This window comes from Panicum virgatum, chromosome 8K (genome assembly GCF_016808335.1).
Source record: "Panicum virgatum strain AP13 chromosome 8K, P.virgatum_v5, whole genome shotgun sequence".
NCBI lineage: Eukaryota > Viridiplantae > Streptophyta > Magnoliopsida > Poales > Poaceae > Panicum > Panicum virgatum.
The window spans coordinates 8,498,801-8,638,927 of NC_053143.1; the positions used below are offsets into that span (position 1 = coordinate 8,498,801).

Consider the following 140,127-nt stretch of genomic DNA (forward strand, 5'->3'; position numbering starts at 1 on the left):
ATGGAACGTGTCTCCGGACCACGAGCCGACCCTCATCGACGGGGCACGGACGTTCACTTGAACTACCCGCTAACAGCTCGCTGAAGCATCCATGTCTCATGGCCGGGCAAGGGTAGCATGGCTTGTTTCACCCCTCCTCCTTGAGGAAAGGATGACCGAGGGTCATACCAACAAGACGAGAGTCCCCTTTGATCGCCCTCACATGGGCTAGGGCTCGGGGGCTCCTCGCACAGTCTCGGCAAGAGCCATACCCTCGAACGAGCCGGCTGCCGCCCGGCGGTGAAATCCTACGTGTTAGACATACCTCCTCACATGCTCAGTGAGCCGTTTAGACTGGTCCAAAGGGAACACATGACGCATTTCCAGCTAAATGCCGATGCCGGCTGAAATAATGCCGAGGCCGGCTGAAACGAACGCTGAATGACCCTGCTGCCTAGCCAACCAACAAACATTATGCTCATAGCTCTTGGACGAGTGTTCCCACTCCTCCAAGGCCTCGGGGGGCTACACCCGTGGGTGCACTGACGTGCCCCCATGGAAAAAACTTCACAAGCTCGCGGGACAAAAATCCCAAGTAATCAAGCAAAAAAGCAAGCCGCGCCGAGGAAGTAGGAGACTTCATTGCTTTTTGCAAACCAAAATTACAAAGAGTCACCGGCTCGAAGCCGTCGAAAGATGCAAACGCATTGCCACCTACGTGGCAACTTTTTCTGTCTTTGGGGAGGAGCGGCCGCCTGTAAAGGACACCAAGTCCTTGGCCAACATTTTGGCCAGGCTACGGGAAAGGCACGAGAAGCAATCTCCAGACCGCACGGGTCCGAAGGGATGCCCTTCTCGCAAGCTTTCTTCTGGCCTCCTCCACCAATGACCTTGCGGGGGGTTAAGCTGGCGGATGGCACCCTCGGACGCCACCTCTCCAAGAGCCGTCTTGCTGCCGACGGGGACGGTGCGCAGGACAACGGCGAAACCTGGCACCGCCCCCGCGCCCGAGACACTTCGCCATCCGTACAGGCTGGGGGACATCACAGAAGCCGACCCTCCATGGGCCCGATGTTCTTCTGCTGATCCCACTGAAGCTGAGGGATGGTAAGCATGCCCTCTCCAGCATTCGCCCGCTGCTCGCAAGCATTCTTCTAGCCTCAAACCTAAGTACTTTGGACCACCCAGTTTGGGGGTCGGCCATGGAAAATGAGGGGAAACATTGCAAGTTAAAGGGAGGATAGGAGCAAGAGCAGGGAAGCTGGAGCGGCAAGGGAGACTCTGGACCCCTATTTATAGCCCCATCAGACGCTAAGCCTTAGCCCAGCAGCGTGGGCAAGGTCCGTAGCACCCGTGAAGTCACAACGCCTCACAAGCAAAAGATGCCCTCGGCGACCGTGCCGAGGCATGACCAAACAAGGCAAAGCCGAAGCCCCTGGATGCTGAGCAGTGCAGCACCGGCGCTGGCCGATTGCCCTCGAACGGCACATCGCGAGGCAGCCGGGGAAGGCTGAGCTAAGACCCTGCGCGCGGGACAGCGCTGCATCAGCACTGGTTGCGGAGCAGCAGGCGGCATCATGACCCGCTCAGCGCGCCGACGCGTCTCGTCACCAAAATAAACAAGAAGGGGCGCACGCCTCGGAGTGTTCTTTCTGCATGTGCACTACCTCGGCGCCTGAGCTGTCGCATCCAGCGGGCGAGTGCTCAAACACGCCAGCGGGGGCACTGCACCGATCGATCACATCGAGAAGTAAAATCACCAAAATACCCTCTGGCCGAGTCCCCCGACTCGACCAAAGGCTCGGGGGCTACTGTCGGGTACCATAACTATGGGGCACCCTAACCCTGGGCTAAAACACCCCCAACATGCGCAAAACATAATTCGGCACCCGGGCCAGATCCTTCCTGAACTCGGACGCCCGAAGCTTCTTTAGGTATGGAAAGCCCAAGTCACGCTCGGCCCACGGCCCAGCTCCATGGAGCGGCCCCTCCGAGGCCTCGCTAGCCGTGGAGCCACCTCCGCCCCGCTCGTGGGTCCTCCACCGAGGCCCCTCGAAGCGAAGGCAATCTCCGACTCACTTGAGGGTCGCCCGCCGGGGCCCCTCGATGCGTGGACAGATTCCGCCTCGCCCGAGACCGCCCTCGGCAGACCGGAGCGGCGGCCCAACCGCCCGACGGGACGGGGCGCATTTACTCGCCAACTACTCCACGGCATGGGGCGGGGGTTGGGCGGTGTCAGGCGACGTCAGCTGGCGTCGGCCATCATGCCGCACAGCGAACGTGACCGGCGTCCCCTTGTACCTTTTTCCCTTGCAGGACCCTCGGTGGGCATGGGCGATGACCCTCGAACAACAGTACGGCTCTTGACAAGGGGAAGACCTGCCCGACAGCGCCCTCGACGTCCCACCTCCTCCGACGTGAGGCACCTGTGTAGGGTCGAGATGGCGGACTAGAGGGGGGTGAATAGTCCTTTCTAAAACTAATTGCGCCGGCTAACCGAAACTTATGCGGAATTGAAACTATTCGCTTAGCCAAGACTTCACCCCTCTAACTATGACTCTAAGGCACCTCCAAAAAGGTCCTACACAAAGCAAATGGAGTGCCAAGCTAGTAAGAGCTCTCCTAACAATTCTAATGCCTAAGTCATACAAGCCTAAGCACTAGTACTTCACAATCCGGGGGAGCTCCTACACAATTCTAATGAGTAAAAGCACAAAGCCAAACCTAAGCTCACTAGATGCTCAAGGACAAGGATACACAATCCAAATCCAAGAGCTCAACTTGCTTAGCTACACAATCTAAGCAAGAGCCACTAATTAAGCTACACAAGCTAACTAGTTACACTAGGATCTCTACTTCTAGCTACACAAGCAAGAAGATGATTAGCAAGCTACACAAGCTAACTAATCACTAGAGAGCAACTACACAAGCACAAGATATAGATGAATGTAAACACAAGACTTGTGATTTGGAGAATGCAAACCACCGAGAAGAGTAGACAAGATTGACACGGTGATTTTTATCCCGAGGTTCACTTGGTTGCCACCAAGCTAATCCCCGTTGAGACAAGCTCCAAGGTTGCCGCCGATCCTCTTGCTAGTGGTGACTCTCAAGTCACACTCTCCCACGTGGAGTGCTCACACCGAGCTCTAGCACATGATCCGGCCGAACCACTTGTTGCTCTTCACAGTCTCGCTCAACTAGAGTTGCTCTTCGTGGCTCCCGCGGGGTGAGCACAATACCCCTCACAATCTCTTCTCCGGAGCACCGCACAATCTTCTTGCGGGCTTCAACGGAGCCTCTTGTCACCAAGCCGTCTAGGAGGTGGCAACCTCCAAGAGTAACAAGCACACCGGCTTGCAACACGATCACCTAGTGCCACTCGATGCAAACTCTCAAAGCAATCGCACTAGAATCGCTCTCTCACTCGATCGGATGATTACTATCAAGTTAGAGTGAGTAGAGGGCTCTCAAGCACTCTCACACATGGACACCGAAGTCCCCAAGGTGCTCAGCACCTCAAATGGCCGGCCACACCCTCTATTTATAGAGGGAGGCCCCAAACTAGCCGTTACACTCAAATCCCGTGAAAACAGAGTTTTCGCGGACTGTCCGCCATTCAAAACCAACGGCTAGAACTGCAATAATTATGTGTCAGAGTCGACCGTTAGAGCCCCGGTCGGACTGTCCGTACCCCTGGGATGGACTGTCCGCGGTTCAAAACTTCGAACCAACCGATTTGCAAACGTCTCTGACTAAATCTGGAAGTGACCTGGCAGGACTGTCCGCTCCCCAGGGGCGGACTGTCCGCCAGTTCAAAACGTGAGCACACACAGAAACCACAGTGTTTCTAGTCCCAGAATTTTCAGTAGGAGGCGGACCGTCCACCCCCAAGGACCGGACGGTCCGCAGTTCATTTTGGACACCCAAGACAGAACTACTAAGTTTCTGCGCCCGTTTCAGCTTTTAAAGGCGGACCGTCCGCCCCTATGGACCGGACGGTCCGTAGTTCATTTTGGACCACCAACAGAGCCAAAAACGGTTCTGTTCGAGCTCATCCGAGATAACGGCGGACCGTCCGCCCCCCTTGAGCGGACCGTCCGCAGGTATATTTCCAGCAGAAATGTACCTCGGTAAAACGGCCATAACTCTTAGCTCCGATGTCTAAATTAGGTGATCTTGGACTCTATGGAAAGCTAATTCAGAGGGCTACACAACCCAACTGAATACTTGATCCAAAACACAATGAATCAAAGCAGTATTCCACTCCAAGAGACCACCTAATTTCCGGAGAAAACCGAAAAACCTTTCTTGCTTCCCAAAGTTGATCAACATCAACTCCAACTCTTTCTCCTTTTGCAAATGTGCCAACACCACCATGTGAACAACACCATGTGCATGTGTTAGCATTTCACAATCATTTTCAAAGGATTTTCACTTGATCTCACCACACCACTCGATCCTAGCAACATCGCAATGTTAGATCGCTCAAGTGGCACTAGATGACCGATATGCAAACAAGTTTGCCCCTCTTGATAGTACGGCCATCTAATCCTAAATTCGGTCATGCACTTCTCTACAAAACCTTTGACCTGGTGAAATGAAATGCCCTACAAGTCATACCTTTGCCTTGCACATTTCATTTCATCTTCCCAAATATTGATGCCACACAAGCACCAAACTCCATCAATCCTTTTGATCATCATCATGAGTTAATACTTGGCTTGATCTTTCTTAAATGATATGATCCACTCCATATCATCACATGACCTCTTTGGTCCATCGATCTTGACCTTGCTCGCTCTTCACCATTGCCTCGGTCCATCGGCGCCAAATCTTGCCTCAAGCTTCACCACCTCGCGGTCCCTCGCTTCAAAGCCTTGACTTGCCCTTCTCCATTGCAACCGGTCCATCAAGCAAAGCCTTGTCTTGATCTTCTCCACTTTGGTCACATAACTCCATGTCATGTCTCATATGCAATGAGCTCCTCAATCACACTATATGAGCATAGCATCAACACTTAGACATTTCTTCCTCCATGGCACATGTTGCTCATACTAGTGTCTTTGTGTGGACTAATCTCCTGTGTATCTCAACATAAACACTTATTAGTCCACATAAGTTGTCACTCAATTACCAAAACCAAACAAGGGCCTTTCAACCGCGCGCCCAGCAGTCGTTGCCACGCCATCAACTGGCGCTACAGGACGCGAACACGCCCTGTGCACAGTCAAAGGACACGCAAGGACGACACCCACGCCCGACGCCGCGCTCCACAGCGCTCGGCGACAGGGAAAACCAACTGTTCTCCCCCGGACCGGGGGGAGAGGAGGCGACTCGTAGATGTCCTACACGTGTAACTCTCCCCTCCTTGGTCTATAAAAGGAGGAGGCAGAGCCTCATTCGGACGGACGAACACCGGCTCATGCCCACTACACCTCTCGATATTGGCACTCGTCTCAATCAACCCTAGTGCACAAGGGACCTGGGAATTTTCCTCCCTCTCTCGCATAAGCTTGTACCCCCAACTACATGCACTTTGGTGCAAGTAATACCTCTCTGCTGGACGTACGACCTCATCGGCCGGAACCAGGATAAACCCGGTGTCATTATGTTTCTTCTTGCATCAACCCTCTGGAGGCAAGGACACGCAGCATATTCACTAGTTGGTGCTAGGCAGTGAGATCTGGACACCGACACATACATACTTAAAAAGCTGATGTACGTGCCATGTTAAGATTATAGTTAATTTTGTGCTATCTAGTATGGCATCCTTCAATATTAAGGTTGAATTTTAGCACCATAAACATTACAAGTAGCTTTTCGCCTTCAAATTTAAAATATGAACATCTATTATTTCGAATAAAATAATATATTTTCTAACATTCAACTTGCTAACTCATACCTGCAATCATCTTTATGGCTTTCTAAGATGCTTCGACCCATCACTCTTTTGATGTATTGTACTGTACTATACTGTACTGTACTGTGCTTTAATTTACTTAACCTCTTATTCGTATTCCATGATCTTTTATATAAAGAGAAAAAAGAAGATGATAGGAGTATGCGGTTACAATGTATACATTTTCATGGTCTTCTTCCATGCCATTAAATGGGATTTGAGAAAAATATAAAGTGCTCTGTATAAATGCTCTGTTTCATGGCAAATATTCTCAAATACCGCGTTCCACAGGGACCTCTTCGCAAAACTGCGGCCATTCATTCTGCCTACCTCCTCCGTATGAGGCAGCTCGTGCTCGTTCGGGACTGAGACACACCCGAACGTTCGCGGCCGCCTCCCTCCGCCCAGATCTCGCCGCCGACGAGATGCTCCGCCGCGGCGTGCTCCTCCTGGCGGCCGTCCTCCTCGCCGTCGCGCGCCCACCTCACGCATATGCATCCGAGGCCGACCACAAGGTGCGCCCCCCAACACCCCACTTCCTCCAACCCTAGATCCGAACGCTCCTTGGTTGGATCCGTCGAGGCTTCGACGCCGGATCCGCTCTTGGCGCGCGGGTGGGACGTGGCCGAGCGATGGGACTTGTGTGCCTAGTACGACGATGACGGCGTTTATTTGTTGGCTATTGCTATGCTATGTGATGCGAAGGGCTGAGCGCTCAGATTGCGAGTGAGATAATGGCTTGTGGGTTGTTTAAGGAATTGTCTGTTTTGATCTCGGTTGTCATCGGAGTGCTGCGAAGGAACTGTGACAGACGCATTCAGACAAAAGTTCGTTTTTCGTTGCATGAAGCTTTCAAATAGTGTGAAATTTTCGTAGAGAAACTGCTGGCTGCATCATTAACATCATTAAGTGACTATGATGGTTGCTCTTCTCTATGTCCAACAAAGTGAACCTGTTGCTACGATATACAGATTCAGAGAACTTCATTGTTTCTTACAAGTTACAACCTGCGGAACTTTTCCTTTTGTCTTCGAATTGTAGTCTAACTGATTTTAATCATGCTGATAACATGTTTCATCTGCTAAAGCATTACAGCTGCTGCTTATTTTTCTTATGTGCAGTACAAAACAGAAGAACCGGTTAAGCTATGGGTAAACAAAGTTGGACCTTACAATAACCCTCAAGAAACATACAACTATTACAGCCTCCCATTTTGCCAACCATCTGAAAACCCCACACATAAATGGGGTGGACTGGGAGAGGTCCTCGGTGGAAATGAGCTGATCGATAGTCAGATTGATATCAAATTCTTAAGTATGCTTACCTTCACATCCACCTTGAATTTGTTTATATTTTGTTAGGCCGTTCATCAGTGCATGTTTATTTCTGTTAAGTAATTTATCTAACTCACTTGTCATTTGAATGTTTTCTTTTGTTTTAGAAAATGTGGACAAGGGCCCCATATGCACAATTGACCTTGATGCTCAAAAGGTTCAGCAGTTTTCTGATGCCATTGAGAGCTCATATTGGTTTGAGCTTTTCATAGGTATGGAAATGTTAATTTTTTTCCATTCCGATGCACATTTTTTATTGTTCCTTTCTTCTGACATTCTTTCCATCCAATTTTTGTGCCGTTTCTTGCTGTGGTAAAATCACCTAGATGATCTGCCATTGTGGGGTAAGTGTACCTATTCATCTATGTTGCATAATTCTTTCTGCTCTCAATTTAGTTTGTAATTTGCTCAGTTGCAATCTGAGCAGGTTTCGTTGGGGAAACTGACAAAAACAATGAGAACAAGCACTACCTTTACACTCACAAGAACATTGTTGTTAAATACAATGGTAACAGGGTATGTGTTGTGTGTAACCTTGAAAGGATTAGCTGAGGCCATAGTTGGCTAATTAAATTTCCTTTGTAGATAATTCATGTCAATCTCACGCAAGAGTCACCTAAGCTTCTTGAAGCTGGTAAAAAGTTGGATATGACATATTCAGTAAAGTGGGTGCAAACAAATGTGGCATTTGCACGGCGTTTTGAAGTTTACTTGGACTACCCATTCTTTGAACATCAGGTAATTCTTATTGCACCAGAGATAACCAAACATTTCATATGGGCACTTTGATCTTCTCTCCTTGACTCCAAGTTTATTCTAACAGAGGTAGACATTATTGCTTTCTATCTTTAGGGGTTGTAAAATGGCTGACTTATTGTATTTTCCATGCTCAGATTCATTGGTTCTCCATCTTCAATTCATTCATGATGGTTATTTTCTTGACTGGTTTAGTGTCAATGATATTGATGAGGACACTAAGAAATGATTATGCAAAATATGCTCGTGAAGATGACGACCTGGAATCCCTTGTAAGTTCTGAATAAGTCTGGAGCATATCAGCTTGCATATGCATCTGCTAGTTTTTTTACTTTTTGCATCTCTTATGTTTGATCATTATCATTATCTGTCATGTGATATTTCTAGAAGCGCATAATATCTTGAACGTTCTTTATAGGGAAAAAAATGCGGTCATCATTTCCATGTCAGCAATGTATATTCAGAAAGAAATAGTCAAATAATCAATCAAATATCAAGTTGAATCATAGAAATGCCATGGTAAAACGTTTTCCTTTGGCAGGATGAGTTGTTAAGAATTTAAGATACAATTTCCCTTTTTCAGGAGCGAGATGTTAATGAGGAATCTGGATGGAAGCTTGTCCATGGAGATGTATTTCGGCCTCCTCGTGGCCTGGTGTTTCTTTCTGCCCTTGTTGGTATTGGCACTCAGCTGGCAGCTCTTATCCTGCTTGTGATTGTGTTGGCCATAGTTGGCATGTTATATGTTGGGTAAGCTCATAAGCAGCTTCCTTCATCTCTTTTTTTTCTGCATTGGATATGCAAAATTTAGTAGATTTATAATGGATAATCATTTAGTAATTGATGTGTTCAATCTTCAATGAGAATGGTTGACTTTCAAAGTGCATTTCTTCTTTTGTGCTTAAGTAAATTCATATCTTTCTTTAGATGAGACAATAGGGTATAAGTAGAAATGTAGAATTGAGATCTTCAGTAGGTGAATAATCTCTTATTTTGTTATATATGGTCACAGTAGGATCTTTATATAAAATGGTTGCTTTTGCATCAATCAGTACCTTAGGTAAAACACAATATTAACTTGTGGAGCAGTGCTCCTCCCTATAACGAAATGCACTACTCTAGTACTCGAGTTGCCATGAGAGACGATGTGCAAGAGCGAGCACCGCGGAAGTTCAGAGTTCAGACAAATGGTACCATTGTTCAGACTTGGAAAACATGGAAAGTTTGTAACATAGGAATACTAATATTTTGCTTTCATCATTATGTGTGTTTCATTATTATAAGATGCAAAACTGTTCTTAGATATTGGCATATATGCTCTTTTTGTCAGACATGAAGCAATGATCACAAACCTTTATCATGCCTGGACTTTTACTGACTTCATTTATGGGATAGAAGACTACAGAAATACTGTTTAGCTTGCATCAATATGCACCAACTTTTTCCAATAAGTTCCTAACTGTGCTCTATTTGTCAGACGAGGAGCTATCATCACAACCTTTATTGTGTGCTATGCTCTTACATCCTTCATCTCTGGATATGTTAGTGGTGGCCTCTATTCAAGGAATGGTGGTATGATTCCACACAAATTTATGTAGTTCTGTCAAATTTCCCATGTGATTCTTGAGTTTGATTCATCTATATCACTGAATGCATTATTCATTCTGTGGCAGGTAAAAACTGGATAAAGTCCATGATCCTTACGGCATCCCTTTTTCCATTCTTGTGCTTCTCAATTGGATTAGTGTTAAACACCATTGCTATCTTCTACCGATCATTAGCAGCTATACCATTTGGTACAATGGTTGTCATATTTGTTCTTTGGGCTTTCATCTCCTTCCCATTGGTGCTTTTGGGAACTGTAGTTGGCAGAAACTGGAGTGGTGCTCCCAACAATCCATGCCGTGTGAAAACGATTCCACGTCCTATTCCTGAAAAGAAGTGGTACCTTACACCTTCAGTTATTTCATTGATGGGTGGGCTTCTCCCATTCGGCAGCATCTTCATTGAGATGTACTTTGTGTTCACTTCCTTCTGGAACTACAAGGTAAAGAAAAACTACACGTTGTTGAATGCTGCACCTCTTGGAAGTACCTTTTATTCCAATAGCTGGCATTGTGAAAGATCCCTACTTTCTTAATTATAGAAGTTGGTTTCCAAGTAAATACGTCTAAACATGTTCAAGTTTCTTAGTTTGAAGGAATACTGAGTTCGTCTCTTTTGTTGCCTGGCAGGTGTACTATGTTTATGGCTTCATGCTATTGGTGTTTGTCATCCTTATAATAGTCACCATATGTGTCACTATTGTGGGTACTTATTTCCTGTTGAATGCTGAGAACTATCACTGGCAATGGACATCATTCTTCTCTGCTGCTTCTACCGCCTTGTATGTATATTTATACTCCATATACTATTATCATGTGAAGACAAAGATGTCAGGCTTCTTCCAGACAAGCTTCTACTTTGGTTACACCCTGATGTTCTGTCTTGGATTGGGAATACTTTGCGGTGAGCTTTGAAACTTACTTTTGTTCACTTCATTTCAAGTATACATTTGTCCTATTTTGACATTCATTCTGTTTTGTATGAAGGTGCTGTTGGCTACGTGGGCTCTACTCTATTTGTGAGGAGAATCTACAGAAATATCAAATGCGACTAAATTTCTGCACCTTGCTGATAGAGGCTGTTAGCAAATTATGTCTTGTCGCAGTCTGGTGCGGAGTAATACTTGATTCTGATTAACTTCTGAAACTACACAGGAGGTCGCTCTCCCTCTGTTTACTCCTTTTTTGGCCTATCTATTTCCTCCATGGAACTGCCCTGATAAATGTATTCCTATTAGTTGGGGAATTAGTCTGAGGTGAGGACTGGAAAGTACATGTAGGTTCTTTTGTGAGGCCTCTTTTGGTCAGTTGTAGGAGTTCATTGATGAATATTACTGCAGTGCAGATTCCAGTGGGCTAGATTTGCCCCTCTTATGAATTGCCACATCCAGTTTTCATACCCTCTTTGTAGTATAAGCAAGCTAATATATTGAAGTTACATGTATTCTTAATGGTATTCTTAATGGGTTTGATTGCTTTGTGTTGCTGTTGCAAGTTTGCAACTTGTATATGGAAGCAGACATCAGCACATGTCTGTTTCAGCTGTTTGGGTTTGCTTCCTTGCAGAATTTCTAAAGCGAAATGCTAATTGTAGGACAATCTTCGTCTAGTTCAGCAGTTTGTTGTGCAGTGACAGGTGGTTTCTCTTCATCAGTCTGGTTACGCTTCATTTTATGCATTTCATACCTGTCAGAAATAACCACATGCACTGAGCCCATTATATCTGATGACTTAAATGTCTCCTGTCCAGTCCGGACCATGACATAGGAATTGAACTTTTCCTACTATCATTACTACTCAACCCGTTCCTTGGTAGACATAATGTATATCTTGGTACATAGCAAAACTTATGTATCGGTCAAAATGTTCCTATGATAATTTGGAACGGAGGGAGTAGTTTTATATTACTGTTTTCGTTTAATTACTATCTTTTACCTTCTCTCTTTGGTCCGTATGGTGTTTGTTTGGTTTCTTCTCTATAGCCTGTCCAATTGTACAAGACAGGAGGGTTTTCTTGTTGCTGCTGTTGTATTTTATTTCCTTAAAAACTATATTGATTGCATGTTACATGTTATAGACTGTGCTGAGATAGATTCTGAGAAACCTTAGAATCGCAGCAGCATGGGCTGCAGGAGAAATACATAAATATTTGGGGGGGGGGGGTTTCTCCTGAAAAAAAATCATATTGCACAAGCTGATTCTCAGCAAATTCAGCTTCTCAGACAATCGATTTTCAGAAAAGCTGAAACAAACAGAGCCTAAGAGGCCATAGAGGTTGCTGGCGCCGGGACAAAATACAAATCCCTCGGTATGCAGAGCGATCTGGAACGCCCCCCCTGACGACACCACTGTCCTTCAGGTTAGGATCACTCCCATTCTATCTTTGTTTGGCCTCAACACGAGCTCGCCACTTCCCTGTGTGGCTGCTGCACCTTTTGAAGCAAACCATGCAGGGCTAGCGACTGCTCCCAAGTGTGGTAGCTGTGGAGCTCTACAGACTACAGCTCCACAGGTCGCGTACGTACCTGCTTCTACTTGTACGTATACGAAGATCTGTACACGTAGCTGACTAGCTGCTGCGCCTGCGCAAGACCATCCCTGCACTGCACGCCACAACGGTACGGTGCACCCATCCGGTGGTACACCGGACACGTCCGGTGCCTGCTAAACAGCAGCGCCGGCAGCACCAACTCTCATCTTTGCAAGCATGCCAACTCACAAATTTTTTGCTAAACATCTATGCGCTGAGTTAGCAATTTTTGAAAGTTTTTTTTTTCAAACCATTTTCGCTTGCTCACAGCTGTCACTTGGGCCTAAATGCAAATGCATGTAGATCAAACACCCGATGGCACTACGAAAATGTCTGTAGTCTAGTGGTTATAAAAGTCTCGGTAGTATCAAATTAAAGGTTCCGGGTTCGACTCCTTGTTGGAGTGATTTTAATGCATATAGTATTCACAAGATGAATCCAAACAATAACACGGCACATATGACAATGGAAATAGAGGTTCCATTTTATTGCGTAGTACCTACTGATCATGATCACACAGTAACACAATAGGTCGGCATCACTGATCATTTGGAGATGCACTTTTTTCTCTCTCCTTTTTGTCTAGCCATTGTGGCATGCAGCACCTCAATGTCCTTGTTGAGGATATTGATCTCCCATTTCTTTTCCTCCAATATTTTCACCTTCATTTTCTCAATCTCACCATAATTTTAGCATCAAGTGCCTTCTCAGCATCACATGCCTTTGTAGCCTCCTCATTTGCCTCTGCCGACACACACCCACGTTCTTCTAATTGCCTTTGGAGTTCACCTTTTTTCACCTTACCCGCCTCCAATTTCGATTGGAGTTCAGCCTTTTCCTTCCTACACTCCTCCAATTCCCTTTGGAGTTGATCCTTTGTCTCCTTACACTCCTCCAGTTCCCGCCTAATCTTTATCTCGATTTCCAACTGGACCTTAATCTTTAACTCGAGTTCCAAAATGAGTTGTACCTTTAATTCGAGCTCGACTTTGAGTTTAGGCTTTGCTTCCCAACACTCGTCCAATTGCCTTTGGAGTTCAACCTTTGTCGCCAAGCACTCAACCAGTTGCCTTTGGAGAGCAGCCTTCTCCTGTTGCCTTCGGAGAGCCTCCGCCCTCCGGGCATCAGCCTCCGCGTCTATCACCTCCGGCATAACTGACGTTCACTCCATTAATTTTAGTAGGGGATTAGAGGGGAGAGATGCGACGAATACGACCACACTGCGCAGGAATTGGACATTGGAAAAATGAAGTCTTTTTCCTCACCTCGCGGGCGGAAGCGCGGCAAGCGCAGGTCACGGAGAAGATAATACGCGGCCAATCCTCCACCTAAAGCCACAAGACCCAACGGATTCAAAGACAACAATGGAATCGCCACCGCCATGTTCTGGAGACTTGTAGAGGCCGGCGGCTTACGGCCGTCGTCACCCTCGCCGGAGTTGGAAGACGCTTCCTTCCGCTGCCAATTGCCAAAGTTATACTCGGGGGTCAATATAAGGGGGAGAGAGGGAGGGAATGTGTACGAGGAAGCTGGAAGAAGCAGAGGAAGAGAGAAGGGATGGAGTGTGGGTGCTGAAGAGGGAAGAAGCAGAGGGGAGGAAAAGGATGACGCAGTGTGAGCGTGGAAGAAGGACGACGGATCAGAGTTGAGACAGAGAGAAGCATTGAATTAGTGCCATTGCCGGCTTCCTTATGAAATGATTTGAGATATACTACAGTACACAGACAGAATGCATTTGCGCCACTTTGAGAGGCCCATGGCATGAGCGTACAGGGCCTTGAGAAATATTCATGTGAATTAACTTGTGCTCCGGAAAGTGAACAGTACAAATTACCAAAAGCCCAGGCATTGATTCAGTGATTTATGCCAGTTTCATTGAGAAGTGTCATCGCACAATTGCCAAAAGTGTCACATCAACTTGACACTGGAATGACATAGTCACTCTCAGTGCACAGTGTCGTGGTACAGTTTCATAGATAGCTTACAACATTAAATAGTGCAATGGTTGTGTGATCAAATGTGCTAGAACTAAACAAAGATCGGTCTCAGCAGGAGTGTCATCCTCATGTCGTGGCTTTGGCAACCGTGCCACGAGAGGGCCTTGGTGATGACTCAGGTCATGTCTCTCTCCTCTTAGCTCTACAGCGAAATCAATAATTTTGCTGATGTGTCATATTCTTTAATATCTATGACACTTTTATGACACTAGCACTGAGACTTGAAATTACAAGTGCAAAAGTCATAAGTGCAAAAATCTGGAGTCAACAATTTTAAATCTCCAAATTTTGCATCTACTTTTTTTTGTCGGCAAGTTCGCCAAACTCTAGTTGCAGTAGTTTTTTTTTCCCTTTACGAGTTCTTCCGAGCTAGCAGGGCTGCATCGGCTTCAATCTCCAACTTGTTTGTAAGTTCCGAGTCGAGTAACGTCGAAAGACTTAAAGTTGACGATGCATTGCTTCTTCCTTTATCTGTTTTACTCAAAGTTACTGAACATCTTAGATTTTAGATCTATAGCCATCGCTTTGATCTATTTTATTCACCAGTTATTGGATTAGCTTTTTCTTATTAGATTAACTTGTTTGGTCTAGCTTGTCTTAGCTTTTGCCACAGTTATCCAGCTTAGATTTATTATGACTATTGGCTTTTACTGTGATTTCATCACCGTAGCCGATTGAATATAGATCTAGGTGTTTCTCACGAGCGTTGTTAAGTAATTAACATTGCTCACTCATTGAAATCGGCTATTCCCTAACCGATTGCTTATTTATTTATATTGGATCTCTAGCCGATAGTCTTGTGGAACGATTCAGAACACTAACCAATACATTCTAGAATTTAATATTTTTCCATCTCTTATCAATTGCATGTCAAATTAACTGACACGCCATGTACCTACACGACGCTAAGTGGATTCTGTACTCGAAGTGAAGCAGATCTTCCAGGTCCTCACGTGTGGTTGCGCAGAGATGCGATCGTCGGATTTTTGCATCAACAAATATCCTTCAAAGGAGCCAAGGCAAGTAATAATTAGGGGGTGCCTATGCACCCACGAAATTTTGCAAAAGTGGTTAAATCTATTTTTTCACTCTTTATGCAATTCTTATAGCTCAACTTAATGCACCCACAAGCATGTATCGTGTGTATGCTTGTCTGTCAGTATAGTATCATTTGCGCCACTTTGAGAGGTCCGACATGATTTGAGATGGGAGTGCGCTGATCTGCATAAACGTTAGGGGCTCATTTTCATCAGAATGGCTGACGTGTGACTCATCTTTGCACTGATGTACATGGGCTGTTATTTCTGCTGCTCACGTTCGGCATCGGCAGATGCATGTTTGCAGGCAGCTTCTCTGTCTCAACTCTGATCCGTCGTCCTTCTTCCTCGCTCACACTGCATCCTTTCCCTCCCCGCCCTTCTTCCTCGCTGACACTGCATCATCCTTTTCCTCCCCTCTGCTTCTTCCCTCTTCAGCACCGACACTCCATCCCTTCTCTCCGCTTCTTCCAGCTTCCTCGTACACATTCGGTCATTCCCTCTCTCTCTCTCTCTCTCTCTCTCTCTCTCTCTCTCCCTCTCTCTCTCTCTCCCTCTCTCCTTATATTGACCCCCAAGGTAGCTTTGGCAGGGCACGACCACGAACAGCATCCTTCGCCTCTTCCAACTCCGGCGAGTGCGTTTCAAAAAAAAAAAAAAAACTCCGGAGAGTGCGTGACAACAGCAGCGCCAGGAGGGCGACGACGGCCGCAAGCCGGCGACCTCTACAAGTCTCTCCAGAGCATGGCGTTTGCATTGCCATTGGGCGCAGGATTTGTTGCAGGATTCGCTGCTGGTGCTTTGTTGAGTCTCGGAGAGCCTGCCTTGCTGCGTCTACCAAGGACGCCCCTAGCACGAACATGGTGGACTCCCCTAGGAAGGACCTTTACAGGTTCCTTTTTTGCACCCGGAGGAGAAGGTGAGAAAAAAAACATCATTTTTTTCAACGTCCAATTTCTGCGCAGTGTGGTCGCATTGCTGTCCCATCTCTCTACTCTAATGCCTCCTCGCTCTAAAATGAACTTTAGGCACGTCGTCCAAGACCTCTTCCCAGTTGAAGAGCGAGTTGGATGAGTGTGTGGCGACAAGGGGTGAACTCCAAAGGCAACTAGATGAGTGTAGGAAGGAACACCGAGAACTCGAATCCGAAGTCGAAGTGAGGGTGAAAATCATTTTGGAACTCGAATTGAAGATTAAACTCCTATTGGAAGTCGAAATAAAGATTAGGTTGGAATTGGAGGAGTGTAGGGAGACAAACGATGAACTCCAAAAGCAATTAGAGGAGTGTAGGGAGGAGAAGGTTAAACTCGAATTGGAATTAGAGGCAAATGAGGTGGAAGTGGGTGAGCTCCAAAGGCAATTGGAAGACTGTGGTGTGTTGGCAGATCAGGCAAATGACGCAGCTACAAAGGCACATGATGCTGAGAAGGCAAAAACTATGAAGGATGCTTAAGCTGGTAAGCTAATAAGAGTTGAGTTGGAGGAGCTCAGTGTTTCAATGTCATAGCTACCAGCATCCTATGAACAACTTTACGCCAAGCATTCTTGCCTGAATGATGAGAAGAATTCAATACAAGGAGCTTTATACTGAGAAGCTTTTAGCATGCAATATTGATGTAAAAAAAATGTGGCACTTGATGCTAAAATTATGGTGAGATTGAGAAATGAAGGTGACAATTGGAGGAAAATAAAGGGGACCATCCCACAATGGCCAACACACAAATGAAGAAGAAGGGTGGCATTTGTGCTACTTTGTGTCATCCATATGAAGGCATACTTATCATCGTGCATCTCAAGATGATTTGTGATGCCGAGCTATTGTGTTACTGTGTAATCATGATCAGTTGGTACCATGAAGTAAAATGGAACTTCTATTTCCATTATTATATGCCACTGCTAGAAATATGCTCATTTGTATCGGTCAAATGGCACGGTTAGTACCGATTGGGCTGACCGGTACTCTCTGGCCGATACTAATTGGAGGGCCATTTTGTACTAGTCGAAGCGGCCAGTACTAAACACGCCACCTAGAAAAACAAGAAAAAAAAATATTATGAGCCCCTGGGAGAGCGCCACCCAGAAAAACAAGAAAAAAAATATTACGAACCCCTGGGAGACCGGCACACGCACATCGTCACCTGAATTTTTCACAAGTAAATGTGCATGCGCGGCCATGAGGATTCGAACTCACGACCTCCTATCTCACGCATTGCTTCCTTACTATTCCACCTACACATCATATATGACTAGGTAGATTTCCACTGCTAGAGTTGGGTTTTAGATATGGTTACGATCTCAGCTTACCGGCAAGACCTAGTTTGCTATTCCTAGGCTTCTGCAGAACTCGAGCCACACAGTGCCACAAACACAAACACCCAAAAGCTTTGGAATTCAACCAACGCGCTGCTTATACCTTTACCTTTGGAATTTTATATTGTTTGCACTATAGGGAAGTTTATGATCTTTATAGATAAATCTATCTTAGCCTCAATCTATCCGTGGATTAGATATAAACCTTGGGATACTGCAAAAACCCTATATTTTGCTAAGTTCCAAAAACCACTACAAATTTGAACATTTTGAATTATAACAAAATAGATTGAATTAACGGTAACGGGATTCAAATGCTTTTGAAAATATTTTGAAAACCTCCAACCACAACTTGTATTCTGCTTGAGTGTTTCTTTGATGAGTCATTTGGTGGTACATGAAAATTCCTTAAAATCAAACCCCAAATTCATTCAAACCCTTTTCAAATCTACTCAAAAACTCTATTCAAACAAAAGACAATACAAATAAAAACCTAAACCTAACCCAGGCCTAAACCCTATCTAAAGCCCAACCTTCCCTCACTCCGCGCCCAGCACAACTGGTTGCCCAGCTCCCCTCCTCCTGTCTCTTCTCTCCATGCCTTGGCCCATTCCAGCCAGCCGGTGCAGCGAGCCTCCCTCTTTTCTCTCCTCTCGTGCCACCTAGCCAGCGGCCTGGTGCTAATTTCTATCTCTCCAACATGATCAAGATCGCGCACACTGCCGTATGGGCTGCCGCTAGATATAGCAGCAAGTTTTTGTCGAGGTTTGGGGATACTAGTATGGATGGGTGTTGAAGGTAAGCTTTAAGCTCATTCAGAGCTTTTTTGGCTTACTTGTTCCACTCGAACCGATCATTTTTCCTCAACAGTTTAAAGAAGGGTAGGGCCCATTCGCCTGACTTGGTGATACTTCTAACACCACCGGTCAATGATCTAGCCCAATCATTTTTCCACAATTTGTGGTTCACTCACAATGTTGTCTGGGTTTTCATAGACGTTGTGGATTTGGAATATTTATGGCTATGCATCTTGCAGGAATCCGGTGGGAAAGTATGCAGTGCCGATTTGAGCTCTGAAATAGACAGATTTTGACCCGAAGAGGAAGGAGAAGTTCTAGATGAGGTTCCCACCGGACTAACACATACTCTAAATACATATTTATCATTATCGAGTTGCAATATATTTCTTTTTTGCATCCACCTCCATATGTGTTTGATATATATTTAGTTGAACCATTTATTTATAAATTGATATTTTTGTCTCTTTGCATCATACATGAATACGTGACAACACATATCGTGGGTAGTGTTTTTTTTTGAGGGTCAACCGGGGGGGGGGAGCATCCCCCACCTGATATATTGATTGGGCTTTGAGCAAGCCAAATGCTTTTACATTAGAGTTTGAGCAAGCTTGAAAGGAAAAGTGAAATGTGAAATACATATCAGTTGTACTACATGGGAGACAGGGTTTGGCACCAAGCTTCAGCTACAATGCGATCAGTGCGCGGCCATCTACCTGGCCAAAGCGTCGCTTCTTCTCTGCAGCCCATCCAGAAACGTGTGAGGGAGGGTTCCAACTTCCAAGCCTTGGAAAATCACGCCATTGCGGTGCTTCCACAGCTGCCAGCATATGAGGAGGATGAAGCAGTTGGAGTGCTTCTCTGGCACGGCACCCGGACAAGGGGCACACCACAGTTGCCTCACGCTGCAGCCAGTGGTGTCGACGTGAAGTGAAGCCCAGACGCTGGACGCGAAGGGGCATTTGAAGATCAGATGGTCACAGTCCTCCATGTCGCCCTGGCAAACCTCACAGGTTGCGTCTTGCACCACATTCTTCTTCAGGAGATTGGCTCGGCACTGTATGCGTTCTTGTACGAGGAGCCAAGCAAAGAACTGGACCTTGGGGGGGGGGCTCTGTTGCCCCAGACAAAGGCATGAAAGTCGCACAGTGTAGGACTTTCAGCAACAAGCATTTTTTCTTCATGGCCAGGTCCTTGATCCCGAGGCCGCCCATCTCTTTCTGCTGGCAAGCTTTCTCCCGGGCGACGAGGCACTGAGCACCACTAGCTTTCTCATCGCCGGCCCAAAGGAAATCGCGCCGCCATGTATCCAACTCATCGAGGACGCCTTGGGGAAGAAGCAAACCAGACATAGCATGTACCAACTGGCTATCCATGACAGAGTTTACAAGGACGGCCCTCCCCATTGCATTTAGAAGTGTCGCCTGCCATCCACTCAGGTACTTGTCCATTTTGCAGATCAGCAGGGCAAAGGCAGAGAGTCGCAGCTTCGTGTTGGAGAGCAGCAGTCCTAGATAGGTTTGGGGGAAGGTCCCCTGCTTACAGCCGAGGATTTGTATCAGTTCCTTGGTCAAATCAGCCGAGATATGCATGGGAACAAGAGTGCTTTTGTTGTAATTGATTGTCAGCCCCGTTGCAGCAGCAAAGCTGTCCAGCTGATTCTTCAGGTTTGCAACATTGTCGGTGTGCGCGCGCACCAACAGCAGGGTGTCGTCCGCGTACTGTATAACTGGGCACGGAAGACTGGGTTCACCAGGGTGACGCACCACCCCAGACTTCTTGATGAGCTGCTGCAGGACGTCCGCAACCAAAAGGAATAGGTAGGGCGACAAGGGGTCACCCTGCCTTAGCCCACGCTCGCAGGCAAACCATGGGCTGGGCGTTCCATTCACCAAAACTGCAGACTTGGATGTTGTGAGGATGTTGCTGATCCAGTTGCGCCAGGCGGGGGGAAAACCTCTGACAGCGAGCACCCTGTCCAAGCTCCCCCAATCCACCGAGTCGAACACCTTGGCGAAGTCCAGCTTGAGCACCAGCGTGGGAATCTTCCGGCGGTGGTAGCATTAGATTAGTTCCAATTCATAGATGAAATTCTCCGAGATCGAGCGCCCCTTGATGAAGCCCGTCTGGTCAGAATCAATGAGGTTGGGGATCTCGATCTGGAGGCGTGTGGTCAGCATCTTGGCCACGATCTTGAGGGAGCAATTTTGCATGCAAATAGGCCGCTAATCCCCGGGTTTCAGAGCAGCTTGGTGTTTTGCCAGCATGACAATGTAGGCACGATTGAGACGTTCCAGGTCTGCCGTTCCAGCCTGAAAAGCTTGAGCGAAAGCCATTACCGTGGGCACGGTGACGTGCCAGGCAGCGGTGTAGAAGGCCGGGCCAAAGCCGTCGGGGTTGGGGGAGCTATTGCGGTTCATGGCGCGCACGGCCATGCGCGCCTCGCCTTCAGTGAACGGGGCAGTCATGGCTGCCGCATCCGGACGGGCAGCATTGCTGTAGAGCCCGTCCAGGTCGAACGTCCAGGTGGTGTTCTCGGCGACACCCAGAAGGCTCTATAGGTGCGCCGTCATGGCGCGCGTCTTGGCGTCGTGGGCGGTCACTACCACCCCGTCGAACTCCACACCGCGGATCAGGTTACAACACAACCGCCCACAGGTGTGTGCATGGAAGAACGCGGTGTTGGCGTCCCCTTCGTGGATCGCACGGAATTTCCCGCGCTGCTTCCATTACGCGGCCCGTTCCCGAACGGAGAGCGCCAGGCGCTCCCGGCATTCGCGGCGCAGAACCTGTTCTCCTGCAGATAGGTTGCATGCTTCCTCAAGGATGTCAAGCATGTAGATAACGAACTTGCAATTTTGGTGGAGGGATGGAGGAGCGTGCATGCGCCTAGCCCAAACCTTTGCCGCACACCGAACCGCTTTCAACGAGCCAACCAGTGCGCCCGCGGCATCGTCAGAGCTACAACCATGCCAGGTCGGGAGCACAGAGGGGAGGAAGTCCTGGTGGTGGAGCCAGGCATTCTCGAAGCCAAAAAGGTTGGGTTTCTGTAGGATCTAGGATACCGACTAGAGGGGGGTGAATAGGCGGTTTTAGCTTCAATCACAAACACTAGACAAATTTAATTAGAACCACAAGGAGGTTTCTACTTCTAATAAATCCTATGTCTAGTGAGGGTTTGCAACCAAGGATGACAAGTGTAAATTCAAGCTCTAGTAAAGTGTTGGCGCTCCTTAAGTACCCATTTTACTATATAATTAGGAGTAGTTTTGGTAAATTCTTCGGGATGATTCATGTACTAACCCGCCACTTGGCACCCGAACTTGACCATTTTCGATTTTGTCCTGGATTTTGGAGCATGTTGCATTTTGACAGGAAATTGGACATTTTCGGAGATGTTTTGATGCATTGTTACAACTGGGCTAAGATGAGGAATAAGAGGAAGATTCAACACGCGAAAGATGGGACCGAAAGGGGCCAGAAAAGGCCCAGGCTGGCCGGCCTGGAGTCCTTGGGCCGGCCGGCCTAGCCCTTTTCGGAGTCCAATCGATCTCGGTTTTCTTCAGCACGAAGTATGCGTCAACCCTAATCTATGTTTTACCAAAACCGCCGACTATATCTGCCTATAAATATCCCGAAGCTGCCATCAAAGAGGGAGCAATCCAGGGAGATCGCAGAGATCGCAGAGAAAGAGCATCCAGAGATACATTCGAGTTAGACACAAGAGAAAGGCGACACCGGAGGCCTCATCGTTCCTCGGCGCCGCTGCAAGTTGGAGGACAGCAAGGGATCCATCCCTTGCCGGAGATTTCGTCACCATGATCGACTACGCTTCGCTTAGCTTCATGGGGTAAAGTCCTCGTTTGTTCATGGGGTTGTAAGGAGATCTTGAGTTGTAATTGCCGAATCCTTTATGAGATTGATCTATCACGATTCTTGTTGATGATGCTTTGATGCCTAATAGTTCGCGACTTGGCTTTGGGTTTGCTTTGCTCTTGCATGGTTTACTTAGATTACATCAACTATCGTGTTCTTGTTGATTCGTTACCGATTATCCTCGTGTAGTGACAGTATGCGGGAGGGAAAGGTTTTGATCTTGGAACACACCTTTGATATATTAGATTTGTTCTTCGTTGCTTGGCGATTACATCTCTAGTGATCCTAGACCCTATGGACAAATGCTCTTCATATCTTGTGCACACATCTATCATTGCTCACTAGTCTAGATTAGATTAGATTGGTTAGATTAGATCTATTTCACACTCAATTACTCAATATAGATCTTTTACCAACATCATTAGTGCTTAGTTAAGCATAGTAATACACTTGTTCCTGTGGATTGATAAACCTTGGGGGAATACTCTAAGGGAAAAGCTACACGATCCGTGCGCTTGCGGTACGTAAATTGGCGCTTTAAGAAGCGTCGACATAAAGTAAATTGCAACAAGTAAGAGAGCAAAGAGATCACCACACAAGAGACAAGAATTTTTCCCGTCGTGTCGATGACTTGCCGGTCACCCCTAATCCACGTTGAGGTGGATTCAATGTTTCAACTGCTCCTCTATCAAGAACACCTCTTGATCTTGAGCCGGCTTGAACCAATGAAGCTCTCCAAACCTCGATTCTACTAGAGTTGCTCTTCACCACTCCGGCTTGGTGAGCACAAGAACATCATTAGTGCTTAGTTAAGCATAGTAATACACTTGTTCCGTGGATTGATAAACCTTGGGGGAATACTCTAAGGGAAAAGCTACACGATCCGTGCGCTTTTGGTACGTAAATTGGCGCTTTAAGAAGCGTCAACAAGCTTTTCTGGCGCCGTTGCCGGGGAACAAGCGATTTTGCTACGTTTAACTTTGTATTAATTTTATTGGTTACTAACACCTAACCTTTTTCTCTAGAAATTTTTTTGTTCTTGTTTTTGTTTTGATTGTCTAGATGGACCATCTCATTCAACACATGGAGGAAGGAGAAAAATCACTAAGGGATTATGCAAGCCCGCGATCGGAGGACTTCGACATGCAAAAAACAGATTCGGTGTTGCGAGCCACCGAGTACGAGATCAAGCCTCAAATCATCAAGATGGCGGCGGCAAACCCTTTTAGAGGAGATGAGACGGACAACCCATATAGACATATCAAGTGGTTCGCAATGCTATGCAACACGGTACAACAAGACGGAGTTCCGCTAGCTTGGTTGAGATGGAATCTTTTCCCATACTCACTTGCGGAAGAAGCGAGAAGATGGTTTGCACTTGCATCCTTCGAGGTAAAAGGAAATTGGGATGACTTGATGAAGAAATTTTGCGAGCGGTTATTTCCGTTAAGCAAGGTTCAACATATTCGGAAGCAAGTGATCAACTTCGCGCAAGGAGAAGAAGAAGGGATAGATCAAGCATGGGATAGATTCAATGGATTGATTGAACAAGGACCGAAGCTCGGATTTTCCGGTGGAGTACTCTTGCATACTTTTTATTTTTCCCTAACCCCCGAGTGCATGCAATTTGTTCAAATGTGTGCAGGAGGAGATCTCATGGAGAAAACACTCACGGAAGCCGCCCAACTCCTACAAAAAATCAGCAAGGGTGCGGCCATGCGAAGAGATTGGGAAAAACGATGTTTGGCAAGCTCCGAAGAAGAATCTCAAGTGCGGGTGCTTACTGGAATTTTTAGAAAAGGGGCATCGGAAGTGAATGAAGAACAACCGAAGCATGGGAAAGTCGTAGAGACAAACCATAATGAAGAAGCATCGATCCGGAGTGCAACGAAAGACGACCCGGAACAGAAAGGAAGAATCATGGGCACCGCCAAATCGCTAAGAGAATTCGAGCAAATGGATTGGATACCAATTGACTTCGGAAGATTGTTCGACAAAGCAAGACCGCATCCAAATCAACGAGGAATGGCAAAGGTGATAGCGGAAGATTTCCCGCCGGATAATCACACGGGATATACATTTGGCAAGGAATCGGCCGGTGATATTATTCGGAAACTTTTTGAAGAAAAAGAGGAAGAGATTGACTTAGATGAAGTGCTGGAGATCAAAAGGACCCTGGGAGTGAACTCGGAATCGTCACCCTACGCGCACATAGCCCAAGTATATGCGATTGGAAGCGATCAAGGCGAAGGTAAACCATCACCCACACCTCGTGTTGATTGCATAATAGAAGGAATAAAATGTTGCAATGTTTTATGTGACGTTGGCGCCCATGTTAGTGTGCTGAGTTCCAAGGTTTACATTGAGCTTTTTAACGAAAGATCAAACCTAGATGCCACAATCATTAAATTGATCATGGGAGATGGTAGATTAATCAAACCGCTAGGAGTGCTTATAAATCTAAATGTTGCTATAGCGGGTAAAAAAATTCCAACCGACTTTTTTGTGATTAATGCTAGTGATGATGAGCATGAAGGCATAATCCTTGGAAAACCCTTTCTCAAATTAGTAAATGTTGTTCTAGATGTTGGAAAAGGGATTGTCACTTTTGATCTAGATGGAGAGAAGCGCTCATTCGAATTTCATTCAAAACCGTCTTTTGCTTCACCTCTACCTCTTGATAACGAAGAGGTAGAGAGCATTCGTTCCATTGATTCTTTCAGGGATCCTCTCCAACGCGCTTTGGAGAATGAAGACTGCTCAAGATGATCAAGACGGAGAACTAGTGGAAACAATGGAAGAGTTGAAGCCGCAACACGGGAATTTGGAGGAAGAAAAATTTGAAGACATTGGAGAGTTAGATCAACAAGAGGAATGGTGCGCCCGATGTTGAGATGAAGCCACTCCCCAAGGGATTGAAATATGAATTTTTGGGAGATGGCAAGACTTTTCCGGTGATTATTAGTGACGAATTGAGTCCGGAAGAGACGGAGAAGTTGCTGAATTTATTGAAGAAGCACAAAAAGGTGATCGTCTACTCGATTAACGACTTGAAAGGTATTAGCCCCGCTTTTTGCACACATCGTATACAACTCGAGGAGCAATACAAGCCGGTGGTAGAGCATCAAAGAAGGTTGAGCCATGCTATGCGTGATGTGGTGAAGAAGGAGGTTATCAAATTGTTGAATGCCGGAATAATATACCCCGTACCACATAGTGAATGGGTAAGCCCCGTGCATTGCGTTCCGAAGAAAGGAGGACTCGCGGTTGTGAAAAATGAGAAGGAGCAGTTGATACCGCAAAGAACAATCACGGGATGGAGGATGTGCATCGATTATAGAAAATTGAATAAGGCAACGAGGAAGGATCATTTTCCACTACCATTCATTGACGAGATGCTAGAAAGGTTGGCAAAGCATTCACACTTTTGTTACCTTGATGGATACTCGGGATTCTTCCAAATACCTATTCATCCGGATGATCAACATAAGACCACGTTTACTTGCCCGTATGGAACTTTTGCATATCGGAGGATGCCTTTTGGATTGTGAAATGCGCCAGCTTCTTTTCAAAGGTGCATGATGGCTATATTTTCAGATTTCATAGAAGAGATTATGGAGGTATTCATGGATGATTTCTCGGTGCATGGTACTAGCTTTGAAAATTGTTTGGCAAATTTGGAGAAAGTTCTTAAAAGATGTGGAGAGGTTGATCTTGTGCTTAATTGGGAGAAGTGTCATTTCATGGTGAAAGAAGGAATTGTTCTCGGTCATGTTATCTCCGAGAGAGGGATAGAGGTGGACAGAGCAAAAATAGAAACCGTGGAGAAGTTGCCACCACCTACGGACATCAAGTCTTTGAGGAGCTTCCTCGGTCATGCCGGATTTTATAGGAGGTTCATAAAGGATTTTTCAAAAATCACCAAGCCATTGACACAACTTCTCCAAAAAGATGTGGAATACATCTTCGATAGTGATTGTCTTCACGCATTTCGAACACTCAAGCAATCCCTCATAAGTGCTCCTATCATGCAACCTCCGGATTGGAATCTACCTTTTGAAATCATGTGTGATGCAAGCGACTACGCCGTAGGAGCCGTTCTTGGACAAAGGAAAGAGGGAAAGGTAAATGCTATCTATTACGCAAGCAAGACTCTCAATGAAGCCCAATTTAATTATGCAACAACGGAGAAAGAATTGCTTGCCGTGGTATTCGCCTTCGAAAAATTCAGATCATACATAGTAAATTCAAAGGTGATAGTTTATACCGACCATGCGGCAATCAAGTATGTCTTGTCCTAGAAAGATGCTAAACCACGCTTGATTCGATGGATCCTATTGCTACAAGAATTCGATGTGGAGATAAGGGACAAGAAAGGGGCAGAAAATGTTGTGGCCGACCACCTATCAAGGATGAACCATGGAGATGATGGAAAAGAACCTATCGAGGATCAAATGAGAGATGATCACCTATATAGAATCCTCGACAAAGATAGTTGGATGAATGAAATAATAAGGGCAATAAAAGGGATGCCCTTGGATCACTTGGACAAGAATGCAAAGAAAAGAGTGATCGCGGAAAGAAGAAAATACTATTGGGATCCACCATACTTATATAGATATGGAGAAGATGGGGTCCTAAGAAGATGCATACCGAGGGAGGAACGTGAAGAAGTTCTAAGAAAGTGTCACTCGTCGGGATATGGAGGACATTATGGGCACTTTAGAACTCAAGCTAAGGTATGGGCTAGTGGATTCTATTGGCCCGAGATGCATGAAGACGCGAAAAGATTTGTTTCGACTTGTCCGGAATGCCAAAGAACGGGGAATATCTCGCAAAGGAATGCCATGCCATTGAACTACAATTTGCAAATAGATCTATTTGATGTCTGGGGAATCAATTTCAAGGGACCATTTGTGAACTCACATGGATTTGAGCATATATTGGTGATGGTGGACTATGTTTCAAAGTGGGTTGAAGCTATGCCATGTCGGAAGGCATCAACGGAGGAGTCCATAAACATGATTAAATCGGTAATCTTCCCTAGATATGGTGTCCCGAGAATATTGATAAGCGACGAAGGAACACACTTCACGGGCAAAGACTTTGGTAAATGCTTGAAGAAATTGGGAATTGAACATAGAGTGTCCACGGCTTATCACCCCCAAACAAACGGACAAGCGGAAACTTCGAACAAGCAATTGAACGACATTTTAAAGAATACCGTGGTAAAAGGAGGAAAAGATTGGTCGAAGAGACTAGATGATGCACTATGGGCATATCGTACGGCACACAAAACCCCGATTGGAATGACTCCTTATCAATTTGTTTATGGAAAAACATGCCACTTGCCGGTTGAGCTAGAACATAAGGCGTATTGGGCGATGAAGGAGATGAACTTTGATGCGGAAGCCGCTGGAATTAAAAGGAGAATCCAAATAAGCAAATTGGAGGAGTTAAGATTGAAAGCGTACAATAGTGCATCAATTTACAAAGAAAGGATGAAGATGTGGTACGACAAGCGATTACAAAACAAGGAATTCAAAGAAGGAGACAAGGTCCTACTCTACAATTCAAGATTCAAACTCATTGGCAAAGGAAAATTACAAAGCAAATGGGATGGACCATACGTCGTACACTCGGTTTCACCCACGGAGAGCAGTGACAATCATGGATGCGAAAGGCGACCAATATGTGGTGAACGGACAACTGACTAAAGGTATTCTTGGAGCCCGACGTCAGTGCCCCTTCATTACATCGACATATACACCATGGATGAGGAACCATAACGTCAAGCCTAACGACGTTAAGCAAGGTAAGTTTGTAAATATTCTCTTTTAGATTTTATTTTCATAGTTTTATTTCTATTCTGGACGAACTTTGAGTAAAACATAGGCTTCTAATTTATTGGTGTGCACCTCGAAAAAAGTTGGAGTCCAGGGGGCTGAAAAACCCCCTGGGCCAGCCGGCCCAACACCCCTAGGCCGGCCGGCCTAAGCCACCTCGTGTGCGAATCGGTCTCAATTTTTGGTAGGTGCGAGATAAGGAAATTTCAAACATGTGCCTTATAGATTTCGCATGCCAAAAACGAAGAGATTTTGGACTTCTCGTTCAAGTTTTTTCGGGATATAAATAGAGGCACAGGTTAGATCTATTCTCTCATACTTTTCAATCTACACACCACCACCTCGAGAGAGACGTCGACAATGGCCGGTCCAGCAAGCGCAAGAGCCATGATTGCAGTAATGGAGATTGAGGGGAGGGGTTGGACGCCCGACACCCCCACACCAAAGACGCCTAGCCCCATCTCGGCAACCGGTGCGCAGCCCCTCCTTGTCGAAGCAAAGCGATGTGAAGCGAAAGCCCCTCCGAAGAAATTCAATACTCAGGCAAGGATGAGCGTCGGAGGGAAGGGCCTTCAATGGTGCAACGAGAAGTTAGCTCAAGCCCAAAAGGTGGTCGTCGTCATCAGCAGCGATGAAGACGAAGGCGAGAAGCGACAAGACAAAAAGCCACCCGCATCTAGGCGTTCCTTGCGCCTTCTCGGAGTTAAAAGGAAAAACTACGTCGAGCACACCCCGGAGCCGAAAGATTATGCGGGGGACAGCGATTGGGAGAGCATCATGAGCCCTGGTTCATGGGGTGCCACCGGTCGTGACTACGATGATGATTGGCCGGGGTGGGCCGAAGAGGAGAGAAGGGAGGAAGACGACCCCTCCGGAGGTGATAGCGGCAAGAAGAAGAAGGACGACGACGAGCCCGAGGACGACAGCCCCAACCGCAGCGGGCATTACTCCGGGTGCTGTTTCAAGTGCCACAATGAAATCGCGGATCTCCGCGCCACCATTGATAGGTGCTATGATCGAATCGTGGCAATGGATCGAAGGATGGACGACATCGAGAGCTTGGCCGAAAAAGACTACAACTTCCTTGTCCGCAACATAAGGAAGTTATTCGGGATGGTCGGAAATCTACAAAAGCAAGGAGGAGGAAGGTGTCCAAGATGCAATTGCCTGAGGTGCCATTGAGAATACCGACGAGCGTCACACCCGTCTTTTATATCATTGCAACGAGGACGCCGCATAATCTAAGCATGGGGGGAAGGTGTGACGACTCGTAGATTGAATTTTGGTCGTTGTTTACTCGAAAGTTCGTCGTGTGAGTGTGCTTTATTTTTCGCATGTGTGAGAGTCATAGTCTAGCGTTGTGTGCTTTATTTTTCGCATGTGTGAGAATGAGTCTTAAATTAGCGTTGAGTCATGAAAACAAAATAAAAAGAGTATTTGTTTTTGTTGGATCGTGCAATTTTATTTATGCATTCAGTTTTACTTTATTTTCTTTAAAGCAATTGTTCACGAGCATTGTCATGAAAATTATTTAGTATTTGTGGAGCTTAGTAAATTATTCATCCATGATAATACTCACACTTGAGCTTTGATCTAGCGCTTGGTTTTGATTACGCTTGCGAGTAAGGCATGATTTGGAGGACTTTAATTTCATAAAAATAATAAAACCCCTACAAACATAAGGTTGATCAAGTTCTTGGCAAGTTGAGAGTAAAAATCCTATCATCCAAAAGCTATACTCGTTCCACCATAAGTATTGGATGTACATTGAGTTGAGTTAGGATTTCTTTCTCTTGGGAGTTTTAATTTCGAGCAATGATCATGTCCGTATTTTTCATCTCTGAATTGCTAGCCACGTCAATATTCGGTAATGAGAATTCCTCATTGGAACAACTCACGAAAACTACCGGATTCCAAAACCCGAACCCGAGATTATCTTGTTTATTATCGTCTTCCTTGACCACAACCCAATTGAGAGATACATTCTGTTTCTGCGCATGATTTGTATAAAACATAACTTTGGGATGAAGAAAGGAAGGAGTACTGGAAAGCCGGACCGAATCCGACCTGGGAAAGCCCCAGGCCGGCTGGCCTACACCTCTTGAGCCGGCCGGCCTAGGCCTCTCTGGTCTCGGTTCGGGCTCCAAAAATTCAGGGAGACACTTCGGAGATTTGCCTATCTATGTTTTATAGAAAGTGTCCTATGAAAAGGTTCGGAACAGAGAGAGAATATTCGGGAGAGAGAAATAAAAAAAAGAGAAAAGAAAAAAAATGTATGAGAAGAGAAGAAAAAAAAATAAATGAAGGGATTCTATGGTTAGAGAAGTGCAAAGAGATATCACCTTGTTGTTTGAGAACAATATCCTCAATTCCAACCATGTGCAATCTGACAACGAGGACGATGCTTGTGCCTTGAAGTCAATCTTTTTGTATGTCTTTGCACATGTCCACCATTCTAAATCTTCTTACCCTTGAACCCTTTACATTATGAAGAAACTCTCATGATCATTGGCTCGGAAGGTAAGCAATCATTAGAAGGTTTTGTTAATTTGATAATATATGTATATACTTTGCTAAGCCACACCTATAGCCCCACTTTATACTTGAGAGACTTTTGCGAGATGAGTGTTTGCAAATAATAATAGGATAGCCACTTTTATCGAGAGACATGAAAGGACTTGTGCAAGAATTTTTTTTGGTCTAACCTTTGTTGCAGGGTATTTTGTTTCTTAAATAAAAAAAAGAGAGAAAAACCTCCAAGGATGGCAAGAAAAGCAAGTGTTGGCGATATTCGAGTTGCCGGCTAAAGGTAAGAGTTGTAGAGTAATATTGGATGAGTTTTTAAACGCCCATGATATGATTATCCTCGCTGCTCCTCTGACCTTTGTTTGAAGAAATATTGTTAGACTTGTTTGCATAAGTAAATTTTGCAGTTCGAGAACTCTTGAGCAACCCTTGGAAGGATTTGATGATTTGATTTGCTCGAGAACGAGCAAAAGCTAACTATGGGGGGAATGTTGGCGCTCCTTAAGTACCCATTTTACTATATGATTAGGAGTTATTTTGGTAAATTCTTCGGGGTGATTCATGTACTAACCTGCCACTTGGCACCCGAACTTGACCGTTTTCGATTTTGTCCTGGATTTTGGAGCATGTTGCATTTTGACAGGAAATTGGACATTTTCGGAGATGTTTTGACGCATGGTTACAACTGGGCTAAGATGAGGAATAAGAGGAAGATTCAACACGCGAAAGATGGGACCGAAAGGGGCCAGAAAAGGCCCAGGATCGACTACGCTTCGCTTAGCTTCATGGGGTAAAGTCCTCGTTTGTTCATGGGGTTGTAAGGAGATCTTGAGTTGTAATTGCCGAATCCTTTATGAGATTGGTCTATCACGATTCTTGTTGATGATGCTTTGATGCCTAATAGTTCGCGACTTGGCTTTGGGTTTGCTTTGCTCTTGCATGGTTTACTTAGATTACATCAACTATCGTGTTCTTGTTGATTCGTTACCGATTATCCTCGTGTAGTGACAGTATGCGGGAGGGAAAGGTTTTGATCTTGGAACACACCTTTGATAGATTAGATCTGTTCTTCGTTGCTTGGCGATTACATCTCTAGTGATCCTAGACCCTATGGACAAATGCTCTTCATATCTTGTGCACACATCTATCATTGCTCACTAGTCTAGATTAGATTAGATTGGTTAGATTAGATCTATTTCACACTCAATTACTCAATATAGATCTTTTACCAACATCATTAGTGCTTTAGTTAAGCATAGTAATACACTTGTTCCGTGGATTGATAAACCTTGGGGGAATACTCTAAGGGAAAAGCTACACGATCTGTGCGCTTGCGGTACGTAAATTGGCGCTTTAAGAAGCGTCGACATAAAGTAAATTGCAACAAGTAAGAGAGCAAAGAGATCACCACACAAGAGACAAGAATTTTTCCCGTCGTGTCGATGACTTGCCGGTCACCCCTAATCCACGTTGAGGTGGATTCAATGTTTCAACTGCTCCTCTATCAAGAACACCTCTTGATCTTGAGCCGGCTTGAACCAATGAAGCTCTCCAAACCTCGATTCTACTAGAGTTGCTCTTCACCACAACGGCTTGGTGAGCACAAGAACCTCTCACAACCAAATCAAGGCTCCACCACAATCTTCTTGGTGAGCTCGTCGATTCCACTTCTCCAAGCCGTCTAGGAGGCGGCAACCTCCAAGAGTAACAAGTTGATGACGCTTGCTTGAAGACTCCCTAGTGCCCCAAAGCTCAAACACTTGATGCAATGCACTAGGATGCTCTCACACTCTCAAAAATGCAACCACTAAGCAATGTGAGTGAGAGAGAGGAGAGGGCTTGCTCTAGAAGGTCAAGAATGCTTTCAAATGAGCCAAGAGAGCCCCCCACGGCCGGCCATGGGGGTATATATAGCCCCTTCCTCGAAATCCAACCGTTATGTTCAAATCTGCGCAATCGTGGACTGTCCGCCTCACAAAACCCGGACCGTCCGCCCTTCAAATGCAACGGCTAGAACAGCATTAAATGCGTGTCAGAAACAACCATTATGCCCCTAGAGGACCGTGCGCCCCTCAGGTGCGAGCTGTCCGTAGTTCAAAGTTTCCAAGCACACAGAACTATCCCAAGTCTGTCGATTTCAAATGTTAGGCCGGCAGACCGTCCGCTCCCCAGGGCCGGACCTTCCGCCGGTCAAAATTTCGCCCACAACAGAAACATCAAAGTTTCTGGTCCGACAACAAAAGAGCTAGTGGACCGTCCGCCCAAAGGGGCCGGACCGTCCGCCCCAAGTCAACCAGGGGCCCATCCTTGTCAGATTACACCGACACCATCTAAAAAGGGTGCAAATTCAACCGACGCACATGGCGTGTCAGGGAGCGGACTGTCCGCCCCCCTTGGGCGGACCGTCCGCCCAACACTTGATTCAGCCCAACAGAAACGTCTAGTTTCTGTCAATTTCAAACTTTTGTACGGCGGACCGTCCGCCCTCCAGGGCCGGACCGTCCGCCTAGAGCCAGTCAGCACTCCTTTGAAATTTTAAGCGCTACTCTTGCAACGAAGTCAATCCCTCATGCATGCAATGCAATTGTTTGAGCAAAGTGGCACTATAGAACCATCAAGCACGTGTTCACAAACCCCTCTTGATAGTACGACTATCTATCCTATTAATCCGGTCATATTTCATCCACTAAGCACCTTGTGACCGGCAAAAATAGAAAAGCCCTATCTTTATACCTTTGCCGTGAGCACATCCTTTTCACATCGTCTCCAAGCACTCCATGACGTCCTCTAGGCTTACTTCTCCATGGACCAACCTATACTCATTCTCATCTCAAGAATTTTGTTAGCCCATAAGAGTTGTCATTAATTACCAAAACACAACTTAGGGGCCTAGATGCTTTCAATCTCCCCCTTTTTGGTAATTGATGACAACACATCTCAAAAGTGATTTGAAAAGGTTCAAGTAAACTCTATACACAAGGCATAAGGTGGACTTGAAATTGAACATTGGATGTACTTACCCATTTTCTTGAACATCATAGAAAATAGAATGGATAAATTTCTCCAAAACCTGATAGGTAGAGATAACTCCCCCTTGATATGTGCATGTAAGATTTGAATATTTTCCATGAGCACATATATGAGATTTGAAATTTTAGAGGAGTTTCCCCTACAAAGTGGAGTCGAGGCATACACGATATATATGATAGAACAATACTTGCACAAAAGGTTAGCATAACCTCAAAACCACAAGAATGAACTAGAACCATCACAAGATAATAAAGATAACAAGGTTCACCACATATTACATAACGGGTTCTAGATCACACACAGAGTTCATGCAAGTCGAAAATTTAAACATGCCACAAAGTTCAAGTTCATGCATAGGACAATAAAGATGAGTTCCATCATAAGATCATCAGAGGAGCTCCCCCTAAATCAAATCACTTCCTTCTTCTCCCCCTTTGGCATCAATGACCAAGAAGCTCAATCATCAGCAGGCGGTGGTGGCGGCGGTGGTGGGTAGAACGGCTGATGAGGATAAAACTATGGAGGAGGTACTGGAGCCAGATATACTGAGTAGAAGTGAGTAGAAAAATCTGTGAATGATGTGTTCAGAGTGTTGAAGTTCTGCTGCAGCTGTGCCTGAGAATCTGCCGAGTGCTGATACTGCTCACTGGTGGGAAGATAGTCAAACCGTGAGTCCAAGGCAGCCATGTCACCGTGTAAGTTCTGCTGCATAGTCTGCATGCTATTCATAATGGGCTGGTACATGGTGTTATGGATATGCTGTCCAAATGCCTGAAACTACCCCTGCATGTTGGCGTTCACGTTCTCAAGTCCCACATTAAGCTGCTGCTGCATCTGAGTGGCCAAGCCCTCAATCTGAGTACTATTGCCCTACTGCATGTTGGCAAAATATGGATCAAAGTATCCAACTGGAGGCACCTAATGCTGCTGCATAGGAGGCGGCATGACCTCCTGGTTTGCATCTCCACCCATATCTTCTGCATCACCCTCATTTTCATTTTCGTCACCTTCAGACTCAGATTCAGGCTCAGGAGGGAAAGGAGTCAATGGCCTCTGAAGAAATGCAGTCTCATTTTTGAAAGGTCTAAATGGAGTATGCTTGCACTCACAGGGACCCCTAAAGTTGTTCTTGGCCTTGATTATAGAAATGATATAGGGAGCAAAGTATAGATTCATCTCAAAATTTAGCCTCAATTCTGCCATCTGATCCATGATAAGAGCAATGATGTTTATCTTGTCTCCATTCATGACATGAGAGATCACATTCCAATAGAGACCACGAACTTTATCTTTATTTCCACTTTTTAGCATAAAGGTGACTCTTGCAATCGTGTTTATCACAGCAGGATGATGTTTAAGACCATGAGTTTGGCCAAAAGAGCGACGAATTCCAGACCAAGCAGACTCATAAAACATGGGATAATCATTTTCATCCATAGGATTTTCCATCATGATATTGATACTGTCCTCAGCTGTAAGGAACTCATAATCTAACTCATTGGCAACAGCAAACTGAGCAAAGGCAGCATAATATGTTCTTTTTCCAGTGTTCCACCATAATTTTTCTTCAACTAAATCAATCTCTAAGGTTGCATAGAATTGGCGGATAATTGTCTCATTCCAATTACATCTATGCTGAAAGAAATTTGTTAATCCCATACTTTCAAATCTAGGTACTAAATCAGCCATGACTGCTTGATTACTCATATATGCTAGGTCAATAGTCTGATGACTGAACACAGTTTTCTTGAGCATATGGCCAAAAAAGACATCTTGTTGTACCTGAGTTTTGAAGAACAACACATTTGTATCTTGGTCTTGATGGAGTTGATTTACTGATCTAGCATTGGCATAAGATTCTGCTGTCCAACGTCTGCCGGACAAATTCATGGATTGCACATCAATAACCTCATCATCATCACTGCCATGAGCACCTTCCATAGACTCATCACTATCTTCTGCAATAGAGGACTCGGCAGCTAGATCACTCTGGTTAGGAGCGTAATCCTCATCATTCGGATCATCATCTCGCCTTTGCCTTTTTGATGCACTTGCCTTTTTGATCTTTGATGAGGATGAAGCAGACACATATACCTTTCTTTGAGGCCTGTGATCAAGAATCAACAATGAGAATCATTGCAATATGTTCATCCACATTGATCAAATGTATATCCAATAATATGCAACTCTGCTGAAAACAGCAGCGGCGGACTGTCTGCCTGGGAGGCGCGGACCGTCCGCCTCTGCTGCCTGCAGACCGTCCGCCCTTGAGGCATGGACCGTCCGCGACCACCTGCGCACGGGCGACCCAAAATCGCCCCAAATTTCAATCCTTCAAATCTTGAGTTCTAGACCAAATCGACCGACCAAATTTTAACCATTGCATCTCCTCAACACTAGGAACAAGATCCCCCAACTATTTTTGCGAATCCATGGCCCAAAAGTAGATCACGAGTAAAACCCTAACAATCTCCATTGACAAGAAAACCATGAATTTCAGTTGAGATTCTTCGAAATACCGAGAGGACATGATGGAGGATGTCGCGGAGTGTCCGGGGATGCGCTTGGACCGTCCGGGAACAACTCCAAAAGTCGAATCCTTGGAGAGCTTCGTTTCCACGGGCAAGAGATGAAAGAGATGGGTTTGGAAGGGTATGGCTCGGGTTTGTTGGAGGAAGAGAAAGCCCCTTGAATATATGACCGGCCAGCCTGGGCCACTGTGAGACCAACAGGAGCGGACTGTCCGCCCGTCCCACGCGAACCGTCCTTTGTTGATTTTATCAAGCCATCAGAGTCGGCCCAGTTTCTGTCGCTTTTCTGCCCAGCAAAGCCGGACCGTCCGCTACACAAAGATTCAAACCAGACATAACTGCCCTGTTTCTGACCACTAACGGTGGACCGTCCACGGTTCATGGGCGGACCGTCCGCCTTACCAAAGATCAACTGTCTAGATTTCTGTCCTCTTTTTCCAATACGAACTTTGATTAGGGATCATTGCTCAACAAAGATTCCAATGCATCAAGACAAGGTTAGCAATGATAGAATAGAATCCAATAAGCATGATAATTCAATTTCATGAGATATAACAAGTGAAAACATGATCAAATCATAAATAGCTCATAAATGCCATAAAAATACTAGAAGCACATGCATGTGAGGGCATATAAGATATGTATGATGAGTGTACTAGGTTTCAAGCCACATTTGAGAGGTCAATGACATTGAGCTCATTCCTTAGCTTGCAAAACCGATTTTCATCCAATGGCTTGGTGAATATATCCGCCAATTGATCATCGGTCACAATACCATCAATCTTGATATCTCCCTTGTTCACATGATCTCTAAGAAAATCATGCTGAATATCAATATGTTTGGTTTTTGAATGTTGAACCAGATTAGTAGCAATCTTCACGGCATTTTCATTGTCACACAATAATAGAATTTCATCAAACTTCACACCATAATAAAGAAGAATTTGTTTCATCCATAACAATTGTGCACATTGTGCACAACAACTTCCGGCCGAGATATATTCCGCTTCGGCGGTAGAAAGAGCAACCGAATTTTGTTTCTTTGAAGCCCAAGAAACAAGAGATCTTCAAAGAAATTGACAACCACCGGAAGTGCTCTTTCCATCAACTTTGCACCAGGCATAATCCGAATCCGAGTATCCAACCAAATCAAAATGTGCACCTTTAGGATACCACAATCCAACATTTGGAGTGAATTTCAAATATCTAAGAATCCGCTTGACGGCGGTCAAATGACACTCTCTAGGTGCGGCTTGAAATTTTGCACACATGCAAACACTAAACATGATGTCGGGCCTAGATGTGGTAAGGTAAAGCAAAATACCAATCATGGATCTATAAAGCTTTAAGTCTACCGGGTTACCTCCCTCATCAAGATCGAGATGTCCATTTGTAGCCATAGGAGTCTTGATTGGTTTAGTATCTTCCATTCCAAACTTCTTCAATAAATCTTTCACATATTTAGATTGGCATACAAATGTGCCTTCCTTGAGTTGCTTGATTTAAAGACCAAGAAAGAAACTCAATTCACCAATCATGGACATCTCAAACTCCCTAGACATCATCTCACCAAATTCCTCACAAAAATCTTGATTAGTAGAACCAAATATGATATCATCAACATATATTTGACAAATAAACAAGTCTTTTCCAATAGATTTAGTGAACAAAGTAGTATCAACTTTCCCAATTTTAAACCCTTTGAAATTAGAAAGTCTCTTAGTCTCTCATACCAAGCCCCGGGAGCTTGCTTAAGACCATAGAGAGCTTTCGAAAGTTTATAAACATGATTGGGTTTCTTAGGATCTTCAAAACGGGGGGTTGTTCAACATAAATTAGTTCACTAATTCTACCATTCAAGAAGGCACTTTTAACATCCATTTGATGAAGTTTTATATCATGTGAGCATGCATAAGCTAGCAAGATTCTAATAGCCTCAAGTCTAGCTACGGGAGCAAAAATTTCACCGAAATCCAAACCTTCGACTTGAGTGAATCCTTGAGCCACTAATCTTGCCTTGTTCCTCACAACAATTCCATCTTCATTTTGCTTGTTCCTAAAGATCCATTTTGTACCAATGACATTATAGTTCTTGGGCCTTGGAACTAATTCCCAAACTTCATTGCGGGTGAAATTATTCAACTCCTCATGCATGGCATTCACCCAATCCGGATCATTTAGTGCTTCATCTACACGGTTAGGCTCAATAGAAGATACAAAAGAAAAGTGTTCACAAAATGAAGCAATACGAGATCGAGTTTGAACACCCTTACTAATGTGACCCATGATTTGATCCATTGGGTGATCCTTGGCAATTGCATGATGAATTCTTGGTTGAGCAAGAGAATTTTGAGTTGATGTAGGTAATGGAGTAGAAGATTCCGGTTGCTCCTGAGTTTGAGAACCATCATCATGCTCATCTTGATTTGCTTCTTGAGCTTGAGCATTTGAGGTTGAAGTAGAGGGATCAATTCTAATAGAAATTGAAGGACCATCCTCTTCTTCATTTTCCTCTCTTGGCCTAATATCACCAAGATATGTTTTTGATGGCATTCCTCAATCCATCACTTCTCACATCATCAAGATTGTCTTGCTCTTCATGTGATCCATTGGTTTCATCAAACTCAACATTATAGGTTTCTTCAATAATTCCACAAGACTTATTATAAACCCGATAAGCCTTGCTACATGATGAATATCCAAGAAGAAATCCTTCATCAACCTTGCTTTGGAATTTAGATAACCGAGTTCACTTCTTAAGAATATAGCATTTGCAACCAAAAACCCAGAAATATGATATATTAGGCTTCCTTCCAATGAGAAGTCCATATGGAGTCTTGTTGAAGATTCTATGACAATATAGCCTATTTGATGCATGACAAGCGGTATTGATTGTCTCGACCCAAAAACTATCCGAGATATTATATTCCGAAAGCATTGATCTTGCCATGTCAATCAAAGTCCTATTCTTTCTTTCAACAAGACCATTTTGTTCCGGGGTATATTTGGATGAGAATTCATGTTTCACCCCCTTCTCATCACACAATTCTTCAATCTTGCAATTCTTGAACTCACTACCATTATCACTTCTAACTTTCTTCATTTTAAGATCAAATTCATTTTCGGCCCTTGTCACAAATTTCTTGAAAATATCAAATGTGTCGGCCTTATCATGAAGAAAGAAAACCCAAGTGTATCTTGAATAATCATCCACAACAACAAGACAATAGCAATTTCCACCAATGCTTCTATATGTTGTAGGACCAAATAAATCCATATGCAATAATTCCAAAGGTCTTGAAGTTGACATGACACTTTTAGTGGGGATGTGAATTAGCAACTTGTTTCCCGGCTTGACAAGCACTACATAGCTTATCTTTTTCAAATTTCACATCCTTCAACCCAACTACTAAATCATGTTTCAAGAGCCAGTTGAGTTGTTTCATGCCAACATGAGCAAGTCTTCTATGCCATAACCAACCCATTGATGATTGTGAGAATAGGCAAGTGGTTAAATTGGCATCACTAGATGAGATATCCACAAGATATAAACTTTCATGTCTGAAGTCTTTGAAGATGCAATCATTTCCACTAGAGCTAGTAACTTCCACACTATCACTAGTGAAAATGCATTTATATCCATGATCACAAAGTTGTGTAATTGGCAATAAATTGAACTTGAGAGAGTCAACTAGCAACACATTTGAAAGAGAATGATCTTGAGAGACATTGATGTTACCCATTTCCTTCACTTCACCTCGACTATTATCACCAAAAATAATGTCGTTGTAGCCACTAACATCTCCATCAAGAGAGGCAAATATTTTTTATTCACCGGTCATGTGTTGGGTGCATCCACTATCAAGCACCCAATGCCTCCCTCCAGACTTGTAGTTCACCTACAAAAGGAAATTAGCTCTTTTAGGTACTCAAACTTTTTTGGGTCCTTGAACGTTAGTTACCAAGACTTTTGGCACCCAAATGGCATTCTTTCTAGCACCATTTATAGGTAACCCAACAAATTTTGCACTAACATTGCCATTTGAATTTCTCATAAGAATGTAACTAGAATTAAAGGATATGACTTTTTTGTTGGTGCAATTCTTCTCATCATGACCAACCTTCTTGCATTTTTCACAATATAGCTTGCCACTACTCTTCACAAAAGTAGTTTTGGTTTGCACAAAAGCTTTCTTCCCTTTCTTGGGAATGTATCCAAACCCTTGCCGATTCAAGGTGAACTTTTGGCTTGCCCAACAATGATTAAATTTGGCTCTACTATCATAGCACTTTCTCAAATCATTATATTAGCAAGCAATTTCTTTCTTTAATAAATCATTTTCCATGATAAGAGATTCATTGCAAGATGAATTATTAATAGTAGAGCAAGATGAACTAGTAGAGCTAGAGCCACATGATTTATCATCAATTAAATCACAACTAACACTAATGCTCAAAGTTGCTTTGCTTTCATGATTAAGTAAGGTGTTATGAGCTTCCTCAAACTTCTCATGAGTTTCTTTGAGATTCTCATTAGAGGTCTTTAGCTCCTCATAGGAATCTTGAAGAGAAGTAAACTTCAACTTCAAATCCTTCAACTTAGCCTTTTCCTTAATTATGAAATCATTGGCATCATTGAGCATTTCAACAAGGTCATCATATAAAAGTTCATCAAGTTCACCATCTTGTTGTAAGTTTGCACCACCTTTTGTCATAAGACAATGTGGTGTAGTGAAGAGTGATGGAGCTCCCTTGATGGTGATTCTGGCAACCCCCTTGGATGGCTTGTCATCATCATCATCTTCATCCGAGCTTGCATCGGAATCCCACTCCACATAGTAGGCTTGACCATTTTTCTTCTTCTTGAGAAATTTCTTCTTTTTGTTGTTGTCATCGTCATTCTTGTCCTTCTTGTTCTTCTTCTTGTTTGGACAATTGATGACAATATGGCCAATTTCTCCACACTCAAAGCACTTTCTATCTTCAAAAGGATTCTTCTTTGAAGATTGCCCTTTCTTGCCATAGCTTTTCTTGTTCATGAATCTTTTGAATCTTCTCACAAATAGTGCAAACTCATCATCCGACTCATCATCATTTCCATCATTTTCACACTCTTCATTTGAGCTTTGAGCTTTGAATGCCACTCTTTTTCTTCTCATCACTTGTGACACCATGTACTTCATCTTGTGATTTCTTGAATATGTCATGGGTGAGAACTTCTCCAAAGACTTGTGTGGGAGTGGAGGTCTTCAAGTCGGATCTCACAATCAATGTCACAATTGTATCATATCTTTCTGGAAGAGACCTAAGAAATTTGTGAGAGAAATCCACATCCGGCATTTCAAAGCCAAGACCCTTGAGCTCATTCACAATATCATTCAACTGGTTGAACATCTCCGGCACACTTTCATCCTTCTTCATGACAAACTCACTAAATTTTTCTTTGAGCACATATAATTTTGCTTCCTTAATGGTTGATGTGCCTTCATAAATTTCCATGAGCTTTTTCCAAATTTCATTAGCGGTGTCAAGATTCTTCACTCGGTTGAATTCACTCACATCAAGAGCACTAAAAGAACATTGATGGCCTGATCATTGAGTAGCTCATTTTCCTCATCAAGAGGTGTCAAATTTTTGGGATCAAGAATAACATATCCATCATTGACAAATCTCCAAATTTTTCTACTCATTGCCTTGAGATGATCCGTCATCCTAACCTTCCAATAATCATAATTGTTTCCATCGAAGAAAGGTGGCTTCCCAACATGAACCCCATTGTCACTAGTCATTTTCCTAACTCCAGGATGGTCAAATCCTTTCAATTAATGAGTACTTAGCTCTGATACCACTTGTAGGATCTAGGATACCGCCTAGAGGGGGGTGAATAGACGGTTTTAGCTTCAATCACAAACACTAGACAAATTTAATTAGAACCACAAGGAGATTTCTACTTCTACTAAATCCTATGTCTAGTGAGGGTTTACAACCTAGGATGACAAGTGTGAATTCAAGCTCTAGTAAAGTAAATTGCTCAAAGTAAATTGCCACAAGTAAGAGAGCAAAGAGATCACCACACAAGAGACAAGAATTTTTTCCGTGGTGTCGATGACTTGCCGGTCACACAAAATTCACGTTGAGGTGGATTCAATGTTTCAACCGCTCCTCTATCAAGAACACCTCTTGATCTTGAGCTGGCTTGAACCAATGAACCTCTCCAAACCTCGATTCCACTAGAGTTGTTCTTCACCACTCCGGCGAGGTGAGCACAAGGACCTCTCACAACCAAATCAAGGCTCTACCACAATCTTCTTGGTGAGCTCGTCGATTCCACTTCTCCAAGCCGTTTAGGAGGCAGAAACCTCAAAGAGTAAAAAGTTGATGACGCTTGCTTGAAGACTCCCTAGTGCCCCAAAGCTCAAACACTTGATGCAATGCACTAGGATGCTCTCACACTCTCAAAAGTGCAACCACTAAGCAATGTGAGTCAGAGAGAGAGGAGAGGGCTTGCTCTAGAAGGTCAAGAATGCTTTCAAATGAGCCAAGAGAGCCCCCCACGGCCGGCCATGGGGGTATAAATAGCCCCTCCCTCGAAATCCAACCGTTATGTTCAAATCTGCGCAATCGCGGACTGTCCGCCTCACAAAAACCGGACCGTCCGCCCTTCAAATGCAACGGCTAGAACAGCATTAAATGCGTGTCAGAAATGACCGTTATGCCCCTGGCAGACCGTCCGCCCCTCAGGTGTGGACTGTCCGCAGTTCAAAGATTCCAAGCACACAGAACTATCCCAAGTCTGTCGATTTCAAATGTTAGGCCGGCGGACCGTCCGCTCCACAGGGCCGGACCGTCCGCCGGTCAAAATTTTGCCCATGATAGAAACATCAAAGTTTCTGGACCAACAACAAAAGAGCTAGCGGACCGTACGCCCAAGGGGACCGGACCGTCCGCCCCAAGTCAACCAGGGGCCCATCCTTGTCAGATTACACCGACGCGATCTAAAAAGGGTGCAAATTCAACCGACGCACATGGCGTGTCAGGGAGCGGACTGTCCGCCCCCCTTGTACTTCAGCCCAATAGAAATGTCTAGTTTCTATCAATTTCAAACTTTTGTACAGCGGACCGTCCACCCACCAGGGCCGGACCGTCCACCCAGAGCCAGTCAGCACTCCTTTGAAATATTAAGCGCTACTCTTGCAACGAAGTCAATCCCTCATGCATGCAATGCAATTATTTGAGCAAAGTGGCACTATAGAACCATCAAGCACGTGTTCACAAACCCCTCTTGATAGTACGGCTATCTACCCTATTAATCCGGTCATATTTCATCCACTAAGCACCTTGTGACCGGCAAAAATGGAAAAGCCCTATCTTTATACCTTTGCCTTGAGCACATCCTTTTCACATCGTCTCCAAGCACTCCATGACGTCCTCTAGGCTTACTTATCCATGGACCAACCTATACTCATCCTCATCTCAAGAATTTTGTTAGTCCATAAGAGTTGTCATTAATTACCAAAACACAACTTAGGGGCCTAGATGCTTTCAGTTTCGGAATGGAGGTGGAGAAGGTGAGAAGGATGGGCATGTGATCGGAGGTGGGTTTTGGGGCTTAAATGAGCGATGAGTTGGGGAAAGCAGTGCTCATCGCGGTATTGAAGAAGAAATGATCGAGCTGTGCGAGGGTCGGGTAGTCACGGTGGTTCGACCAAGTAAACACTTGTCAAGCAACGGGATGTCAATAAGCCCCAGTTTATGGATGGAGTTGTTGAAGGCATTAGCAAGCCGAGTGTCAACGCCCCCCTGCTATTGTCACTCGCACCCCTGGTTAGGTTGAAATCCCCAGCAAGAACCCAGTTCCCAGAAATTTGGCTGGCAACCTCCTCCAAATCCAGCAGGAAGGAAAGCGAGTCCCGGTTATATAAACAATAGCATAAATAATATATTAATAATAATAGAAATAGTTATTCAACCTAGGTTCTTGTTTGGTTTCTTCTTTACATCCTGTCCAACTTGTCTAAGACAGCAGGTTTTTCCTGTTGCTGTTGTTGTAAAATATCTTCACACTTGAAACTATGTTTGATTGCATGTTATTGTTGTCGGTCAAAACCCACCGGCGAGCAGCGACAGGCAACACGAAGAGCCGGGAGGTCGCCGGGGCGCTGGCAGGCACTGCTCCCTCGTCGACGGCCCGCAATTACAGCAACGCGCCGCGGCTTGTGAAGACGCAGGGCGTGCCACCTGACCTATACCCGATCAGGAAGGTGCGAACGTGCTTGCGACGATTAACCTGCATACACAAACACGTGGAAACGTAAGTCCGAGCCGTGGTCAGCTCCCCGGGACGACTCTTGCATCAGCTTTAAAGAGCCGATCGAGTCCCGGTGTCAGATTGGATCTGTTTGCATCTGGATGTTGATAAATAAAGCGAATAACTGTAAAGCTGCTTCAGTTATATCTAACTAATCTAATCCACGATGGTAAAGGCTTCACCATTAGATCGGAACATCCTACACATTACTGGGCCTAGCGAACATAACAGATAACTAAGCCATAACCCAAAACAGAGGCCTAAGAACTAGCAAGAGCCGATTCCCGGATCAATTCCCTGTTAAGACTGAAGCAAAGCATCTAATACGTCACCGGATCATCCAATCCGTTTGCAAGGCCTAACCTAGCAGATATTGCGCCAACTCTCAAGAATAAGAGCAAACCATAACAGATCAGATCTACTAGACATAAAAGAAGCAGGGTGTTGCCTTTACGCAGCTAGCTCTATGCAACAAGAACTAGTATAAGATGATGACATGATCGCGTAAAGACAACATGATATTCGTAGACAATTAGCAACAAAAGCACGATAGATCTATTAAAGCCATGCTACGAATATCAGGATAACTAGCATTACTCGCCTTCAAAAATGCTTCAGTACGAGTAATACCACGGTAAAAGCAAGAACAACGCTGCCCTGATCGCGAGAAGCGATCAGGGCAACATGGCGCTTAGTTGGATGAAACCCTAGGATTAGGGGTGGCGATGCGCCGAGAGTTGTTGTTTGTGAGTCATGATGACGCTCTCCTTCATGAATAGCAAAGGGTACATATTTATAGTCCGGAGACTTGGGAAATAATCTAAACTAATCTTGTCCTGATCGGACTCTATCTCTAATCTTAAACTAAATCTAAGGATACATGGCCCATGTGGCCCAAATGCTCACGCAGGAGCCGATTTACAAGTCTTCTTAATCTTCTTAATCCTGTTAATTTATGGCGATAACACATGCCCCCCTGGTTTTGGCAATGATAGTTCTAAAACCACTCTGTTGCTTCATCTTCCCGTTAATGCTCATTAAAACCGCTGCAACCACCAAGGAAGACGCAACGTCTCTGTAGCTGGTTCCTCGTAGAACGTGAAACTACCGATTCGTCTTCCATCTTTTCACTATTTAATCTCACCCCGAATCGGCTCTTCTCCACAGCAAACTCCTTCTTTCTCCCAGAGCCAGTAGCGCAGAAAACCCTAATCCTCCAGCAATGGCGATCTCTTCCTCCTCCGACTCCAACTCCTTCGGAGACTCTTCCTCCTCCTCTTCTCCTTCTTCTTCCCCCCTCCCTGCTTCTTCCATCGACTCCATTCCGGAGAGTCGGGAGCCGACGCCGGAGTGGGACCCAACCGCTGCATACGAAGCGCTGGCTCCTCTGCACTGGGATGCAGAGGAGTTCGACTTCGGGGTCGTCTCCGAGGAGGACGAGCCCGAAACTGAAGGAGAAGACCTCCGGCTCCTATTACAGGAGGAGTCGGAGAGCGGCGAGGAAGAAGACCCCTCTTCGGACGGAGTCGAATCCTCCTCGGAAGAGGAGATTGACTCCCCTTCCGACGACGACGAGCCGATGGGCGGAAAGCCCTTCCGGTTCCTCGGGTCCTCCGAGGAGGACAGCGAGGAGGAGAACAGCGGCGACGGCGACGGCTGGAGCGACTCCGGGTCTGAAGGCGGCAGCAGCGCCTTCAGCAACGACGACGACGACGATGACAGCGACGACGACGGCAGCGGGGATGCGCCGGCCCGAAGCCCCAAGTGTCGTAGGTACTAGGTACCTACGAGCAGTAGCAGTAGGTAGCATCGTAGGGGTAGGATCACAAAGCTGAAGGATTAACTCCTTTGTAAAAATCGGCTTTCCTTGTAATGAACTTTCTCTTTAATGAAATCGAATTTCCTTCAATTCCATGTATATCCGTTTACTTCCCAAAAAGCCGATGGCAACGCATCAGGCTTCTATAAATATCCAAGAGCCGACGAAATTCAAACTAGAAGCAACCCGCATAAGAGTAGAATATCACTTCCACCTTGAACCGAACTCTTGAATCCGAGCACAATTCGAAAACCAAGCTCTACAAATCCGAGCAAGAACTCCCCAAGCAGTCGGAATTCGAATCAGAATCCTCAGCAACCAAACCCAAAGTCAACGGATCTGAACGATGGCAGATTCTGCAGCTCAGACGACAAGCTCTGCAACCGATGGTGCGGCAATCTGCGGCCTGAAGGTAATATTCGGCATAAATCTTTAGTTTTCTTCAGCCTACTAAACCTCTGAAACACTAAATTCTAAAACATGACACCATATGCATACTTTTGAATTTCTGAACTTCAGGTGTCAGACATCCTTCTGCCACATCCTTCCAACCCAAAATCTTTCTATCTTAGCCCACGAACCTATGAAAATCCCATAGATTTGATCTCTTGTGAGGCAAATAGAATCCCTTTCGTGAGTCAAAACATCGATTTAAACCTCTGGGCCGACTGCTTAAGAGCCTGGCATAACCCCCCTGAGAGTTGGATTACATAGTATAGCAGAGTAGCAAAAGCTCACATGCCCTTGTGGCAGGATTTAAACATAGCCGATGCACTTAGCTTATCATTATCACCTCTTGACAAAGATGAAAACCTTCTGAAAACCATCGGCTATTTTTGGTCTGATACCCTGAACTGTTTCCTCTTCGATCATGGACCCATGACCATTACTCTGCTAGATGTCACCATGATCACTGGCCTAGACATAGGATCTCCTAATCCTGCTGCCCACAAAATGGCAAAAGTCCCCTTCAAACTTTCTTCCAAAGTCAACTGCACAAACTGGGGCACTTACATGAATTAGCACATGAAAACAAAGGTCCAGTGACTGAGAAGGAACACACAGCCTTCTTAAATCTTTGGCTAGAGCATTTCATCTTCTGCGGCCCTTCTTTAGCTCCAACTAAGAACTATCTTCCCTTGGCCTATCACCTGGCCCATGGTAATCACATCGGCCTAGGTAAACTTTTCCTTGGAGAAACCTACAGATATCTCCATTTGATGACATCTAACCTGCTTAACCACAAGAAACTGAGAACTTGAGGCCCTTGGTGGTTTATTCAGTTGTGGGCACAACTGTACTTCCAGTACCATATTCCCAACTTCCAAGGCCTGACCAAGAACTCTTTTCCTGATGAAAGTGGCAAATCAATTAGATGTACTAGCTATGGCCAAGCTTTATTTAGTCTCCCTGGCAGTAAACTGAATTCAGCAGATGTAGCAAACTGGTTCAGAGCCTTCTACAAAGGCTTAGAGAATCCCCTTTATTTCTCATTCACTGAATCTAAATCCTTTGAGAACCCAACTGCCTTCAGACTAGATAACTTTGCCGATGACGATAGCACTCGGCATCTGTATTCTTTGATGATTCGACCTGGCTTCCTCCCTGTTGGCATCAGCACCTCTAATAGAATTATCAAGCCAGGTTATGAATCTTACCAACCAGTCATAGTACCCCGGTTTATAAAAGAACATAAACCGAGCAATCATATACGTGCCAGGATCAAGTCACACGTATATACAACCGAATGAACAGTATATCACAGCACATATCACGAATAAGCCATAATAAATCGAAATACGAAGGTTATTTATTACAATAATGACAAAATGTCTGATACAGCGGAAGCGAAGTACAAATACGATAAAAAGAACTCTCCGAAGCTGAGCAGGGCGCCACAGGGACGTCGACTGGGAGACGAACGCCTAGAAGTCCTCGTAGTCCTGGTAGCGCTGGACGAACTCCCTCGTGTCGGCAGGAACTGAGCAGCAGTAGCGTATCCAAGAGGAAAAAGTAGAGAAGAGGCAAGAGTGAGTACACAACTTGTACTCAACAAGTATAACACAAACTATGAGGCTCTAGGCTGGCTGGCTGACTGCATTAGCTTTTAAGTCCTGGCAAAATTTTATTTAAGCTATTTACTACGAGTTGATGAATTACCATTAACCCAGTTACATAGTAATTAATCAGAATTAATCATGCTACTACTGAGAACCAAACAAAAACCAAGCCACCAAGGTAACCCCGAGAGGCACCTCCCTCGTCGGAAGGAGACAACCCCACTAATCAAAAGGAGGATCTGGGCCGCTCATAACCGTGAGCACGGCTAGTATACCAGTTTTACACTCTGCAGAGGTTGCACATCTTTACCCACAAGTCGTGAGCTACGCCAGAGGTTCATCACACTTCCTTAGGTGAGATGACTAGCGACTCACTACGAGGCCGTTACAAAGAATCTCGTTGGTAAGGCGTAACCGCGAGAGTTAGGTCAGCGACGATGGGGCCCACCTCACGGGGGTACAAGCACAGGTACGCAAACCAAGCACAGACCAGCCGGAGGAGCAGGGACCATTGAAGCTTACTACTCTTGCCCCGCAGGTAAGTTACTCCAAACCAAAAAGACCTAATTAGTAAGCCAAGTCTATCCCATTCTAGCCTTGTGGTAGCGCTGTTGTCCCAGGTTGTCGCTCTATGAACCGGTCCTTATGGAGAGTGGCCAACCAAGCACTAAGCACCGTGCTGGCCCCCTAAACCATGTTTCTAACAAAACCAGTTTTAATGAGAAGTGAGCCACTCAAGCCACACAGAGTGCCACTCTCAGAATTAAACTCAAGTAAACCATTAATCAATTTAATTAAAAAGGACCATAGTGTGTTATAGCGCGGCACCTAGCACAACTAACCAAAATGCAACCCAAAGGTATATATAAAGGATATAAAGTGGCTAGGAAAGTCCTTATAGGCATACAGTATTAAAATGCAGTATGAAAATGTAATTAAAAGTGATAGGTTGTTCATGTTACACTTGCCTTCCTCGTACTACACCTGCTGCTGCTCAAAGTGCTCGGAAGACAGCTGCTCCGGGTACTGGTACTGGGGCTCCTCAGATGGATCAACGTCTACTCACGAACACATGGCCAAAACAATGCACGATAATAAGCATACAAGCAAACACTAACAAAAAGCTAAGAAACAGTACATCAATACATAACAATAGCACACTAAACTACTCTAATACTGTTCTACGCATTACAACGATCGCGTGGATATAAAGAACGCTAAAAACGGAGCTAAAACGCATAAACTAGGCCTAAAACAAGTTCTAGGGGTTTATTTGTAAGAAAACTGAAGTTCCAGGGGGTTTTCTGCAAGAATTGAGGACTAAAACGTAATTAAACATTAAATCTAAGGGCTACCGTGCAAAAACACAAGGCTTGGACTGTGGGTGCTAATTTGGGAAAGCTCAGGGGCTTAAGTGAATAAAACAGGGCCAAACCGTAATTATTTTTGAATAGATCAGGACCGTGGGTTGATTAGCAATAAAGGAAGGGGCTCTTTAGAAAGATTACTAGGCGAAAGGGTATCTTCTAATCTGGGCCGCCGGTTTTGGATCTGACGGCCCGGATCAGGTCTGGATCGGTTCTAATCGCATCCGTTGGGTTCTAATCGGGCGGTTCAGGGGACTTGGGTGCGCGGGCGGCGGCGGAACGTCGCCGGAGACCAAGCTCCGCGGCGGCGCTGCGTGGGAGTTCGCCGGACTTGGCCAAACTTGGCCGTCCGGGGGTCAAATCGACCCGTTTTTGGGTCTGGGGTGACCTACGGGGCACGTGTAGTCCACCTGGGCTCTAAACGGAGCTCGGGGAGGCTCGTGGCGGCGCCAGCATGGACGGTGGCGGGTCCGCGCGGCGGAGACTCGCCGGCGCGAGCGTTCCGGGGGTTCCAGGGCTACGGCTACCAAGGCTAGCGCAAAAGGAACGGGGTGCTGTGCAGGTTCTCACCGCGGAATTGAAGGGGAGGTGCTGCAGGGTAGGTCGGCCGGCGGCGAGGTCGGGCGGCGGTCCCTGACGGCGTTCGCGGGCAGGGTGGTGCGGTGCTCCTCCGAGCTTCGGGGCCTCTCCAATCGGTGCGCCGGGGTGCTGTGAAGCTGGAACAGGGTCAGGAGGGGATCGGGGGTTGCCGGCGGCGACGAAATTACGGCGGCGGAGCTTCTCACCGGTGACGCGGCTTCGGCGGAGATCCGGTGCTGCAGGGGCCTAGGCCGGGGAAAGAGCGCTCGGGGAGTCTCCTGGGACTCGGGCGGAGCTTGGGCACAGCTCCGGTGGGGCTTGGGCGCTGCGGAGCGTCGTGCCCGCGGCGGCGCAGAGCTCTGCTTTGCTCGGCGGGGCTGCGCGGCGTGGCGGCTAGGGATTGGGGCGGCGATATGGTGAGGGTAGGGTCGCAGGGGGGCCATGGGGGCCAATTAAAGGGGCCGGGCGGGGATTGCGGCGGGGCGCAGCGGGATAAGGATCCCGGCGACCTTGCCGGTGATCTCGGGCTGCCGTTGCGGAGCCGGGAAGGGAGAGGGGAGGAGGGCGCTGACGCGCGGGCCCGGCGTGTCAGAGAGAGCCCGTGGGCGCTGGTCGCCGGGTCGTGCGGGGCGAGCGCGTGGGCCGTGCGCGGGGAGCGAAGGGGGTGAGCTGGGCTGAGCGCTGGGACTTGGGCCGAGGTGGAGAGCTAGCTGGGCCGGGGGAGCGGCGCTGCTGGCTGGGCCGGCTCGGGCTGGACGGGGGAGGGAGCGGGCCGTTGCGGGTTGGGCTGGTGGTGGGCTGTTGCTGGGTTTTGGGCTTGGTTCTTTTCTATTTTCTTTCTCCTTTCTTTTCCAAACTACACCCAAACTAAATTGAATTCAAATTCAAATTTGAATTCAATCCTAGCACTCAATCAAATAAAAGAGATGCTCCGGCATGATGCAACAACAAAAATTAAACCTATGATAAATTTTAATTACTTGAGGAACAAAATTAGATTAAATGCCATACTAAACACAATAAACCTTAGAAATTTAAATAAAGCCAATTAAATTTATTATTAAAAGCTGGAATTTAAATTAGGGTGTTACACTAGCTATGGCCAAGCTTTATTTAGTCTCCCTGGCAGTAAACTGAATTCAGCAGATGCAGCAAACTGGTTCAGAGCCTTCTACAAAGGCTTAGAGAATCCCCTTTATTTCCCATTCACTGAATCTAAATCCTTTGAGAACCCAACTGCCTTCAGACTAGATAACTTTGCCGATGACGACAGCACTCGGCATCTGTATTCTTTGATGATTCGACCTGGCTTCCTCCCTGTTGGCATCAGCACCTCTAATAGAATTATCAAGCCAGGTTATGAATCTTACCAACCAGTCATAGTAGCTCGGCAATTTGGCCTAGGACAGGTCCCTCCCCACTTCCATATTCACCACTTGGTGGAGAGCAGAGCCGATCTGCCTGATGGTCTCACCAGCTCAAGATGCTATAGCATGTTCGATGACCTCCACATTCCAATACCAGCCGATCTGTCCTTCACCTCCTCATCAATCAGCTTCAGCACATGGTGGGGAATGTGGAAAGCACATGTATTCAGGAAAGCTCTAGGTCCTCGACTGCAGCAAATTGATCCTGAATATGTAATCCCCGAGGAAGAGGTACTGAATTTGTGCATTTTACTCTTTCTAGATCATCCATCCTTCCACTTGTCTAATTCTTACCCACCCTGTTTGCAGCAACAAGATGGTCCAGAACCTATGACCAGCAACGGGGAGCCATTCCACTTTCTTCCGATTGCCCCTGATGTACTCTTCTGCAAAGGATCACCATCAATGAAGAAAGTGATAATGACTATTCAGCCAGACTTACTTCAGTCGGCTTCCAAACGAAGACAAACTTCTGCAAGCGTTGCCCCCCTGAGTCTTGACCAAGAAAAGGAAGATGATCACGAGGTGAGTGATCAAGAAACCAGCACCAGCTTCCCTGAGTCCATCAGAGTCCAACACCAACCAAGTAACTCATCACCCCAAAACCATCTTTGTAGCAATCGGCTAATTTGGCACATCAGCTTCAACTTATCAAGGATCTACTATCTGCTTCACTCACTGCTCTAGTTGGCGATTCCAGTGAAACAAAGAACATCTTCGAGCAAATAGAATCCCAACTTCCGGAGCCATTGCAAATCAAGCTTTGGCCAGCCAGCAATCTTCCATTCTTCCGGGTAGAAGTGAATTAAGCACAACAAAGAATAGAAACACGTCGCTCTCAAGCTTCTCTGAAAGCTGACATTGCTCAAAAGTGCAAGGCCCTCAATCAGAAGAAGGCAACTCTAGATATCAAAGCTGATGTGTCTGCCAATATGAACCGACTCGACCTCCTGAAGAAAGAACTGGCGGAACTCGAAGAAAAGGTCCGCACCACCAAGGAACTCATCCAGGCCGAGGAAGCTTCCATTGCAAACTCCAAACAAGAAACCCAGGAAATAGCCGAGCAGATACAAGCAGAGTTTGAAGAGATAAGCACCTTGAGTCGACAGATAGTAACAAGCGATGACAAAGATGATGAAGCAATCATAGCACAAGCAGACGTCGTCCGCACAGAAGCCATCCGTGCCATAGAAGAATTCCTGAACCAGTAGATAGGCTCAAGAAACAATTAGTACTGCCTGTTAACCTGAAACTTGTAACTGTTTTAAAACATCTTAAGTCGATGGTTAGACATCGGCTGTCTTGCTTCTCATATATATATTACTAGTCAACTCAACGTGTTGGCTTCTCATTCATCATCATCCATTTTTTCATTTTTTTTTACCGGCCAACTCAACGTGTTGGCCTATCTCTTTTTTTTACTGGCCAACTCAACGTGTTGGCCTATCTCTTTTTTTTACTGGCCAACTCAACGTGTTGGCCTATTATCATGCAGCCAGATGGATCTCATCGGCTTTTCATTACTCGCTTTCCCACATGCTCGGGAAATACTTCTTGAGGTGTTGACCGTTGACAGCAATAGGAAACTTGACACCGTCCAGCTCTTCAAGCATATATGCATTCCCAGGCAAAACCTGATCAACCTTGTACAGGCCGTGCCAAGTTGGAGACCACTTGCCATACTTTTTATCTTTAGTTCCCAATGGCAATACTGCCTCCCAAACTAAATCTCTAACCTGGAAATTCTTTGGCTTGACCTTCTTCTTGTACGCACGAGCAACTTTGGCCTTGTTTTCCTTGATCTTCTCCAATGACCAAAGCCTTAGCTCTGTCAGGTCCTCCACGTTGTCATTCATCAAGGCTGCATACTGTTCAGTTGTCAGATCATTCTGGAACTCGACACGCCTTGATCCGGCCATGATCTCCCATGGTAACACAGTGTCTTGGCCGTAGACTAAATGGTACGGCGACGTCTTGGTGGACCCATGACATGAAATACGATATGCCCACAAAGCTTCTGATAACACCTCATGCCAGTGCCTAGGATATTCATCGATCTTTCTCTTTATGAGCTTGATGAGGCTCTGGTTGGATGCTTCAGCCTGTCCATTAGCTTGGGCATAATATGGCGATGATCTGATCAGCTTAATTCCCATGTCATCGGCAAACTTCTTGAACTCTTCTGATATAAAGACCGATCCTCCATCGGTCGTAATAGTTTGAGGAATACCGAACCTGTGAATGATGTACTGATGTACCTGATCACATCTTTTGACGCTACTGACCTCATGGGTACTGCCTCCACCCACTTTGTGAAATAATCTGTGGCAGCTAAGACCCATTGGTGGCCCTTGCTAGACGACGGGTTGATCTGACCAATCATGTCCATGGCCCAACCCCTGAACGGCCACGGTTTGATGATAGGATTCATTACTGATGTCGGCACTATCTGAATTTTGTCAAACCTTTGACATGCCTGACATCCTTTGTAGTACTTGAAGCAATCTTCAAGCATAGTGGGCCAATAATAATCTGATCGCCTAATTAGCCACTTCATCTTATGAGCCGATTGATGAGTACCGCAGGCTCCTTCATGAACCTCATGCAAGAGCCGATTTGACTCTGAAGGTCCCAGACATTTAAGCAGTAGTCCTTCCAAGGTCCTGTAGAACATGTCATCCCCTATCAGAACATACTTCATAGCCTTGAGTCTTATCCTTCTGGGTACCCCCGAGCCGAATCCTTCAAGTAATTGAAGATATCGGCTCTCCAGTCTCCGGGTTCTAGAAACTGAACCTCTACATCGACCCCATCGGCTGTCTCCCTGTAGCCCGAAGCCATCTGTGCCAAATCATTGACTTCATTGTTCAGAGTCATGCGTATCCTGTGGAAATTGATGTACCTGAATTGTGACATCAACTCACGGCATTACATCCATATTGGGAAAAGAGCCTCGCTCTCACATCTATATTCTTCCGTGAGCTGAGAAATCACCAGCTTTGAATCTCCAAAAATTTCCACCGCTTCTGCACCAGCTTCGAGGAGTAGTTCCATCCCTTTGCGAACAGCTTCATATTCCACCAAATTATTGGTGCATGGGGCAGTCATTCTGATGGAAAAGGAGTAAGTCGCCCCACGAGGCGAGACCAACAAAATTCCCACACCGCACCCATCATCACAAGCTGATCCGTCAAAAAACATAGCCCAAGCACGAATAAATAATGCAGCAATATTAGTGCTGATCCTGTTTGCAACAAGATCCGCCAGTGCTTGTCCTTTGACTGCTTTTGCAGGCTGATACCGAATATCGAACTCTGACAATGCAAACATCCATTTTCCAAGCCGGCCTTTCAGGACAGGAGCCGACAGCATGTGCTTTATGACATCCGATTTGTATATGACAATTGTTTCCGCCGAGAGCAAAATATGACGAAGCTTTGTACATGTAAAGTATAAGCAAAGGAAAAGCTTCTCGATTTCAGGATACCTGGTCTCGGCATCTAACATGTGTCTGCTGAGGTAGAAAACCACCCTCTCCTGGCCGTCGTGCTTCTGGACTAACACTGAAGCAATGGACGTATCACCCACGGATAGGTACACATAGAACGGCCTAACTTGCTGAGGAGGAACCAACACTGGAGGCTTTGACAAATATTCTTTGATTTCGTCGAAAGCTTGCTGCTGTTCCGCCCCCCCAGCGAAACTCATCATCGGATTTGATCTTCACTAAACCCATGAACGGTTCAATGCACCCAGACAGATTAGAAATAAATCGTCTGACAAAGTTAATTTTACCGATGAGCTTCTGCAACTCTTTCATCGTAGTAGGTGGCTTCATCGTCTTTACAGCTTCTTGACTCTTCAGGCCGATCTCGATTCCCTGTTCATATACCAGGAATCCCAAAAATTGACCGGCCGATACTCCAAAGGCACATTTCTTTGGGTTCATTTTGAGCTCAAACCTTCGAGTCCGCTCTAAAACTTGACGCAGATCTTCTAGATGCCCCTTAGCTGATTTGGATTTGACCACGACATCATCAATGTAGATTTCTACCAGTTTGCTGATGAGATCATGAAAAATATAATTCATGGCACGTTGGTACGTTGCACCGGCATTTTTCAGTCCAAAGGTCATTACCAAGTACTCGAACAAGCCGACCGCGCCTGGTACTCTGAACGCGGTCTTGTTCACGTCTTCTGGGGCCATGAAGATCTGGTTGTATCCGGCATTACTGTCCATAAAACTCATCATTTTGTGGCCGGCAGCTGCATTGATCAATGTCTCTGCGACAGGCATCGGATATTCGTCCTTTGGCGTAGCTCTGTTGAGGTCTCTAAAGTCGACACAGACACGCCATTGGCCATCCTTCTTTTGCACTGGTACCACACTGGAGATCCATTCTGCATACCGGCACGGCCTGATGAACCCAGCATCCAACATCTTCTCCACCTCTTTCTTGACTTCTTCTAGGACTTCGGCCTTCATTTGACGTGCTCGTTGCTGAAACGGCCTGAAACCCTTTCTTGAGCGGGAGCCGATGCTCGACGATGCTTCTATCCAGACCGGGCATCTCAGTGTAGTCCCATGCGAAGCAATCACGATACTCTTTCAGTAGTGCAATCATCTCCTCTCGCAAGACCGGATCCAACTTTTTGCTGATAAATGTCGGCCGTGGCTTATCCCCAGGACCGATGTCAACTTCTTCCAAATCATCAGCTGACGTGAACCCGTATCCTAGCTTGCCGTCGTCTGAAAAACCAGCTGCGAACGCAGGCGAGTCCTCGTTATCCTCAAAATCAGCGGCAAACACAGGGAGATGACAAGAAAAAATATTTGGCCAACCGCACGGGCTGGCCGCTTCTATAACTCCATTATCATTCGAAACTAAATAGTCGATGAGTGGCCAACTGCCAGAGCAGGCCATCGTGTGTACATGATGTAACAATTCCGAACCCAAACAGGATTTTTCTATTTTTTGGGGCCGGTCACTGGGACCGGCCTCTCTATCTCTATTACATCCCGTGGCATGCCAGGATGTGTCTATTATGTGAGGCTAGTGGATAAGACCAGCCTCAGTCCGTTTTTTGTCGCTTCGATCCGATCACAATCTTCCAGGACGATCCCTGAGATCGGCTCTTGCCCTTCCGCATCCCAGGCGTTCATGTCTGCGAGCGAGATCTCACTAGAGTCATCTAAATGGACCACCTCCACTTCATCACCATCCCATTGGACGAGATACTGATGCATTGTGGAAGGGATACAACAGTTGGCGTGAATCCAATCCCTCCCAAGCAATACCGTGTATGTACTTTTGCTGTTGACGATGAAGAACGAAGTCAGGATCGTCTTGCGGCCCACTGTCAGCTCCACATTAAGGACCCCCATTGCCTCTGATGGTTGTCCGTTGAAGTCATTGAGCATCACATTCGTCTTGATCAGATCGGCAGAAGAACGACCCAATCGGCTCAGCACAGAGTACGGCATCAGGTTGACTGCGGCGCTAGTGTCGACCAACATCCTGTTCACAGGCTTGCCATTGATGAAGCCCTTGAGATACAATCCCTTCAGGTGCTTGTAGCTCTTCTCCTTGGGCTTCTCGAAGATGATCAGCTGTGGGCCCAGATCCAGCTGTGCAACAGGTAAATCCTCCGGTTGGGGTGCCCGAAACTCCGACGGGAGCACGAACACCATGTTCACATCAGCCGATGGCTTCTCATCGGCTTTTGTCTGCTTGGGGCGCCACTCTTTTCTTGGAGGGCGCCTTTCCTCCCTTCGCGGTCGCCTGACTTGCTCCGCGAGATCCAGATGCGCTTTCCTCAGCACGTCGAGGTACTTTGCTTCTGCCTCTTCCAGATTGCGCAAGTGCTGCACTCTGCGCTTCTGCGAGCTATTAAGCCCGTCAGGACACCACCGTGGGCGATGGTACCTATCTTCTTCTCCTGACTCGGAATCACCCCTGGATGGCCAGCTCACACGGTCATCATGATGTGTTCTGGGCCCTAAGCGCCGGAACACCGATGTCTCGTCCTGCTGGCGTCCTCGAGGCCTGCACTCCAAGCAATCATCTATAGTAGGCAGTCGGCTCATGCCGGAATTCCAACAGTACCTGAAGAACGGGCAATGCCAGTGGTCGCGTATAGCCTGGCGTCTCCCTAGTGTCCTCCCCGTGTGGTGCTCGTACTCATCTTCTTCCGATTCGTATCGGCGGCGCAACTTGTACTGGTACTGGTACTTTTCCAAAAGCCGATTAGAAACTGGAAGCTGGTTTCAGATGTGACGCACTTGCTCTTCAGTCACATGTTGCTGTTCCAGCTTGTGTTCATCCTGCGGCCGTTTGCCAGAAGTGGCCTCTCTCCTCTGCTTGTCATGGCGGCGCATGGGTCCCACCATGTTGATCTGGAATGCCAAATCCTGGCCCTCGGATCCGAAATCTGACAGCTCCACCATGTTAGCTTGTAGGAAGGGCTTTGTGTCGACCTTCATCATGTGTTGAGCCAGGATTAATCGGCCTTGCTCGATAGCCGACTGTATCTGACGACGTAGCTCCTTGCATTCACCCGTGGAATGAGTGAACGAGTGGTGCAATTTGCAGTACAGCCTTCCTTGCAGCTCTTGTGCCGTTGGTAACTTGTGATTCTCTGGGAGCTTTAGCTGTTTTTCTTTGAGGAGCAGATCAAATATCTGCTCTGCTTTGGTCACATCGAAGTCGAAGCCCTTCACAAGTCCCTGCTGTTTGACCCACTTGCACGGGACAGGGTTTGCCCTCCCGAGTCCACTCTGCCACGGCCACTTCTTGCTCCTCGCCGGAGTCATCAGATTCATCCGCCTGGGCCATGTTTACATGACGCTTGAACTTGTCCTGGTACAGCTCAGGATGGTAAAGCTCATATGTCGTAAGCTTCTGCACCATGTGTGCCAGAGAGGTGAACTCCAACTGAAAAGCCAGATCCTTGATCGGCTTAGCGAGTCCCAGTACAGCCAAATCGACTGCCACCTTCTCTGTGATGCGCGATGAGTAGCATCGGTTCTTGACTTCTCTGAAGCGCTGTATGTACTCCGACACAGTCTCCCCTCGCTTTTGCTTGACTTGGGCGAGGTCGGCAATTCCAGCTTCAGCAGCCTCTGAGTGATACTGGGTATGGAACTGATCTTCTAGTTGCCTCCAGGTTCGAATCAAATCTGTAGCCAATGATGCGTACCATCCAAAAGCTGGGCCTATAAGAGATTGGCCGAAGAACCGGACCCTCAGCGGATCCGACACTGAGATCATCCCCAGCTGCGTTAAGTATCGGCTCACGTGCTCGATGGAGCTAGCTCCTTCCGACCCGTTGAACTTGGTGAACTCAGGGAGCCGATACTTGGGAGGCAACGGGATCAAGTCGTAGTCACTTGGATACGGCTTGGAATAGCCAATCGCTTTCCTCTTGGGCAGGATGCCGAACTGGTCTCTCAGTATTGCACTGACCTGCTCCACACTAAGAACTCCTGGGGCCGATGGCTCAGCACTCGGCCCAGTAGTGTACTTTGCCAACCATGCTTGTTTCTTCGCGTCTGCTTTAGAAGCTCCTGGGTTTACCATCTGCACCGAGCGTGTTGGATTGACGCTGTCAGGGATGTAAGCGCAGGTGTAGTCCCTTCCACCTGATGCCATGGTTGCGGGTCCTCTCAAAAGAGCCGATGAGATCGGCTTCCAACAGAGCTTTGATCTCATCATACTTCTTCTTGTGTTCAAGAGGGAGCTCTTCATACGTGATGGGCTTGGGAGCGGGTTCTTGATCTTGAGCTCCTGTCATCTCTGTGGTGGGCGTTGCTGCTGACAAGTGTCCCACCGGGCGTGCCAGAATGTGTTGTCGGTCGAAACCCACCGGCGAGCAGCGACAGGCAACACGAAGAGCCGGGAAGTCGTCGGGGCGCTGGCAGGCACTGCTCCCTCGTCGACGGCCCGCAATTCCAGCAACGCGCCGCGGCTTGTGAAGACGCAGGGCGTGCCACCTGTCCTATACCCGATCAGGAAGGTCCGAACGTGCTTGCGACGATTAACCTGCATACACAAACATGTGGAAACGTAAGTCCGAGCCGTGGTCGGCTCCCCGGGACGACTCTTGCATCGGCTTTAAAGAGCCGATCGAGTCCCGGTGTCAGATTGGATCTGTTTGCATCCGGATGTTGATAAATAAAGCGAATAACTGTAAAGCTGCTTCAGTTATATCTAACTAATCTAATCCACGATGGTAAAGGCTTCACCATTAGATCGGAATATCCTACACGTGACTGGGCCTAGCGAACGTAACAGATAACTAAGCCATAACCCAAAATAGAGGCCTAAGAACTAGCAAGAGCCGATTCCCGGATCAATTCTCTGTTAAGACTAAAGCAAAGCATCTAATACGTCACCGGATCATCCAATCCGTTTGCAAGGCCTAACCTAGCAGATATTGCGCCAACTCTCAAGAATAAGAGCAAACCATAACAGATCAGATCTACTAGACATAAAAGAAGCAGGGTGTTGCCTTTACGCAGCTAGCTCTATGCAACAAGAACTAGTATAAGATGATGACATGATCGTGTAAAGACAACATGATATTCGTAGACAATTAGCAACAAAAGCACGATAGATCTACTAAAGCCATGCTACGAACATCAGGATAACTAGCATTACTCGCCATAAAAAACGCTTCAGTACGAGTAATACCACGGTAAAAGCAAGAACAACGCCGCCCTGATCGCGAGAAGCGATCAGGGCAACATGGCGCTTACTTGGATGAAACCCTAGGATTAGGGGTGGCGATGCGCCGAGAGTTGTTGTTTGTGAGTCGTGATGATGCTCCTCTTCATGAATAACATAGGGTACATATTTATAGTCCGGAGACTTGGGAAACAATCTAAACTAATCTTGTCCCGATCGGACTCTATCTCTAATCTTAAACTAAATCTAAGGATACATGGCCCATGTGGCCCAAATGCTCACGCAGGAGCCGATTTACAAGTCTTCTTAATCTTCTGCTTTAAGCTCATATTGCTTTCGGCCCATAAATTAATCATGTTAATTTATGGCGATAACAGTTACATGTTATAGACTTTTGTGCTAAGATAGAATATGAGAAAACTTAGAATCACAGTAGCAAGGGCGCCAACGGAAATACATAAATATTGGGGGGGGTGTCCCGCTACTGAAAAAAACATATTGCGCATGCTGTACGCTCTTATTTGGTAGGGAGAAGTCCGGTTTATACCCTCCAGCTATCACAAAAGTCCGATTTTCAACCTTGAACTACAAAACTGGATAAAAAAAGGCATCCAACTGTTGAAACCAGACAAATTTGGCCCCTTAGGTGTTTTTCCATTTTTTGTGAATTAAAACTATACAAATTTAAACTAAAAAATCATAAATAATTTATTTTAAATAAAAAATACGAAATGGGTATCAAAATTTTCTAAAAGTGTAACCTATCTATGGCACAATACTTTTCAGTTATTCAAATCTAATTTTTTTATTTTCATAATATTTGTTTGCTTGTAGTTATATCTATTATTTTGAATAACTAAGCTCCAAATAGAGCAATAATAGATAGATCGTTTACATTTTTAGAAAAATTTTGATGCAAGTTTCATATTTTTCTGATTTAAAATGAATTACTTTTGATTTTTAAGATCTAATAAGAATTTTTTATTTTTAAAAAAAAATATAAAACCACCTTGGAAACCACCTAGGGGTCAGATTTGTCTGATTTTGACAGTTGGATGGTCTATGTTGTCTAGTTTTGTAGTTGAAGGTTAAAATCAGACTTTTGCGATAGTAATTCGGACGTTTCCCTGTTTTGTAGACCGCAACACCACAACTGTTCTTTATTAGAAGTGCTGCCTATTGTTTTTTTCAGTTTATCTTCTCTGTGAGTTTTATTTTTTAAAAAAAATAGCTGCCCCTGTAGTACTGTAGTGCAGGACAGGACAAGTCACAGGTATACTAGTTTAATCAAATTCCTGGAACACGTCCAAAGGTTTTCCAACCCTTTCTTATGATGTGTCAATATTATCTTGCCTAAATATTTAAAACCCAATTGCAATTCTCAATGAAGTCACCCTTAAATAAGAATGGTGAAATATCCTGTTGTTCTCGTGGAATTGACAGTCCTGGTATGATACATGCAAGAAATGGCTACTGCAAGAGTGGCCACCAAAGATATTGTTTCTTTTAGACGACCACGGCACACGAGCGTATCTCAGTCAAGAATACGTTTTTATAGCCCACCAGATCTTTTATAGCTCTTGTAGATTACTTGCGGCAGCGTCCCCGGTTTGCGCTCCTTGTCGAAGTTTATTTAGTCCAGAATGATGAGCTAATGTTAAGAGCATAAATTAGTAAAATGATTGCAATTGAGATGTTTTAGGACGGAACATAGATGAATATAGTTGAAAAAGTAACCATGATTATTAAGGAATATATTTCATTTTTTTTGTTCTGTGTTATCATAAGTCATACGACAAATACTATGTTTCGCAAAGAGAAGAAAGTTTGCAACTAGCCCCCATATTAGCTGAATGGTTGTGCTTAGAAATTCAGAGTCAAGCAGAAGATAGAAATTCAGAGTCAAGTAGAAGATAGAAATAATTCAGGGTGAAGCAGAAGATATCCATCGTTGTGTGCTGTCAGGACCTCACGAAACTGATGATGCAGCGATGCTTACCGGCGCACACACACGGGCAAGAGTTGAGCAATGAGTGGTGACTTGGTCTCCAAACTTGATTGAACAGCAAATTTGAATTTGATTTGTCCCTTTTTTTTGTTATCAATGGGGTTTCTTGGCAAACCTTGCACTAGTCTTCCTGTTCTATTGGCCGGCTTGTCTTCTTCGCCATCTCATATCCAGCCAACATGGATTACAATTACTTGATCAATTTGCACCAGAAAATTACGTCCTCCCTAATCAGGTTCTGAACCCCCAAATTGCAGCATTACGTTGGATTTGACAAGCAGGAAGTCTTGTTAGTCTTGTGCCCTGCACTATACATGCATACACCCATGCACGCAAAGTAGGTAGCATTGGACATCGAACCAACAAGCCCCGAAGCAATGAAGCTGGTGGTCGAGGTCGCCGGCGCGCGCGACCTGCCGGCGAGGCGCGGCGGCGGCCGCGGCGGCGTGTCCCCGTTCGTGCAGGTCGCGTTCGGCGGCCAGCGCCACGCGACGAGCGTGAGGCCGCCCGGCGAGGCCAACCCAACGTGGAACGAGACGCTCGTGTTCACGGTCGACGCGACGGCGATCCGCGGCGGCCTCTCGGGCGGCTCCATCGACGTCGGGGTGTACCACCGGCGGGCCTCCGGCGGCAAGAGCTGCCTCGGCCGCGTCCGCCTGTTCGGCGCGGCCGTCGCGCCGTCCGCCGAGGAGGCCGTGCTCCTGCGCTGCCCCCTCGACAAGCCCAGCTTCTTCCGCCCGGCGCGCGGCGAGGTCGCGCTCCGGCTCTACCTGGCGCCGTACGCGTCGTCGTCCGCCGCCGCCAACACGCCGGCGGGGAATGCATACTCCAGCACGTACGCTACGACGACCTTCACCGACACCGCCTCCATGGACGGCCCGGAGACGGTCGTCGGCGGCGCGAGCACGCAGTCAGCTCCAGCAATGATCAAGAAGCAAACCAAGAAGAAGAAAGATCCGGCGCAAGCGTTCCACTCCATCCCAACACAGTCCAGCACGGGGTCACTGATCTTCCCGCCACCGCCACCGCCGCCGTTGGTGCCACCACCGGCCGGAGTCCCAACAAAGGGTGCCGATAAGAAAGCGGCGGCGCCCGCCACCGCCGACGACGCCAAGGCGGCGGAGTACCTCATGGTCGACAAGCTGGAATTCCTCTATGTCAACGTGGTGCGCGCCTCAAACCTCCCCGGCATGGACCTCACGCTGGGCATCGACCCCTTCGTCGAGGTCCGGGTCGGCAACTACTCAGCGGCGACGCGGCACGCAGTGAGGAACCACTCCCCGGAGTGGAACCAAGTGTTCGCCTTCTCAAAGGATCACCTCCAATCAGATGTCCTAGAGGTGATCGTCAAGGACAGGAACCTCATTGTCCGGGACAGCTTTGTTGGGAAGGTTGTCCTGCCCATCGTCGACGTGCCAAGCTCGGCTCCTCCGAATCGGCCCCCGGCGCCTCAATGGTACGGGCTCAAGGGCGGCGGCAAGGACGGCCGGCGGTGGACCGGCGGCGAGATCTTGCTCGCCGCGTGGAAGGGATCCCAGTCCGACGAGGCCTTCGCCGGCGCGCTGCACGCCGGCGCGCACGACGACCTCTCGCCGAGCGCCGTGGCCGCCACTCAGACCAAGAGCTACTACGCCCCGCGGCTCTGCTACCTCCGGTGCCATGTCATGGCGGCGCGGGACCTGGTCCACCCTGACCGGAGCCGGCCATCACGGCCGCCGAGCGTGTTCGCGAGGGTGGAGCTCGGCGCACAGAGGTGGGAGACCCGGGCGTCGCCGAGCGCCACGTGGGACCAGGACTTCTTCCTCGTCGCGGCGTGGCCGTTCGAGGAGCCGCTGGTGGTCACCGTCATGGACGCCGGCGGCGGCGCCTCGCCGGGGCGGCACGAGGTGCTGGGCCGGCTCGTGCTCCCCAAGGGCAGCATCAAGTCGCAGCAGCTCGACAAGAGGAAGGTCAAGCAGCCGGCACCGTCGTGGTTCGACCTCGAGGGGCCGCTCTCCGACGACGGGATCGGCGACGGCGACGGCGACGGCCGGGACAGAGGACGGTGGCGGCGGCACGAGTTCCGGAGCAAGATACAGCTGCGCGTCTACTACGACGCCGCGTACCACGTCCTCGACGAGCTGGCCGCGTACGCCAGCGACTTCGAGCCGTCGGCGAAGCCGCTCCGGAAGGCAGCGCCCGTCGGCGTCCTCGAGCTCGCAGTCCTGCGCGCGACCGGCCTCCCGGCGACGAAGAAGCGCCCGAACAACGGCGCGCCGGCGGCCGTCGACGCGTACTGCGTCGCCAAGTACGGGCAGAAGTGGGTCCGGACGCGCACGCTCGTCGGCACGGCCTCGCCGAGCTGGCAGGAGCAGTTCACGTTCGACGTGTTCGACCCCTGCACCGTGCTCGCCGTCGCCGTCCTCGACAGCCTCCAGCTCGCCGGCGCCGGGGAGGCTGACGCGCCGCTGGGCAAGGTCCGCATCCGCGTCTCGACGCTGGGCTCTGGCCGCAGGTACGAGCAGCCGCAGCCGCTGTTCGTGCTGCGGCCCGGCGGCCTCGTCCGCTGCGGCGAGCTCCACCTCGCCGTGCGGTTCACCGCCACGGCGTGGGTGAGCATGCTGTCGCTCTACCTCCGGCCGACGCTGCCGAGCCAGCACTACGCGCGGCCGATCCCGGCGCACCTCGTCCCGGCGCTCCGGCGCGCCGCCGTGGACGCCGTCGCCGCCCGGCTCGCGCGCGCCGAGCCGCCGCTGCGCGCGGAGGCCGTGCACTACCTCCTCCGCGACCCGTCCACGCACCCGAGCCCCGCCGTGCCGGAGCTCGCGGCCTACAGCCGGCGCCGGTCCCTCGCCGCGTGCGCGCGCCTCCGCGACGCGCTCGCCCCGGCCGCCGCGCTCGCGGCGTGGCTCCGGGGCGTCCGCGACTGGGACCACCCGCCCACCACCGTCCTCGTCCAGCTCCTGCTCCTAGCGATGGCGTGGCACCCCAAGCTGATCCTGCCGACCTTCTTCCTGTACCTCTTCGCCGTCGGCGCGTGGAACTACTTCCGGCGGCCGGCAGCGGCGGGGCCTGCGCGGATGGAGCACTACGCCGACGGCGTGCACCCGGGCATGCTGGAGGAGGACTTCGACGCGGGGCCGACGTCGGGGACCCCGCCGCACGTCGTGGAGTGGCGGTACCGGCAGCTCCGGGAGGCGGCGGCGCGCGTCCAGGGGCTGATCGGGGACGTGGCCGCGCAGGGGGAGCGCGCGCACGCGCTGCTCGCGTGGCGGGACGGCCGCGCCACGGCGGTCGCGATCGCGGCGGCGGCTGCGCTCGCCGCCGTGACCTACGCGGTGCCGCTCCGGGCGCTGGTGGCCGGTGCGGGGCTGTACGCGACGCGGCACCCGCTGCTGAGGCGGGGGAAGGGGCGGCCGTCGGCGCTGATGTGCTTCTTCCGGCGGCTGCCGTCCAACGCCGACATCATGCTGTGAGGTCGGATGTCGATCATGGATTCGCGCTTCCATTCACCAGTTGGACGTGTTTTTTGTCCCAAATTTTCGTTGCTACTAGTGTGTTCCGGAGCTGAGCCACTCTCAATCATGGATTTGGACGATGCTTGATTGGTTGTCCACTGTGTACATGTAGCTAACAAGGCTATGCACCTAACTACACCATCGTTGTAACGACCTGGGCCTGAAATACAGCTACATACATGTTGCACACTACAGTGTCACAGATTTGGTCCGGCCCAACAACAATTAGCCAACCTAAGGGCTAAGGCCAGGTTTGGCTTTTTTGGTTTATTATTAGTAAGTCTCATCCCATTGCATGTTTAAACACAAATTAGGAGCACCAAATATAAGTTTATTAAAAAAATAATTTCATAAGTCGTGACTTAATTACAAGATGAATATATTAATCCTAATTATTTCAAAATTTAACTAATAATTGCCACAATAACTATCTGTTAATCGTACATTAATTATACTCAATAGATTTGTCCAGAATTCTAATTGCAATTTATGTAAATATTTTATATTAAGTTGACGTCTGAACATTGAAATTGACATCCGAACATGCCTAAAGGACTTCTGCCAATATGTCATACCATGACCACGTAGGGTCCACACTGATTACCAAATGTGACGACCTAGTTCTGAAATCTCGTGCATTTTCATTCTCGCTTCGTGTAAAACGATCGATCCAGATCTAGTACGCTCTCAGACCCAGACTTCTAAGCTGGTCTAGCTCCCATACCGCTTCCAGTTTGGGACTTAAAACTCACAAAATTTTGTGCCAAAACTACAATATCACAATTTGGTCCGGCCCAACAACTGGCGCATGGGATGGGTCAGTTACAATCATTTTCACATGCACCGTCTTACAATGATATCCTATTACCTATTACGATGAGGCAACAAATTTTTGAGATTGACGAAGCACTATAGACGCCTCGCTGTCGACGAAAACATCACCTACCACTGAAAGTGTAATGCCGTTAAATTCTAAAATATTTACTTCCACATGAAGTCAAATTTAGTACTGAGCAGGGCTAAGCGAGCATGGTCGGGCCGTGGAGGATCATTGGGAGGTGGGGAAGCGAATCCGAGGGTCGGTTTGGGATGAGAAGGGGCAAAGGGTGGGGCTCGGCATGGAGCTGCTCTAGCGGCAATGGCGTGCGCACGGCGGCGGTTCGGACCAGGGGCGGGCCTAGGATTTCAAAAATGGGTATTAAAAATATTGAAAAGCAACATTTTTGACAGCCTAAATCTATTTTTTGGCATGGCTAATTGATTGTAACATCAATTAATGCTAATTGTACACTAATTATATCAAAAAATTTCTTCTTCTGATGCAACTGACATTATTAGACCGACATACAACAAGTGAAGAAACTAACTAAATTTTGGTAGGGAGGGCCGGAGGAGTGGTGGTGGCTATTTCATTTTCGAACCTCTGTCATGTGCTGTGTGGTTCATTTTTTATTTTTTTCATATAATTGAGAAATACTATACATATATACGTATATAATTTGATAAAAACAATAGGTATTCAAGTGAATAGCCTTGCTCCCACTTAGGGGTGGTTAAGGGCTCAAGATTTTGAACTAGAAAATCTAAAAGTCGGACTCTAATCCTATACAATTTTGAGCTAAATAATTTAAGGTAATCACTCTATTAAGGCCGGCCGTATATTTGTTCTCCGGAACGGCCGGCCTCTGGTCGAGCGCCTCGTTCCCATCCGCGTGCGTAGGCCCAGCATTTCTTCGTAAACCTTATCCCCTCACCCTCTCGTTCTCATCCACTCATCCATCCACCCCTCCACCAATGGCGCCGCGCCCATACCCCCGGCCGCCTCCGTCGCTGTGAGCGGGGCGCCGCTGAATAACGACGAGGAGGAGGCCATGGCGGAGGAGGCGGTCGTTGCCCTCGTCGCGCACCGCAAGCGCGAGCGCTGCAACATCAATCTACTCCACTACCAGTCCCTGGTACGTGCCCTCGCGCCCGCCGCCGCATCCCCGCCCACCGCCGCCCGCCGTTGCTGCAGCTCGACCTCCGACCAGCGCTCGCTAGATCTCACGCCCGCCATGCCGACGGCCGCCGACCCCTCCGCCGCGCTCCTCCTCACCTTCCATGGTTCGACCTCGAGGACTTCAAGGTATGTACACCCCCTACTGCTCCCCATCCTCCTCCCACCAATTCCGCTCCGATCTGGCCGTCTCTGCCGCGACGAACTCTCACCCGTGTTGTATAGGGGGGCTTCTCCTTCGAAGTGCTGTTCGGGGACCTGTTGAACGATCTGCTCCCAGAGTATCGCGGCGAGGATGACTCCGTGGCCGCGAGCTACTCGGCCTGATCAAGCACTCGTGCAAGGAGCTCGTCGGCCTCCGCAGGCAGGTCCGTTGCGTCGCACCCCCCTTCTACCGCTGGTGCTGAATGATGGCTGCATCTACGTTCCACACGCCTACCTGCTTGACTGAATCGAGTGGGGTGGTTGGTTCCTGGGGATGTTGTTGTGTGCTCTGATGGTGTGGTGTTTTCTATTTTTGGTTGACAGATTGACAAGCGACTCCAGAATTTGAAGGAAGAGGTGGCTGTTCTGGACGCAAAGCATTGCAAGATGCGGACGAGCAGACCAGCGCTCAGAAAGGGACGCAAACTGCATGAGGTCAAATACTGCTGCAGCCAACAGGCACGCCTACAACTTTTTGTGATCGTCGCTGACAAATTCTGTGAGCGCCTTTTCTCTGCCCCCTTTCTGTTGTGCTAATGCACTAGATTTTAGGAAATGCTTTTCTTCGTTAATCTTCATGTGTGCTCAGGTGTTTTTTGAGACAGTTTTTTTTTGTTGGTATCAGTTGGATGTATGCTATCATTTGGATGGTAAAAAACTGGTTGTCATTTTATTTTGCTACCAGTTGGATATATGGTATCATTTGTTTGCAAAATTATTGAAATTTATTGTAGAGTTGCACTTGTTTACTAGCGCATCTAGCTCAGGTCCTAGAAAAATCCACCGAGCAGCTTGTGATTTTGGGACTGGAAACGAGGAGCTGTCCTTTGTTTTCGCTCGCTAGAATTCTGTAACCCCCTAGTAGTGGTGATCGGGCTTTAGGGGTTAGTCAACGAGTGTATCTACTCTTATTTGTGGACAACATATACTAAATTAACAAGAAAATTATTCAGTTCAGTTTAGCATTTTTGTATTTTAATTTTTAGCATTTCTTGTGCTCTGCTTTTTACTCTTCTAGCTCCTGCTGTTCACAAAACTATCCTAGGATGAACCTGCTTTTGCAATTATTGTAAACCAGCTTGGTGGCTTGACTAAGCAATTGCAAAACTACAAATAGGATGTCTGCAACCCACAAACCTTTCTACTAGCATTATCAGAAGCATTTTAACAAATTTTTGTATGCATTTAAATACTGTTCAGATAGCATTTTAAATGTTCACTGCAAGCACTTTTATAATTCTCATGTGATAGACTCTCTTTTTGCCAAGAATCAAGTCTTTTATATCATTACAATCATAGGCCAAATAGATTTAGGTTTCAATGGATGAACAAACACAACTCTTTTCTGAATCGAAAGTGTCTTGCACATTTCTCTATACATTTTTGGAGCAGTGTGACTTGGTTGACTTGTAAATCCTGCACTTATTCCTGTTTGCTTGTGCATTCATCCCCTTAGCTATAGCATATTTTCTCTTTTCCGTACCATTCAACTTTTGATCTTAGTGGTGGTTTATGTTTGGTGATGTAGTTGTACGACCAGCAACAGTTAGATTAGTTTGGGTATCAGGGTTTATAGTTGAGATGCCACCAACATGATGTGCCCACAGGTGCATCTGATTATTTATCAAACATCATTAGACAGTTAGAAAATAATAATAGCTATGAGAATAGGCAAATAAGTGTACTATAATCAAACAATATTGTGGCAAGGTCAAGGTAAAATAATGCAAATCGTTGGGCAATTTTTACAGCATTCTTTCTTCTCTAATTCCTCTTCTCTGTTCTTACATTGCAGGTTCCAAAATTTTCAGCAGGGGAGATCAAGTACAAAGCATGAAGCAGACATGATGTGTAGTATGAACCAGGTCAAGTAAATAATTACATATGTAGTAAGAGCAAGTACATTTATTGCATTTTTTGCCTAAATGTGTACTTCATTAGATAATAACATTGTTCTAGATTAGGCAAATTATGCATTTATTTTAGGAAATAATATGGTTTTTGAATGATCATGAGTAGGTCATATAGAGACTAGCACTGTTTTATTACCAGAGGTATTCAACCTTGCTGATATTTACTCATAATATTAACTGCTTTTGTTATTCTTTCACTAATTTATGTTTCCTTTTCACATTTTATTGACACAAAACAGTGTTTAGGACCTGAAACTTGATGTGTTTTTTTTCTGCCTGCAAGTTTCCTCGGCGAATTTGCACTATAACATGCTTGTCAGCTGTAAGGTTCCTACCATTGTATCTTTTGGTGTGTCCTTTATAGAGTTATGAGTTTTCAATTTTGATCATAAAGACAACTTTCCTTTTTTTTTCTCAGAGCTTGGTGTTTAGTGGCTTGGAAGTTAGTCAGATTGTCATCGGCAGCAGTTTAGTTGCAACTCAATCTTGATATTAATTCATGAGCAGCTTGGTAGTAGTTGTAGTAGCTCTAATTTTTTGTTTGGTCAGTTCAATAGTGGAGGCGATCAGGCAATCAGATGTATGCTTGTAGTTTTAAAACTTTGTTATTGTTTATAATTTAGATGGGTAAAAATGCATTTATATATGTTCTAATTTGCTTACTGATTTTCAAAGCTTTGCTTATGAGATCCTAAAAGTTTATTTTTCTACTGCACTTGTTGAAACATCTAGATGCAAGCAAATTAGGAGGGGCAGTAGTGTGCGGCTGCTTCTCGGTGGAAATTTTAGTTTCGATTGGTGCTAGCATTTTTCTTTGGTCTACCTATTTTTTTTTTGCCAAAATCAGAAAGATTAGCCTTGTATATTTTGTTTTTATAAAAAACGAGGTGGCCATATGGCCGGCCGTACGTTAGCTGCACCCATAATTTAAATTTAAAGGTCTTGATAGACTGTGAAGAAGTCACCTGCTTCGGACGCGAGTGGCTACCGAGACTCGCGTATTTTTTGTATTTCTTTTTTAACGACGGGTGGGCAGGATACGATGCGAGCTGAGCCGAGCCGAGTTGAGGCGAGCTCCTGGGCCGGTGTGAGTGAGACACACGGAAGAGCCGTTCGACGTGGTCCGTGCGCCCACACGCGTCGCGCGCCGGGCTGCCACACGCACACACGGACCAGTCGAAGCCCGGATCCAATTCGCTTTCCGGAATATTCCGGAGGCACGCACGGCTGTCCTCCGACGAGTGACGCGGACACCACGTCCCGCCCCGGGATCGCGCCCACGTACGCGTGCCCCGGCGCACACGCGTCGGCGCGCGGCGGGGCGCCGGGCCGCGACGCGCCGGGGTTTAAAAGGGCCCCCCCTAGCTCCGAGGAGCCGTGTCCCCGTCGATCGATCGTGAGTGTTTGTTCATCAGCGCCGCCATCGCCAGTGTTCGGCTGGTTGCTACTGGGCTGTTTCCGTCTGTTGCTGGCTGCTGCTGCCGTTCGGATTGCTGCTGGCTGCTGCTGCCGCTAAGAGCTGCTCCGGCGATCTCTCCTCTCCTGCGTCGTCGCTGCGTCATCGTCCTTGAGCTCCATCATAGCCGCATTAATTAATTAGCCTTAGGCTAGCAAGCAGCAGAGCAGCTCGCGCGCCATGCCGTCGCTGATGACGCTGACGCCGTGGCGGCGGAGGAAGAGGGCGGCGGCGGTGGGGGGCACGCCGCTGGCGGTGCGGACGCGGCGGGGCGCGTCGCTGGGCGCCATGTGGCGCCGCCTCGTGCGCACGCTCACCTGCTCGCGCCGCACCACCGCCTACTACTGATCCCGATCGATCGGACGGCCCCTGGTGGGTGCCGCATGACCCCGGCTCGCTTCCTGCGGCGGTCGATGTGTGTGCAACTGTGCATGTTTTTTTTTCAGTGTGTACTACTAGTCCTTCTGTCACTTGAGATTTGTACCCATGTACTGCTGCCTTACGTATACGTGTAATGCTCACTTTGTTAATCTGTAAACCCACCTGCGTTGTGCCGTCGATTTGCTGCAATAATAATAACCTCCGATCCATTACATGCATGCACGCATCAACCCTCTCTCTCTCCCTGTCTGGTTAATTGGTATCAGCCGTTTGGATACACACATTTTTAGTCTCGTTTAGTTTTTTAAGTCGCTGTGAATATTTGGATATGAATTGGAATCTCGAATCTCAATTTAATATAAAACTGATTTGGAATCTCGAATCACAATTTAATATAAAACTGATTGCATAAGTTACGCGAACCAGCCAACAGCCCGACTGGCTAGCAGGACTCAAGTAGCGCCCCCTGCCGGCCGGGGTTCGATCCTCCATGGGGACGGATTTTCCGGCAGGCAGTGCAGGGGTAAAAAAATCTCCATCGCTGTGTTCGCTGTAAGGCATGATCTTTGTGGGCATGGACCAAGGTTCGGGAGTTTTTCCGCGGTCGCAGAAGTCGTGGTCGCTTCTTCTTAATGAAATACGGTGGGGGCCGTTTCAACCCCTCGGCCGCGTTTTTTCGATTGCATAAATTACAATTAGAGCTCCAAATAAATCTATTAGTATAATTAATGCACAATTAATTAATGCATGATTAATTAATGCACGATTAGTGGATGAATACTGTAGCAATTAGTGGTCAAATTATGAACTAATTAATTTTAATAAATTTGTCTCGTGATTAAATCACGATTTATAAGATTAATTTTATAATAAATATATGTTAGTACTCGTAATTAATATTTAGGTATGCGATGTCACGGGATAGAATTTAGGTCTCTGTATCCTCCTCGACTTGCTTGTAGTACTCCTCTAGTGGATCAGCAGTGCTCTTTTTTAGATTAGAAAAAAACCTGACTTTAATCATTCATGTGAATGACTACAGCCAACCAGCAATGCTCTGCTTAATCTTAAAAGAAAAATTAAAACGGGAGAGGTCGGCACGGACAATTTCTAACTTCCACTGCTCCCCTTATCGAAAAACAAACTTCCACTGATACCGTGTATTGCCGTTGTTATCGTTGCTGGTCGGTTAAAGCTTGCTAGACATATCTATATGACTAGAAATATAACAAAAATTATATCTATATAAATATATATTTAGAAATATAAGAAATATTATATATCTAGAAAAAATGAAAAAAAACTATTATCCCACCCATTATACTTGTTAGAATAATTTTTTTCTTAGTTCGCAACTTTTTTTTAAAGAATCGGCAACACCGTGCCTTGTAGTATGATTGTATCTGTGCATAGAACAGGGATAGTTTAATCGGCACAACGTCGTCGCACGTGTCGCGGCCGCGGCGGCACACGGCGGCGTCACGGCGACGTGCCGATCTGTGATCAATCAATCAGGGAGGCATTGGATTACACTTCGCCCCCGTCCCCTTCATTCGCTGGCTCTGGAACGATCCAAGCGGACGGTCGGCATTGGCTGGTTACCGGGCGACGCGCCACGACACCACCTCCCCCCGAGCGCCGCCCATGGCCAGGCGACGGACACGTGCGCCGCCCACGGGTGGCGCCTCGGCCGCGGCAGCACCGTCCACCCGCGCGGCCACGCGTGGCGCGCCGGCCGGCCGGCCGGCCGGGGGTTTTATAAAGGAGCCCCCCGTCCGGGCGCCAGCCGGCAAGGTGACTTGGAGCAAAGCAATCTAGCTCTAGCTCAGCACACCGAAGCCAAGTAGCCACCGCCGCTCTGCAGGAAGGAAGTGCGTTTGGCAGCGTGCTGGAAAGGATGCCGACGATGTGGCCGACGGCGAACAAGGGGAAGAAGAAGAAGAAGACCCGGCGCTCGGCGTCGTCCCGGTCGCGCCGCGGCAGCGGCGGCGCGTCGTCGCTGAGCTCGCTGTGGCGGCGGGTGGTCGGGCCGCGCCGGAAGACGAGGGGCAAGCCCGGGCTGCTGTCGCGCGCCGCCCGGGTGCTCTCCTGCGGCCGGCGCTCGCACTGATCGCTGCCCGGCCGGCGTCCCCGTCCCGGTCCGCCCGGTCGCTGCAGGCTGCAGCTGGTTGGTGACTAGAGATAGGCTAGCGCGGCCTAGATAGAGAGGCAAGAGAGCCAACCATACCGGCCGGCCGTGCGTACGTGACTACTCTGTGTCCGTGTCCGTGCGTGGTTGCGGTAGTGTTCGCGTGCTCGCCCGTACCTGTGTCGCTGTGTGTATGCTCATTTGTAAATGTTTGAATTATTTACAGTACGTATGTTGTGATTTAATCGTCCAGCGATTCAATTAGATCCTGTGTTGAATCAAATTATTAGTGCATGTGGATGCACAATAAAAACTATATATTTCCTCCGTTCCAAAAAAAATTGTAAATCTTGTTAGGAGTCAAGCAATTTAAAATTTGACTAAATTTATATAAAATAATATTTATATTTATATTATAATATAAATATTTTTAGATTAATTATGTAATATATTTCTATTAAGTTTTTGTATAAATTTGATTAAAATTGAAGTTATTTGACTTATCGAGAAACGAGATTTAGGGAGTACTTACAAACAATTAAAGCAAGTAACTATAATTTGGAACGGAACAAGCAATAGTTAATGCATCGAAGTTGGTGCTGTTACCATTGAAACCCGACCACTGGCAGAATCCCTCCTAGAAAGGGAGGGAAAAGTGGGGCGTTTGAGTGAATCCCATCAATTTATTCGAGTTTTGTAAACGTAGTATATCTAGTATTTTCTTATAGTACTCCTGCATCCGCTTTCTCCAAGACGAAGCTAAAAATTCTGCAACTCCCCAAGATGACCTCAACGACGGTAAAGCTAAAAGTCAGTGCCGGTTTGCAACTCATTTTGATCGGAGCTCACGAAATGATCCTACGACCCTGTTTGAGAGAGCTCCGGTTCCTCAAAAAATAGCTCCGACTCCGGCTTTTCTGGTGGAGCGGTTTCTCTGATAGAGCTGGAGCGGTTTTGAAAAACATTTGGCAAAATAGTTTCATCTGGCTTCATTTATTGGACTGAGATTGTGAAATGTTTAAATTGCTCTTTCTTATATTTTTCTTTTATCTTTTTTTTCCTTTTCCTTTTTTCCTCTCCTTTTTTCCCCTCCTTTTCTTTTTTTTCCTCCTCTCCTTATCCAATCGTCCGTCCCCTTTCCTCTCCTCTGCCCCGTGTCCCGATCTCCACCTGCGCCGCCGCCTCCCGCCCTCCGCCCGCGGCGCCGGCCCCCCGCGGCCCCTCAACGCGGCTGCCGTCGGCATCCTCCTCCCCCCGCCGCCGCCGGTCGCCTCCTCCCCACGGGCGCTGCCGGCCCCCTGCTACTCGCGACGTCCTCCATCCTGGCTCCGAAGGCCGTGTCCTTGCAACCGCCGCCGACCGGCCACCTCCCCGCGGGCCGCGCCCCAGCGGCCGCCGCCGGCCACCGGCTCCCTGCAGGTGCGCGCCCCTGCGACGACCGCCGCCGGCCACTATCTCCCCGCGGGCTGTGCCCTGGTGGGCCCACCTGGGGGCAGAGCTGGGAAAGGGCAAGGAGCAGCCGCGCGGAGCCGGCCGGAGCCACGATTTCCCAGCTCCGCCTCATCCAAGCAGCTCCAGTGAACGCGATTTCAAGGGCTCCACGGAGCTGCATGGTTGGATCCATCACCCAAAACATCGTTTGAGAGGGCTCCAGCAAAAGCCAGTTTTGGAGCCGGATCCGGAGCTCTCCCAAACAGGCCCTACTACTACATCTCGATTTGTACGAAACACCGGAAGCCGAAGCTGGAATAAGCCCTACTCCTAAGCACATGTAGCAGCCCACAGGAACATATATGCTGGGACAGTTTTTTTTTTTAACGAATATGCTGGTACAGTTGTTCACTTGTTCTAGACAATAGGCGTAGTAGTAGAGAAAACGAGCAAACTGTGCCTTGGCCATCTCCGGCCTCCGGGGACAGAAGATCTCGGGTCAGCCTGGTATGGCACGTGCCCAAGAGCATCTCCCGTCGCCGTTGACAAATCAATCCCGGGCTCCCGGCCGCCCACCTCCCTCGTCCTCGGCCGTGGCCACGGAGTTCGGTTGCCACGCGTCTCCATCGCCATCGAGCTCGCGAGCTACCAGCTGCCGGGGGCAGGCGCAGGCGCGCAGCTAGCGCTCGTGCTCGTGCTCGCGCCGGCCCATGTGCCGCTGCCTAAACAACGAGGCTGACCATAACGCTCGCTCGCTCCTGCTGCCACTTGAATGCTCTCGTGCGGCGCGCGGCGCCAGCTGCTTCCCCGGCGGCGTCGATGGATCCCGGAGAGACTCAGCGCCGACCGCACCCACCTTCCCTCCCCGCCTCGGCCCGCATTAACTACTCCCAGCTTCCGTACATCCTCTCTCTCTCTCTCTCTCTCTCTCCCCGGAGCCCGAATCCCAATTCCATTTGCCCAAATCCACAACCCAAACCATCACTCCATCAGAGGGAGAGGGAGAGGAGTGCGCGCGCCCTCGCTCCAATGCCGGCCTAGGCTGGGCCAGGCAGCGGCGTCGTCCGCCGGAGCAGCGAGCAGCGCCGCAGCTGCGGGGAGCTGCTGAGCCAGAGGGGCAGCGAGGCGGCGATCCGGCGAGCGGGAGGAGGAGGAAGAGGAGCAGCAGCGGCAGGCGGCCGAGGCGGGGATGACGGCGGAGGAGGGGCGGTCGCTGGCGGAGACGCCCACCTGGTCGGTGGCCACCGTCACCACGCTCATGGTCGCCGCCTGCTTCCTCGTCGAGCGCTCCCTCTCGCGCTTCGCCAAGGTCAGCCCCCGCCACCTCGCTCTATATGCTCGCGATTCGGCTGGTTGCCTGGCTCACCTCGGCTCCTGCTCGCTCCGCAGTGGCTGCGCAAGACCAAGCGGAAGGCCATGCTCGCCGCGCTCGAGAAGGTCCGCGAAGGTACGCCATCTCCTCCTCTCCGTCGCCCGCGGCGCAATCTACTCCCTCCTTGCCTGCTCGATCTATTGGTAGCGTCTCACACTTGTTACGGTTCAGTTGCTTGCTTCGGCTATGTCCTGCCAATCTGCTGCGCACCTGGATAGCAGAGTATGGATGGAAGTGGACAAGTAGTGACAACCACCAAATGGAGCAGTGCTGTTCATGGCGTTTCGCTCTTGAATTCTAGGATCTTACTAGCTTAGACGCTCTTGCCACATTGGTTCCGAAGGTCTCTGCAGGTGCTGCGATATCTTGCTTAGCCATCGCTTTATTCTACAGCCAGATTAATTTCTGCAACTGCAATCGGGAAACTTCCTGCTGCGGCAGCAGCCGCCGCCTGCGAGCTGTTCGGCCGTCTGCCTCACCCGGAGAAAACTGTGTCTGCCCGCAGAGCTGATGCTGCTTGGCGTCATCTCGCTGTTGCTGAGCCAGACGTCGCACTTCATATCCGAGATCTGCGTGCCCTCCTCGCTCTTCACCAGCCGCTTCTACATGTGCTCGGAGACCGACTACAAGGACCTTCTGCAGAACGCGGGCGCGAACCAGACGGCTCTGGAGAAGACCATGTTTGGCAGCCAGTCGATGCACGTCTGCAGCGAGGTACCTGCCGGGTGTTCTGTCAGCAGGTGAATGGCTGATAGTAGGGAGAGCCACCCTTTGCTGACTGACAAGCTGGTTTGTGGCTGCTGCTTGCAGGGCCATGAGCCTTTCGTTTCGTACGAGGGCCTCGAACAGCTGCATCGGTTTTTGTTCATCCTTGGTATCACTCATGTAGTGTACAGTTTTGTAACGGTGGTTCTGTCCATGATCAAGGTTGGTGTTCACTGCTCCCGTGCTGATCTAACATTTTGACTCTTCTTTGTGAGTTTGTTGCGCCCCTCTCATATATGCTGCTATTGATGCAGATATATAGCTGGAGGAAATGGGAGACGCTAGCAGGTCCGATCGCTGCTGAGGAGATGAAAGGTATGGTCATCAACTAAAATGAGATGCTTATGTGGCCATTTGTAAGGCAGCATCTGTTGATTTCTTCTACCTCACGCACCTTTGTCTCTCTCAGCTAGGAGAAACAGGGTGATGCGAAGGCAGTCTACCTTTGTTTTTCACCATGCTTCTCATCCATGGAGCAAAAACAAAATACTTATTTGGATGGTAAGATACCTTTTTTCTTTCCTTGGTCAGGATATGTAACCGGTTCTATTGTATTATTCTCTACCTGATAAGTGTGCTAAATGGTAAAATACTTAAAAGTGCCTTATTTGCCCATCTCATTTTAGTCATTGTTAGTTTTACCTTGAACACATGTCAGATGTTCATCGAGATTGACATCTAAGAATGTCATTGGACACTCAAAATAAAGGGAAATAAAATTCATAGTCTCGAGTACTGTAAATACTCAATAACCTATACTCTAAGAATGCACACTTTTTTATGTTATAGCATGTTGAAATATGTGTGTCTCATCAATACAGAGAATAATTGGATTGTGAAGTTTCTCTAATTTTCACTGGAACACTGCAGTTGTGCTTTCTGCGTCAGTTCAAGGGTTCCATCAAAAGGTCAGACTATTTGGCACTGAGGTTGGGCTTTGTCACAGTGAGTACTCCAAATATGTTTCTGTTGCTATTATTGTTCCTTTGCGTTAAGATGCTTACAATTTGCCAGTTCCCCTCATTGTGATTTGCTTGTCTACCTTTTTTATGTCAGTATCACAAGCTACCACATTCATATGACTTCCACAAATACATGGTACGGAGCATGGAAGATGATTATAATGGGTCTATTGGTATCAGGTAATAGAACTTGCTCACTCCCTGAGCAAAATGTTTTAAATATTTCCAGTGGATATGCTGTGTAACCATGTCAAGCAACATAGTGTACCAAAATGCCAGCTGAAGCTATGTAAACATTCAGCTTTCTGAATTCTAAGAACTTGGTTACAGCATGCCCATGCCTGGAGCTATCGTTTTTGTTTGTAATATTCTGTTCTATAGTTGCTGGAGCTATTGTTCAGTTATGATATCAATGCATGAGCTAAAATCCTGTTTGTTTCAGTTGGCCACTTTGGGCTTTTGCGATCGTATGCATATTGGTCAATGTTCATGGTATTCCCCCACCCACCCACCCCAAGCTTTATAAGCCTCATATGACACCATTTATATTTTTCTAAAATATCATTTTTTTAAATGCAGGTATCAACATATATTTCTGGTTATCCTTTCTTCCTTTAATTGTAAGTATGAACCATGTTGTGTAACCAGTGTACTAGGTCCGGCTATGATGTCTCTCTTATGCTTTGTTGCAATTATATGCATTGAAAAAATTGAAACAGCTGGTCCTTCTAGTTGGTACTGAACTTCAGCACGTCATCGCTCAGTTGGCTCTGGAAGTTGCAGAGGCAACAGCGCCTTATGTGGGCACACAACTCAAACTGCGTGATGATCTCTTTTGGTTTGGAAAACCTCGGGTCCTCTGGTGGCTCATACAGTTCATTTCATTTCAGGTGAGTCTTTGCTACTCTAGAAGTAATGTTAGGCTACTATCAAAAAAAGAAGTAATGTTATTCTTTTATGCTTATATGAACATCTTTTACCTCATTCTAACATTTGTTACATTCTTCCAGAATGCGTTTGAGCTGGCAACATTCTTATGGTCTCTGGTGAGAATCTTAATCTTTACGATCAGGAATAATCTGTTTGGCACCAACAGCCAATAGTCAAGAGATGTAGGATAGGTGCTGGGTTTATCAATTATCATTTGATTACTGGTCTGGATCAAAGCTTTCTAGTGCTGATGCTAAAACATAGTTGCAAAAAAAGACCAAAAAGAATCGACTCGGTTGCTTTGCATGACTGGTTTGCCATTATACTCATTTACATACATCTTGTGCAGTGGGAATTGAGTGCTCAAACGTGCTTCATGAAGCACTACTACATGATTGTCATCCGCTTGATTTCTGGGTAAGTTTTTTTTTTTTGGGCGTTCTATTTGAAGAAGAATTTGGCATCTCTTTATGTTCATGATATATTGTTGCTTCTAGGGGGAAAAAATTGTCACAAGTGAACATTACACATCAGTTTCTGTGTCAAGCTCTTGAAAAAATCAGAACATTATGAGAGAACTCTGATAATGATACCTGCAAGCTTTAAATTGACTTGTGTTACTGTCCAGCCTATAGTATAGGCTGAGATGGGATAGTTTGTGCTAAACTATCTTCATTGTGATGCAAGTATATTGGTTGGACTCAGGACTCAGAAATGACATGTCTCTTCTGAACATTGCAGGCTGCTAGTTCAATTTTGGTGCAGCTACAGCACACTGCCCCTTAACGTGATTATCTCTCAGGTACTCCTCAAGAGCAAGCCAAATTTCTCTCCCAACTCATACTTGGATAGAACAGAATTCTTGACATGATTTCATCCAAGGTCATCTTGTGCGGTTTATATTCAGAAAATAATTTGCGTGTTCAATAAAAAATCCAGAAAAATGATGTTTGCAAAGTTTTCTCTACATAGCTAAAGCTGTTACCCTGTTCCTCCGCCGGAACTTGCAGATGGGGTCCAAGTTCAAGAAGTCGCTGGTCTCGGAGAACGTGCGGGAGTCGCTCCACAGCTGGTGCAAGAGGGTCAAGGACCGGAACCGGCACAGCTCGTCGCTCTTCTCGCGGAACGGGACGGTCACGGCGAGGTCCATGTGCTCCCTCGACACCACCTACGAGACCGACCACGAGACCAACACGGTGTGCACGCTGTCGAGGACGGCGTCGGCGACGTCGCTGGACGACCAGCTCACCGTCGGCACCGTAGACGACGACGACGAGCCGTCCGGCATCGAGAAAGATGTCTGAGTGACTTGTTGCTGATCTGATCTGGTAACCCCCTAACTGCTCGACTGAGCTGTACCTGTGTAATAGGAGGTCCTGATTCAGTGATTCGCGAAGAGAGAGAGCACAATCGGGCCTGGGCGGTCAACTTGTATGATGAAAACAGTGCGCGATCGCCTTTCAAACTGTTCAAAACCAAACGTTTTAAACAAAACAAAAAAAAAACTTAGAGAATTTTGACAAAACCAAAGGAAGTTTCTCCAATTCTACGAGAAACTAGAGAACCCAAACATAATCAGTTTTTTTTTCTCCAAAAATGTTTCTTTGAGAAACCGAATTTCTGCCAGACGGGCCTTTAATCTCAAAGTTGGACGATGTTAAGACTCCGATTGGCATAACAATAGGTAGAAAGCCAACCTAAAAGCATTGCTTTGTCAAATTAAAAGCTGCGGTTTGGAACTTGAAAAAACTGCAGTACATCCAAGACAAAATTGACACGCTTCCGACCAAGTGTATGTGTACATGAACACGGTGCGGCTCAAGACCCAACCAGCACGGCAGCACCAAGAGCGACCACGATTCGTCGTCGTGCCCAACTTCTCCTCAAACACCACTAAAATTTAACCCCGGCGGGCAAATAGCACATTTCCTTGCGAATGAAAAAGAAACTGAGAGAAATTGTCGCAACTGAAATTCTGAAGAAGAAAAAAAGCTTCCAAACCGTAATTTGTCCTTTTCTTTTCCTACAAGATGGGGAACAATTAACAAATGAGAGAGAGAAGAAAAAGGCAGAACAGGCACGCCAATCACCCCTAGCCACAACGAGGAGAGCTCCACGGTTCCACCCACCCGGAATCTTCCCCGGTCTCCTGCCAAGAACCGCGCGCACCACGCTTCTCCTCTCCAACGATGCAGGCGGCGGCGGCGGCGGCGGCGGCGTGGGCGCCGGGCCCATCGCCGTCCACCTCCTCCTCCTCGCCTGCCTCCTTCAGGGTAAGGGTTCCGTTCCCCTCCGTGGCCCTTGAGGGGGGGCTGCTCTCTTCCGTGGCTCCATTCGGCTGACGGGTTCTTTGATTCGGTGGTGCGCAGGTGGGGGTTGCGTCGACGGCCGTGCCGGCTTCTCCCGCGCCCAGGCTGGTCGCCGCGTCCGCGCCCCTGGGCCGTCGGCGGCGGCAGCAAGGTGCGTCCTTTGGCTCTTGGTCCTGGTTCTGTTTGTCTTCCTGTTTCTTGCTTTGTTTGGGATTTTGTATTGGTAGGGAGCTATCTCAAGCTTTGCTATACTCTGTGGATTGGTAGTATATTATAGGGAGCTATCGCTAAGGATTTCTGGGGATTGCTTTAGAGGAATTAACTTGTCATGTGTCGCGGAACTTCGATGCTATAATCCTATAATCATATAATCATACCGCGGCATCATCTCCTAAAAAGGAAGAATTTTGCACCCACATACTCTGCTGTCGTAAATCCCATGGTCAGGTCTAAAGAGTATGCGCCCGCTATTCGTTGCCACATGGTGACTGTTTACTTAGGTTCTCCAAATAAGGATAGCTAGTTTCAAAGATGATTAATCTGTTGATGTAGTGACACGTGGTGTTAAAGTGTAGATGCAAAACCTGGATGTTGTGTAATATTCTCTGTAATTATGCAGTGACAACATCATTAAAAACTACAAAGTACACCTTGCACCTATCCAGTATGTTCTGTCGGACTTTATGGCACCTTCCCTCTTCCATTGTTGGAGCTCAGTTTCATGTTGCCTGCAGCGTGTAATGATTATCATGTAAGCATATAGAAAGTTAACCGTTTTGGTGCAAGCTGGAGCATCTCCTAGATTTAGGTTTGGTACTGGGGCATTCCAAATTTCAGACTGTTTGATTGGATTATCTTTCTTAATTGACTAAAATGTAACTGTTCAAGCAACTGAAGCTCCACCTGTTTTCCTGCTTCAGCAGTGGTTCAAGCTGTTGCCAACCCAGACCCTGCGATCGAGCTGCCGCTGACTGCTGAAAATGTTGAGATGGTTTTGGATGAAGTAAGGCCATATCTTATGGCAGATGGAGGAAATGTTGCATTGCATGAGATTGACGGGAATGTCGTGAGGTTAAAGCTGCAAGGAGCATGTGGCTCATGCCCGGCTTCAGTAACAACGATGAAGATGGGTATCGAGCGACGCTTGATGGAGAAAATACCAGAGATTGTAGCAGTTGAACCCATCGCTGATGAGGAGACTGGGCTTGAGTTGACCCAAGAGAACATTGAAAAGGTAAATGCTCTATTGTTGCCTGAATACTTCGATTAGTAAAGATTATTGGATGCTTATGGAATATTGAAGCAACCCAGGCTTTATATTGTTGACTAATTGGAATGAATATTCCTAAAATAAGATCAATTTCTTCTGAGATATGGTGTTTTACCACCACTTTAGTGTACTTTGTAAATCAAATTTAGAGTTTTCTGATGGATTGTGCTTATTAATTTCTACAGAGCTGTACTGATTATTTTCATGTCTAAGATTCATCTTTATATGCTAGTTTACTAGGATTGAATTAAACATTTTTTCCTGATTATGGTGTGGAATGAACTGCAGTGCTAAAATTCTCGACTTAAGTCTGGTAGGAGCAGGTTAGAGACGTTTCATTATAGTGGCACTATCATTTTCTGGCTATTTCTTTTGTGGCAACACTGGTGCTTCAGTTGATTCCCATAGCATGAACCTAGAACTTGCATTCATATCATATATAACTACCTGCTGTCTCTTCTCATTAGCGCACTGATTCATTTAGCTTTTGCATCCTGTTTCGGTTGCTCAGTACATGATCCTTTCAGCTGTCAAACTGTCTATTCTACTTTGATTGATAGAGAAACTGATGTTAGTCAATGCTTAATTGCAAATTCTATTCACTGATATAGACAGTGGTACCTTTCATGCATTTTCCAAGTTTACTTCCTGTGAGATGAAAGCAATCAAGATGGACATGGGGACCAACAAGCAAATGATACTGTGGCTATTTTGCTTCTATGATTTAATTATGACTTCTTTGAAAAAATAGCCTTGGAGATGTATACTTCCATTCCTTTTGTTCAAAGCATAACATTCTTTTTTCTTTTGACCTTTTGAGTTCCATGGGTCATCGGTATTTTGCGGGAAAATGTGTTGAGATAGGAACTGAACACCACTTACATGTTTTCTCCTATATCAGGTACTTGATGAGATTAGGCCGTACCTTGCTGGCACAGGAGGTGGCGAGCTTGAGTTTGTTGCAATCGAGGAACCTATTGTCAAGGTTAGGCTTACGGGACCAGCTGCTGGTGTGATGACTGTTCGAGTTGCCCTTACTCAGAAGCTCCGAGAAAAGATCCCTAAGATTGCAGCGGTCCAGCTATTGTCATAAGCCCATAAAGTTTAGAATCCTGCCACCTCCATCTACAATGTAAATGTATTTGCAATAATCTTCAAAAAGAAGTTGTAACGTGTAGGCGCCTGAAGAGTATGTGGCTCCACTTCAACTATTAACAATGACCATCAATACAGAATGTTGTAAGCGTTTTTTTTTCGTACTTACGGCCAAGTTTTGCTCTCTGTATGTATTCAGTTCAGTTTTTAGGAAATGGTGTGTCCCATCCCATATTGATACCTATTGTGTGCAGTGAAGTTTATTAAGTTCTCAAAATCCCTTTTTTCCCACTGGTTAAAAATTCTTGATATGTGCTTTTCCGAGTTAAGTGACACGATATGTGCTTTGCAACATTGCTTGTGCCGCTAGAGAGCACAAACACGCCAATGGCATAAGTGATCCCCAACAAGAACATGGAACGGAGAAGATAGATAATCGCCTTGAACTGGATAGGCTCATAGTTGCATCAAGTGCTTTATCACCCTTTCAGAATAATAGAGTTAAGAGACCACGGTAGGGGTGCTCTGACCCCAAATTTACTGAAACCAAGTTCAGTCAAACCCTGTTCAGATAGGTACAATTTTGTGCCCCAAAACACCTTCAGCCAGCACAGTTTTGGCATCTTGCATTGCCAATCATCAGAAGGAAGAGCCAAACATTTTTTGATGCCAGGAAGAGCCAAACATTGGCAAGAGGAAATCACGAAAAACAAAGAGCCGATGCTACTCTTCCATAGTTCCATGGCCTCCAGCAATCTGCTTCACATCTCTTTCAGGCTTTTATCATGGTGATTGCCCTGTTTTCAGTATGTTCTCCAGGAATCTAAAACATGACATCTTTTACAACATAGCATCCTTATAAATTTGGTAAGCAACTCTTTAATTGTATGAGTTTGCCTGTGTTTATAAACTGGTTTCACCAAAAAAAAAAGTAAAGAATCTCAGAACTACATTCATACATTCAGCTGGTTGGAGGACATATATCCAATTCTTCCTTGTCATCAATTTATTGTGTGATAATTACCACAAAAAGAAGACAAAATTCTTGGATGGCAGGTACAGAAACCAGCTGTACCCATCTAGAAGTCATATATAGCGTAAAGAGATCATGCAGAGTATTTCTAACAAGGTTCATATTGCTACACAAGGGAATCATCATCAGTAGGCAACTAAATCATGAATAAAACCAGATAACTCATACCATCACATCATCATGTGACATAACAAGTCTTGATTACACCCAACCTCATTTCCCAAATTTCAGAACTTCAAATCATTTCTTGATTACCTAACTAGTCTTTGAAGGCATACATTAATGATTCAAGATTTGATGTACCCTACCGATCCAGCCCTTGACTATGTAGAGGAACCTACTCATGATGTGCGGCGTCCACCAAACACACCTGATCATAAAAAAATACAAGTTTTACTTACTGACAAATCAAATTAGCATAATCGATATAAGGACAAACTTTGGAAGGTAATCAAAGAAACCTACTGTGGGATCTTGTGCAGAAAGACCAATAGATGCTGAAAAGCATGGATGTGACCATAAACGATATTGTTAGGTGCAGCAACTCTGGATAAACCTCCATAATACTTAAATGGAAGTACGCATTCAGGTACAGAAACACTTGCAAAGTGCCATTCCAGGCAATTGGCATTGCACAAGGGGCGGAGTCGGGAAACGAAGAAGATATAATGCCTAGTAGCATGGAAACCAATGCGACAGTGAGGTATATCGTGCATATCTGTGCAGCTGTATGGTTGTATTGATAGACCCTGTTGAGCAGAGCTGCTTTATCAGTCCCCACCATAAGCGTTGCACCACAGTAACAGATAATTTTGTACCGCTTCATTCTTTGGTCTGTCATAGCCTTTTTCACCTGCACAAGCACACAATTTATTAGAATAAAGGCTGACTTATCATGCTGCAACTATGCAAACAGTATGATTCCTTTTTTATCTCAGGTGTCATGTTTGCAGGGTCTATCTCATGATAATAGGTGAGGTCACTGAAAACGCTGCGAAGGCTCTGAATCACCATTGGGAACTGCACCGATCCAAGACCAAAAATTGTGTCAGCAACCAGTCGATGTTGGCTGTTGCTTACTAGTTAGTGTATTTAACTAATACAGCAAGCAAAAATATGTGTTGTGGCTAGGTGAAGCGTTTGAACGGGCTGTTGCTTTGCTATATTGGACTGATGCAGCAAGAAAAAACAAAGACTAGTTTCAGCAAAGGCTGTGCCATGGCTAGGTGTCGCATTTGATTCGGCTAGTGCTTTGCTAATTGCTCTGCTGGACTGATGCAGCAACCAAAAAAATGAAAGTGGCAGCAGAAAGGCATTGGCGTGCCTAGGTGCTTGTGTGCCGCGTTCAATCGGAATCGGACTCGCGCCGCCGCCGCTGTCGTCCCCAACTCAATTGGGGCGGGCCAACGGCCGCCGCCCCGCGCCCGACTGGGCGCTGCGTTCCCCCGTGCTCTCGCCAGCCCACGACCTTGGCGGCACGCGCCCCCCAAAAATCCGGCTAACTCCCCAACTCGACCGCACCCCTTCTTCCGCTGCTCCTCAACTCCCACCGTCCCCCCGACCAATCCAAACCCTAGCCGTCCCAGTGGCTCAACGAATCACCACGCGGCGCGCCGCGGCTTCCCCCAACCGCGCTCCAAATCAACCCACGAAACGAGAGCAGGCGAGTTCGAGTCCAGTACCTGCGACGCCGTGGAGGAGCGGCTCGACGACGCAGAGAAGGGAGCTCCCGGTGCCGAGTGCGAACTGCGAAGGCGGCGAAGCGGTTCGGCGAAATCGGGGGTTTCACTTCATCATATATTGAAGGCTCCCTTTTTTTTCTTTACTTTTTTTTATTTTTCTTCTGTATATATACAGTCCGAGAGATAACACAATACGTATTCAGTAAAAAAAATGTATACTCCTACACATTTATTTCGACTTGATTATTGCTTTCTCGCAAAATCAAATGCAAGACTAATACTCAACTGACCAATACTTTCTCACAGAAATATATCACTTATTTATGGTTAAAAATCAATACAATAGGACTTCTAAACATAAATACAGTACAAGTTATACATGAAAAACATTTATAGATTGACACATTTTTAGTAAATGTTTGAGGTTTTACCATTTCACTAACAGTGCCTACTAAGCATTCAATCCTATTAAATTGGCTATTGCTGGCAAGCCGTTTGAGAGGGCTCCGGCTCCTACAGAAAGAGATGGAGCAGGCGGAGCTGGTTTTTTTTTTTTTTTTTGCTCTACCTACTCCGGCTTCTTGCAGGCAAAGTCGTTTTTGCAGCTCTTCGGGGCGGAGCCGCTCCACTTTCGAAGCGTTTGGTAGGGCTTCAATAGGAGCCAGAGCTAGAGCCCGCTTAGGGCTCAAATAAAAAAAAAGAATTAAGAACCCCATCTAACATTTAACCGGCCTTACCTTCATACTTTTAGTAGATGGAGTGTGTTCTTAGAACAGAATAGAAGCGGATAACAACTTTTTTATTAGCTCCAAGGTGATTCCAACACTACGAATCTGTTTTTGAAAATGAATTGAGGTAAAAATTTTTGACTAATTGACCTCAAAATCCTAAGTTGACACAGAAAAGGCAGACTATTCATTTACACTCAAAACATATCTATTTTACAGAAAAATTAGTTAGCTGAATCTGTTAAAAATCCCCTAGTGGCTTGCACTTGCTTCTTGCCACAGGTACTTGGTGGGAACTAGAATACTAATTACGATTTATTTTTTGAACAGGACGTCGCGCCTGTGGCCTAATGGATAAGGCGTCTGACTTCTAATCAGACAGTCGCGGGTTCGAGTCCCACCTGGCGTGCTTTACTGTCCTCCATGTCATTTTTCATTTTCATTTATTTTTGTTTTCCAATTAGGCTATCTGTATCTGTATATGAAGAATGCCGCGGCCTATTTGGCTTGATCACAAAGGTGGCGCATGGAAAAGTCTGAATCTGAAGCACCGAATTGTGGTTCAATTCCAATGCCATAAAAACACAAGCACGCGTGAAAAAAACGGAGAAGCACTAAAGCATTTATAAATAAGCTTATTAAAAACACGGGCGACACTACGACCACGGGTGACTCTCCCTCGTAGAGCACCGATCACGTGATCCGTCACCGCCCACTAGCCTGGGGAGCAACCCCTTCCAAGCTTCCACAGCGTTCGGACCCCTTCCTTAGCGAGGGATGAAAGTTTTTTTTTTGAAACGAAAGCGAGGGAAGAAAGTAGGAATTGAAAATTTTCATACCGACATCGTATACTGCCAAATCCAACGAATGCTCTATTCTCGGAATAAAACAGATTTTCTAAGAAAATGGCAAAAACCCAACGGAAGCGAAATCAAAATTGGTGGAAGCCTTTTCTTGACCACATTGTCGGTTAGCGACCAGGATGTTCCTATTTTTCTTATATACGAAAAATTCCTATTTTTCTCAAGCAGCTTGCGACCCACAGCTTATTGCAGCATGTATCCAACGCTATCTGGCTGCATCGTTGAGCAGCTAACCCTCCTTTATATAAGGCAAAACAGCCGAATTGGTCCCTAAACTAACACGCTTGGCTTTATTTCATCTCTTAACCATGAAAATATGGAATCCAGTCTTCCAACTATCCAAATTGGCCCAACTTTATTCGTTTCCTGATGGTGTGGCACACCACGTTAGCTCCCTCATCACCTCCCGATCACTTTAGAGTTTCAACTCCTATAGAAACTAGTAAGGTACCCGTGCTAACGCCACGGATAAATTGCAGACTTACAAAAACAACACGGATAAGTATGTCCGTGCTAACGCTACGAGTGATAATTTGTCCATGCACATCAAAACAACCAAAAGACAATATATGTTTCCATAGTCAAGAATAAAATGATCATATACACGCAACTAAAAATTATCGATCAATTCAAAATGATCATATCCATAACTAAAATTTGCAGTAGCATCCAATCTCACAAATGATCAGTCTAAAACAACCACTACATAACAGGCTTCCAACCAAAGTAGGGAGACTGTCAGCAACACTCTTTAAATGATTGAAATAGTCAGGCTTCCTATGTTCTGTCATTGCAGTTGCTTTTGCAATCACATCAGTGAGGGGCTTGAAGAAGTCATGTGCATCAGCCATTGATGCAGGTTTCTGCACAACCAAAGAGGATAAAATTGCTCACAGTTGTAATAAGAAGCATTGAATTGTTAGATCCACCAACGATGTATAACTCGTTACCTGTGCAACAACAATCGTAGAACAATTTACTGATAGAAAACCACTCGAACGGAATGATCCCAGCCAGCGCACTGCTACTGATCAACATAATCTGAAAAATACCCAATGTGCCAGACGAAGTGGACACAGTGACATATGTTAATTCTCTAGATTAACTGAGAAAAATTTTAGATTGCTATTTTGGCACCATGAATTCGGAAATTTATTATTCTGCAGCTCAGCATATTAATCATATAATTTTTCATGGACCCAATGAAAAGCCCCAGTTTTTAGTGAAATGATAAATTGCACAGCAACAAGCATAACCAATAAAAATGCATGTGTTTCTATATATTAAGTAAAATGACTAATCCATATTAAGACACTGCAGGTTAGCATAGCATAAATGTTTATTTAAGATAGTGGAGTGCAGTACTCCTTAAGAACAGCTACTTTTTGCATGTTTCAGAACAGCTAAACTCTGCCCGTCGTACCAGTTGCTAAAGAACAGCTACTCTGCTCGTACTCTAGATTCACAGCATGTTGAATGTTTGGTACAACATCAAAATGTTTGGTTATGCATTTTAAGTAAGTTACCTACCAATTCAGTTATTCTTCATTTCCCTACATATGGCAATCAAATCACCTTGATCCCCACAGAAAAGGAAGCTAATCCTATACAAACAAAGAACGGAATCCACCCAAGCATAGCAAGAGCTCAACTAAATGCAGGGATTTTGGAGGTACGCCTGGTTACTGTCCAAATATATGGACATAGCTTTGCCATTTCTCCGTGCACTTGTCTCAACTCTGAACCCTTGGTGAAAGAAAAGGGAGAGGAACATGTTTGAAATTCTCTCGGTTCAATTATCCTGGAGCACATCAATAGCTCCAATTTTGCGCGGCCAGTGTTTCTTAGTTCAGAACAGGCGGTGATCGCAATATTGCTCACCAAACCAGGAAAGAGGTGACGCCACCCAAACAAGTCAAGCAACCAAACATGTGCAGACTTGGCCAACTTAAATCCTGTCCAACAAACCAAACAAGAGCTGCTTGCATTGTGCAAAGCTGGCTTGGGTCATGGTTAATTCCTAGCGAGGCACTACCTAAGAAGAGCAACCAATCACAAATACGACAGAACCATCTCATCTTCATCTATCTATCTGAACCAGAAAGACCATTACCTTGAAGTAATCACTGCCACCATGCTTACCTCTCTGTTCTCTCTATAGTTGACAGGCAAAAATCATACAAAAAGGCAAGCCTAGGGAAAAAATCCCAATCCCATTAAAATCTAAAATAAAACACATAAATTAACTGGAACTAACATCACAAGCTCAATATCCGTATGATAGTATCCTGAAACATGAGTAGTTGATCAAAAAGAATCATTGAGTAAACTGTATTGTGCAAACAAAGCACACACATGAACTATCAGTAAACTAAACAGTAAAATGGTACCTGCAGATATGATGAGTGTTTGTGCGGTGTAGTTGAGATTAGCCTTAGCCCAAGGAAGGACACGGCAGCCGACCAACTGCAGCAGATAAAATTTCCATGTAGTTCAGAACTATATGCAAGATGACAATCCAAATCATTTCATAGTTAAACATATGGGAATCGATAGAAGGTAGCTAGTAAATATTTTAAAGTCATCAGAATTTCACTTCCTACTAAATTATAAGAAGAGATATAGCAGGTTGATGGAATGATTCCCTAAAAAAAGTCAAGATAGCAAATGATGGTATAGCCTCGCTCAAGCATGGGCATTAAATTTCTTGGAAGGAAGTGTACATAAACTACAGACTGCAAATTAAATAGTTAAACAATTGCGCACCGTGGGAACTGCTACCACAGTACCAGCTATTGCAGCATTCTTTGCTCCCAATAGTACAGCCTCTGTAACAGGAACACTCAAGAAATTAGCATTGCAGCAAAAAAAATGCACAACCTGAAACTCGATCATAATTCCATAAGGCCAATAAAAGCTCCCACTCTGCCACTTTATTCATTCAGAAAACAACGTGACACTGCCTAGGAACTTCACCAACAGGGTCTTCTAAGACATCAGAAAAGAATGCCTCCAGGGAAGAGAACACTGAATATATTGATTCACAAGAAACTGCCTTGCGCCCGCGACGCGGATGGACTTCGTCGGCTCGATCCGCCCGCGCCTTGCGCCCTGGCGGCGCGGCGGAGGAGTGGGGGCGCGGTTGGGGGCGGCGGAGGAGTCGGAGTGGAGGAGGGCGGGCTCCACCGTGGAGGACGTCGGGGGAGGGCGACGGGGGAAAATAGAGAAAAGAGATGCGGCTGGGTTTCGAACCGTGGCCGTGGTTGCGCGGTGCCGAGGTGGGGTGGAGCCGCGCGTTGAGGCGTGAGGAGCCGGGATGATCCATAGAACGTGGGCTGTCGGATTGAGTTGAACCATCACAGAATCATCGGCAGCCGTCGATTTTAGAGCATGGTTACTAATGTAGCCAGCAGCCGTGTGCAGCATATTCTTTCATTGTATGAAGATTGCCCGGGACAGATTATTAACAAGGAAAAGTCCTCAATAATATTTAGTAAAAATGCTAGAAGTGCTGAGAAGCAGCAAATGATGACAGCCTTGGGAATAAACGTGGAAGCTCGCAATGAGAAATATTTGGGGTTGCCGGTGTATATGGGCAGATCAAAAGAGAAAACATTTGCATATCTTAAGGATAGAGTCTGGAAGCGTATACAGGGATGGAAGGAGAAGTTGTTGTCCAAAGCTGGGAAAGAAATTTTGATTAAGTCCGTGGCACAAGCCATCCCGAGTTATGCCATGTCTTGTTTTGATTTGACAAAATCACTTTGTGATGATATTATGACAATGATATGCCGTTTCTGGTGGGCACAACAGGATCAGGAGAATAAAATGCATTGGCTGTCCAAAGAGAAATTATGCACAAGAAAGGAGAATGGTGGGCTTGGGTTCAGGGACTTGCACCTGTTTAATCTGGCTATGCTTGCTCGACAGGGTTGGAGACTGATAATTAGTCCGGAGTCTTTGTGTGCTCGGGGACTACGAGCTAAATATTTCCCTGATGGAAATCTGATGGGGGCTAAGGAGAAACCTGGAATTTCTTACTCTTGGCGCAGCATTGTCCGTGGTGTGCAGGCTTTAAAGGAGGGACTTATTTGGAGAGTCGGGGATGGAACGCAGATCGATATTTGGTCTGATCCGTGGATACCTGATGGCATTACTAGAAGACCGATCACACCACGTGGTCATACTCTTTTGCGCCGGGTTCCGGAATTGATTGATCCAGTTAGTGGCGACTGGGATAGGGCACTAATCCGGTCAGTGTTTTGGGAGGAGGATGTGGCCCGCATACTGTGTATCCCTATTAAACAAGGCATGGAGGACCTGCTGGCTTGGCACTATGACAAGAAGGGTGTTTTCTCAGTGAAATCAGCTTATCATGTGTTGGATGATGGCATGACACGTGATAGAATTCGCCAGCAGGGGGAGAGCAGTTCAAGATCACGGCCGTCACTGAATAAAGCAGGTCAAGCACCTTTCTTATTTGCCTCGCAGAAAGCACCATCTATATTAATCTTCCAAACACCACCCGGAGGAGGGTCCCATCTTCGTTCCGGACCTCTTGATACCGGTGCAGCATCCCTCCCAGGTTCAGTTTCAGTGTGCATGTTAGCCAAACACGCCTTCCACAACACCTCATCTGTGGATCTCAACTGCTCCCCAACATTAGCTTTGTTCCGCGCATCCCACCATGACCACAGCAAGCCAATGATCATTAGCTTCTTTTCTTCCTTCTGAGACAGGATGCAATCCGCGACCTGTTTCGCATCTGACAGAGAACACAGGTTGAGTCTGGTGTCCTCGAAGTTCATAGCTCTCCAGCATGCCTTGACATACTTGCATTTTAAGAAACAATGTCCTCCTCCTCATCTAACCTCCAACAGACAGGGCATCTCGTGTCAATCACCATACCTCTTCTAGCAATGTTCATTCTCAAAGGCAAACTATTGTGTGTAAACCTCCAGAAAAAGTGGCGTATCTTTGGTGGGCATTTCAGCTGCCAAATTTTGGCTTGCGATCTGGCTGAGCCGGGGGTTCCTGAATAAAGCAGGGAGGCTTATGATTCAAAAAAAAAAACTTACCCATATAATGGGTTGGCTATAAGCTGGCTGGTACACTGGCCGATTGAAACATCAAAACAATTAATGTCTGCAGGTGCAAAGGATCCTTTGTGGCTACATCTCTATAGAACCATGATACCAGTGCTTAAACATTGCACCTAGATACAAATAACTGATGACAAATAGCACTATGACACCAGTGTTTAAATGTTACAGAAATCTTTTTAAAAATGCATACATCAAAAGTAGTGCTAAATAAGCTTCCACCAAACATGCCATTTGTTTTTTATCTAGACCACGAAAGGGATAGAACCATAGTTGCAATAACTTCAATTCAGAAGAACAGCCAATCCATTGCACCAACAATCTTCAACCACTATTTGAAAAAAAAACAAAACAAAGGCAAGGGTAAGTAGCTTGTCAATGCAAACTTAATGAAGAGAGCATGTTCGGTTCAGATTAGAGAATGCATACCTCTAAATAGCACCAGCAATCCAGCAGCATTCACCATACATAGCACACTCCTGAAACAAAATTTACGTGTGCGTTCAATGGTCAAAAAATCAATATACAAACAAGCAGATTTCAGTTTTCTCAATGCATATTATTGCAGAATGTAACTAGTGTGTGAGAACTGGTATATGCCAATCAAGTGCTAATTTGCACCATAACACAAAAAAATACAGAGCATACAGATTAATCCTCTTCGCTAGAAACTAAGTACCAAAGGCTAAAATAGAAACTGCATCTTCAGTTCATACACAAGCCCATGAATTGATGAACTGGCTAAAATAGAAGATTAAATAGACAAAGAGTACATGGAAAATTTACCAAACCTTCAGATCGGAGTCTTCTATATTTGTAGAGGAAGAAGGTGCCCACCAAAAGCCATGAGCAGATGGACCAGCCATGTCTGGGTGTTGTAGACCAGGAATCCAATATGGAGTGGAGGAGGGCACCATGGATTGAGGTGGACATGCAGGACACCATGAACCTGAGCTATACATGGAAGGGATGGCCGATTGTGGAGGGGGCTGTTGACGGTCATTTTCAGTTATTTCTACCGCCAACATTCCTTCGGGTTTCAGACTCTCAGGACCATACTATATAAATTTTCACTAAAATTAATGAGTTCCACGAGTTTTGGTGATTAATTGATTTCAGGAACATAACATACGAATTTGAGCCAAAATGGGAGAAATCCCAGGCCGGCCGGCCTACCCTTGCACAAATCCACCGTGCAACTCCTCGGAGATAGTTCGGAACACGATATCAAGCAAAGATCAAGTGCTAGACACAAGAGCAATTCATTAAGACCGAAAGGCATGTACCAAGTCTATTTGGGTCCACAATCAGTGACAAACCACTAAACCAAGACCCGAACCGACTTGAGAACACATGTGCAACATGTGATCAACATGACAAAGCAACGGGCGGCCGAGGCAAGCTAGAGCCAGGTCGGCCGGCCTAGGTGAGGCCGGCCGGCCCCTAACTGTCACCGTTGGCGCCACGCAACCTTTACCGATTTCAGGAGAGAATCAGAAGCGTCCACGAGAAGGCGGTGCAGGATCAGAGCCACTCCTAGGCCGGCCGGCCCCACCTGTCATCCTCTGGAGCTCCCCCTTGGCGTGGAAGTTAAGCTCAACCGCCTTACCTGCTTGCAACCGACGCCAGCCTCTGAATCGACCCTGAAGCACTATAAATAGAGCTCCATCTCTCACTTGTAACACACACCATCCATTTGAGAAGAGTGTTCACTCTTGTGCTCTCTTTGTATTAGAATAGGGAGAGAGTAAGGTGAGAGCTTTGGTGCAAACCAAGCTTAAAAGAGTGGACTCGAGTTCTCTCGGTCTTACTCCATATTTTGTACCCACCTCGGAGAAATATATCTTTGAGTAAGTTCCTTGTCTCAACTTCAGTTTCTCGCTAGCTTTACTTTCTGCTTTAGTTACTTGTTAAATTACTTTCTTTGATCTGCGGGATTCTGAGTCTGTGTAAGTAGCAAGTTCTACTTATCTGAGGTTGCTTTCTATCTAAGTACACAGTAGGAGCAAGTAGCTCGATAGTGTGGGCGTGGTGCCCAAGCTTGGTTAGCTATCTCAGGTTGTGTTCCACCCCATGGTATCGTTGTGGTAGGAGGAAGGTGGTGACAGCTCTGTCCGTCCCTCGTAGTCCACCACATTCGGGTATTTTCATAGCAGTAGTGCCGACTGTCGTTGGAATCCCTTCTCACCCCAGTCTGAGTCCTTCCCTGAGGCCGCCGAAGTAGATCGAGTCAGTAGTTAGCTTGTCGCTAGGTAGAGTAGTAAGTTATCTGGAGTTAGGCCCTCTTCCCTCTTACCTTTTCTCTTTTGGTGTGTTCGGTTGAGTAGTTCTAGATTTGGTCGAAGTTTTGCCGTTCCTTGGATTCGATATCCCAGGTATACTCCCTGGTGAAGGCTACATCGGTCTCTGTACGCTTGCAGAGTAATTCGTTTAGGCTAAGGAGTGCCAACAAGCTTTCTGGCGCCGTTGCTGGGGAACGGTAGCAACACTAGATTTAGAGTTAGTCAGCCGTACAACTTTCCCATCTTATTCCATGGAGTTTTCTCTTAGTTATCCGGTAGCTCCATCTAGCGAGTATTTGGAGCCACCAGCATCCTGCCATCCCATACTATCTAATGGTTACGAGATCCATCCCAGTCTCGTAGCCATGGTTCGCGCTCAGTCCTTCTCTGGTAGAGAGGACGAATGCCCCTATGCTCACTTGCAGGTCTTCGAAGATAATTGTTCTCTTCTGATTATACCCGGTATGACTCAACACACCCTACGGTGGAAGCTATTCCCGTTCTCTCTGACGGGAGGAGCAAGAATTTGGTACAACCGGACTGCAAGAGGAGTTGGAGGAGATTGGATACAACTGAAGGACGGGTTCTGCTTGTTCTTCTACCCCATCTCCAAGGTGGTTGCTCACCGAAATCAACTGATGACATTCGAGCAAGGCGATGAGTCACTTGGAGTAGCGTGGGCTAGATTCATGCATCTGATAGAATCCGGGCCACCACATCAAATCCCAGAGGGAATACTGATGCAACATTTCATCTACGGTCTCAAGTCGGAGAGTGCACATTTCCTGAATGTGTCCTCCGAGGGGCCAGTCATGTACAAAACAGTGGCCGAAGTCAGGACTCTCTTGAAGAAGGTCCTAAACAGCACCGAATATACCGGCATATATGACGATCCACCAGAGATAGTAGAGCAGCCCAACGAGACGCAACAACTTCAAGTTCTATCAGTTGCATCCTCTCCACCTCCACCATATATAGAGGAAATTACCGAACCACCAAAGTCCTCAAATCAAGAGCCTCTAGAGTGCGATCGGCGGTTCCGATGCACTTGTCTTTCCCGACCGTTCGCTCATAGCCGGTTGTGTTCGTGTGAAAGGTTGAGGCATGAATCAACACTTATCCTTGGCCGTGGATATGGTCGTTGGTCTTGTTCTCATGTGGAAAAGGTTGTACACCCCTGCAGGGTTAGTAATCTATTGCAATAGCCGCGCTCTCGGTCATGAGCACGCTCTTTGAGGTTCGCTCCAGTGTAGAGTTCGTGAAGGAGTTCATGGAAGATTGAGCTTGTGGTTTATGAACATTTTACTTATGCAATTGTTTGATGCATGCTTTAGAGATCATAGATGCTATGTCTTTTGCTTATTACAACATGATCAAAGTTAGATGCTTTTATGCAAAAGTTAAATACCTTACCCTGTTGAACTAATTTCTCAAGTATTTCATCAGGAAAACTTAGGTAGCATGATAATGTCGAGGTGAATATTTGGAAGTACTAAAAACAGTATTCTCAGTAGTTAGACATACTTCTGTTATTTTTTTGCGGGTTTGGTATTTCATTTCAAGTACATACAGGAGCCGTCTAAAGCCGTGTAAAGGAATTATAATAATTTCTACTGTACATTCTTGATTTATTCTTTTTCCATAAAGAAAAACTTCCCCTGGTTAATTTTCCTCTATGTAAACAGGTACAGAATTAAATATCCCATATGTTGAGATGAATCAGATTCCATTAATTCAACATAGATCGATGAGGATAGGGTTGATCTAGATACCCGGAAAATGCATTTAGTGATCCTTGCGGCGTCCATATCTAGTGCCACTTTTTTTGGCCTCCGTCATTCCAACTGCCGCCGCCTCACTGCGCCTGGGGCTGACCTTGCCGCGCCCCCAGCTTCGGGCGGGCGCCGCCGCCGCGGCGGGAGGTGGAGGCCGTGGTGTGGGAGCCGCTGCCGGACCTCGAGGCGGCGCCACCGCCGCCCGCGATGCCCGGCGCGACCGATGAGGAGGTGGTGGACTGCGCGGAGGTACCGGCGAGGTTCTTCACCGTCATAAACCTCCTCCGGGTACGAAGAACAATCGCTCATCCCATTCTCGTGTAGCTTAATTAGCTTCCAATCCCATGTTGTTGCTGTCGATCGTAGAGCTCTCTGACCAACCTGATGAATGCTTGGCGTCTCTCTGAAAATCTTTTTTTTTTTGCTTGCTGTTCCGCAGGGACTGCTGGTCGCAGTGTGGGTGTACATGATCTATGCCATGGTACAATACGCGAGGAGTCACTGCCACGAAGAAGGCTGGGAGATCATCGTCATGGTTGAATTTGTTATCGCCTTGGGGGTCACTCCTTACTTTGGCATTGCGGCTCAAGCCTTGGATGACGCTGAAAGTGTGACGTAGGGGCATGGGATTGTATTTTTTAGTTATATATACTTCTAACGTGATGTATTTTATGCATTTAGTTTTGGTAGCTTGTGTGTGAGACGTTCAACAAATTAAAATAGATTTGTGTAGTGATTTGAAATGGAAAAATTTCTTGTTTGATATTGAAAGATAATTGAATATGGTATTAAAATTCTTTACCTCCTTTATATAATACTAGACAAATATGCTCGTATATTGCTACGGACAGAATGTTCATCCTATTGGCAGCTTAAATTTTCATGTATCTTCATGGTGTTTTTTGGCACAATAGAATGTTCCAATTTATCATTTCCTTTTACGGTAATGATGACATTATAATTCAAAATGCTAGTAATGCTGCTGACATGATCGTAATCGTACCAATCCATCGTGATCTCCTCTTTTTTTTTTTTAGAAGATCATGATCTCTTTTCAGTGACTACAAAGCGGCTCAAAAACATCAACCTCGTGGGCGTCTTTTTGGTTGGCTTGATGCAAGTGGGCCGTAACCCATCATTTTTAGGGTGGCAGCTCAAAAACTTACTGGGTCGCTCGAGCGCTTTTTTTATTTTTGCATTTTTCAAAAAAAAAATTTACAGAAATATATTTTTGGTTTTAGGTTTTACAGTTCTATACCCCTACCGCCCGGCAGGAGGGCGACAAGGGGCCTACCGCCCGGCAAGTGGGCGGTAGGGACCTATATGTAAATAAAAAAAAAATTTGCCCAGAGGTCCGCGGAGGGAGCCTGCCGCCCCCCTGCCGGGCGGCAGGGAGCCTGCCGCCAACTGGTGGGGCGGCAGGGGGCCTGCCGCCTGGCAGGGGGGCGGCAGGCTCCCACCACTAATATAAAACTCCGCCTCTTCTTCTTGCGCCCTCATTTTCTGCCCACGAGATCCAGAGAGGGGAGAGGGAGGGTGCGTGAGGTAATTCCACCGGAAGCCCTGCCGGATTTTGGATCCGAACCGCAGGTAACCAATATTTCTCAACTATTATAGACTTGTTTCTAAAATAATCATGAATTAGAATAGATTTAGTTTTTGGATAGTGAAATATAGAATAGTAAACTTAGAATGACAGTACCTTACTGTTATTGCAGCATAAGGCAATGTCTTCCTCCAATTCTGTTGGATTTTCATGAACCGAAGAAAAATCCAGTATATTTCTTGAGATCATGACACGTCTTGTAATCAGTAAGAAGTTGAATCCATTAGCGGATGGTACGATAGAGATGGTGTTGTCCAAATTAGTTGAGTTTAAATATTTAACATTGTTTCGAGGTATTACAATGCAAGATTTAAAGGAATACCTGCTAGAATGTAGGAAGATATACATGAGGGTATGTGAACTAGCGAATCATCAACATGTTATTGGATTCTTACAAACTACTTATAAGATATGGATGCGGCCAGAGGTGTATGAGATGCACATTAAGATAACTCTTATTCAGTTCTAATCACGTCCGTTATTTGTAATCCATATTTACGAAATAGTAAAATTATTGTGTAATTATATGCTAGGATTACCCCGAGGACACGGAGTTGATTAACAAATCGATACCAAATTTCAAAAAATTGGTATGTATCTTCGGTGGAGTTATGCCGCAAACTAGACGAAGGAGGTGGAAAAAATCTTCGGGTCATAGTTCTCGGCCTCCGCAAGAACACGTGACCGGAGGTTCGTCAAGTCGTGCTGCACCACCTCGAGCACCTAGTTGTGTTAACTAGGATGACGATATGGATGACTTCATGCCCCCCAAATCATGGCCTCGAACACCTGATGTTCCTCCCCCTGTACATGAAAGTGGAACCATAAAAGAGAGAAAGGGAAAGTCAAGAGGTTCGTCAAGTCAAACTGCACCACCTCCAGCACCAAGTTCTGTTAACTGGGATCACGACTTAGATGACTTCATGCCCCCCAAACCATGGCCTCCAAGAGATGATGTTCCTCCCCCTGTGCGTGACTACCTAGATGATTTCATGAAATAATGTGTAACATATATTGTTCATCGGTCTAGATTGTGAAGCAAATTGTACTGAAATAATTTGGATTCTTCAGTATCATGGATGTGTACTCATTTAGCTATCTTCTATGTGTCACATTATGTGGTGGCTTGTGCTATAGGTGGCGACAAACCATGTGTCCAAGCATTTGGGGCTAACCAATTTGATACAATGAATGAAATATAAATATAACGTTAAACAAGATACCACATAAGATATTACATTAAAGGTTACGTTCATTACAACCAAATTCTATAGAAATACGCACTGCCAACTAGTTAAACAAGACATTTATGCATAGTACATACATAATATACTTAATTTCGTACACACAAATAAATGCACAACTAGATGCGGCGAATTCTTGTAGGTGGAGCCGATCCATCCGTCGGATTCCCGGAAGGTCCAGCCTCGGCAGCAACATTGGGTACTGAAAGCTGTGGGCACTTCTTGTAAGTGTGACCGTCCGCTCCACACAAGCTGCAATGTTTTTTCTTCTTTCCAGCCTCGGCCTCGTCCATTCCGTTCCGGATATGACGTGTCTGCCGTCGGCCTATGCCCCGCTTCGTAGCTGCATCAGGGATGAGAATTGGATGGGGATTTTTTTGAGTGAATGGGCCTAGAATACCGATGCCGTATATCTCATGACACCAAGTCTGTGCTGCGGCTTCTTTTGTGAAATATTGAGAAACATATGACGCAGCATCTAACCCAGATACAGAACAAGCCGCGATGACATGGGAGCATGGTAAGTGACGCACCTTTGGCTTCTGACATCGGCAGAACACCCTCCCGTCAATGGTTATCAAAACTTCTTGAATTACCCTTTGTCTGCGGACACCCTGTCCGGTCCTGTCCCTGCATGATACCTCAAATCTTTGCTCCTTTGTGCCCATCGATATGACTGAGTGAAATCTAGCCTTTTCAATTTTTTTCTCCATGTACTCATTGACCCTTCTGCAAAAATGCACTCCTGGATCATTAAGTAAGGGAGCAGCTGATGCGTATCGCTCCCAAAAATACCTTATGCATCCATACATGATGAACTCAACAATGCCAACAAGAGGAAATCTACGAACACGACGCATTACCATATTGTAACATTCAGCATGGTTGGTCGTCTCGATCCCATAACGTCTCCCATCTGTGTCATACAGAAGTGACCACTTCTCTTTAGGCGCACCATCAATCCACTGTGAAAATGGCTTAGCATGTCCAACTAATGAATCTGTAGAACGTCTCCTGCTGGATGATGAGGCCTGGCTCTTAAGCAATTCAGCACTCATGTCATCAATTATACCCCACAAAGCATCAAACTTCCTCTGCTGATTCTGAGTGCACAATCGCTTGAACAAATTCATCAGATCCTTATTCTTGAACCGCTCATAAAAGTTAGCAGCCATATGCCTCACACACCACCTATTGACAACATCTGGCCATATAGGAGGTGAAAATTGACTACCTTCTTGGAGCTGCCTTATAGCTGCAAGTAGACCTGCATGCCTATCACTGATAAGGCAAACATTAGGCCTTCCAGCAACAACGTGAATCTTCAGACGTTCAAGAAACCAATACCAACTTTCGGTGTTCTCATTCTCAACAAAGGCAAAGGCGATGGGAACTATCTGCTTGTTGCAATCAATTCCGATTGCCGTCAATATTGTTCCCTTATATTTCCCTGTCAGGAAAGTGCCGTCAATACACAGAACAGGAAGACAGTTAATGAATGCCCTCACACATGCTCCAATGCAGAAGAAAGCTCGCAGCAGAATGCTTGGCCCCCCTGACAAGCTCGGTACACTGTATGTATCAAAAGCACTTCCAGGATTTCTTTGCACAATTGCTTTAAGCATACGAGGTAGGTTGTCATATGATGCTTCATAAGTGCCAAACCTCATCTCAAATACTTTTTGTTTAGCCCGCCAAGCCTTTGCATAGCTGATCACATACTGGAAATTCTGTTCAATGTCCCTAATTATCAATGCAGGCTCATAATCCATTTTGTCAAGAATCACCCCATACATCTTCTTAGCCACGAAAGTTGATGTGATATTACGATGATGTCCCACAACACCTGTCAATCTACAAGTATGTGGTGTAATAATTGAACATTCCCAGTGTGTCTTGAACTTTGCCTTGTATGCATGCACTCGCCATGTACAGTCTCTATCTGCACACCTCACCTCGTATTCTTTGCTGCTAGACTTCAGTACTCTGAATTCCTTCCTCAGAGATACAGCCCAGAGCTTCACAGCATCCTTCACATCCTCAATGGTACGATACTTTGCCCCTTGAAACTCCGGACATCTAATATCTTGTACCACTGGATTACCAAAACCCTCTTTACGTCATTCACCTAGCACTGGGAAACACTCATCGTCCTCATCGTCCGATGAGTCCCCACATTGCTCTATTATTTGTGCATCCTGGTCTTCTTTCTCCATGTCCTCCACAATTCCAGGTATCCGCTCGCCTTCATCTGCTAAACCTTGTGGTTCTGGTTCTGGTTTTGGAGCTTGCACGTTCTCTTCTTCTTTATCCTCTTCCATCTCTTCATTGCAGTCAGATGTTGTGTGTGTTGACCCTTCACCTAAATCACCGGTCTTCTGGTGAATCTGAATTACCATTGCGAGAGGCCACCCACTTTCAAGAGCTGTGTGCATGTAATGTTGCCATTCTTCCGTACTACTTATATGCGTCAACTCCTAGAAATCCCCATTAGCTTCCCAGGAAGTCAAGGTATGAACCGTAAGCAAATGAGTCTTTGAATTCACGTTGAACATCTTGTGAAGACATTTCCGTATGGACTCAAAACTCCTCTCTAGGGGTTTGTCTAGACTGCACTGTCTTCTTTCCAATGCTGATAGATTTACTCCATAGGAATCATGAGTAATTCTATAGAAGTCACCGTAATGAACTTGAAATGCCACTTTGCTCGACATATCTGGCCATGCAAAGACTTAATTTTAATTAATCTAATATCTACAAATATACTATGCCTTCAATTATAACCACTAATCCGAACCCTAAGTGCTTACAATAATAAAAAATACTAATCATAAAATTAAATATAAAAATATCTGGAATGTCAAAGTTGAGAAATATTGGTTACCTGCGGTTCGGATCCAAAATCCGGCAGGGCTTCGCTGGTGGAATTACCTCACTCACCCTCCCTCTCCCATCTCTGGATCTCGTGGGCAGAATATGAGGGCGCAGGGGGAAGAGGCGGAGTTTTATATTAGTGGTGGGAGCCTGCCGCCCCCCCTGCCGGGCGGCAGGCCCCCTGCCGCCAACTGGTGGGGCGGCAGGGGGCCTGCCGCCCGGCAGGGGGGCGGCAGGCTCCCTCCGCGGACCTCAGCGCAATTTTTTTTATTTACATATAGGTCCCTACCGCCCACCTGCTGGGCGGTAGGGGTATAGAACTGTAAAATCTAAAACCAAAAATATATTTCTGTAATTTTTTTTTTGAAAAATGCAAAAATAAAAAAAAACGCGCCGCGCGACCAGTGGCTGCCTATTAGTTTGCCTGTATAGAAATTGGCGCCACACAGGCGGACAAACCCAACCTGACGTTTGCGCGCCAAAAGAAAAAAAAAATTACTCTGCTTGCTTTCAGGAAACAAAGTAGCCGGCAGGATCTTACTGCTCTGTTTGGAGAAAAACAGAGTAGTAGAACAGAGCAACCTCTGCTTTTAAATTATATATGTCGGGAACGGTGACAAACTAAGAGGGTTAAATTGGGTTTCCCAAGAACTTAATTGTGCTCAATATTGCATATCAAAACCTACACAAGGTCCTCTTCGTGTATCTAGACGAGCGCTATGATTTTTCTATACAATGTTTTTGCACTGTAGATTTTTTAACCCTAAAACTTATACTACCTCCTTCCCAGTATATAACAACCTGTCGACTTAGTCAAAGTCAAATATTTTCATCCTTAACTAATAATATCTTAAAATTAATTAATTGTAAATAGAAAAGTTACATGCTATGATAATTGGTTTCATTATGAATCAACTAATTGGTTTGGAAAAAGTCTAAATCACCCCCTGAAGTATTTGCGCTGGAATACTTTGGGACCTCAACTACAAAACCGGTTGTTTCACACTTTAAACTTTGCAAAATAGTCTGATTAACAACCTGGCTGGTTTTGGAGGGCGGTTTTGGCCGAGGTGTCGCCCAGCGTGGCCACCCGTGTCCACCGTGGCGTCGAGGCCCACTTTATTTTCTCCAACGTTGTTCTTGTTCATGTTTGCATTTGCTTTGACTCAATGCCCTATCTAAAGCTTCCAGGCACACTTTGTTTTAAAAGTGTGAAATTTCATATTGTGACCAATAATTAGTAAAAGTAAAAAATGTAGTTAGCGTATATAAATCGTGCAAACACATCGACATTTTAAGCTGGGTAATCTCAATCTCAATCTCAAAAAAGATGAATTCTGCATTTTTTTGGAAAAAATAAATAAAAAAACTGCTTCCAAGTTCGGGCTCCTGATTGGGCCGGCCCATCCTGACCTCGCTGCGGACCTGCTGGTGCTCCCCGGCGGAGCAGCGAGCACAACCGCGCCCGGCGTCCGCGTCAGCGTCGGTGCTGGAGCCCTTGTGGCCGTGGCTCGCCCCCCACGGCACCGGCGAGAGAAAGACCTTCCAGCTCCAGGTCGCGGCGCCGGAGGACCTCAGCCTGTGACAGTGGGGGCGCGCTTGGCCGCAGCGCATCAAGGGGTGGTGGCGTCGCTCGTCGCCGCCGCGGACGACGAGGGCGCAATCGGAGCGTGCGCGGGCGAGCAGGCTGGCGTCGAGCACGGGGACGTTGAGGCGCTGAACGTCGTGCTCGGCGCCGCCCGACGGCCGTGCCAAGATCGCGGACTTCGGGTGCGGTGTGGGCTCCAAGCGCCCAATCGGGTTGGGCGCGCGGTGCATAGCCCGGCCATGCCGTGGCGGCCACCGCGCCGGCGTGGCGGGCTGTGCCGCAGCCCTGCCTGGGCGGCGTGCCGCCGGTCGAGGCAGGGACGCGTGCTCCGGGCTTCCGGCACCACGTCCCTGCAGTACACGTACTCGAGGAAATGCCCAGAAGAGGCGCGGGGCGGCAACGCAACGCAAGCCGCCGCCCCCTCGCAGCACCGGAGAGGAAGACAACGCTGACAGGTGGGACCACCTTCCCTCCTGGCGGCGCCGGCCCCACTCGAAATTTCGAAATATAGTTTCGAATTCCTTCTGCTTGCCAAAGCCCAGCCGGTCTCCTTCTCCGCAGTTCGCCTCGGCCCGGTGCTGTTCCACCAATCCACCTCCTCCTCACCCGTCCACCCCGCCGCTGACCGCTGCGATGGCTGGCGCCGGCGCCGGCGCCTCCCCCGGTGCCGACCCCGCCGCCTCTGGGTGGAAGGTACGTACTTGCTCTTCGCCCCTGCTCTCTTTTTCGGTCGATTCCGAGCGCTTGGGTTGGGAAGTCGCGGAGCGGCACGGCCACGGTGCTGGTGGCGGCTCGCGGAATGGCTCATCTCCGGTGAAGCGGGCCCGTGGGGTAGTTTTGGTTGGCTTGGGACGCCGGTGGCGGGAGTTGAGCCGCCGAATTAGCGGAGGCGGGGCGCGCGGGTTGAAATTTCTCTGGGTGGGGTGGGTTGCGCTCGTCGGCGGCGAGCGTCCGGCCGAGTTGGGACGAGTCGTGGAGGAGGATGCTGCACTCGTAGGCGTCCACGAGTCGCCCCAATTGGGATGGCGATCGCACTCGTGTAGTCACGCTCCGTGCTCTCTGTCGCACGCCTGCGCGTACGGGGAACGCGCCGGGTCGGCACGGGTGTTCGGCGGCTCCGTGATCGCCGGGCGCCGTTCGAGTTCAGGCTTCGTGTTCAGCGCTCCAGTCGCGGCGTTGTGAGACTTGCTTGCGGCTGCTGGTGGCTGGGGAGAAGCTAGCGCGTGGTGGTGTGGCATGGTGGCGTGGTGACAGACTGACAGTTAATCGTGTGGTGCGGTGCTACTTTTGGATTTGGCTGCCCAATCATTAATTCAAGCGGAAACTGAAGATAACTGTCACTTTCATTTCTGAATTTAAATCTTCCATTGAAGTATACTGCATCTCAGTTTGCTGTGCGCTTTGTATATGGGTTAGTCCTCTTTGAATTTATTATATGCTCTGATTTCTTTTGTATCCACGGATCGATGGAAACAATGCAGGTTTCAGAACCTTTTGTCCTGCGCTGGGATATATTGGCACATCTAATTTTCATTTGATTGCACTCATAACTGTTTGCTGTCTGATGCTTGCAAGTATCTGAATATGATGCCATGTTTTTCAGGTTTGGTTTCGTGCTAAGGCTCAGAGCTCCTTCGACGCACTCACCACAATAGACTACGAGCGTGAAGAAGTTGGGAAGACCGCCAGGCAGATCAGGGATATGAGGAGAGCGAAGCTTCGAGGCTATTTTGCCATTTGCATGTTAGGCTTGGGAACAATGCACTGGGGAGGGGCTCAGAAGGTTTTGGACCACATGAACAAGGGCGAGGGGAACAAGGAATTGGTCAACATTTGTGTCCGATTCCTCACTTTCTCTTTCAATTGCTCCCTGCTTGGCCTTACTGCTGGTACATTTCACACCACTGCCCCCTGGGCACTTTTCTTTGCTGGACTTGGTGCCTGGCAGTCCTTCCTATTCTTACTGGCACTATTCCATCTTGAAACAAGAAAGTACCATCTGGAGGAAAGTCATGCAAATTATTCATTCTACATGAGTGCTTTGCTGTTCAGTTTGCATTGGTCCTATGCTGCTCAGGATCCACTGGTGAGTGTGTAGTGAATTTGGATATGAGTATGCGAAATATGCTAGATACTAGTAGTAACTCTGTCTTTGTATGCAGATTTTGCATGCTGTTGGCAAGATTATCATATCATCTATGCACCTCCTTTTGTACCTGATAAGGTTGCAAAATCTTGAAGTATAGTTTCATAATGATACTTCATCTTTTTTTTTCTACTTTTGAATGCTTAATGTCTCTTCACTGTCTCATACTGTCATCAGTTGGATCTGGTCCAAGTGTGCTTTTGGAAGCTTGTTTCACAAGGTCCTTTCTTGCTCTGGAAACCCAAGGTAAGAAGTGAATTTTCTCTTAGTGATTTATGCCTCATATCGATTATCGCATAACAATTTGTTACCTTGATTTTCGTTATAGGAACATGCTTCCACGAATTAATCGCCGGCGAGACTCCTAGGCCCCTGCAGTTCACGGTACAGTGCATTGATGTTACAAACGGTAATTGATACTATGTTAGTTTGATAATTAGATGGCTTATTTCTTCACCTGATTCCTTCGTATTTGACAATCGGGTGACTAACTTGATATTTTGTCTGATAGGCTCATACTGCACAATATGGTGACCAAGCGCCCACGTCCAGAGTAGGGTGTGTGAGTAGTAGTGCTAGAATAAGGTAGTTGTAGAGTAGCAGCCGCCGATGTCCCATTCCGGCGTGAGAGTCATGAGTAGTGTTGAGCCGAGGACCAAATGCCGGCAAAGTTGTCATGATGAGTCATGTAATCGTTAAGAGTCACCCCTTTTGAGTTTTTCCACGATGTATCATTAGAGCGTGAGGGGGGTGTGCTATCCAAGGGTTAGGGCGTAGCCTCGGATAAGCATTGGTGTCTCTTGTACCACATGCATGTTTGATTGAGTGATTGGATTTATGATGATGCTTTATGTTTTTGTCTCGTTCTTCACATTGATTGTATAATTACTATGGTTTATATAACCCTTCTTTATGAGTGACGTACGTTAAGCCCAAAAACCTTCGTCTATCCTTCTCAGAAGATGTCCATCCGCCGGTCCAACCGAATCATGGCCCGGTTCGAGGAAGCTACTCGTGAGGAAGCCACTGCGGTCGCACGTGGCCGTGGACGTGGCCGCCCAGCTGGCCGCGGACGCAGACACGGACGTGCTCCCGCGCTTGTGCCGCCTGCGGGGTGTGGCAGGGGGCGCAGACCCGGCTGCCCAAGCCCCTCAACATCCCGCGGGGCAGGCGGAAGAAGGAGAAGATGAGGACGAGGAAGTCGACGAAGAGATTGAGGTGGATCCTGTGCCTCAGCAGTAGCAAGCGCCGCCACCGCCACCACCACTGCCTAACCTCGCTGAGGTTATGGCCGCCCAGACTCAGTGAATGCAACGCCTGACCCAAATCGCTGAGCAGGGGGTTCAGCACAGGGGACCACACCCCGCCCCCCTAGGAGGAGAGCCTGCACCGAAAGATCGAGAGGTTCATCCGTCTGAAGGCGCCGACGTTCAGCTACTCGGAGGACCCGATGGACACCGATGACTGGCTCAGGGTCATCGAGACGAAGCTCGACTTCACCGACTGCAATGACGAGGAGTGCATCGCCATCACTGTGCACCAGCTGGAGGGACCTGCCAAGTCCTGGTGGGACAACTACTGCGACTCCCACGCAGACCCCGCTCACATCTCTTGGGAGGAGTTCGCTAAGGCATTCCGCGACCAGCATGTGCCGAAGCAAGTGATGATTCAGAAGGCCCAGGAGTTTCGCACCATGAAGCAGGGCACCATGACGGTGGAGGAGTACGAGCGCCGCTTCATGAAGATGATGCGATACACCCCCGACGACACGAAAATCGATGAGAAGAAATAGTTCTGGTTCCAGCGTGGCCTGCACCACGGTATTCGCCAGCTGGTGGCCAGATGCGAGTTCCCCATGCTCCGCCACCTGGTGAACCATTGCATTGCCACTGAGAAGGAGAGACTCGGCTGGGAGGATCGCCAGCGCAATAAGAAGAGACGGGCTGATCAGTCGATCCGCGACCGCTCTTTCTAGAAGACCAGGAGTGCACCACCACCCCCATCCAGGAGCGGCTACCGCACCAGCTCCGTCCCACCGAATAGGAGCTTCGAGGAGGAGGCAACCAGAACACCTACAATAGGCGACCACCTCAGGGTGGAGGAGACTACAACCGCTTCCAGCAGGGGCAGCGAGCTAACACCAGTACCGCTCCGGTTGTTTGCTTCACATGCCACAAGCCTGGCCACAAGTCCTATGACTGCCCGACAAGAGGACCCAGATGCCTGCACGCGGCCCAGCATCCGCTGGCCGGCCCGTGTAGACGCCTCGCACCGTCGACCGTGGTCGCCTGAACCACATGACCGAGGAGGAAGCCCGCGAAGCGCCAGAGGTGGTGACAGGTATGTACCTAATTAATGGTGCAACATCTTTGGTGTTGTTTGACTCTGGAGCAACTAGCTCCTATGTTTCAACCAAGTTTGCTTCAGAAAACTCCCTCCCCATGACCATTAGAAGCCGACCCATAGTAACCAGTTCCCCTCTAGGAGATCTTAGATGTACCCTTGAGTGCAAAGGGGTGAGGATCATGATACAAGGAATGCCTTTCATGGGTGACCTGACTGTGCTAAAGTCAGAAGGGATAGATGTAATCTTAGGGATGGATTGGTTAACCAAACATAAGGGAGTCATCTCATGCTCAGCTCGTCTTGTAACCTTAGAATACCCTAGTGGAAGAAAAATAGAGGTAGAACCCCTAAAGTCCCGAGAGGTACCTGGGATGTACAACCTAGATAGTGCAGAAGAGAAAACACTCCATGATGTACCAGTAGTGTGTGAGTACCCGGATGTGTTTCCAGAAGAGTTGCCAGGACTACCGCCTGACAGGGACATCGAGTTTGCGATCGACCTAGTACCAAGTACAACTCCAATCGCTAAACGGCCCTATCGGATGTCGGTGGAAGAACTAGTAAAACTAAAGAAGCAGCTGAAGGATTTGCTAGATAAGGATTATATCCGACCTAGCGCTTCACTGTGGGGATCTCCAGTCTTGTTTGTGAAGAAAAAGGATGGGTCAATGAGGATGTGCATCGACTACCGCTCCTTGAACACGGTAACCATCAATAACAAGTACCCGTTGCCAAGAATTGATGATCTGTTGGATCAGCTCAAGAGGGCCAAGTACTTCGGCAAGATTGACTTGAGGTCCGGTTACCACCAGATGAAGATTTGCCCCGATGACATCGCGAAGACAGCCTTCGTGACTAGATATGGCCAATATGAGTTCACTGTTGTGTCCTTTGGGCTGACCAACGCCCCGGCTTACTTCATGAATATGATAAACAAGGTGTTCATGGAGGAATTGGACAAGTTTGTCGTAGTCTTCATTGACGATATTCTGATGTATTCCGAGACCGCAGAAGAACATGCTGAGCACTTGCGGATTGTACTCGAGAAGCTAAGGCAGAACCAGCTATATGCCAAGTTTAGCAAATGTGAGTTTTGGTTAGAAAAGGTTGCATTTTTCGGACATGTTCTGACAGCAGAAGGTGTTGCAGTGGATCCCGCCAAGATAGAAGCCATGACAGAATGGCAGCAACCGAGGAACATCACTGATATCAGAAGTTTTCTCGGATTGGCCGGATACTACCGCCGGTTCATCAAAAACTTCTCAAAGATAGCCAAGCCGATGACCGAACTGCTCAAGAATGGAGTACCTTTCGTCTGGTCAGAGAAATGTGTAGCCAGTTTCCAAGAACTCAAGTCTAATCTCACTACTACCCCGATCCTTACACTCCCGGATATCCAGAAGGACTTTGTGGTGTATTGTGATGCTTCTCGCCAAGATCTAGGATGTGTACTGATGCAAGAAGGCAAGGTTGTTGCCTATGCTTCATGCCAGCTAAGGAAGCATGAAGAGAACTACCCGACCCACGACCTTGAGCTCGCCGCAGTTGTACATGCGCTGAAGATTTGGAGGCACTACCTAATCGGCAACAAATGTGACATCTATACCGATCACAAGAGGTTGAAATACTTCTTCACCCAGTCAAAACTGAACATGAGGCAGAGAAGATGGCTGGGCTGGAGCTGATTAAAGACTACGATCTCAACATCCAGTATCACCCCGGCAAAGCCAACGTAGTGGCAGATGTGCTCAGCAGAAGGAGCTACTGCAACAACATGATGGTTTGTGATGAACAACCTGAGTTGTGTGATGAGCTAGATAGGCTGAAGCTTGAGATAATAGAGCAAGGGTAGCTGAGCGAGATGATCATCAAGTATGCTCTAGAGGATAGGATTCGCGAAGCCCAGAAGCAGTGTCCGGAGATTCATGAGATCCAGGAACTGATGAAGGAAGGAAAAGCAGTCGACTACAGAGTTGACGAGCAGGGGACCTTATGGTTGAAGGATCGCATATGCATACCGAAGGATGGGCAAATTCGAGGAGAGATTCTGAGAGAAGGGCACAACTCCAAGTAATCCATACACCCGGGGAGTACGAAGATGTACCAAGACCTCAAGGATCGATTTTGGTGGAACGATACGAGGACAGACATAGCCAAGTATGTGGCTAAGTGTGACACGTACAGGAGGATTAAGGACGAGCACCAATGTCCGACAGGACTGCTTAAACCTTTGGATATTCCAGTATGGAAGTGGGACAACATCAGCATGGATTTCATCGTGGGGTTACCACGTACCCAGAACGGACATGATGCGATATGGGTGATAGTTGATCGATTGACCAAAGTGGCTCACTTTATACCCATCAGTGATCGATACAGGGTTGCCAAGTTGGCAGATTTGTACGTCGACAACATTCTGCGACTGCATGGGGCACCCAAGGGCATAGTATCAGATAGAGGGCTGGAATTCACCGTCCGATTCTGGAAGAGCTTGCATGAGTCCATTGGAACCACACTAGAGTACAGCTCTGCTGACCACCCTCAGACAGATGGCTAGACGGAAAGAGTCAACCAAATACTTGAAGATTTGTTGAGAGCGTGTGTTTTGACCTACAACACAGACTAGGAAAAGAGCCTATCGTATGCAGAGTTCACCAACAACTACAGCTTCCAGGCTAGTCTCAAGATGTCACCTTTCGAGGAGTTATATGGCAGAAAGTGTAGAACGCCACTAGTGTGGTCAGAAGTCAGAGAACGACCTTTCTTCGGCCCAGAATCAATCGAAGAAGCAGCCGAGAATGTGACCGAGGTTCGAGAGAACTTGAAGATAGCCTAGAGCAGACAGAAGAGCTACACAGACAAAAGGCAGAGAGAACTTGCTTTTGAAGTCGAAGATCACGTGTACCTAACGGTATCACTGTTTCGTGGAACTCGGAGGTTCCACGTGAAAGGGAAGCTTGCACCGAGATACATTGGTCCATATCCAGTGATCTAGAGGATCGGAGAACTAGCATACAAGCTGCAGCTGCCAGAAGAACTTACCGGAGTACACCCAGTATTCCATGTGTTTCAGCTACGCAAATGCTTGCGAGTGCCAGAGGAAGCTATACCCGCAGAAGCAGTGGATTTGCAAGATACTCTCGAGTATATGGAATACCCGGAGAAAAATACATGATAGAGCAGAAAAGGAGACGAGGAGGACCACCATACCCTATTGCAAGGTTCTGTGGAGCAACCACACTGAAAGGGAGGCCACTTGGGAGAAGGAGGCTGTTGGATTGCTTATCCGGCAAGTCCACCAGAGGTATGCCCGGCGGTAGATTTGTAGGTGAAGGGGGGATTCCGAAGCCAAGAACTAGATGGCTGCGAGATGACACTAGGGTTTAGACAGGTTCGGGCCGCTCGAGAGCGTAATACCCTACGTCCTGTGTTGTGTGTATTGTATGAGCTTGATGATGATGAATGAGATGCATTCTATGGGTCCCCTCACGGCGCCTTTATAGGCCAGGTGCCGTGGGTTACAAGTAAGGGAAGATATCTACTCCGCTTGTTACATGGAATCATGTCGGTTGAGATCCCTAGATATCCGGAATTCATATCCGTGCCTTGATCCTGATCCTCGGAGGAACCTTCCGACGTCCAGCCGAGTGCCTGTCCGCCGGGTAGTCGTGCAGAGTGGTCCTGGCCGAGTAGGTACCCAGCCGTGAGATAACTACTCGGCTTGGAGGTACCCGGCCTAGGGCTGGTGCTAGGTCAGGCTTGGTCGGAGGCTCCTCCTCATTCTTGACAGTTGGGGAATTGAGAGCCAGCACGAAGACTCCGGCCGGGATGAGTGCCCGCTTGGAGCCCAGCTTGGAGAGTACATCGGCTGCCACGTTGTAGTCCCGGAGGACGTGGCGGAATTCTAGGCCGTAGAAGTGGGCCTCGAGCCTGCGTATCTCCTTGCAGTAGGCATCCATCTTCTCTTGAGTGCAGTCCCAATCCTTGTTGACTTGCTGGATGACGACTTTGGAGTCGCCATAGGCGAGTAGCCTCTTGATTCCGAGGGAAGCCGCAATCCTGAGACCGTGGATGAGGGCCTCGTACTCGGCCACGTTGTTTGTAGCCATGAAGAGTAGATACAGGACATACTTTAGCTTCTCACCTTTCGGGGAGATGAAGAGGATGCCTGCACCGGCGCTGTCGAGGTTGAGGGCACCGTCGAAGTACATGACCCAGTGCTCGGGTCGCTCGCCGGGTGGAGGATCCTAGATCTCTGTCCACTCGGTGATAAAGTCGGCCAAGGCTTGTGACTTGATGGTGGAGCGAGGGAGGAACTCGATGGACAGAGCCCCTAGTTCCACCGACCACTTGACGACCCGGCCATTGGCGTCTCTGTTGTGGAGTATGTCGCCGAGTGGGAAGGAGGAGACCACCTTGACTTTGTGTGCCTGGAAGTAGTGGCATAGCTTCCTTGACGTGATGAGAATCGTGTAGAGGAGTTTCTACACCTGGGGGTAGCGCAGCTTGGATTCGCCGAGTACTTCACTGATGAAGTAGACGGGTCGTTGTACCTTGTAGACATGGCCTGGCTCGTCTCGTTCGACGACTAGGGCGGTGCTGACCACGTGCGTAGTTGCCGCAATGTAGAGGAGTAGCGTCTCCCCATCTTCTAGAGCTGTGAGGACGGGCGGAGTTGTGAGGAAGTCTTTGAGCTGCTGAAAGGCTGCGGCAGCTTCCTCGTTCCACTCGAACTTGTCCGACTTCCTGAGAAGTTTGAAGAAGGGCAGGCCCTTGTCGCCGAGTCGGCTGATGAACTGGCTCAGGGCCGCCATGCACCCTGTAAGCTTCATTTGCACCTGGGTGGCTTCATGAACCTGATTGCGTTGATCTTTGTTGGGTTGGCTTCGATGCCCCGACTGCTTATGATGAAGCCTAGTAGCTTGCCGGCCGGGACGCCGAAGACACACTTGGTGGGGTTCAGCTTCCATTTGAATCTCCTGAGATTTTCAAATGTTTCTTGGAGGTCGGCAATGAACTGATCATTGGACCTGGTCTTGATGACGACGTCATCTACATAGGCCTCGGCGTTGTGCCCGATCTGCCGGCCTTCTGGTAAGTAGCACCTGCGTTCTTGAGGCCGAACGTCATGGTGTCGTAGCAGTACGCCCCAAAGGGCGTTATGAAGGATGTCTTCTCTTGATCCGACTTCTTCAGGGCGATCTGATGGTAACCTGAGTAGCATTCAAGAAAAGAGAGGAGTGCGCACTTGGCTGTTTAGTCAACAACCTGGTCGATGCACGGGAGAGGGAAGGGATCTTTAGGGCGGTGCTTGTTGAGATCTGTATAGTCAACACACATTCTCCATTCGCTGTTTTTCTTTTTTACAAGGACTGGATTTGCAAGCCATTCTGGGTGTGTGACTTCTCGGATGAAACCAGCGGCTAGGAGCCGGGTTACCTCTACCCTGATAGCCTCCTTCCGATCTTGAGCGAAGCGACGCAGCCGTTGCTTGACAGGCCGTGCCTTCTCATTGAGATCTAAGGAGTGCTCAGCCTCCTCCCTCGGTATGCCTGGCATGTCGGAGGGCTTCCATGCGAAGATGTCCCAGTTGGCGCGGAGGAAGGATGTGAGCGCGAGTTCCTATGTGGAGTCGAGGTCGGCCCCGATCAAGGCGGTCTTGTCGGGGTGGTTGTCGCTGAGGACGATCGTCTTCGTCTGGCTATCAGGGTGCAGCTGGGATCCTAAGTCGTTGGAGGGTTTCTGGAGCTGATCCATCATGAGGGCCTTTGCTGCCTGGGCGACATAGGCTTGGTTGTTGCTTCTCTCCATGGCTTCCGCAGTGTTGATGTTCTCCGTCTCACAGGAGTGGGACGTTTGGATGTTGCCGCGGATGGAGAGGACTCCGTTCGGAGCTGGCATCTTCAGGAGAAGATACGTGTGGATCGGGATCGCCATGAACTTGGCAAGAGCTGGTCTCCCAAGTATGGCGTGGTAGGAGGTCTCGAACGGCGCCACCTCGAAGATGATGGACTCCGTGCGGTAGTTGTCCCGGGTGCCGAAAGTGACCAGGAGGGTGACCTTGCCGACCGGAGTCGAATCGACACCCGGGATGATGCCGTAGAAGGCCTGGTCTGAAGGAACCAGCTTGGTCATGTCAAAGCCCATGTCCTCCAGGGTCTTGGCGAAGATGATGTTGAGCGCGTTGCCTCCGTTGATGAGCACCCTGGCCAGACGGATCTGGCGGATCACTGGGTTCCCCACGAGGGGGTAAGCACTCGGCCTGGGTAGGTGCACCCAGTGGTCGCGCCGGTCGAACGTGATCGGGATCTCCGACCAGTGAAGGGGCTCAACCGGGTGCCTGAACACCGAGATGACATCGCGATTGTGCAGCTTGATGCTGCGCTTGCAGGATGGCATGCTGGAGCCTCCAAAGATGATGTTGACCACCCGTTCTTCCTCCTGGAAGGTACCGGGTGATCTGTTGCCTTTCTAATTGTCCTCATCTCGCCTGGGCGAGCGGTTCCAGTGTCCGCGACAGCGGGAGCTTCTGGAAGTACCCGGCCTTTCGCGGTCGTCCAGCCTTGGACGCTTGGGCTCCTCCGGTGCGACGCTATTGGAGAGGGTGCGGCACTCGCGCGCTGTGCAGTTGGCGTCCTTATGCCAGGGGCACTTGGTGTCAAGGAGCCTGTCGAGTTCCTCCTGGTCGAGGGAGGTGCGCTGCTGGGGCCGATCGGCGATGGCTACGGTGTTGTCAGGGCCGCGCTTGCGCTCACGAGCCTTGGAGGACTCGGCGCGGTCGCGGTTCTTGCCGTGCTGTGGAGGACGATCACCAGCTGGACGAACCGAGTCATCGTCCCTTTAGCGAGGACGATCAAGGGTGTCGCGGCGGTCCTTGTGGTGGCGGTGTGCACGCTCGGCGTCCTCCATGTCGGCGTGCTTGTTGACGACGGCCATCATGTCGGAGACGGTCTTGGGATTTCTTTCAAACATATTCCTCCATAGTTCGATGCTATGGTGGCCTTGGTGGAAGTGGTAGATCACATCCCTGTCATCAACTTCCGTAATCGTGTTACGGTTAGCAAAGTACCTTTTGATGTAGTCACGCAGGGACTCAGAGGGGCGCTGCGTGACACTGCCTAGATCCCATCTGGTTTTGGGGCCCGGGCAGGCTGCCTGGTGGTACTGGACGAAGGCGGTGCAGAGATCCTGCCAGTAGTTGATCGAGCCAGCAGGAAGTGATTCGAGCCAGTTCTGTACTTGGCGGCTCATCATCACCGGGAAGTACGCCGCCATGATCTCGTTGTTGCCGTTCGCAGCCTGAACAGCGTAGGTACGCAGCCACGTCTTGGGGTCGGATTCACCATCGAACTTCTTGATGCCGACCGGCTTGAAGGTCGCGGGCCACTGGATGGCTCGCAACCTGTCGGAGAAGGTGGAGAAGCCGTTGAGGTCGTCCGCCAGGTCGTAGTCATCGTCGCGGGGTTGACGATCGCGGTTGTTGTGGTTGGCGCCTGGTGCACCATGTTCCTCGTCGTAATGGTAATGTCATTCCCGCTCGGTGTTGTCCCGTTCGCGATGACGGTTGTCGATGCGGGGTCGAAGATCGCAGCGGCCGAGGTGATCGCGGAGATCTGGCTGGTTGACCTCCTCGTTGCAGTGATGGGGGCGTACCGAGCGGTTGGAGCTCGATTGCACCCGGTAGTTGGAGTACTCCCTCCTTAGGCCCTGGGCCTGGGTTGCTGCAACATGGAGACGAGCATGGGCTTTCTCAATCTTGGGAGTTTGAGGAAGACCTTCGAATACCTAAAGAACGGCGGCCATGTTGGCAGATGGCATGGCGAAGACTTGGTGGCCGTCGTAGTAGAGGACGAACTCATTCTCGGGGTTCCTGGGCCTTGGTGGAGATGGACGCCGCCGTCCAACCCTGGAGTTGCGGCGCTCGGCATTCTCGAGATCTTCTTCAGCTTGCATGATGACGTCTTCATTGGCCCGAAGATCGGCCCGAAGGGCATTACGGTGAAGGCACTGCGCCCGTTGTTGGTCGTTCTCGCCGGTGATGGACTCAGAGTCCAGCGAGATGACCGAGATCTGACGCCGGCCATCAGAGTTGCTGCGGTTGGGCGAGAGGGTGAAGACAACAGCCTGATATCCAGCCTCAGGTGATGAGGGCGGATCAGATTGGATCTACTCCGAGTCAGACTGATCCAGCTCGGTGATGTGCAGGTTGCCCATGCGTACTCGGACCTAATCCGAGTAGACCGCAGAGTTGTTGCGGAGCCCATATGGCACAATAGCCGAGTCGCCTGGACGACCCAGCACGCTCTCGCCGAGTTGAATGCACTCGGCAAGGGATTTGGTGACGCGATCTATTCCAGAGATTAGATCGGTATTGGAGATAATAGGACGACGCGTTGCCCTGGGGCGAACGATCAAGGGATCGTTGATGTCGAGTTCGGAAACCTGACAAACGATGGAACTCTGCGCCGTTAGATTGGATCTGATGCTTGTAGAATTGCCGCTCTCGGTGATCGAGGGGCTGGTGGGTGGGTTCCGGGGAACCGTAGTTTCCGGGAAACTACCGAAGGTGAAGGCGAATCCGGCGGCGGCCTCCATTTGGATGCTGACATTGGCGGATAAGAAGACGCCAGATCTTGATGCCATCGAGCTCGCTGTAAGGATTCCTGAGAAATCTCCCCTACCTGGCGCGCCAACTCTCGGATTGCTTATCCGGCAAGTCCACCAGGGGTATGCCCGGCGGTAGATTTATAGGTGAAGGGGGGATTCCGGAGCTAAGAACTATATGGTTGCGAGATGACGCTAGGGTTTAGACAGATTCGGGCCGCTCGGGAGTGTAATACCCTGTGTCCTGTGTTGTGTGTATTGTATGAGCTTGATGATGATGAATGAGATGCGTTCTATGGGTCCCCTCACAGCGCCTTTATAGGCCAGGTGCCGTGGGTTATAAGTAAGGGAAGATATCTACACGGGTTGTTACATGGAATCAGGTCGGTTGAAATCCCTAGATTTCCGGAATACATATCCGCACCTTGATCCTGATCCTCGGAGGAACCTTTCGACGTCTAGCCGAGTGCCTGTCCGCCGGGTAGTCGTGCAGAGTGGTCATGGCCGATTAGCTACCCAGTCGGGAGACAACTACTTGGCTGGGAGGTACCCTTATGTACCTCCGTCAGAGTCCGACCTGAAGGAGAAGTACCCGCACCTGTTTGAAACCCAGGTAAACTTTTAATCTCGGGCACGAGATTCTCGTGAGGGGGGGGGGGAGACTGTAACATCCCGTAATTTTACGGAATGTTATATTATTCAAAAATACGAGTTTTCAAAAAAAAATTGCGTGGAAGTGCTATTAGCTAGGGTCACTTAAGGATTAATGCTATCCTTCCTCAAATTCCTAGAGTTTAAATTGTATTTATAACACAAGGACCTAAATGCTAGTGTGACATATTTGGGTTTATTTGAAATTTATTTGGCTCTACTTGTTTCAATTTGGTTTGAGTGGTTTTTGTTTGAATTGAGTGGTTTTTAATTTGAATCAGCCATTCAAATTAAAAACAAAAGCTAACTCACCTACTAACTCAGACCAGGCCCAAACCAACTAACCCTAGCTGGCCCGACCACCCTTTCGGCCCGAAACCACGCCGCAACCCAAACCCCCGTGCGCGGACACGCCGCACGGCCTGAATGGCCCAGTTCACCCCCGCCGGCCCATTAACCCTTCCCCCTCACCCGTTCGTCGCCCTGAGCTGCTGACAGGCGGGACCCACCTGTCATCTTTATCCCCCTCCTCACACCACCCGCGCCTCCCCTACGTTTTCCCCACGGAGTGTCGCGACCCCGCGCGGGCGTGTCTCCCGCCGGTCTGTGGTCAAGGTGACGCCACCGCCTGCCGCCGTGGTCAGCCATGCCTCCACCCGCTCGCGATCCCTATCCCATCGTACCCAAAAACCCTAGCCGTGGAGCCCCCTGATGCCCCCACGTACCCCTAATCCGCGGCCATCCCATCGCCGCCATTCCTTTTTGGCGTCCGGGCCAAAACCCTAGCACCTCGCCTATATAAACCCCGCGGCCGCGCCCTTGGAAACCCTAGCCACCGAGGGGATTTCGCCTTCCACCGCCGCCGCCAAGAGAGGAGAAGAAGGGGAAGAAACAGAGTAGGGAAGGAGAAGGAAGAGGAGCTGGCGCCCGTACCCCTGCAACAGTGTCGCAGCTCGATACGGCACGGCCTCGACCCGCCTGCACCGAATCGACACGGCGCCGAGCCTTTCTTCCCCTGACCCGCCAGGTGAGCGTAGCCGTCCGCCTCGCCTGCCCTTCCCTTGTGCCGGCGAGCCTCTGGCCATCGATGGACCAGCCCTAGCAAGCCCTAGGACCCCCTTCCTTCTGTGTGGACGCCTGCAGGGACCGGATCGCCGCTGCATCGCCGCAACCCGCGGCCTGCCGTCGCCTGTCCCTTTTCCTAGAGTCGTGCCTTATGCGGCCACGCCGCGGCTCGGGTGAACCCGATGCCCGAGCGCGTGCGCACAGCCACGGCCAGGCCACCAAGGCGACGCCTTTGGTCACCTTGGTTGGACCCGTGTCGATCCGCACCGCCAGCGAGCCTTGGTGCCGCCGCGGATGCCGTCCGTTTCGCCGCCGTGCCTGCCGCCGGAGTTCTGCTGTGGCCTTGCCACACTGGAGCTGCTCGCGTGCGTGTCCTAGGCCCAAGGCTGGGCCATCGAATGCCTGGTGGCCGGGAACAAGCCGCCGCCGCCCTCTCTCACCGCTGCTGGCCCGCCATGGCTTCGCCACGGCCTCGCCGGCGTGCGCGCACGAGGGCCGGCCAAGACCGTCCCTTGGCCCTTCCTGAACCACGCGCGTGTATGCCCGAGCCAAGGCGGAGCCTTTGCTCGCCTGGGCATTGAAACCGCCGCCGCGCCATCGCCGCGCCCACGCCGTGACATCACGTTCGCGGCGTGGTGAGCCTGGCCTATTGAAGACACACACACACACGCACACACACGAGCCTGCAATGCACCGGATCAGGGAGGAGCCGTACCAGATACCAGAGGAGCCGCACCGGATGATGAGTGGGACCCAGCAGTCAGAGGAAGAAAGATGCGGACGGGTGGGACCCAGCTGTCAGCACCGGTGGAAGAGAAAAAAGAGAAGAAGAGGAAGAGGATGGGCCGGATTCAGCCCGTCAACCCAGAAGAAGAAGGAGACCCAGGAAGACTTTCAGCCCAAGAACGTGTTTTCCATTTTTCTTTTTCTTTTACACAGCACTAACACGCGGGTCCCACCTGTAGGGGAGACCCGCCGGCTGACTTGTGGGCCCTCCTGGACCGCGGACCGTTGATCGGGTCAATGTTGACCTGGTCAACGCTGATGACATCATGGGCCATGCTGACGTCAGCACAACCGACCCCTTGGATGATGTCATGCTGACACCAGCATGCCACGTGGCATGCCCAGAGGCTGCCACGTGTCACTAATTTTCTTTTATGTTTTCCGAAATCCTTTTATCAATTCCAGAAATGCTTTTAAACTTAGAAAAATCATAATAAATCAACCGTAGCTCCGAAAATTATGAAACTAGTTTCATAATTCTTATAAAATCATGACCTACACGTTAGAGTAGGAGTTGTTGTGGTTTGGATCTTATTTTGGGGAGTTTTGTGCATCGTTGCACTTTGTCCCTTATACTTTCCCGTAATTACGAATAGGACCTGACGCCGAGGAGCTGACCGGAGGCTAGGACTACCCCGACTTCCAGGAGTTCGGCGAGGAGATGCCAGGTTCACGCCCATCCATGTTTTGGATACCTATTAGGCATTGCTTGCTAGATACGCTACGCTCCCAAATTGAGCGATGAGATGAGCTTGCATGGCCATTTACTTACCGTATTCCTTATTTCCCATACTTATCATTGTTATGATACATGCTATTGCTACTTTGAGTGAGATTTGGGGTATGAGAATATATATGATGATATAGTTCTTGCTTGCTGGAAGGTTGCCTCCACTTATATAGGAGTTGGTGCTTAGGTTACGGCGGGGGCGAGCGGACCCTTCTCCGATCTTCGGATCGGGAGTTGAGGGTTGTGTGTTGGGCACGACTTTGTGAGCACCTGTGATGGGTGACGGGCACCTATGGCGGGTGCATGGCTGTTCCCATGGGAACACTAGTAGATGAGTTGAGGAGGCGATACCTGTAATGGGTGCCGATCGCGAACCGTGTTGACGGAACACAAACTTTGGACGAAGACGCTTGCCTTTGCTGGGTTAAGGTCTTGACTTTGTGGCCCTAGTGACGGAACTATGTCAAAAGTGCACACCACTTATCCTTTATGAGGGGGGACCCACCCTGAGCTAGCTATGCGCGGCATCATGACTGTAGGAGGATAGTGTTTCAGTGTCAGGGGGAGTGGGCAGGACCCTACCGCCCCGATCGCAAGATCCATGGAGATTCCATTCTACATTGCTTCACAACCCCGGGCGACCTCTCGCGGGAGGACGCGCCTTAGACCGGGAACAGGATGGTGTCGTAGCCGTTAGTTTCGTTGACTGGTGCCTCGGAGATAGTCGGAGTTGCTTGCCGGCTGGATTCGGGGCGAGAGGGTACAGGTGTACAACTCCTGCTGGGTGAAAACTATACGTATAGCCGCATACTCGGTTATGTACAACTTTGGATCTGGCCCCACGAATGTAGTTAGATCCACATATAGTTTTCTGCCTTCCTCTAGTCCACTTTCCTGCTCGGATAGCAGCTGAGGTGCGGGGAGAGAGAGTTCCCGCACTGAACTTGGGTAGTTTGGTTGTAGTGGAAGTTAGGAGACAGAAGGAGATTGGATGACTTGTTTATAAATGCTTGCAAAGGAAACCAAAGCCTATCCTTGGCCTTACTTTATACCTTATTGCATCCACATTTACGCTTCATGCGGATGGTGATGTGGACCTATCCCGTCCATGGGTGGTACGACTGAAGCAGTGCTACACTCAAGTTTGCCTGTGGAGGAGAAGGATCCAGAAGGAAGTCCAGCTTGAAGCTTAGCTACCGTCTCGTTTTCTATTTGCATCGCAATTAGCCCAGCGGGCTTGTACTCGAAGATTATTCTGTTGTCCCCGAATGCTGTAATAAATTAAACCCATGAATGTTCTGTAATCGTTGGTATGACTATGTTTACTGCCTGAAATGAGTTCTGTATGTGATATCAACTGATCCAGGGACTATCACGACGATACAGAGAGTCGAGTTGCCCTTTCGGGAACCCGGTTCGTTTCACGCCAGCCCAAGGCCTCCAGCACCCATGCGCCCTCTGCACCTTGCCGTCAACACGGAGCCAGCACATCTCCACCATCGCTGCACACGGGCAACACCACCAAACAAATGACCACCAACACTGCCACATGCTGAGACGGGTCTCAGAAAACGACGCCTCCAGGAAGGGCACGACGCCAATGACGCCATCGTCGCTCGTCCAAAGCTGGACAGGTTTTTCACCCCGAGGATCCCATGCTGCAGGGCAGGGTACTCCACAATGGCACCCCCACGGGGAAAACGACGCTCCAATGATGCCGCCACCATCGCCACTGACAGGGGTGTTGGTGAAGGCTTTCGCCCGGCTGAACCCCATGCCTGCAGCATGCTCATGACCACGTGACTGCAGCTCGCTCCCTGCTGCCTCCGCAACGCCCCTACCGAAGACGAGGCCCGGCACAACCTGAAGTGCCACCATAGCACCACAAGTGTACACATTGCTAGGCGCGCCCAGCACAAGCCACCTAGCCCCACCACCAAGGTGGCGCCATTCCTGCAGCGCCGTTGAGGAGGAGAGAGGGGAACGCCGCCCAGCACACCTCCACCCTGGCCTGAGGCAGCAAGCACCGAAGGCGCCCCCACCAGGGCCGCCCACAGCTCCACGGCCGGCGCGACAGCCCATGCAGACCGCACAGGCCACCGCCGCCACCATCCCGCGCGCCCCCTCACGAGTTGCCGCTGCCGTCGCCATCCCGCATGCCACCGCCCGGGCCTCCAACCCGCGCACTGCCACCGCCGGACGCCCTCCTCCACCCACCGCCAACACACAGGCTCCCCCTCTGCGCAATCTCCAGATCTGATCGAGGGTGGGCCGGATTCGAGCCCCCCGCCTCCGCCGCATAGCGAAATAAAATAGTCGTATGCTTAGGAAAGATTGCCGCGTCATCTAACCGCCGTATAGCCGCTTGAAATGGCTATATATGTTCATATTTACATTTTCTTTGTTCAAAACGATTATTTTTGAAAATTCAGAAATTGTTAAATACGAGAATGAAAAGGGAATCCTCGATGCGTAGGAAGCGAGGAAGGTTTGGCCCTCCTCTTGCCAATTGTTAAGTGGGCCCATCGTCCCGCGAGGTCGATCCATCATGAAAGGGCCCGTAAACCAAACAGGCCTGATGAGCACATCCACGGCATTGAGTGAATAAATGCGGCCCTGGTGGGGAAGGAAAAATCTAACTTACGACCAGTCGCACGCCAGCGCGAGTGCGCGGCCGCGTGCCGGTCCACCTGTGGCCTACGCTCGTAGCCCAGCAACTCTCGTGCCAGACCGTCTGCGCGCCTGCGACCCAACATCCCCACCACCCCCGCGTGATGCTTTGGTTTGCTTTGGTCTGCCAGGATGAACCCACTCAGAAGAAAACGAAATTTTTTATATGAGAAGCCATCTATAAAATATTTTATCTACTTCATATTACCTCCTTTTCAAGAACCGATCGTACCAATACGTTCTACGCGACGAGACAACAAAACTAGACCCCACTTATATACGTTTTCATGATATTTTACACTAGTTACAACTTATGTGATGACTTGCTCTCTTTGCTCTAGCAACTTATGTGTATATCATTTTACTGTAGTAACAACTTATGTGTATAACGAGTATTGTTTTTGTATCAACTCATGTACATAAGTGTATGATCGATTTTATTAGCAGTAACTTGCATAATATATCTTATATATGAGACAACTCATGTGTATAATAGATATTTTTTTGGCAACCTTTATTTTACATGTGTGAAAACTTTTAATTTTATAGCAGTTTGTATATGAATTTATATGTACAATAATTTGCTCTTTTTTACTACTTATTTGTGTGACATATTATGTCTGTGACAACTCACGTATATGACCAATTTTAATTTATGACAACTTATGTTCACAACAAATTATATTATTGTACCAACTTTGTTTTTTAACAACTTACAAATATTTTTTTAAACTATTATATTATATGTGTGGTAACTTATATCTTATATAAATGATAACTCATGTGCATAATCGATTCTATTTTTGTAGCAATTTTTATTTTTATGACAATTTATATATAAACTCGATACTTACTCTTTTTTTACTACTTATATGTACGATATTTTGTGATTGTGACAACTTATATATATGATAAATTTTGTTTGTGGCAACTTATGTTTATAATAGATTATGCTTTTGTGGCAACTTTATTTTTGTGATAATTCATAAAATTTTTATGGTAACTTTTATTTATGTGTAGCAACTTATATCTTATATGTGTGGCAATTCATGTGTATGAAACCTTGTGTTTTTGCGGGAACTTATGTTTATAACATATAGTAACTTGCTACTAGTGCAAAACATCTTTAAAATATATGCAAGTGGGATCTAATTTTGACCGTCTCATCATGCAGAATACAAAAGTGCAATCGGTATTCAAAACAGAGCTCGAACGAATGAGATAAAACATTTTTTGGAAAGTTATTTCATACTAAAAAGTTATTATAGTATTAGAACTTAGAAGGAAAGCTAAATATAATTTTAACAGTACAATGCTGCCTGTGGAAGAAAAAGAGGCCCTGCGCTCCCCGCACAACCCGTCCTTCTTTAGCGTCCTACAAGACACACGCCAGTAGGGGCTGAGAACAGATGCATTTCAGCCTCTGCTAACTTACACGGACTAGGGGGTGTCGCGTGATTGACTTCTGCGCGACCGCGTGTTATCTCAGTCCGGTGGGGAACATTGTCGGGAACCACGACGTATCACGAAGATCAGTGACAGTCGATAGACATGTGCAAATGTTAAGAGTAGCCTGGGCTACTGGCAGTCAAACTATCACACAAAGTTCAATAATTATTTTTTGTTCCAGAATAATTTTTTTTTCCCAAACTAATTTTTATATTGTTAGAACAATTGAAAAATTATTCCGAAATAAAAAAAAAATTAATTATAGGTTAGTTTATTGAGTCAGTTTAGATTCAAAACACGAAATTTGAATGGGAAAAATCATGTGCAACGGAAGGGCTCGCAGCAGCCCGCGCTGCTCCCAGCAGTGCCCTAGACATGCCACCTGCCAGTGCTATGTCCGCGCCCACGCCGACCATCGCCCGCCGTCCGCCCAAACCTGACATCAGCGCGCCAAAACCTGTTTCGTTCCCACGAACCAGAGTAGCGCGTAGAAACATGCTCTAGTAAACAGAGTAGCATAGCAGGGCAGCACCTCTGATTTTAAATTATGCAAGGAATGTGACCAACTAAGAGCAAATATTATAATAAATTATAAGACTGAATAATGAGGTGGAGGAGAGAGAAGAATGGAGAGAGAAGAAGTGGATTGTAAACTTTGATACAAAAATCAAGAAATTTTGTGAAATAGATAAGTGGACTATGTATTAATAATGGAGAACTAAACTACTATACAACTAGGCCGAGACATGAGCTGTAAAGATTGTTGTAGTAAACATACTACAAGCGTTGTATGCAGACTTTTAACGTTCTTTTGTACTACTGCGCAAGCACTTTACTTCTCTTTTGTCGTGCATTCGCATGTGAATTAGTTGGCCAGCTGCATGCATCATACACATGAATGTATGGCTGTACATTATCCTCTCATGATTATATTATTTATTCACTTCCTTGCATCTGCGTGTTGGCCAGCAGCATGCCCAGGCATGCATGGCTGGACATTAGCTTCTCTTTATTTTATTATCTATTCATTTATGCCTATGTGTTAACCGTGAATTTATGTTTCTTTAATAGTTTACTTATTTTATATATTAATTTGTTTAACATGTGTATATATATTTATAAGAATATTTCTTTTGATGTAGATACATTTGTTGTTTATGTCAGTGTGTAACTAATTTGTTCGCAATGTTAAATTATTTACTTTGTAGATTAAATTGTTCCGTGATGTTGAATCTATGTTCATGATATTATTTTCCATTATTTATCCATACAACTAAATGTTCGCACTGTTTAAAGTTTTTGTTCATTGCACATTATTATTTGCTCGTGGTGTTTAATTTTTTTTCATAAAATAATTATTTGATCATGTTGTTAAAATATTTGCTCGCCGTATTTAATTAAAATGAATTATGTAATATTAAAAACATAAGCAAGTGTGAACTTATTTTAAAGATCTTATCATAAGAAAGACAATAATGCAATCTAAATTTTATTTGGATACCCAGTTTAATAGTTATAGTTTTTTTAGTTTCTTAAGGTCCCGTTTGGCATAGCTTTAGCTTCTCTTAAAACAGTTTGTGATGCGGTTTTTCTGGTGAAGCAGCTTTCTTGGTAAAGTTAAAGCTGTTTTGAAAAATATTTGGCGAAATAGCTTCTTCCTCGTGAAGCGGGGTGAGGCCATATTTTTTAGCTTCACCCCACTAGTGGAAGCACATGGATGGTTTCACAGGTTGCTTCAAGGGAAAAGTTGCTGCAGTTTTACCTCTTTGATATAGCTTCACAAGAAGCTATGCCAAAGAGTTAAAGCAGTTTTGAAAAATGTTTGGCGAAATAGATTCTTCCTAGTGAAGTTGGGTGAAGCCACGTTTTTTACCTTCACCCCGCCAGTGGAAGCAAATGGATGGCTTCACATGTTGCTTCAAGGGAGAAGCTGCTGCAGTTTTACCTTTTTGATTTAACTTCACAAGAAATTGTTTTTGAAGCTCTTCTTAAAGCTATGCCAAAAGGGCCCTAATTCCATCCATGTGGATGAGATCATGGTAGTTGTCTTTTCCAGCATGTACATCCTCTCTCTCATGTATCGGCTAGCACTATACATGTATCGGCTTATATTGGTGGACCGATGACCCATCAAATGATGGTTGAAGGGCACCGTAATCTAATTTAGTTTGTTGGGCCCAGCAATTAACTTTAGCCCATGTGAGAGGGCATGCTCCTTCGGGTGATAGATTGGAAAATGACGTCTTTTTTATTTTTATATTTTTCAAAAAAATTTTTACAGAAATATATTTTTGGTTTTAGATTTTACAATTCTATACCCCTACCGCCCGTCAGGGGGGCGGCGGGGGGCGTGCCGCCCGGCATGGGGCGGTAGGGACCTATATGTAAATAAAAATAATTTTTTTTGCGCAGAAGTCCTTGGCGGGTGCCTGCCGCCCCACCACTTGGCGGCAGGGGGCTTGCCGCCCCCGGCAAGGGGGCGGCAGACTCCCGCCCCAAATATAAAACTCCACCCCTTCTCTCGCGCCCTCATTTTGTGCCCACGAGATCCAGAGAGGGGAGAGGGAGAGAGGAGGGGTGAGGGAGGTAATTCCACCGGCCAAGCCCTGCAGGATTTTGGATCCGAACCGCAGATAACCAATATTTCTCAACTATTATAGACTTGTTTCTAAAATAATTATGAATTAGAATAGATTTAGTTTTGGATAGTGAAATATAGAATAGTAAACTAAGAATGACAGTACCTTATTGTTATTGCAGCATAAGGCAATGGCTGCCTCCAATTCTGTTGGATTTTCATGGACCGAAGAAAAATCTAGTATAATTTTTGAGATCATGACACATCTTGTAATCAGTAAGAAGTTGGATCCATTAGCGGATGGTACGATAGAGATGGTGTTGTCCAAATTAGTTGAGTTTAAAGATTTCACATTGTTTCGAGATATTACAATGCAAGATTTAAAGTAACACCTGCTAGAACGTCGGAAGATATACATGAGGGTATGTGAACTAGCGAATCATTCTTATGTTATTGGATTCTTACAAACTACTTGTAAGATATAGATGCGGCCAGATGTGTATGAGATGCACATTAAGGTAACTCTTATTTAGTTGTAATCCCGTCCGTCATTTGTAATCCATATTTATGAAATAGTAAAATTATTGTGTAATCATATGCTAGGATTACCCCGAGGACATGGAATTGATTAACAATTCGATACCAAATTTTCGTAAATTGGTATATATCTTCGGTGGAGTTATGCCGCAAACTAGACGAATGAGGTGGAAAAGATCTTCGGGTGATAGTTCTTGGCCTCCGCAAGAACAGATGACCGGAGGTTCGTCAAGTCATGCTGCACCACCTCAAGCACCAAGTTGTGTTAACTGGGATGACGATATGGATGACTTCATGCCTCCTAAATCATGGCCTCGAACACCTGATGTTCCTCCCCCTGTACATGAACCTAGAACCAGAAAAGAGAGAAAAGGAAAGTCGAGAGGTTCGTCAAGTAATGCTGCACCATCTACAGCACCACCATCTGTCAACTGGGATGACGACTTAGATGATTTCATGACATAATCTGTAACATATGATGGACATCGGTTTTAGATTGTGATGGACATCGTAGCTGCATCAGGGATGAGCATTGGATGGGGATTTTTTTGAGTGAATGGGCCTAGAATACCGATGCCGTATATCTCATGACACCAAGTCTATGCTGCGGCTTCTTTTGTGAAATATTGAGAAACATATGATGCAGCATTTAACCAAGATACAGAACAAGCCGCGATGACATGGGAGCATGGTAAGTGATGCACCTTTGGCTTCTGACATCGGCAGAACACCCTCCCGTCAATGGATATCAAAACTTCTTGAATTACCCTTTGTCTGCGGACACCCTGTCCGGTCCTGTCCCTGCATGATACCTCAAATCTTTGCTCCTTTGTGCCCATCGATATGACTGAGTGAAATCGAGCCTTTTCAATTTTTTTCTCCATGTACTCATTGACCCTTTTGCAAAAATGCACTCCTAGATCATTAAGTAAGGAAGCGGCTGATGCGTATCGCTCCCTAAAATACCTTATACATCCATACATGATGAACTCAACAATACCAACAAGAGGAAATCCACAAACACGACGCATTACCATATTGTAACATTCAGCATGGTTGGTCGTCTCGATCCCATAACGTCTCCCATCTGTGTCATACAGAAGTGGCCACTTCTCTTTAGGCGCACCATCAATCCACTGTGAAAATGGCTTAGCATGTCCAACTAATAAATCTGTAGAACGTCTCCTGCTGGATGATGAGGCCTGGCTCTTAAGCAATTCAGCGCTCATGTCATCAATTATACCCCACAAAGCATCGAACTTCCTCTGCTGATTCTGAGTGCACAATGGCTTGAACAAATTCATCGGATCCTTATTCTTGAACCGCTCATAAAAGTTAGCAGCCATATGCCTCACACACCACCTATTGACAACATCTGGCCATATAGGAGGTGAAAATTGACTACCTTCTTGGAGTTGCCTTATAGCTGCAAGTAGACCTGCATGCCTATAACTGATAAGGCAAACATTAGGCCTTCCAGCAACAACGTGAATCTTCAGACGTTCAAGAAACCAGTACCAGCTTTCTGTGTTCTCATTCTCAACAAAGGCAAAGGCGATGGGAACTATCTGCTTGTTGCAATCAATTCCGATTGCCGTCAATATTGTTCCCTTATATTTCCCTGTCAGGAAAGTGCCGTCAATACACAAAACAGGAAGGCAGTAAATGAATGCCCTCACACATGCTCCAATGCAGAATAAAGCTCGCAGCAGAATGATTGGCCCCCCTGACATGCTCAGTACACTGTATATATCAAAAGCACTTCCAGGATTTCTGTGCACAATTGCTTCAAGCATAAGAGGTAGGTTGTCATATGATGCTTCATAAGTGCCAAACCTCATCTCAAATACTTTTTGTTTAGCCCGCCAAGCCTTTGCATAGCTGATCACATACTAGAAATTCTGTTCAATGTCCCTAATTATCAATGTAGGCTCGTAATCCATTTTGTCAAGAATCACCCCATACATCTTCTTAGCCACGAAAGTTGATGTGATATTACGATGATGTCCCACAACACCTGTCAATCTACAAGTATGTGGTGTAACAATTGAACATTCCCAGTGTGTCTTGAACTTTCCCTTGTATGCATGCACTCGCCATGTACAGTCTCTATCTGCACACCTCACCTCGTATTCTTTGCTGCTAGACTTCAGTACTCTGAATTCCTTCCTCAGAGATACAGCCCAGAGCTTCACAGCATCCTTCACATCCTCAATGGTACGATACTTTACCCCTTGTATGACCTCATTCACTCTGTATTCAAACTCCGGACATCTAATATCTTGTACCACTGGATTCCCAAAACCCTCTTCACGCCATTCACCAAGCACTGGGAAGCGCTCATCGTCCTCATCGTCCGATGAGTCCCCACATTGCTCTATTATTTGTGCATCCTGGTCTTCTTTCTCCATGTCCTCCACAATTCCAGGTATCCGCTCGCCTTCATCTGCTAAACCTTGTGGTTCTGGTTATGGAGCTTGCATGTTCTCTTCTTCTTTATCCTCTTCCATCTCTTCATTGCAGTCAGATGTTGTGTGTGTTGACCCTTCACCTAAATCACCGGTCTTCTGGTGAAACTAAATTACCATTGCGAGAGGCCACCCACTTTCAAGAGCTGCATGCATGTAATATTGCCATTCTTCCGTACTACTTATATGCGTCAACTCCCAGAAATCCCCATTAGTTTTCCAGAAAGTCAAGGTATGAACCGTAAGCAAATGAGTCTTTGGATTCACATTGAACATCCTATGAAGACATTTCCATATGGACTCAAAACTCCTCTATAGGGGTTTATCTAGACTGCACTGTCTTTTTTCCAATGCTGATAGATTTACTCCATAGGAATCATGAGTAATTCTATAGAAGTCACCGTAATGAACTTGAAACGTCACTTTGCTCGACATATCTGGCCATCCAAAGACTTCATTTTAATTAATATAATATCTAGAAATATGCTATGGCTTCAATTATAACCACTAATCCGAACCCTAAGTGCTTACAATAATAAAAATACTAATCATAAAATTAAAATACAAAAATTCTGGAATGACAAAGTTGAGAAATATTGGCTACATGCGGTTCGGATCCAAAATCCAGCAGGACTTCGCCGGTGGAATTATCTCCCTCACCCCTCCTCTCTACCTCTCCCCTCCTCTCTCCCTCTCCCCTCTCTGGATCTTGTGGGCACAAAATGAGGGCGCGAGGGAAGGGGTGTAGTTTTATATTCTGGGCGGGAGCCTGCCGCCCGGCAGGGGGGGAGGCGGCAGACACCCACCAAGGACCTCTGCGCAAAAAAAAAAATTTATTTACATATAGGTCCCTACCGCCTGCCGGGCGGTAGGGGGCCTGCCGCCCCTCTGCCGGGCGGCAGGCCCCCTGCGGGCGCGTCTATATATCGCTTCATGCGATTTTATACGATCGCATCGCAGAAAGGATCATGCGGGCGTGGGTGCAGCTGAAGTTTGCGGCCTGGCCCGGCCCATTAATAGATCTGCCATTTTGTTTAAGTTGATTCCAAATAAAAAGTTTCCAATAAATAGAATTTTTATTCATTTCGAGTCTTTCGAAACAATTCGAATGTCTCCGAAACATTCAGATTTGTTTTGGAACAAATTTCAAATAGTTTTGTTTGCAATAAAAAGTTTCCCATAAATATAATTCCGAAACATTTCAAATTTGTTTCGAAACATTTCAAATTGTTTTGAAACATTCAGATTTGTTTTGGAATGATTTTCAAATATTTTTGAAACATTTCGAATGTTCAGAATGTTTGAAACAATTGAAATATGTTTGGAAACATTTCAAATTATTCCAAACCACTTTAGAATGTTCCCGATGTTTGAAACTTTTTTAATTTGTTTGGAAATAGTAGAATTTGTTCTGAGACATCCAATTTTGTTTGGTTGTTTCGGAATGTTTGAAACATTTCGAATTTATTTGGAATAGTTGTAATTGTTCCGAAACATTCAGATTTATTTTGGAAATATTTCAAATTGTTTCGAGATATTTAGGCAAAACTATCTGTTTTTTTTGTTGTTCTGGAACATTTTAGAATGTTTGGAATGTTCGAAATATTTCGAATTTGTTTGGAACAGTTCTAATTGTTCTGAGATATTCAGATTTGTTTGGAAAACAGTTCAAATTGTTCCGAGATATTCAAATTATTTCGAAACACTTTAGAATGCTCCAAATGTTTGAAACTTGTTAATTTGTTTGGAAACAGTAGAAGTTGTTCCGAGACATTCAGTTTTGTTTAATTGTTCCGGAACATTTTAGAATGTTCGGAATGTTTGAAACATTTCGAATTTGTTTGGATCAGTTCTAATTGTTCCGAGACATTCAGATTTGTTTGGAAACAGTTCAATTTGTTCCAAGATATTCAGGCAAAACTATCTGTTTTGTTCGGTTGTTCTGGAATATTTTAGAATGTTCGGAATGTTTGGAACATTTCGAATTTATTTGGAATAGTTCTATTTGTTCCAAGATATTTAGATTTGTTTGGAAACAGTTCAAATTGTTCTGAGATATTCAAAGTGTTTTTGTTTCCACGGAAGTTCCAAAAAAATGTTCCCAATCAATATTCCGAGGGATATTCATCATAAGAGGGATAGGGGATAGGTGTAAAGATAAAACAAGGTACGCCAAAAACAAATTAACTGTTCTAAGGACAAAGAAAAATGTTTTAGAACAAAAAAGAAAGTTGTTTATTTTTTTTCAAATGTAAGCAAGTGTGATCTAGTTTCGAAGATCTCAACGTAAGGATCACTACAATGAAGTCAAAATTAAATTTGGACAATCGGTTTGCGAAATAGAGATTTTTTAGTCTGAACGTATATATAGCACGCAATCCAAGGTATATCCGCTCCAGGGGGAACCTTCTGCGATGCTCCAGCACCCACTCACATGCGCGATGAATAACCTTTCCCCCCCTGACGCCCCCTGCCGGACGGTAGGGGTATAGAACAGTAAAATCTAAAACCAAAAATATATTTTAAAAAAAAAATTTAAAAAAATATATAAAAAAAGACGCTTGGAAAATGTGTCACCACCCCCGCGCGGCCTACCCGTAATCAATGACCACATGCGCGCGGGCCTAGCTGACCGGAGGCTGGAGGGGGTACCTGACAGATGGGGCCATCGGCCCACCTGACGTCAGCCTTGGGGCCACCAGCAACCAGAAGTTGAATCGTACAACGAACTGGAGGTCTTCAGCAGGTTCCGCGTCGCAAAGCTTCAGATTCCGTCTCGGATTATTACAATATAATCACCGTGCAATTTGTGACTATAAACCCACGATCATGGGTTTGTGTAACCACGTATTACCCAATCGACTACCACACCAATAATCCTGATGACGATGCCGCCGCCCTGCGCCTGGGGCTGGCCTTGCCGCGCCCCCAGCTTCGGGCGGGCGTCGCCGCCGCGGGAAGAGGAGGCCGTCGCGTGGGAGCCGTTGCCGGACCTCGAGGCACCGCCGCCGCCGGCGGCGATGCCCGACGCGACAGATGAGGAGGTGGTGGACTGCGCGGAGGTACCGGCGAGGTTCTTCACCGTCATAAACCTCCTCCGGGTACAAAGAATAACAATGGCTCATCCCGTTCTCGTGTAGCTTAGCTTCCAGTCCAATGCTGTGATTGCTGTCGATCGTAGAACTCTTTGATCAATCTGAATGCTTGGCGTCTCTCTGAAAATCTTTTGCTTGCTGTTCCGCAGGGAGTGCTGGTCACACTGTGGGTGTACATGATCTATGCAATGGTACAATACGAGAGGAGTCACTGCCACGAAGAAGGCTGGGAGATCATTGTCATGGTTGAATTTGTTATCGCCTTGGGAGTCACTCCTTACTTTGGCATTGCGGCTCAAGCCTTGGATGACGCTGAAAGTATGACGTAGAGCATGGGATTGTATTTTTTATATACTTCCAACGAGATGTATTTGTGTGCATTTAGTTTTGGTAGCTTGTGTGTGAGACGTTCAACAAAACTAGATTTGTGCAGTGATTTGAAAAGGGAAAATTTCTTGTTTGATATTGAAAGATAATTGAATTCCCTCTATGGTATTAATTTTTTAAAAAAATGATCTCTTTTATATGACACTTGGCAAATATGTTTGAATGGGATTCAATATGTTTGAATGGAAGCATATATGTTTCCGATTTCAAATAAAAAAAATCTTAGGTTCTGTCCAGCATGGAACTGGCCCAAAACAGAGCTGCAGAGGCTCCACGAGTTAGAATTCTTGTACTTCTTCCGAATTCCGATCGTGCCTTCCGTGTTGTTTGAGATGAGTGCGGGAGTAGATGGACGAGATCGATGCGGAGTGCACGAGCCACAGCTCCATGCGGAGATGTGGAGCAGGAGTATGTGTCATTGCCTGGTTGGAGGAAGTTGAACGGAAAACTAGACGAGCCCTGTCACTTAATGATCTTTTTTTTAGAAACACTTAAATGACCTTTTCTCTTAATCATGCATCTATTTAAAAATCTGTTTGAACCTTCATTACTTTGAATTAATGCAATAAAATAATGTCCAATATGTATAATTTTTAGAAATAATTAACAATTCGAATGTTACATTTCAACATTATCACAGACAATGTCGAATTAGCTTTATCAAAAGGTTGGACCAGTTTTCTATGAATGTTGAATATAGCCTTTTAGAATGTTGAAGGCACTAATCACAAATATATCACAAGCTTTACAATTCAAATATTATATTTTGATAATTTAGTACTCCGTGACATTTTGGATTCAAAATGTTGAAATGGTATTTTAAAAAATATTGAATCTAATCCCTCAAACTTCTAATTCTATTGAATTATAAATATAGCAAATTAATCTAAGGGTAAAGGGTTATCAAGAAGAAAAGAAATAGAAAAAAAGTCGAAAAGGAAACGAACCTGGGAACAAGTGTTGGCTTGCTAGCTTGGGCCATGAAATGTGTGGGCTGGGTTGTGCAATCCGAAGGCCCATAATATGGTAGGAGGCCCGGAGGCTGCCGGAGAGGGGGGCTCCAATATATCTTGTGGAAGTTAGATAAACCATCCATTTTTAAAGTCCATTTGGCTCAATTAGCTGTTGCAAATATGTTCAACATCTTAATAGAATTCACTCAACATTTTCTATAAATAGGTTCAACATTTGACCTCAAATTGTTGGAACTGTAAATATGAAATGTTGAAATTAGAAGAATGGAATGTTGGAAATACTAATTTGAAATGTTGAACGTGCTTCTCCGGCGAGCAGCCTGCTTCTTCTCCGGCGAGGTCGACGCACGGTGGCGCGGGTCCGCTCGGAGCGGCGGCTGCACGAATGGGCAAGCAGCGGCCGGCAAGCTTGGCACATGCCGGCGGCGCGAGCAGGCAACGGGAGCCGGCGAGCTCGGCACGCGGCGGCCGATGAGCTTGGCACGTGCGGGCAGCGGCGGCGCGCTCGCGCGGAGTAGCAGCAACGGCGGGGCAGCGCGCGGCGGCATGGAGGCGCGGCGGCGGAGCAGGGGAGGCTCGGCGACGAGACAGGAAGGGCCGGCGGCGGTGCGGGCGCCGGCCTGCGTTGGGTGGTGCGTGGCGGCGGGGGGCACGGGAGGGAGAGCACGGTGGGGAGAGAGGGTGAGGGGTTAGTGTTTGGATGTATTGATCCAACGGTTGGAGATAATTGCACGAATTTCAAACACTGGAAGGTGGGAAAAAAAATCTACCGGAAGATATATAGGATTGGTGGCCGGAGAGGGGGAGGATAGCTGACAGCTGGCCCCAGCGGTCCACCTGACGTCAGCGAAGGTGGGCCCCGCACACAACCTGAACCGCCCCCACTATTTGTTCTCGCATTCTGGCTCGCCGCCGCTCGCCACGGCTCTCCTCGCCGCTTCGTCTCGGCGCGAAGGCCGCGCCGGCCTCACCCTCACCGGGCGCGCCGTCTCTCTGACGAGCTCCCCTGGTGCGCCGCTCCGACGAATTCACCGGATCCTCCTGCACCTGCGCCCAGGTAATCAACTCGAGCGCACCTTCTTGTGGTTTTGGGCGTCGGGGTTTGGAGCGCGGCTTGGGAGCTGCGGCGCGGCGCTTGCCAGTTGCTAGTGCCTACTGCCTAGTAGTTTGAATCCCGGGGAAGGTGGCGGATCTGCGAGGTGGTCCGCCGAGCCGGAGAAGAACCATGCGACAGTTGGATGGGTGGGCGGCTGGGGGCCTGGGGCTGGCGGTGGTCGGTGTCGGTGTCGGGGTGGGTTGAAGAGATGACCGGTACGTGTTTGGGTTATGGTGCAGTAGAGAGCTCGGGGCGGTGCGACGGCATGACGTCGATTTCTAGGGAGTTGGGCGCGCGTCCAGGTGTTAGCACGTGTGCAGATTGGTTGTCCGCGGCGCGGCGGCGGCCCTGCGTGTCCGGCCGAGTTGGGGCGAGGACCATCGAGCGCACTCGTCGGCGTCCTCGACTCGCCCCGACATGGCGCGCGTGCAGGAGGGCGCTGCGCGAGGGAGCCGACTACTGGTGGTAAAGCCGCAGTTGAAGGCGTGGTCGTCCTAGTTTTCGGTGCCTTGAGAGTTGAGACGGTGATGGCTCGCGCTTCAGCGCGCGGCGAGTGGGATTGGCTTGCGGCGGCTGGTGGTCGCCACTAGTGGCGCGGCTGGAGAGAGAGACAGCGGGTTTTGTTGTTGTGGTCTGCACTCGGCACCACTCACCAGGAGCCTGAAGCACAATTGCACAAGTAATGGGGCACGAATGGCGTCAGGTTTGCGTTGTGCTGATCAGGGTGTATAGTGGAGGTGCAGCAACACATACGTGGATGAGTGGTGCTTGACTGCTTGGTGCCCACGGGACACTGCAGGTGGCGACTGATCACAACAGCGTGTGACCGTGGTTGTGGTCTTGGGGCTGAGAGAAGGCAGGCTCAGCTATGTCTTGTGTAGCGCTTGGTTGGCAGAATCAAGGGTATTGGGCAGAGGATAAGCAAACAGTGGTATGGCCTTATGGGAGGAGAAATGCATAGAACAGTAGGTGGATTGGGCAATGAGCTGGGTTTGACAGATCAGTGACAATCTTAATCGCTTTCAGATGGCTCTTCAGTCAGCTGTGGACAGTATGCACAGGATATTCAGTGACCTTAACAAAAGCAGGATGGAATACGAAGAAACACTAAAGAACATGTCTGAGGAGGAGGTATAACTTGATTGGTTCAATTTATTTTGAGAATTGGTAGGTTACGAGTAATGTTGTGACTTGGTTGTTTGCAGGTGAAGCAAGAATACACCAAGCGGTTGGATGAATACAAGTCTATGTGTTTAGGTGGAGTCACCAGTATGCTATGGAAGGACACATACTCCCTTATCAAGAAGCTACATGGAGATTACCCTTTAGCTGCTGCTATTTCTTCTATGTTCTTCCTCCTTGCTCTACTCTTCATACTGCTAGGACTTGCCGCCTCCACATTTTCAAGATCAGCGCCCTATGCAATGGCTATAGCTGGAAATGGAGGATTGTGGTCTGTACTATTTGTTATAGTTGCTGCCCATTTTGAGATGATGGAGTTCCTGCCCATGGCTCTCCTATTCATTTCCTGTGTGATGTTCTCAACAATCTTCACAGTATATTGGCATTTCTGTGCACGAGACCTAAAGGTTAGTGTCTTTTGCGTCGGCTTTTTACTTCTACCGTTGGAAGTTGCGCCCAAAACTAACTCTGGCTGTGCAGTTTCTTCTAACGATCGTGAAGTACCTATTCAAGATCCTCCATATACTATGGTGCCGCTTCAAGGCCATCTTCAGGTACGCACTTTATTACATGGTTTACTAGTTCATATCTGATACTAAATACTACTACCAAACATCCTATCTTAGTGTCTTTTCCACGACCATGCTCACTGATAGAATTGAGTAGTTATGTATTGAATATATTGTATGTATTCGCATGATCAGATACCTTGGTGTGAAGGTGATGCATTTTACCCAGAGGAAAGCTTCAGCCCAGCAAAACCATGCTGGTGATATTGCACTCTGCGGTACTATATATATAGTCTCAGCATGACGTATTCAATATCTCCGATCAATCGCATAGAAATAAGTTTGAGCTAATGTATAATTTCAGATATTCTTCTTGCTGAAGATGGCAGCTCAGATGAGATTGTGTGGCGTCAACAAAACAGACATTTTTTGTGACAACATCGGTGAGTATAAGTTTGGACGGTTATTTTGATTAAGGTGTGACAAACTGAATGTTGCCCTGCTTTCTTATTTTGATTAAAGTGTCTTTCTACCAGCTAAATTATTGTTTGTGGTAGATCTCAAGTTGTATTTGGCTACCAGCTAAATTATTCTGCCAGCAATCTAAATGGGCATCTCAAGTTCTTTGATTTTTGCATAATGGAGTATTTTGCTACTGGTTAGATATCTTGATGTTTTATACTTTGTACTCCGTTTCTATGAGTGAAAGAGTCAAATTGATATGTATGCAGGTGGTGGCTCTGAACGAATGCGTGCCTAGGCTGGGAGATTCAATTTGTTCATATGCTCATAGTACAAAGCTGAATAGTCATATGCTCATAGTCGAGTATTTTATCAAATTTGCAAGTAAATTTACTGTTATAGTATGTTTGTTAATTTCCCCAAAAAATGTTAAGTTGTCTGATTCATTCAGTATGAATTTTGGTTATTGTTCAGACAATTTTCGTGTATCTTCATCGTGGTCTTTGGCAGAACAGAATGTTCCAATTTATCATGTCCATTTTGCGCTAATGATAACATTATAATTCAAATGCTAGTAATGCTGTTCACATGATCGTAATCGTACCAATCCTTCAGGATCTCTCCTCACTGAGGTGCTGCTCTTGAGTTGGGTGGCTGTAGAGCACTTATGTTGTTTCCCATTGACCTTATTAATTTTCTGAGATAGCATCTATCTTATTTTGATGCATTTCCTACATGCATGTAGATAAACTATTGTTGTGCTTTGAGATTTCATTACATGGAATACTGAAATTTGATGGTGTTACTATTTACAGATGCAAATTGACAGAAGGTGACCATTGCCCTTAGTGGTGAAGTATCATGCTTTGTCGAAAGCTGCGATCAGTGGACAACGGAGCAGACTGTGCAGCTCTCTCTCTCCCTCTCCCTCTCCCCCTCCCCCTCCCTCCCTCTCTCTCTCTCACTCAAACAAGCTGCGATCACATTCTTTGCTCTTGTTTGATGTCCCTGTTGGTATTAGTCTACTTTTGTTTGATGATACTGGTACCGGTCTGCTCTTGTTTGATGTACATGGGATCAGTTTGTTCTTGTTTGGTGCCACTGGGATTAGCCTGCTCTGCTTTGATGATTTTCTTATTAACTATCTCATTTGACCTGTTTTGTAAAATGAGGATAGATAACAGTTCCGTTCAGCACATGCTCATGATACGTAACTGACATTGGTATTAGCTTGCTCTATTTTGGTGATTTTTTCTATATTTTTATGATTTTTTGGAAGCATTACGTAATATTTTTCTTTTTGGGCATGCAACTGCAGCGTTGAGCAAAAATAAAGTAAAAGCTAGATAAGTATGCCTTGTATGTGCGGATGCCGTCGGCCACCTGCGAACCACCGAGTCTTTGCGGGAGATGTGGGTTTGAACCACCGAGTCTTTGCGGGAGATGTGGGTTTAACAATTTATCCCGCAAAACCCACGAAACGATTGTTGCCTAAATGATTAAACTTGTGGGCAACTGCAAATCTGCAAAAAATCATTTGCGGCAAGCTTTGTGGGTTTGCGGTTGGCCACAACCTGCCCACTGCCCACCTGC

The 140,127-nt window shown here is 47.0% G+C and overlaps 10 protein-coding genes, 2 long non-coding RNA genes and 1 other non-coding gene across 22 annotated transcripts; 9 read left to right on the forward strand and 4 right to left on the reverse strand.

Annotated features, from left to right (window-relative positions):
* Nucleotides 1–6,181: 6,181 nt before the first annotated feature.
* Nucleotides 6,182–11,059, forward strand: LOC120643826 (transmembrane 9 superfamily member 1-like). The gene is made up of 12 exons (XM_039920301.1): nt 6,182–6,396; nt 7,003–7,195; nt 7,323–7,427; nt 7,542–7,559; nt 7,643–7,731; nt 7,801–7,953; nt 8,109–8,243; nt 8,555–8,721; nt 9,449–9,543; nt 9,645–10,018; nt 10,206–10,479; nt 10,563–11,059. The coding sequence occupies exons 1-12, from the start codon at nt 6,307–6,309 to the stop codon at nt 10,628–10,630; spliced, it is 1,761 nt and encodes a 586-aa protein (XP_039776235.1). The 5' UTR covers nt 6,182–6,306; the 3' UTR covers nt 10,631–11,059.
* A 1,432-nt stretch (nt 11,060–12,491) lies between these two features.
* Nucleotides 12,492–13,593, reverse strand: LOC120646131 (M protein, serotype 12-like). The gene is made up of 2 exons (XM_039922838.1): nt 13,371–13,593; nt 12,492–13,260 (listed from the first exon to the last, which is right to left on the reverse strand). The coding sequence occupies exons 1-2, from the start codon at nt 13,486–13,488 to the stop codon at nt 12,770–12,772; spliced, it is 609 nt and encodes a 202-aa protein (XP_039778772.1). The 5' UTR covers nt 13,489–13,593; the 3' UTR covers nt 12,492–12,769.
* Nucleotides 13,594–15,780: 2,187 nt separating this feature from the next.
* On the forward strand, nt 15,781–16,813 carry LOC120646132. The gene is made up of 2 exons (XR_005664289.1): nt 15,781–16,058; nt 16,168–16,813. It is a non-coding gene; the product is annotated as an uncharacterized LOC120646132 (long non-coding RNA).
* Nucleotides 16,814–43,611: 26,798 nt separating this feature from the next.
* On the forward strand, nt 43,612–65,768 carry LOC120645390 (FT-interacting protein 7-like). Its single transcript, XM_039922178.1, has 4 exons — nt 43,612–43,626; nt 62,778–64,262; nt 64,392–65,012; nt 65,058–65,768. Exons 1-4 carry the CDS (start codon nt 43,612–43,614, stop codon nt 65,766–65,768), a joined length of 2,832 nt encoding a protein of 943 aa, XP_039778112.1.
* A 3,922-nt stretch (nt 65,769–69,690) lies between these two features.
* LOC120646133 lies at nt 69,691–70,597 on the forward strand. The gene is made up of 2 exons (XR_005664290.1): nt 69,691–70,245; nt 70,342–70,597. It is a non-coding gene; the product is annotated as an uncharacterized LOC120646133 (long non-coding RNA).
* A 5,911-nt stretch (nt 70,598–76,508) lies between these two features.
* Nucleotides 76,509–80,828, forward strand: LOC120643827 (MLO-like protein 4). 3 transcript variants are annotated; one of them, XM_039920303.1, is made up of 15 exons: nt 76,509–76,628; nt 76,709–76,766; nt 77,197–77,405; nt 77,502–77,618; nt 77,711–77,771; nt 77,866–77,957; nt 78,327–78,401; nt 78,513–78,598; nt 78,861–78,910; nt 78,998–79,038; nt 79,138–79,308; nt 79,429–79,464; nt 79,698–79,765; nt 80,090–80,150; nt 80,359–80,828. In XM_039920303.1, the coding sequence occupies exons 1-15, from the start codon at nt 76,509–76,511 to the stop codon at nt 80,650–80,652; spliced, it is 1,539 nt and encodes a 512-aa protein (XP_039776237.1). In that variant the 3' UTR covers nt 80,653–80,828. The 3 variants fall into 3 exon arrangements, with proteins under 3 accessions (XP_039776237.1, XP_039776238.1, XP_039776239.1); XM_039920304.1 differs by having other exon boundaries at nt 76,614–76,628; nt 77,085–77,405; XM_039920305.1 differs by lacking the exons at nt 76,509–76,628; nt 76,709–76,766 and adding an exon at nt 76,863–77,044.
* A 570-nt stretch (nt 80,829–81,398) lies between these two features.
* LOC120643828 (nifU-like protein 2, chloroplastic) lies at nt 81,399–84,266 on the forward strand. 2 transcript variants are annotated; one of them, XM_039920307.1, is made up of 4 exons: nt 81,399–81,621; nt 81,718–81,808; nt 82,581–82,891; nt 83,829–84,266. In XM_039920307.1, the coding sequence occupies exons 1-4, from the start codon at nt 81,538–81,540 to the stop codon at nt 84,018–84,020; spliced, it is 678 nt and encodes a 225-aa protein (XP_039776241.1). In that variant the 5' UTR covers nt 81,399–81,537; the 3' UTR covers nt 84,021–84,266. The 2 variants fall into 2 exon arrangements, with proteins under 2 accessions (XP_039776241.1, XP_039776240.1); XM_039920306.1 differs by having other exon boundaries at nt 81,403–81,621; nt 82,578–82,891.
* Nucleotides 84,267–85,064: 798 nt separating this feature from the next.
* LOC120643829 lies at nt 85,065–86,810 on the reverse strand. The gene is made up of 4 exons (XM_039920308.1): nt 86,738–86,810; nt 86,067–86,075; nt 85,521–85,908; nt 85,065–85,425 (listed from the first exon to the last, which is right to left on the reverse strand). The coding sequence occupies exons 2-4, from the start codon at nt 86,067–86,069 to the stop codon at nt 85,397–85,399; spliced, it is 420 nt and encodes a 139-aa protein (XP_039776242.1). The 5' UTR covers nt 86,070–86,075; nt 86,738–86,810; the 3' UTR covers nt 85,065–85,396.
* Nucleotides 86,811–87,801: 991 nt separating this feature from the next.
* TRNAR-UCU lies at nt 87,802–87,874 on the forward strand. The gene has a single exon. It is a non-coding gene; the product is annotated as a tRNA-Arg (tRNA).
* Nucleotides 87,875–88,945: 1,071 nt separating this feature from the next.
* Nucleotides 88,946–91,606, reverse strand: LOC120643830. Its single transcript, XM_039920309.1, has 4 exons — nt 91,095–91,606; nt 90,719–90,794; nt 89,279–89,355; nt 88,946–89,191 (listed from the first exon to the last, which is right to left on the reverse strand). The coding sequence occupies exons 1-4, from the start codon at nt 91,221–91,223 to the stop codon at nt 88,979–88,981; spliced, it is 495 nt and encodes a 164-aa protein (XP_039776243.1). The 5' UTR covers nt 91,224–91,606; the 3' UTR covers nt 88,946–88,978.
* Nucleotides 91,607–104,679: 13,073 nt separating this feature from the next.
* Nucleotides 104,680–107,802, forward strand: LOC120643831. 6 transcript variants are annotated; one of them, XR_005663193.1, is made up of 7 exons: nt 104,680–105,492; nt 106,403–106,688; nt 106,793–106,885; nt 106,962–107,023; nt 107,123–107,191; nt 107,274–107,354; nt 107,457–107,802. XR_005663193.1 is itself a non-coding variant. In XM_039920313.1 (7 exons), the coding sequence occupies exons 1-6, from the start codon at nt 105,433–105,435 to the stop codon at nt 107,292–107,294; spliced, it is 591 nt and encodes a 196-aa protein (XP_039776247.1). In that variant the 5' UTR covers nt 104,680–105,432; the 3' UTR covers nt 107,295–107,329; nt 107,457–107,802. The 6 variants fall into 6 exon arrangements, 4 of the variants coding, with proteins under 4 accessions (XP_039776247.1, XP_039776246.1, XP_039776245.1 ...); XM_039920313.1 differs by having other exon boundaries at nt 107,274–107,329; XR_005663194.1 differs by having other exon boundaries at nt 104,681–105,492; nt 106,789–106,885.
* A 7,111-nt stretch (nt 107,803–114,913) lies between these two features.
* Nucleotides 114,914–115,690, reverse strand: LOC120645391. The gene has a single exon (XM_039922180.1). It carries the CDS (start codon nt 115,688–115,690, stop codon nt 114,914–114,916), a length of 777 nt encoding a protein of 258 aa, XP_039778114.1.
* A 20,515-nt stretch (nt 115,691–136,205) lies between these two features.
* Nucleotides 136,206–139,730, forward strand: LOC120646134. Of its 2 annotated transcripts, none has more exons than XM_039922839.1 (7): nt 136,206–136,342; nt 137,408–137,512; nt 137,587–137,970; nt 138,044–138,117; nt 138,268–138,350; nt 138,437–138,515; nt 139,350–139,730. In XM_039922839.1, exons 2-6 carry the CDS (start codon nt 137,408–137,410, stop codon nt 138,505–138,507), a joined length of 717 nt encoding a protein of 238 aa, XP_039778773.1. In that variant the 5' UTR covers nt 136,206–136,342; the 3' UTR covers nt 138,508–138,515; nt 139,350–139,730. The 2 variants fall into 2 exon arrangements, with proteins under 2 accessions (XP_039778773.1, XP_039778775.1); XM_039922841.1 differs by lacking the exon at nt 139,350–139,730 and adding an exon at nt 138,804–139,324.
* The last annotated feature ends 397 nt before the right edge of the window (nt 139,731–140,127 follow it).

What these genes read in the sequence shown, in the direction of transcription:
- LOC120643826 (XM_039920301.1), top strand. Translation starts at nt 6,307, where the DNA reads ATGCTCCGCCGCGGCGTGCTCCTCCTGGCGGCCGTCCTCCTCGCCGTC. An exon ending in GTTGGCATGTTATATGTTGG is followed by an intron (nt 8,722 to 9,448) that starts GTAAGCTCATAA and finishes TCTATTTGTCAG; the next exon opens with ACGAGGAGCTATCATCACAA. An exon ending in TGGATTGGGAATACTTTGCG is followed by an intron (nt 10,480 to 10,562) that starts GTGAGCTTTGAA and finishes TTTTGTATGAAG; the next exon opens with GTGCTGTTGGCTACGTGGGC.
- LOC120646131 (XM_039922838.1), bottom strand. Translation starts at nt 13,488, where the DNA reads ATGGCGGTGGCGATTCCATTGTTGTCTTTGAATCCGTTGGGTCTTGTG. An exon ending in GCCGCGCTTCCGCCCGCGAG is followed by an intron (nt 13,261 to 13,370) that starts GTGAGGAAAAAG and finishes AGTGAACGTCAG; the next exon opens with TTATGCCGGAGGTGATAGAC.
- LOC120645390 (XM_039922178.1), top strand. An exon ending in AGCAGCTCGACAAGAGGAAG is followed by an intron (nt 64,263 to 64,391) that starts GTCAAGCAGCCG and finishes AGCAAGATACAG; the next exon opens with CTGCGCGTCTACTACGACGC. An exon ending in GGCGCGCCGCCGTGGACGCC is followed by an intron (nt 65,013 to 65,057) that starts GTCGCCGCCCGG and finishes CTGCGCGCGGAG; the next exon opens with GCCGTGCACTACCTCCTCCG.
- LOC120643827 (XM_039920303.1), top strand. Translation starts at nt 76,509, where the DNA reads ATGACGGCGGAGGAGGGGCGGTCGCTGGCGGAGACGCCCACCTGGTCG. An exon ending in CGCTGCTGAGGAGATGAAAG is followed by an intron (nt 77,772 to 77,865) that starts GTATGGTCATCA and finishes TGTCTCTCTCAG; the next exon opens with CTAGGAGAAACAGGGTGATG. An exon ending in GTCATCCGCTTGATTTCTGG is followed by an intron (nt 79,766 to 80,089) that starts GTAAGTTTTTTT and finishes TGAACATTGCAG; the next exon opens with GCTGCTAGTTCAATTTTGGT.
- LOC120643828 (XM_039920306.1), top strand. Translation starts at nt 81,538, where the DNA reads ATGCAGGCGGCGGCGGCGGCGGCGGCGGCGTGGGCGCCGGGCCCATCG. An exon ending in CCTCGCCTGCCTCCTTCAGG is followed by an intron (nt 81,622 to 81,717) that starts GTAAGGGTTCCG and finishes GGTGGTGCGCAG; the next exon opens with GTGGGGGTTGCGTCGACGGC. An exon ending in CCCAAGAGAACATTGAAAAG is followed by an intron (nt 82,892 to 83,828) that starts GTAAATGCTCTA and finishes CTCCTATATCAG; the next exon opens with GTACTTGATGAGATTAGGCC.
- LOC120643829 (XM_039920308.1), bottom strand. An exon ending in TTTCTGCACAAGATCCCACA is followed by an intron (nt 85,426 to 85,520) that starts GTAGGTTTCTTT and finishes TTTTATGATCAG; the next exon opens with GTGTGTTTGGTGGACGCCGC.
- LOC120643830 (XM_039920309.1), bottom strand. Translation starts at nt 91,223, where the DNA reads ATGATCGAGTTTCAGGTTGTGCATTTTTTTTGCTGCAATGCTAATTTC. An exon ending in AACACTCATCATATCTGCAG is followed by an intron (nt 89,356 to 90,718) that starts GTACCATTTTAC and finishes TATGTTGATCAG; the next exon opens with TAGCAGTGCGCTGGCTGGGA. An exon ending in CTACGATTGTTGTTGCACAG is followed by an intron (nt 89,192 to 89,278) that starts GTAACGAGTTAT and finishes TTGGTTGTGCAG; the next exon opens with AAACCTGCATCAATGGCTGA.
- LOC120643831 (XM_039920312.1), top strand. Translation starts at nt 105,433, where the DNA reads ATGGCTGGCGCCGGCGCCGGCGCCTCCCCCGGTGCCGACCCCGCCGCC. An exon ending in CCGCCGCCTCTGGGTGGAAG is followed by an intron (nt 105,493 to 106,402) that starts GTACGTACTTGC and finishes CATGTTTTTCAG; the next exon opens with GTTTGGTTTCGTGCTAAGGC. An exon ending in CTCCTTTTGTACCTGATAAG is followed by an intron (nt 107,024 to 107,122) that starts GTTGCAAAATCT and finishes TACTGTCATCAG; the next exon opens with TTGGATCTGGTCCAAGTGTG.
- LOC120645391 (XM_039922180.1), bottom strand. Translation starts at nt 115,690, where the DNA reads ATGCCATCCTGCAAGCGCAGCATCAAGCTGCACAATCGCGATGTCATC.
- LOC120646134 (XM_039922839.1), top strand. Translation starts at nt 137,408, where the DNA reads ATGGCTCTTCAGTCAGCTGTGGACAGTATGCACAGGATATTCAGTGAC. An exon ending in TCTGTGCACGAGACCTAAAG is followed by an intron (nt 137,971 to 138,043) that starts GTTAGTGTCTTT and finishes CTGGCTGTGCAG; the next exon opens with TTTCTTCTAACGATCGTGAA. An exon ending in CGCTTCAAGGCCATCTTCAG is followed by an intron (nt 138,118 to 138,267) that starts GTACGCACTTTA and finishes TCGCATGATCAG; the next exon opens with ATACCTTGGTGTGAAGGTGA.